This window comes from Lepidochelys kempii, chromosome 14 (assembly GCF_965140285.1).
Source record: "Lepidochelys kempii isolate rLepKem1 chromosome 14, rLepKem1.hap1, whole genome shotgun sequence".
Lineage (NCBI taxonomy): Eukaryota > Metazoa > Chordata > Testudines > Cheloniidae > Lepidochelys > Lepidochelys kempii.
Genome location: NC_136393.1, coordinates 49,073,566 through 49,183,315, shown reverse-complemented (window position 1 = coordinate 49,183,315; position 109,750 = coordinate 49,073,566). Strand labels below are relative to the sequence as shown.

Below are 109,750 nucleotides of genomic sequence, written 5' to 3'. Positions count from 1 at the left end.
GCGGGCAAGCCGGTGTCGGGCCCCATCCTGCCCCTCCTGGGGCCGCCGGGCGCCATGGGGCTGGGGGGGCTGCTCCTGGCCCTGCCCCCTCCCCCTCCTCCTGCCCCCGGCGCTGGGGCTGCTGGGCCTGGGGCTGCTGCTGGCCGGGGGGGCCCGGGCCTGGCCCGGCCCGGCTGCTCCTGCCCCGGCACCGCCCCCGGCTGGGGCTGGGCCTGGCGCTGGGGGGGCGCTGGGCAGCAAGGGCAGGGGCTGCAGGTTGGGAGTGAGGGGGCACCCTGCCAGCCCAGCCCTGGGCTCCCCCCAGCTCTGCCGGTGCCCCTCACTCCCGACCTGCAGCCCCCCACTAGCCCGGCCCTGGGCTCCCCCCAGCTCTGCCGGTGCCCCTCACTCCCGACCCGTAGCCCCCCACCAGCCCAGCCTGGGCTCCCCCAGCTCTGCCGGTGCCCCTCACTCCCGACCCAGAGCCCCCCACTAGCCCGGCCCTGGGCTCCCCCCAGCTCTGCCGGTGCCCCTCACTCCCGACCCGCAGCCCCCCACCAGCCCAGCCCTGGGCTCCCCCCAGCTCTGCCGGTGCCCCTCACTCCCGACCCGTAGCCCCCCACCAGCCCAGCCCTGGCTCCCCCCAGCTCTGCGGTGCCCCTCACTCCCGACCTGCAGCCCCCCACTAGCCCGGCCCTGGGCTCCCCCCAGCTCTGCCGGTGCCCCTCACTCCCGACCCGCAGCCCCCCACCAGCCCAGCCCTGGGCTCCCCCAGCTCTGCCGGTGCCCCTCACTCCCGAGCCGCAGCCCCTCTTAGCCCGGCCCTGTGATTCCATTGTTATGAACACAAGGAAAGGCCTGAGATTAACGGGGGAGGGCAGTGGCGGGGGGACACAAAGAGCCGGACAGATGGACGCACGGACTCTCTCTCAAATTTCTCTCCCCGGTCTGAGGCTCCTCCCGTCCGACAAAACCAAGTGCCTTTATCTTAGCTACCTGGAAATCTGCTATGGCCAGGGCTAGCCATTCTAGGCCAGTAGTAGCCAAATCCCCTAGGCCACCGATGGTTTCCTTAGACATAACGTTCACTGGCCAAAATAGTGTGTCCCTCCCACGGGCCCTTCTGTGCTGTCGCCCAGCCCCCGGGGGAGTTGAGAGCTCCTTGGGTCACGGTGCCGCGGCGTTACCACTGGAACCTACTGACAGCAAGGGCAGCTGGCAGTGTTCTTATTAGATAGGTCGGCACAAACATCTGGGGAGAAGCTTGGGCAGGGGGGTGTGTGTGCTGCCCCCTAGTGGCTGGTGTATGTGTGTGTGTGTGGGGGGGGTCCATGCTCCCCTGACGGCTGGCTCTGTCTGTCTCTGAGCTTGTTTGCCTCGAGGCCTGTTGGGTGTCTGTTGTGGTTTGGCTCGCCTGCCATCTGGGGCTCCTCTCCCGGGGGCGGTGGGTGTCTGTGCGTCCCTCCTGGCTGGGATTCGCCGTCTGTCTGTCTGAGACGTCTGTTGTCTCCTCCTCGCACGCGCCATCTGTGTTTGGCCCCCGCCGCGTCTGCCATGTTCCCCCTCAGGCGGGGAGCAGCCGGCAGCCGCTCCGGGCATACGGCTGTCTCTGGGGGGGTGTCGCTGGTGGGGCCGGGCATGCGGCTGTCTCTGGGGGGGGTGTCTGTTCACCTCCTGGCTATGCTGGGAGGGGGGCTCCGGGGCACAGCGCTGGGCCTCATGTGTCGAGGGGGAGTCTCCAGCCGGGGGGGAAGCGGGAGACTGTGGGATGGTCCCAGCGGCAAGGGGCCCGTGGGAGCCCCATCCCGTCTGTCGGTGTCACGCTGCGGGGGGCAGAGTGAGATACACGGACCTGGGGGGCCCTGGGTTGTGGGTGTGAGGCAGGTTGGGGGCCGAGGCCCCGCCCCCCACGCTGCAGGTCTCATCCCCGCCAGCAGGGGGCAGAAGGGACCCTTACACCCCGCCCCCGCCCCCAGGGTCATTTAGACCCAGCTCAGCGCCAGGGCTTAGCAGAGGTATTAACGCTCTGCCCCCGGGGGGCGTGGCTGGTCATCACACCAGCTTGGGGGGTGGGATCACACCCCCCATGTAACCCCACGCACCCACCCACCGGGCCCTGCTGCCCGAGCCGAAACACACAGGAGAAAATCACCAAACATGGCCCCTGGCTCTGCCGGTGCCCATCACTCCCGACCCACGGCCCCCTGCCAGCCCAGCTCTGCCCCCCCACTCCTGCCGGTGCCCCTCACTCCCGACCCACAGCTCCTGCCAGCCCAGCCCTGCCCCCCCCCCGGTCCGCCAGTGCCCCTTGCTCCCGACCCCCAGCCCCCTGCCAGCCCAGCTCTGCCCCCCCACCCCTGCCGGTGCCCCTCACTCCTGACCCACAGCCCCTGGTAGCCCAGCCCTGCCCCCCGAAACTCCGCCGGTGCCCCTCACTCCCGACCCGCAGCTCCTGCCAGCCCATCCCTGCCCCCCCCAGCTCCACCGGTGCCCCTCGCTCCCGACCCCCAGCCCCCTGCCAGCCCAGCCCTGCCCCCCGAGCCCTGCCGGTGCCCCTCGCTCCCGATCCCCAGCCCCCTGCCAGCCCAGCTGTTCTGAGACAACAGGCTCTGTGCCCCCAGGCTGTGCAAAGGGCAGCGCTAGGGGGCGCTGGCCTGCAGGGAGTGGGGGTGGGGGGCGCTCTCCTGGCCGTCAGTGCTGGTGCCCATGCCCCAGGGTGGCACTAGGGGGCTCTGTGCTGCAGCGAGGGCTCATTCAGAGAGACCCCCCCCCAAGGGCAGGGCCCCCCCCCGTCTGCCCCCTTGCCCGAGGCAGGGCCGCCCTGGCCTCTCGGGGTTACACAGGAAGCGCACCCGGGTCCAGACAGCCACACTCAGGGACAGCTGGGATGGAAAATCCCCCCCCCCCCCCCGGGCTATGTCTGAGCAAACCACGGCGGGATCCCCCCCACCTCCTCCCATGTCCTTGGGCACCTACATGTGGCAGGGGAGAGACAGATTGTATCTCTTCTGGGGAGGGGGGCCACTGGAACCAGGAGGGGACACCCACAGCCCTAAACGTCAGGGGGACCCCAGGGCTGGGCTAGCAGGGGGCTGCGGGTTGGGAATGAGGGGCACTGGGGGCGGGGAGGGGAACAGGAGTTTCAGTGGGGGAGGGGCAATATCTTTGGGGATGGGGGTTCCCCTGGCAAGAAATCCCCATGGGGCCCCTTTTCCTGTAGGGTGATAAATGGATGAACAGTCCCTCCCCCGCTTCATGCTTCCTTCAACCTGCCCCCCCCCCCCAAGGGGAAATAGCTCATCTCTGACTCGCCTTCCTCTGCTAATTTCCGGCTCAGCAGATGGGACCCCCCCGGCCCCCGCCCCCGTGACTGTCAGGAGGGAAAAGGAAAAAGAATTTTCAAGCTCTGGACATCTCAGGAAAACTCAGTGGGGGGGCTGTGAGTCGGGAGTGAGGGGCTCCAGCAGAGCTGGGGGGGCAGGGCTGGGCTAGCAGGGGGCTGCGGGTCGGGAGTGAGGGGCACCGGCAGGGCTGGGGTAGCAGGGGCTGCGGGGTCGGGAGTGAGGGGCACCGGCAGGGCTCGGGGGGGCAAGGGGCTGCGGGTCGGGAGTGAGGGGCACCGGCAGGGCTGGGGGGGCAAGGGGCTGCGGGTCGGGAGTGAGGGGCACCAGCAGGGCTGGCCTAGCAGGGGGCTGCGGGTCGGGAGTGAGGGGCACCGGCAGGGCTGGGGGGGCAAGGGGCTGCGGGTCGGGAGTGAGGGGCACCGGCAGGGCTGGGGGGGCAAGGGGCTGCGGGTCGGGAGTGAGGGGCACCAGCAGGGCTGGCCTAGCAGGGGGCTGCGGGTCGGGAGTGAGGGGCACCGGCAGGGCTGGGGGGGCAAGGGGCTGCGGGTCGGGAGTGAGGGGCACCGGCAGGGCTGGGGGGGCAAGGGGCTGCGGGTCGGGAGTGAGGAGCACCGGCAGGGCTGGGGGGGCAAGGGGCTGCGGGTCGGGAGTGAGGGGCACCAGCAGGGCTGGCCTAGCAGGGGGCTGCGGGTTGGGAGTGAGGGGCACCGGCAGGGCTGGGGGGGCAAGGGGCTGCGGGTCGGGAGTGAGGGGCACCGGCAGGGCTGGGGGGGCAAGGGGCTGCGGGTCGGGAGTGAGGGGCACCAGCAGGGCTGGCCTAGCAGGGGGCTGCGGGTCGGGAGTGAGGGGCACCGGCAGGGCTGTGGGGACAAGGGGCTGCGGGTCGGGAGTGAGGGGCACCAGCAGGGCTGGGGGGGCAAGGGGCTGTGGGTCGGGAGTGAGGGGCACCGGCAGGGCTGGGATAGCAGGGGGCTGCGGGTCGGGAGTGAGGGGCACCGGCAGGGCTGGGGGGGCAAGGGGCTGCGGGTCGGGAGTGAGGGGCACCGGCAGGGCTGGGGGGGCAAGGGGCTGCGGGTCGGGAGTGAGGGGCACCAGCAGGGCTGGCCTAGCAGGGGGCTGCGGGTCGGGAGTGAGGGGCACCTTCCAGTCCCATTAATGGTTTCTTTAGTCACATGCTCTCAGGGCCGCTCCCTTTCATGTGGGTTGCGCTGCCCCCTGGTGGTCACTCTGGCCAATTGCAGCCCCTCCTCAGGGACCAGACACCTGGTCCTGTTCCCCCGCCCACACGCCTGGGTTCTCTCCTTCGCCCCCTCCCCTCTAGGGGAGGCCTTGTGCTGCTACACCTGCCTGTTCCCCACCCCCTGCGCCCCGACGCAGCGCTGCCTCACCTCGGTCGCCGTGGGACCCAGAGGCCAGTCTTCGTGCCAGGGGGAGCGGGACACAGTGGTGCCTGTGGAACTCCCTGCTACTGGATTTCAGCAGTGCAGCAGGGAGCCAGGCGACCGGGGCAGACGGGCTCAGCGGGCTGAGCCGGGGTTACTGGGTCAGGTTGATGGTGTCAGCAGTGGGATCCCTGGCCGCAGGGGGTGGGAAGGGGCAGGGGCTGCACTCGGTCTCCATCTCACGCCCTCCCTCCCCTGCCCCCCAGCTGCCCTGGAGCTGGTCGTCTATGAGAAGAGCTGTGGGGAGGCCAAGCTCTGCGGGGCCCGGGGGACGCGCTGGCTGCTGGGGGCCAATTTTACTGACTCCACAGCCTGCTGCTCCAGAGACCTCTGCAACGGAGGGGCTCGCCCAGCCTGGGGGGTACTGGGGATCGCCCTGCCCCTCACCCTGCTGCTCTCAGACCCCCCCACAGAGCCCCTGCCCGGGGCCTAGGTCCCTGACCCAGCTCTCAGAGCCCCCCTAGAGCCCCCCAGCCCAGCCCTGGGACCCCTCCCGTCCTCCAGCAGCTCCGAGACCTTCTCTCTAACCCCCACACCCTGCCCCCACACCATCCCAGCTCCTTCTCAGCCCCACTGCCAGGGGTTCTGCCCCCTCCAAAATTCATTGAGAGACCCCTCCCTCCTCCCACCCCACACCACAGCACCTGGGGCAGCCGGGAACCCTCCTCTTCCCGCTCTGTCCCCCACACTGAAAGCTCCGAGATGCCCCCTCCAAGACTCTGACTCGGTCCTCTCAAGATCTGTGCCCCCCTACACCCACCCAATTATGCTTGGGAAATAAAGAGTTAAAAGCCGCCCCCTGGGGGGGACTGATTGGAGGAGGGTGTGAAACGGGGGGGGGTTACAGAGTATTGGAATTGGTGGGGTGAGTGGGATCAAGTTAGTGATGGTTTCAAGGCCCCCCCCTGGTGGCTCTGCCCCACCTCCTTGTGCTAGCCAGGTGGGGCATCGAAGTGTCCAGCGACCTCGAGCCATGTGACTGCTGCCAACCAATCAGAACCTCTGAAGCCGACCCCAAAACTGCCCCCCCAACCGCTCCAAGATTCCTACCCCCTGCGCTGGTCCTGGTCTCTCCCCCCAACACAGGCTCTGGGAGGGAAGCGGAGCCCTGCGCTGCCGTCCCGGATGCCGGGGTCCCATTCCTCATCCCCGTCTCCAGCCGCCTAGGGGTGAGGGCCCTGTGCTGCCCCCCCGGACACCGGGGTCCCATCGCCTCCCCCCGACTCTCAGGACTTCACCAAGGGGAGTTTTAAAAGGTTATTTAATGGGTTTCATATTTCAGCGTGAATCCCTCCCCCTGCCCCCACCCGAACTGAATACAGACACCCCCTCCCCCCGAAATCAGCCCCCCTCCCTCCTCCGGGCTTGGCAGCCCCCATGCTGGGGTGGGGCCCCGCCGGGTCCCCGGGGCTATTTCAGGGTTTTGGCCACCGTCTCGTAGGCCAGTTCGATCTCCTCAGCGTCGGGGCAGGTGCTGGCGAACTCCTCACGGGCGTAGGCATGTCGCAGGTACCGGTGGATGCCCTGCAGCGCCTCCGGGATGGTGAATCCCCGATACTTCTTACACACCACCTGGGGGGCACAGGGGGGGTCACAGCCGGGGTCACCCGACCCACGGCCCCGCAGCTCCACGGCCTCACAACTAGATCCATGGCCCCACGGCCTGACTCATGGCCTGACTGACCTGCAGCCTGACCTACGGCCCCACAGCCCGACCCACGGCCCCACAACTAGATCCATGGCCCCACGGCCTGACCCATGGCCAGCCCTACAGCTCCATGGCCTGACCCACAGCCCTACAGCGAGATCCACGGCCCCACAACTCCATGGCCTGACCTATGGCCCTATAGATAAACCCATGGCCCCGCAGCTAGATTCATGGCCCCATGGCCCAACCCACGGCCAGCCCCGTGACCCCACAGCTCCACAGCCTGACCCATGCTCCTACAGCTAGATCCATAGACCCACAGTCAGATCCATGCCCCGCGGCCCTATAGCTAAACCCATGGCCTGAGCGCCGGGGGGAGTAAAGATCCGTCCCAGCCGGAGCCGTCGACACCGCCGGACGCAGAGCGGGCGAGGCCGAAAACCAGCCCCAGATCTCGAGCGACTGTGCGTGGCCCTGGGGCCAGCCCAGGGGAGACCCGCCCACCCCACCCCGCAGCACAGCGCCCCCTAGTGCCGGCTGCGGCGGGCAGCGGCGCCCCCTGGTGGCCAGCCCCGGTCCTGCGCCCCCACCTGGACGACGTGCAGCTTGGGCAGCAGGTTGCAGTCGGCCAGCGTCAGCTCGTCCCCGTCCAGGAACTTGCGGCTGGAGCGGGTCTCGTCCTCGGCGCTCGTCTCGTCCACCTCGTCCGGCAGCGGCGCCATCAGGTAATTGTCCAGCACCTTGAGCGCCTTCAGCAGCCCCTTCTCCAGGGCTGGGCGGGGAGGGAGAGAGACTCGTCAGCAGATGGAGGACAGCCAATCAGAAGGGACGGTCATCGGCATGGGGCAGACAGAAAGGCAGCCAATGGGAATCCAGGGAGATGGAGGACAGCCAATCAGAAGAGAGGGTGAAGGAAGCGGGGCAGAAAGAGAAAGGGAGAGGCGGCCAATGAGAATAGAACCGAGACCGAGGACAGCCAATCAGAAGGGACGGTCATCGGCATGGGGCAGACAGAAAGGCAGCCAATGGGAATCCAGGGAGATGGAGGACAGCCAATCAGAAGAGAGGGTGAAGGAAGCGGGGCAGAAAGAGAAAGGGAGAGGCGGCCAATGAGAATAGAACCGAGACCGAGGACAGCCAATCAGAAGGGACGGTCATCGGCATGGGGCAGACAGAAAGGCAGCCAATGGGAATCCAGGGAGATGGAGGACAGCCAATCAGAAGAGAGGGTGAAGGAAGCGGGGCAGAAAGAGAAAGGGAGAGGCGGCCAATGAGAACAGAACCGAGACCGAGGACAGCCAATCAGAAGGGACGGTCATCGGAACGATGATACTAAACTGGGAGGAGAGGTAGACACGCTGGAGGGTAGGGATAGGATACAGAGGGACCTAGACAAATTGGAGGATTGGGCCAAAAGAAATCTGATGAGGTTCAACAAGGACAAGTGCAGAGTCCTGCACTTAGGACGGAAGAACCCAATGCACAGCTACAGACTAGGGACCAAATGGCTAGGCAGCAGTTCTGCAGAAAAGGACCTAGGGGTGACAGTGGACGAGAAGCTGGATATGAGTCAGCAGTGTGCCCTTGTTGCCAAGAAGGCCAATGGCATTTTGGGATGTATAAGTAGGGGCATAGCGAGCAGATCGAGGGACGTGATCGTTCCCCTCTATTCGACATTGGTGAGGCCTCATCTGGAGTACTGTGTCCAGTTTTGGGCCCCGCACTACAAGAAGGATGTGGATAAATTGGAGAGAGTCCAGCAAAGGGCAGCAAAAATGATTAGGGGACTGGAACACATGAGTTATGAGGAGAGGCTGAGGGAGCTGGGATTGTTTAATCTCGGAAGAGAAGAATGAGGGGGGATTTGATAGCTGCTTTCAACTACCTGAAAGGGGGTTCCAAAGAGGATGGCTCTAGACTGTTCTCAATGGTAGCAGATGACAGAACGAGGAGTAATGGTCTCAAGTTGCAGTGGGGGAGGTTTAGGTTGGATATTAGGAAAAACTTTTTCACTATGAGGGTGGTGAAACACTGGAATGCGTTACCTAGGGAGGTGGTAGAATCTCCTTCCTTAGAGGTTTTTAAGGTCAGGCTTGACAAAGCCCTGGCTGGGATGATTAAACTGGGAATTGGTTCTGCTTTGAGCAGGGGGTTGGACTAGATGACCTTCTGGGGTCCCTTCCAACCCTGATATTCTATGATTCTATGAATGGGGCAGTCAGAAGGGCAGCCAATGGGAACCCAGGGCGTGGCATCCAGCCAGTCACGAGAGGGTGAAGGGGGGGAAGCCAATGAGAATCAATAAGGCGATATGAGGCAGCCAATCAAAAGGGGGAGAAGCTCACGGGAGAAGAGAGGCAACCAATCAAAACCCAGGGAAGATGGGAGCCAGCCAGTGAGCATCAAGGTGAGATCGGAGGCAGCCAGTCAGAGGAGAAGGTAACCGGGAAGGCCAGGGACGTAGCCAATGAGAATCTAGTGCAGATGAGGGGGGCACCAAACAGAAGAGTGGGTAAAGGAGGCAGCCAATGAAAATCAAAGCAAGATCAGGGAGATCCAATGGCAGACAGCGGCAGGCAATGAGAACCAAAAGGGAGACAGGAGCAACCAATGAGAGACGACAGAAGGATTGTGGCAACAGTGAGAAGGAGCCAATCAGAACGAGGAAGGAGCCAATTAGAACAAGGGGCAGCCAATGAGAGGACAGAGTGACTAAGAGCTGGAACCAATCAGAACCAAGGGGAGAGAAGATGGCAAAGGGACACAATCAATCAGAACCGAGAGGAGACAGATGCCGCCAAGAGAGGGAGCCAATGAGAAGCAGGGGATGATGTGGGGTGGCCAATGAGATTGAGGGGAAGAGAGACAGAGGGACCGACCAATGACAAGGGGCAGCCAAGAGAAAGAGCCAATGAGAACAAGAGAGAGATAAGCAGTGGCAGAGAGCCAGCCAATGGGAATAGGGGGGGAAGGTTTGACTGAGAGGCAGCCAATGGGAACAAAGTGGAGACAGAAGGGCAGCCAATGAAAACAAGGAGGAGATGGGGGACAGTGAAGGTTTGCCCAGGAGGCAGCCAATGGAAAGACAGAGAGCGACCTGGGGCAGCCAATGAGAAGTGAGGGGTTTCCCCGCCCCCTCCCCCAGGCGGATTCCCCTTCCCCTGCCCCAGGGATCCCCCCTCCCCCGCTCACCGGGGTCCTGCGCCGGGTTCGAGTTCTTGATGTAGGCGGAGAACTTGGCGAAGATGTCGAGCCCGGCCGTGTTGGACTCGGGGTTACGGGCGGCCAACCTGGGGTACCTGGGGGGGCAGTGAGAGATGCAGGCACGTGGGGTCCCCCCTCCTTTATTATCCACCCCCCAGACGCCCCCTCCTCACACACACCAGCCCCCCCCACACACACACACCCCTCCCCTCCAGTCTCCGGAACCTGCCCCGATACCCCTCCCTAGTGACCCCCACACCTAGAGGAGCCAGCTCCCCCGCTCCCAAAAATACAGTAAACACACCCCTCCCCCACCCCAGAAAGCCCCTCCCCAGAGTTCTCAGATCCCCCCATTTCAGCGAACCGGTGAGCGGAGCTACCCACCAGGCGTGGGGATTGTTGCTTCCCCGGTGGCCAGTGGAACTCCCTGCCACATGACAGTGGTCCCATCCAGAGTGGTACCCTGACTTGCCCCGCACATGCTCCCTGCCATGCCGGACTGGCTCCTTGGCACATACTTGGGGGGGCAGAGCACCTCCTCCAGGAACTCCTCGATCTTGTTGGTGTCGGTACGGACCTCGGTCCCGTACATCAGGAAGGGGAGCTGCCCACCCGGGCAAAGCTTCTGAACGGTGTCAGTCCTCCTGCAATGAGAGACGGGGGCTGCAGGTCGGGAGTGAGGGGCACCGGCAGGGCTGGGGGGCAGGGCTGGGATAGCAGGGGCTGCGGGTCGAGAGTGAGGGGCACCGGCAGGGCTGGGGGGCAGGGCCGGGCTAGCAGGGGGCTGCGGGTCGGGAGTGAGGGGCACCGGCAGGGCTGGGGGGCAGGGCTGGGCTAGCAGGGGGCTGCGGGTCGGGAGTGAGGGGCCCCGGCAGAGCTGGGGGGCAGGGCTGGGCTAGCAGGGGGCTGCGGGTCGGGAGTGAGGGGCACCGGCAGGGCTGGGGAGCAGGGCTGGGCTAGCAGGGGGCTGCGGGTCGGGAGTGAGGGGCACTGGCAGGGCTGGGGAGCAGGGCTGGGCTAGCAGGGGGCTGCGGGTCGGGAGTGAGGGGCACTGGCAGGGCTGGGGGGCAGGGCTGGGCTAGCAGGGGGCTGCGGGTCGGGAGTGAGGGGCCCCGGCAGAGCTGGGGGGCAGGGCTGGGCTAGCAGGGGGCTGCGGGTCGGGAGTGAGGGGCACCGGCAGGGCTGGGGGGCAGGGCTGCGATAGCAGGGGCTGCGGGTCGGGAGTGAGGGGCACCGGCAGGGCTGGGGGGCAGGGCCGGGCTAGCAGGGGGCTGCGGGTCGGGAGTGAGGGGCACCGGCAGGGCTGGGGGGCAGGGCTGGGCTAGCAGGGGGCTGCGGGTCGGGAGTGAGGGGCACCGGCAGAGCTGGGGGGCTGGGCTGGGCTAGCAGGGGGCTGCGGGCCGGGAGTGAGGGGCCCCGGCAGGGCTGGGGGGCAGGGCTGGGCTAGCAGGGGGCTGCGGGTCGGGAGTGAGGGGCACTGGCAGGGCTGGGGGGCAGGGCTGGGCTAGCAGGGGGCTGCGGGTCGGGAGTGAGGGGCACTGGCAGGGCTGGGGGGCAGGGCTGGGCTAGCAGGGGGCTGCGGGTCGGGAGTGAGTGGCCCCGGCAGAGCTGGGGGGCAGGGCTGGGCTAGCAGGGGGCTGCGGGTCGGGAGTGAGGGGCACCGGCAGGGCTGGGGGGCAGGGCTGCGATAGCAGGGGCTGCGGGTCGGGAGTGAGGGGCACCGGCAGGGCTGGGGGGCAGGGCCGGGCTAGCAGGGGGCTGCGGGTCGGGAGTGAGGGGCCCCGGCAGGGCTGGGGGGCAGGGCCGGGCTAGCAGGGGGCTGCGGGTCGGGAGTGAGGGGCCCCGGCAGGGCTGGGGGGCAGGGCCGGGCTAGCAGGGGGCTGCGGGTCGGGAGTGAGGGGCACCGGCAGGGCTGCGGGGCAGGGCCGGGCTAGCAGGGGGCTGCGGGTCGGGAGTGAGGGGCCCCGGCAGGGCTGCGGGGCAGGGCCGGGCTAGCAGGGGCTGTGGGTCGGGAGTGAGGGGCCCCGGCAGAGCTGGGGGGCAGGGCCGGGCTAGCAGGGGGCTGCGGGTCGGGAATTAGGGGCACGGACCACGTCTCACCCACCTTTTTGTGTCCACCGTGGTGACGTTGAAGGTGACGCCTTTGAGCCAAAGCACCATGAAGAGCCGCTGGGAGAAGGGGCAGTTCCCGATCTTGGCCCCATCACTGCCGGCCTGGCCCACAGAACAGAGGGGGCTCAGCAACCACCCAGTGCCCGGCCCCACCACCCCCAGAGCTTCCCCCTTCCCGTCCCCGTCCTGCCTCGGACCCCCACCCCTCCATGGGGCAGGGCTGCCCCCCACCCCGTGTCGTCCAGGCTGCACTACCGGCAGCCACCACCAGCGGGCGCCCACAGCTATAATGCCTGGTCGGTGCCCCGCTGCAACACCAACCTTGGCCTGCGCCCCCTCGCGATGCAGACCCCACACGGGGGTGTGGCTGCAATACCGGCCGTGACCACCAGATGGCGCCCCCTCGCGATGCAGACCCCACACGGGGGTGTGGCTGCAATACCGGCCGCGACCACCAGATGGTGCTCTAATCCTGCCCTATAGGGACCCTGCAGAGGGCTCCCCTTTTGCAACTCCCCATAGCCCCCCACAGCTCCCGCAGGGGCTGTGCTCCTCCCCCCCACACACCCCCTCCTGCTCGGTGCCATGGGGGTGGGGTGGGGACTGGATCTCTAGGGATATGGCGGGGGGAGGTGCAGCCCATGGGGGTCCAGGGAGTCCCTGACTGACATGCCCTCTCCTGCCAGTGCCTTGGGGGCTGTTGGGGCGGGGGGAGCAGCCGGAAAGGGAAGGGCCTGTGGGGTGAGGGGGAACAGAGTGTGGGGGCGGGGAGGAGGGGGTGTCTGGGAGCAGGAGGAGGTGTATAGGGTCAGGGAAGGAGGGGGTGTCTGTGGGGGGCAAGAGGGGTGAGAAGTAGGGGGTGTTTGGGAGGACAGAGTGGGGGAAGATGGGGGGTGGGAGGGGATGGGGTGGGGGCAGAGAGGAAGGGGTGTCTATGGGGGGCAGGGAGGTGGCGGTGTCTGGGGGCAGGAGGGGGTGGGGAGGAGAGGAGGGGATGCCTATGGGGCAGCAGGGGTGGTCTAGGGGCGGGGTGGGGCAGAGAGGAGGGAGTTTTGGGGGCTGGTAGGAGTGTGAGGTTCGGGGCGGGAGGAGGGGCACACATCTCTGGCTGTTGGGGAGGGAGTTGGCTGGTGGGCAGCACCCAAGGGTTAAACCCCCCACCCCCTCCAGTTCAGGGGGTCACAGAATACCTTCAGCCCCCAATCCCCACACACACATACCCAATGCAGGGGTCACAGGGCCCAGCCAGATCCTGCTGCCCGTTGCCAACACCCACCAGGCCCCCAGCCAGTTGCCAGGGAGATGCCCGGCAACGAGCCCCCTCCGCCAGGTGACAGGCAGAGCCAGTTGCTAGGCAGCTGCTTCACACCCGCCTTTTCTACCAGAACCCACAACCAGTGCCCTCAGGTACACCCGACAACCAGATACAGCCCATTGCTATGGAGATGACCGCCCACCCCCACTCCTCCTGGCAACCTGACACACACAATTACCCCCACAAAAGGTGGCTACAGTGACACAAGGCCCCGCCCTGCTCAACTGGGCCACACCCACAGCCAGTTGCTGTAGAAACAGGTCACACCCACACACAAGGTGACAGGCATGACGGGTTGCCATGGAGAACCAACTCACAACGCCCAGTGATGATTATTACAGAGACGCACCCGCCCCTCCCTGCCACAACAGCTACAGCTGGCAAACACAGGCAGGGCTCAGGGGGAACCCGGACGCCTGGGTTCTCTCCCCAGCTCTGGTAGGGGTGTGGGGTCTAGTGGTTAGAGCACGGGAGGCTGGGAGCCAGGACTCCTGGGTTCTATTTTTTTGAGCGACTACCTGTCTCTGGATAAGGGATGGGATGTAGGGCCTTCCCCATCTTGGGGCCTCCAGCTCCGACCCAGCCCCAAGGTGGGGGCCCAGCTGGCTGGGCGGGTGGGGGAAGCAGTGGGGGATGGGATCCGACTCAGCCTGGGTTTACCTTGAGCCAGGCAGTGGGAGGCCACTGTGGCTTTGGGAACGATTCATCCCCAGCCAAGTCCCAGAAGAGGAATTGTAATGCTGGGCAGGGAGTAGCAGGGGCTGTGGGTCGGGAGTGAGGGGCACCGGCAGAGCTGGGGGGGGGGGGGGGGGGGGAAGGGCTGGGCTAGGCTAGCAGGGGCTGCGGGCTGGGAGTGAGGGGCACCAGTAGAGCTCAGTGTGTGTCATATGCCCTACACCGCAAAGAACTGCAGCGATTCCCCTTTGACTATCCCCTCCCTGCTCTCCCCCGTGGGTCCAAGGCCCCAGCATCCACCCTCGACCAGTCTTCAAACAACCAGAGCCCTGTGATAACGCCCAGCACCCCCATTTCCACCTCCTCTGGGCTGGCGGGCCCCATCCCTGCCTGACACAGTCCAAAAGAAGGACATGCAGGGCCTGTCCCTTTAAAACCAGCCCCACTGAGGGTTTTATAGGGAGACTCGCCCTTCCCAGGGGCAATCCAGCCAGACATAGCCAGGAAACATTGAGTCAACCCAAGGCAGGCTCTATACTGCTCTGTGGTTGGGGCCCGCTCGCCTCCTTCCCTGCAGTGATGTCACCCCAGGAGGTGCTTTTAGTCACGTTCCTCCACCCCCTTGGGTTAAATGGTTCCTTCCTCTAATTTCACTCCCCCCTCCCCGCCCCGGGCATGGATCTGCTGCGGGGAGCGGGGTGGGGGCAGCAGGGGGCGCTGGGCTGCGGGGGGCGGGGCGGGGGGTTCGGCAGGGGGCACTGGGCTGCGGGGGGTGGGGCGGGGGGCTCAGCAGGGGGCTCTCCAGAATCAGGGCCCTGGCCCCCCCCCACACCAGATGCTGCACAGACAGGTAATGAGAGAGGCAGGCCCTGTCCTGATGAGTTTATTGTCTACCTAGAGAAACCAGAGAGAAATAAGGATCCCCATTCAACAGATGGGAAACTGAGGCAGGGAGTGGTCAAGTGACTTGCCCAGGGTCCCCCCTCCTATGACTGGAGAGAGAACTCAGGAGTCCTGGCTCCAAGACCCCCCCACACTCTAACCACTAGACCCCACTCCCCTCCCAGTGCCAGGGACAGAACCCAGGAGTCCTGGCTCCCAGCCCCCCTGCTCTAACCCAGCAGACCTCACTCCCCTCCCACACCAGAGTCCTGTTCTACCCGAACTAAAGTTACACTAATTTGCAGCCACTTTGAAGTTCCAGGCGCCGCACCCCAGGGAGTGGGTGAGCCCAGCCCAGGGAAACCAGCCCTCAGCCCTGTTTGGATTTTAAACACACAAAGAAAATCTGGTCCGAGAACCTGCTCCAGGGGTAAACCACAGGAAACAAGGAGGGGGGAAGGAAAGCCAGACACAGGAGGGACTATGCACAGCTGAGGATAGAACCCAGGAGTCCTGGCTCCCAGAGACCCCTGCTGTAACCACCAGACCCCACTCCACTCCCCTCCCCTCCCCTTGCCGGGGAGAGAACCCAGGAGTCCTGTTTTGTGTCCCTGCCCCACCCTGATCCAGACACACACACACACACACAAGAGAGAGGAAGAAAAAGATAGAAAGAGGGGAACAGAGCAGACACTGAAAGAAAGAAAGAAAGAAAGAAAGAAAGAAAGAAAGAAAGAAAGAAAGAAAGAAAGAAAGAAAGAAAGAAAGAAAGAAAGAAAGAAAGAAAGAAAGAAGAGATGCAGATGAAGCGGAGCAGAAGGAAAGGCCGTGGCTGCGTTACTCAACTGCTGGAGTGCTCAAAGCTCGTACAAAGTTTGGATTAAGATCTCCCGAGGGTGAGATTTGAGGGGGGGCTTCCTCCTAGGGAGGGGGATCAGAAGGAGAGGGAGAGAAAAGAGGAGTGGGAAAGAGAGAGGCGGTTTAACTGAGCCCGTACCCAAGCACGGCCCAGTTAAACCGGCCAGAGAGAGACAGAACAAAAGACAGACAGAGAAAGAGGGAAGGGGAGAGAAGCAGACGAGGAAAGAGACAGAGCCCTGGGCTGTGTAAACAGAAGCAGCCCCAGTTTGATTGTCCCAGGGGATCTTCAAACCAATTGAAAAGTTTTCCTCCTTTGAACTTTTCCCCAAATCAAATGTTTCAAACTGGTGGCAAAAAATGGTTCCCGCCAAATCATTTTTTTTTTCCATCCTGGTTTTAAAATGTCCCCAATTTCGGGTGTTTCAAACCCTGCTCCGGGCACGCTGGTTTCAGAGCGGCTTTATTTCAGTTTAGCTTAGTCCAGTTTCTCAACACAGGCCTTGTTTACATGGGGAACTTGCTTCAGTGTTCGAACAGATGTAGGTGCTCCAGGGCCGCCCCCAACATGGATGCTTTAGAAGGCCTGGTCATGGTTCATGTCACCCTGCGTGAGAGAGTTTAGTCTTTTAGCCGGATGTACAATTAATTCAAGTTGGCTGCATTCGAGGTAGCATCTCCAGGCTTAGTCTAGCTTCAGAGAGATTGTCCACAGGACAAATTAACTCCCAAAATACCCAGAGCGGCCGGATTAGCCGCTGATCAGTTGTGCCGTTTCAACCCGAAGCCTCAGACTAGACCCAAAACAGCTTTCAAATCATGTGCGAATTTGCGACTTTGAACATTTTTCATTCCCGAATTGGGAGGAAAAGCCAAAATCTCAACATTTTACACGACCCGGAAATCTGACCAAAAAACCCCGCTTCCCGTCAATCAAAACATTTGGTTCATTTCAAAGTGTTTCATTTCAGTCTGGATCTTTTTAAAACTCCAAACTTCCAACCCAAAAGTCGTTTCCAAGCAAAAACTGAAGCTTTTCATTCCAAGAATGGCAAAACCCGGGATGTGTCAACATTTGCCAGACTTTTCTCCCCCGACTTTTTCACCTCGGAATAGAAACGTTCATTGAAATCGATACTTTCACAAAGGAAATTTTGGTGCTGAGAAACTGGGTGTTCCCCCTGCAATGAAAAACGTTTCATGGAGAAAATCTCTTGGCCCAAGCCAGTCACAAGTAGCATCTCACTCAAGGGAAGATTAATCCAGGATTTACAAGCTTTCATTATAGTCGTGATTTTTCAACAGCTCTTTTTGCGTCAGAAAGTGTCACTTTGTTGAAAACGTTGACAAAACAGGGTCAGTTTTGACAAATCGCCTGACTCAAAAAAACCAAAGCACCGACAAAAGTTGTCCAAAAGTTTTGTGGCTACGTGTTCGAAACAAAACAAAAAAAATTCCGGTTTTATGATTCAAATCGGCTTTTTATCGGGACACGTAAGCTAATCAGACTGAAAGAGCAAAGACAACACTTCGATTGACCCAAACCGACCAAACGTTTGGGTTTTTTCATTCACGTCTGGTGGAAATTGCCACTTTTCTCTCTCGATTCAGGACTGTACAACTTTTCAAAGCTCTAAGATATTTGTGGGCCGGGGAAGCCAGCATCCACCCACTTCAGCTGCATGTGGGGCAATTTCCAATCAGTTTCGAAGCGTCTCAAAGCAGTTTGTGTCAGAGCGAGGAGAAAGCGCGGTCAGACCAGGGCCTCACGTGCTATGCGGGGGGAATCCAGATCTAGCCAGTCAGATGGGAAATAAGGTGCAATTTTTTAACTGGGAGGGGAATGAAGCATTGGGACAACTTACTAAAGGACGTGGTAGATTCTCCGGTTTTAATTCAAGACGGGCTGTTTCTCTCAAAGATCTGCCCAGGAATCGAGTCAGGGAAGCACCAGGCCTGCATCAAGCCGCTGCTAGATCACAAAGATCCTCAAATCTAGGCCTTTCTCTGCCTCTCCGGGGGCTGGAAATTAAACTCCAGAAGTCCAGGTGCTGAATAAATGGGTGGAAGTCAACAGCGAGAAGCTAGATCAAGTGGCTGGATCAGGACTAGTGACACTGTATGGTTTTCGATCTGGGCGTAGGCCAGGCCGGAGAGAAACAAAACACACCGGCCGGCCGAGGGAATGAAAGCGATCCAGAAGAGGCCGTGTGTATTTGCATCCGGTGCTAACTTTAGCTTCTATCCGTCTGACTTTCCCCCCCAGGCCAGTCCTGTAAGAGCGTCTTCCTCCGAGCCCGCTACATCCAAGCCACGCTTTGCAAACGTCTGTCAGGGATCTACACGCAGATTTGAGAGCGGGGCTAGGTCTGAGCCGGGGCGGCTGCAGCAGGTTGTTCAGTCCCGGGGTCATTTTGAAACGGTGGAGTTGGGGGGGAATGAATGGAGGGGGTCAGACAAAGCTTCTTGCGGGTCGAACGCCTGGCTGACGAAGGGGTTTCGTTTTCAACCCTTTTGGCGTCACAGGAGAGGAAGGATGCAGGCCGCAAAGTCAGTTCCCCCCGCCAAAAAAAGAGCAAATCAACCGAAAAGCTTTGAATTTTTCTAGGCCACAAAGCTCGTCTGACCAGCCACGAATTCGGGGGACACGTCGGGGTCACCCATGCTGCAGTTTTCACACACGCCCCCCCCCAAAAAAATGTTGCCCCCCCCCAATAAGTTCACACAGCGGTGGTGTGATTTTGTGAGTGATCTATAGGGCTCCGGGCCAGGCCCTGTGGGTAGCTGTGGGATACTGGTGTCCCACCCGGCCGGGGCCAGCTAGGGGCCACGGCATTTCGGGGCCGGCTGCCTGAGTGGGCCCGTGTCCGTTGAAGGCACTTCCCCAAACGTGGCGGACCTGAGTGACCCCAGGAAAGAGCAAAAGAGTGGGGGGGGGCGGAAAGGCGGGACCCGCCCAGAGGCAGGGGAGAGAAAACGGGGAGCGAGGCAGAGCGGGAGGAGGACGGAAGAGGGAAGGAGGCAGAGGAAGGAAGGGAGGAGGGGGGAAGGGAAGGAAGGAGGGGCCGAAAAGGGGCCCTGGGAAGGGAGGGAAAGAGAACCTGAGCCAGGCGAGGGGAGAGAAAGGGGATGTGAAAAAGAAGAAAGGGGGCAAAACGGTGTGAAAAGAAGGGAAAGTGGGTGTGAAGAGGGAAGGACCAGGGAGAGAGACAGGAGGAGTGAAAAAGAGGGAAACGAAGAGAAAGGGGTGTGAAAGAGAGGAGGGGTGTGAAAACAAGGGAAGGGGGTGTGAAAGGGGCAGGAGAGGTGTGAACGGGGAAGGGATGGAGAAAGGAGGAGGGCAAAGAGAGGAAGGGGTGTGGGAAGGAGGCAGAGAAGGAGGGAGACGAAGCCCCCCACTCCAGGGGAAGGAGGAGGGAAGTAGAGCCCCCCTTTCCCCCCAAAAAACCAGCTCCCTGCCTTCTCCCCTCCCCAGCCCAGCCCCGCCTCCGACCCGGGCGGGGGGGCTCCCTCCTCTTCCCGGACTTTCACTCTCCTGTGGCTCCCGTTGGGGAACAAGGGAGGGGCAGGCTGGGCTCTCCCCGGAAGAGGAGTCAATGCGGAGCGGCTCCGGAGTTTGGGGAGCCCCCCGCTTACCTTGACAAACAGCTCCACTTGCGTCTGCTCCTCAGCCATGGCCCGGGGCTGGCTCCGGGGGTGGGGGGGTTAGAAACGGACAAATCCCCCCCGCTCCGCGGCTCGGGCGCGTTTCAAGGCTCCCCCAAGGGGCGGGAAAAGCCGGGTCCGGGCCGGGGGGCGCGAATCGCCCCACTTCGGAGTCTTGCGGGCAACTCTCACCGCAACCGCAACGCGGAGCTGATCCGGAGCGACGGGTCCTCCTCCGCCAGCCCCACCCAGGAAGAGAGTGAGTCACCGGGGAGGGAAGGGGGCAGGCTGGGGCGGAGGGGGGCTGCCTCTCTCTCCTGCCAGCCCCGCCCCTTCCCTCTCTCCCCCCTCCCTCTGCCCCCCACCTGCCCACTTCCCTCCCTCTGCCCCCCTCGCCACCTACCCCCTCCTTCCTGCCCCCTCTCATTCCCCCGTCCCCTCCCTGTCCCACCCCGTCCGTCTCACTTCCCTCCCCTTCTTCCTTTCCCCTTCCTTCTCTCCCTCTGTCCTGGCTTCCCCCCCTCCTTCCCCTGTCTCGTTCCCCCTCTTCTCCATCCTCCCCCCGGTCTCACCCCTTCCCTCCCCCTGCCCCGTCCCCTCTCTCCGCTCCCGACGCCTCTTTCCCTTCACACCCGCGGTCCCTCCCTCCTTTCTCCCTGCTCCGCTCCCCCTTTCCCGGCTGCTCCGACGTTTCCTTCCCTTCCCGGGACAGACGGATGGTGCCAGTGAAATGCTCACTGCCCCTCGGGAGCAGCCACAGACAGGGCTGCCCCCAGGGCTCAGGACTCCTGGGTTCTCTGCCTGGCCCTGCGAAGGGAGCGGGGGCTAGTGGTTAGAGCGGGGGGGGGGCTGGGAGCCAGGACGCCTGGGTTCTCTCCCCAGCTCTGGGAGGGGAGTGGGGGGGAGTGGTTAGAGCTGGGGGGCTGCGAGCCAGGACGCCTGGGTTCTCTCCCCAGCTCTGGGAGGGGAGTGGGGTTGAGTGGTTAGAGCTGGGGGGCTGCGAGCCAGGACGCCTGGGTTCTCTCCCCAGCTCTGGGAGGGGAGTGGGGGGGAGTGGTTAGAGCTGGGGGGACTGGGAGCCAGGACGCCTGGGTTCTCTCCCCAGCTCTGGGGGGGAGTGGTTAGAGCTGGGGGGACTGGGAGCCAGGACGCCTGGGTTCTATCCCAGCTGTGGGAGGGGCGTGGTGTTGAGTGGTTAGAGCTGGGGGGGCTGGGAGCCAGGACGCCTGGGTTCTCTCCCCAGCTCTGGGAGCGGAGCGGGGGGGAGTGGTTAGAGCTGGGGGGGCTGGGAGCCAGGACGCCTGGGTTCTCTCCCCAGCTCTGGGAGGGGAGTGGGATCGGGTGGGTTAGAGCGGGGCGGGGGGCTGAGTACAGGGAGGAAAGGCCCATGTGGCCGTGGCAGGCCGGCAGGGCGGAGACGTGAAGCGACACAATAAAGCTCTGTCCTCAGCCCTGAATGGGGCGCCTCTGGCGAGACGCCACGGAAATCCGGTGTCAGTCATTTCAGCGGCTCACTGACACGGGGGGGGGGAGGAAAACTGGAGGGGGAGGGCAGGGATTCAAAATCACCCCCACACTGATAACTGACAATCACTCCAGGGGGCGAGGCATCAGGAGGGGGCTGTGGGTTGGGAGTGAGGGGCACCGGCAGGGCTGGGGGGCAGGGCTGGGATGGCAGGGGCTGCGGGTTGGGAGTGAGGGGCACCGGCAGGGCTGGGGGGCAGGGCTGGGGTAGCAGGGGCTGGGGGTTGGGAGTGAGGGGCACCAGCAGGGCTGGGGGGGGGCAGGGCTGGGGTAGCAGGGGCTGGGGGTTGGGAGTGAGGGGCACCGGCAGGGCTGGGGGGCAGGGCTGGGATGGCAGGGGCTGCGGGTCGGGAGTGAGGGGCACCGGCAGGGCTGGGTCCCATGTCCCCCTCCCCCCCGGTCCTTGGGGCATCTCAGGCCTGGCCCAGTCCCATGGAGACCAGAGCCGGCCCCCTGCTGTCTGGGGTGGGGCCTGCTGCCCCTCCCCCCTCCCCCAACTGTATCTGTACACCCTCCCCTCCACCCACCCCCACTACCCATCCCCCTCCCCTCTACCCATCCCCTCTACACCCATCCATCATCTGTCCATCCCCCCATCTAGCTAATCCCCAGCCCCCCCCATGCATCCATCCATCCGTCCCCTGCCCCCCTCCGTTCCCCCGTCCCCCTGCAGTCCCCCCCAGAGCTGCTCTGGCCCCACCCCCCCTCCGCCCATGCCAGCTGCCTGCTCTCTCAATATTGACCTTGGCAGCTGCCCGGCGGCTGGGCCGCCTGTAACCCCTGCCGGAGGCCTGGGCCCGCAGCCTGGATCTGAGGGGCTGGGGGACACCACGGGACCCTGAGCTGCTCCCCAAGGGTCCAAGGCGGGCTCCTGCCCACAGGGGGGCTGATTTAACCCCTCGTAGGCCACATCCCCCCATGCACCCCACCCCCCCCACGACAGAGCCCCTGGGTGGCTGCTCGGCCTGGGTTACCCATTAACCAGCAACACCTTCCCCTGCCCTGGGCTGGCACCCAGCTACAGCCCCCGCTGACCAGCCCTGGGAGCTCAGCCTGCAGCTCCGGGCCAGCACTGGGGTCCCAGTGTAACCAGCCGCCGTGCCCCACCCCAGAGGGGCCGCATCTCTGCACTGGACAAGGGGTCCCCATGTCATCAGTCCCCCCACACACCCTGGAGGGGCTGCGTTTCTGTGCCGGGCCAGGAGTCCCTGTGTAACCAGCTGCTGTGTCCCACCGCAGAGGGGTCCCCGTATAACCAGCCCCCACCCCAGAGGTGGCTGCATCTCAGGGTCAGTGACGGGGCAGCCAAACGTAGGGACCCGGCGAGCCGCGAACAATAATCCTCAGACTTTCGAGAGCTGTGAGACGCCCACAACCTGCCCCGTGGGGTGGCGCCTGCCAGGGCCTGCGGGTTCTGCCCCCCCCAGCCCTGCCGGTGCCCCTCACTCCTGACCCACAGCCATGGGTCACTGGTTTTCTCTGCCACTTTCCTCCTTTGTCCTTAGGCTCCTCGGACTCCCAGTCCCAGATGCCGCGAGTGGCAGCTGCTATCTTGGCTGGGCCCATGTCCCCCCCGCCTCCGCCCCCCGGCGCCCAGGGGGAGATGAACAGACGGTCCCGGGGCCTGGAGCCGACAGCTGCTCTCTGCCAACCAGCCAGAGCCGGGAACTCAATCCGGAGGCGCCAGCCCTGGGGACCAGAGAGAGAAACAGCCAGACAGCGAACGGGGAAAGAGTCCCACTGGGCTGGCAGGGGCTGCGGGTCGGGAGTGTGGGGCACTGGCAGGGCTGTGGGGGGCAGGTCTGGGCTAGCAGGGGGCTGTGGGTCGGGAGTGAGGGACACCGGCAGAGCTGGGGGGCAGGGCCGGGCTGGCAGGGGGCTCTGGGTCGGGAGTGAGGGACACCGGCAGAGCTGGGGGGCAGGGCCGGGCTGGCAGGGGGCTGTGGGTCGGGAGTGAGGGACACCGGCAGAGCTGGGGGGCAGGGCCGGGCTGGCAGGGGGCTGTGGGTCGGGAGTGAGGGCACCGGCAGAGCTGGGGGGCAGGTCTGGGCTGGCAGGGGGCTGTGGGTCGGGAGTGAGGGCACCGGCAGAGCTGGGGGGCAGGTCTGGGCTGGCAGGGGGCTGTGGGTCGGGAGTGAGGGGACCGGCAGAGCTGGAGGGGGCAGGTCTGGGCTGGCAGGGGGCTGTGGGTCGGGAGTGAGGGCACCGGCAGAGCTGGGGGGCAGGGCTGGGCTGGCAGGGGGCTGTGGGTCGGGAGTGAGGGCCACCGGCAGAGCTGGGGGGCAGGTCTGGGCTGGCAGGGGGCTGTGGGTCGGGAGTGAGGGCACCGGCAGAGCTGGGGGGCAGGGCCGGGCTGGCAGGGGGCTGTGGGTCGGGAGTGAGGGGCCCGGCAGAGCTGGGGGGCAGGTCTGGGCTGGCAGGGGGCTGTGGGTCGGGAGTGAGGGCACCGGCAGAGCTGGGGGGCAGGGCCGGGCTGGCAGGGGGCTGTGGGTCGGGAGTGAGGGGCCCGGCAGAGCTGGGGGGAGCCTTGCCATCCATATGCTGCAGCGCTGCTACTGGCCACAAGGTGCCAGGCTTGTGCCACTCAACCTCCCTCCCCCTCCCCCAGCCCCCCCTCCCCTCCCCAGCCCCGTTCTCTGGGGGTCTCCCCGCAGGAGCCGGGGGCGGATTCTCCGGTCGGACAGAGGGTCCCGCTGCCCCCCGGGGGGAGGAGGAGGGCAGAGAGGGTGGGGTGTGATGGGGGGCGGGTGTGAGGGCGAGGGGTGGAAGGCCAGGGGGCACCACGGGGTGAGGGCCCCTCACTGCATGGCGGGTTACAGGGGCCACCACTCCCTGGCTTGGGCTGAGCTGGCTTCACAGTAGGTCCTACAATAACCAGCACGTCCGCGAAACCGGACCTCAACAAACCAGCCCCGCCCCAGCGCCTGGGGAGACCCTACCAGAACCAAACCATCCCACCCCACTTTTGATCTGGGAGACCCTACAACAACAAAGGGCACCCAGACCCAGGGAGCAGACAAAGGAGCGAAAGGGAAGGCAGCTGATGGGGGTAGGGGCTGGTTTCTTTGGGTCTCCCCGTCCCCCTCCAAGGGGTTGACCCCCTGGCCCCGATCCCGGGGTGGGGAAGGTTCATTAGCCGGAGCCGCTAATCAGCTGGCCTGGAGGATTAAGTGGACAGGCTGGTGAGTCACGTGGCTGGCTCCCAGCTGGGATCCCACCCCCCCTCGGCTCAGCCGCTCTGGCTCCGAGATGGGCTGGCGAGGGACGGACAGACGGACGAAGCCACCGCCACAGAGAGAACCCAGGCGTCCTGGCTCCCAGCCTCCCCTGCTCTAACCCACCAGACCCCACTCCCCTCCCAGAGAACCCAGGCGTCCTGGCTCCCAGTCCCCCAGCCCGCCCTGACCCATGACCTCCCTGGTTGCCTCCCCTCCCCCTGCTGCCCCCGAGGATCCTGCCCTGGGCCTGGCCCCACGGCTGCCCCGGCCCTTCCTCCGTAGCCTCCGGACCCTCTTCGAGATCCTGGACGAGCAGCGGAGTGGGGCCGTGCACCTGTCGGAGATCGAGAGCCGCTGGGGCCGGGGGGGCCCGGGCCTGAGCCCCCCGGGGGGGCCACAGCATGAGCTCCTGCCCCCCGGGGTGCTGCCTGCCCTGCAGCAGGTGGCAGGGCCCAGCGGGGGGTTCCTGAGCTTCCCCTGCCTAGTGGCGGGGCTGAGAATCGCGCTGCTCCGGGACCAGGAGGAGGAGCAGGGGCCCAGGGCGGAGGCGGCTGAGACCGGACACAACTCGGCGCAGGAGAGGACGAGCGGGGGCCAGACACGTGAGTGAGGGGGGCAGAGCGGGGGGCCTGGACTCCTGGGTTCTCTCCCTGACTCCAGAAAGGGAGTGGGGGCTAGTGGTTAGAGCAGAGGGGAGCTGGGAGCCCGGACACCTGGGTTCTCTCCCCAGCTTTGGGAGGGGAGTGGGGTCTAGTGGTTAGAGCAGGGGGGCTGGGAGCCAGGACGCCTGGGTTCTCGGAGGGGCAGGGGTTTGTGGGGAGGAAGACCCCGAGAGGCACAGTTGTCGGGGGTGAGGGGGGGGTTCAGACACACCCGGGGCCCTGCTCAGGCTCAGCAGGAAGCTGCCCCACTGGGGGCAGCCAAGAACTCAGGTTCTTGACCCCCCCCGGCTCCTTCTCAGCTCAGTGAGTGACCCCAAGGCCCCGGTGGCATCTCTCGCGGCTGGGGGTGATGGGGGGCGGGGGAAGATACTGGATCTGTATGGGAATGGATGGGGGGGATGGGCAGCCAGGAGGCTGTAGGGCCAGACACCCCCCCTTGGTCTCTCAGGCAGGAGGGGAGGGGGGCCTCAGCCTGGCAGCATACGGCCGGGGGCTTAGCAGGGCTGATCCTGTCTCCCCGGCCATGGAGAGCCCCAATCCTCTTAGAGCCGGGCCCGCGCCAGCCCCACGGCCAGCCAGAGCCCTGGGGAGCCGGCCCCACGGCGGGGGAGGGGCGAGCCGTGGATTTCCGGTACGAGAGGGGCCCAATTCTGCCCTAGTCCCCCCCACACACACCCTCGCCACCTACCCCAGCTCCCACGGGCGCTGCTCCGAGCATCTCTCCCCCCAGCCTGGCACCTGGGAGATTTCACTCGCTTTAAGCCGCAGATTAAGGCGTCTAATCCGACCCACCGGCCGGCCCAGCGCCAGCCCCAGCTGCCGCGGACGCCTCCCTTCCCGGATCGCCAGCCTTCGGCCCACGGAACACCCGCCGGAGAATACAAGCAGCCGCCCCGCCCCAGAGGTGGCTGCATCTCAGTGCTGGGTGAGGGGTCCCTGTATAACCAGCCGCCCCGCCCCAGAGGTGGCTGCATCTCAGTGCTGGGGGATGGGGCTCCCTCGGTGGCTGTATCTGCTCCAACCTGGGGCACGTGGCACTTTACCAGAGCCCGGCCCGCCAGGAGAAAAGGTTTGGGCTAAAGGTGACAGGGAAAGACCCGAATCCATGAGATCGATGGAGCTAAATGCACCTCGAACAGCCCGGGGCTGCGGGTCGGGAGGGAGGGGCACCGACAGGGCTGCGGGGGCAGGGCTGGGCTGGCAGGGGGCTGCGGGTCGGGAGGGAGGGGCACCGGCAGGGCTGGGCTGGCAGGGGGCTGCGGGTCGGGAGCGAGGGGCACCGGCAGGGCTGGGGGGCAGGACTGGGCTGGCAGGGGCCTGTGGGTCGGGAGCGAGGGGCACCGGCAGGGCTGCGGGGGCAGGGCCAGGCTGGCAGGGGGCTGTGGGTCGGGAGTGAGGGGCACCAGCAGGGCTGGGGGGCAGGGCTGGGCTGGGAGTGAGGGGCACCGGCAGGCTGGGGGGCAGGGCTGGGCTGGCAGGGGGCTGCGGGTCAGGAGTGAGGGGCACCGGCAGGGCTGCGGGGGCAGGGCCGGGCTGGCAGGGGGCTGCGGGTCGGGAGTGAGGGGCACCGGCAGGCTGGGGGGCAGGGCTGGGCTGGCAGGGGGCTGCGGGTCGGGAGTGAGGGGCACCGGCAGGGCTGCGGGGGCAGGGCCGGGCTGGCAGAGGGCTGCGGGTCGGGAGTGAGGGGCACCAGCAGGGCTGGGGGGCAGGGCTGGGCTGGCAGGGGGCTGCGGGTCGGGAGTGAGGGGCACCGGCAGGGCTGCGGGGGCAGGGCCGGGCTGGCAGGGGGCTGCGGGTCGGGAGTGAGGGGCACCGGCAGAGCTGCCTACGTGCGGCCCGGCATCGGGCAGACAGCTGTGTCCGTGGGGGGTGGGGGGGGGGCAGCGCCAGTCACTCCTGGCGCCGGGCCCCGGGCTACCCTGTTTCTGCTGAGTTGGCCGGGCTGGGCCAGAAGCCCCGGCTTTGTCCCTCGGTCTGTCTCCATGGGAACCCTGCCCCACGGGCCCCACGGCCCCTCAGCCAGCCCTCGAGGCTCCCATTCCCCTCAGTGCCCCCCCAGCCTCTCCCCCGCCCCTTGAATCCCTGCACCCCCCACCCCCACTTCTCTAGCACGCAGGGCTCTCCCAAGCCGAGGGGCTGAGACACATGGGGGGAGCCCAGGGCTGGGGCAGCAGGGGCTGCGGGTTGGGAGTGAGGGGCACCAGCGTGGGACACCCGCCCGTTAATTCCATTGACGAGGGGCGTATCCCTGTCTCCAATACGAGGATTTGTGCCCTCAGTTCAGGCCCAGCTGGGGAATCAATGAGGCCCTGTAATTAATTAGAGGTTTAATTACAGCAGCAAGGACAGGGCAAGGGGACAAAATCTCCCAGAGGGGACAGGCCCCATGCCCCGTTCCCTGCCCCCTGAGCCAGCCAGTCCCCGCCCTGGGGCCAGATGGGAGCTGACGCCCCCTAGAGGGCACAGGCCCCGCGCCCCAGGCTGGGGCTCACCCCCACCCTTCTCCCCGCAGGCGAGGGGGAGCCGAGGGGCGTGACCCGATCTCGCAGCATCAACAGCGCCCTGAGCCAGGCGGGGCAGCCCCGGAGCCTCCGAGTCCCGAAGGAGCCGCGACGCCACACGATCACCCACGGCATCGACTACGGGGCAGTGAGTCCCCCCTGCCCGGCCCGGCTCCCCACATCCCTGCCGGAGCCCCTCACTCCCGACCCGCAGCCCCTGGGCTCCCCACATCCCTGCCGGAGCCCCTCACTCCCGACCCGCGGCCCCCTGGGCTCCCCACATCCCTGCCGGAGCCCCTCACTCCCGACCCGCGGCCCCCTGGGCTCCCCACATCCCTGCCGGAGCCCCTCACTCCCGACCCGCGGCCCCCTGGGCTCCCCACATCCCTGCCGGAGCCCCTCACTCCCGACCCGCGGCCCCCTGGGCTCCCCACATCCCTGCCGGAGCCCCTCACTCCCGACCCGCGGCCCCCTGGGCTCCCCACATCCCTGCCGGAGCCCCTCACTCCCGACCCGCGGCCCCCTGGGCTCCCCACATCCCTGCCGGAGCCCCTCACTCCCGACCCGCGGCCCCCTGGGCTCCCCACATCCCTGCCGGTGCCCCTCACTCCCGAGCCGCGGCCCCCTGGGCTCCCCACATCCCTGCCGGAGCCCCTCACTCCCGACCCACAGCCCCTGCTAGCCCTGTCCCCCTTAGCTCTGCCAGAGCCCCTCACTCCCGACCCGCAGCCCCCTGGGCTCCCCACATCCCTGCCAGAGCCCCTCACTCCCGACCTGCAGCCCCCTGGGCTCCCCACATCCCTGCCTGTGCCCCTCACTCCCGACCCGCAGCCCCCTGCGCTCCCCACATCCCTGCCGGAGCCCCTCACTCCCGACCCGCAGCCCCCTGGGCTACCCACATCCCTGCTGGAGCCCCTCACTCCCGACCCGCGGCCCCCGGGCTCCCCACATCCCTGCCTGTGCCCCTCACTCCCGACCCGCGGCCCCCTGGGCTCCCCACATCCCAGCCGGAGCCCCTCACTCCCGACCCGTGGCCCCCTGGGCTCCCCACATCCATGCCGGAGCCCCTCACTCCCGACCCGCGGCCCCCTGGGCTCCCCACATCCCTGCCTGTGCCCCTCACTCCCGACCAGCGGCCCCCTGCGCTCCCCACATCCCTGCCGGAGCCCCTCACTCCCGACCCGCGGCCCCCTAGGCTCCCCACATCCCTGCCGGAGCCCCTCACTCCTGACCCACAGCCCCTGCTAGCCCTGTCCCCCTTAGCTCTGCCGGAGCCCCTCACTCCCGACCCGCAGCCCCCTGGGCTCCCCACATCCCTGCCGGAGCCCCTCACTCCCGACCCGCAGCCCCCTGGGCTCCCCACATCCCTGCCTGTGCCCCTCACTCCCGACCCGCAGCCCCCTGCGCTCCCCACATCCCTGCCGGAGCCCCTCACTCCCGACCCGCAGCCCCCTGGGCTACCCACATCCCTGCTGGAGCCCCTCACTCCTGACCCGCGGCCCCCTGGGCTCCCCTCAGCCCTGCTGGAGCCCCTCACTCCCGACCCGCAGCCCCCTGCGCTCCCCACATCCCTGCCGGAGCCCCTCACTCCCGACCCGCGGCCCCCTGGGCTCCCCACATCCCTGCCGGAGCCCCTCACTCCCGACCCGCGGCCCCCTGGGCTCCCCACATCCCTGCCGGAGCCCCTCACTCCCGACCCGCAGCCCCCTGGGCTCCCCACATCCCTGCCGGTGCCCCTCACTCCCGACCCACAGCACCCTGGACTCCCCCATGCCCTGCCAGTGCCCCTCACTCCCAACCCGCAGCCCCCCTGGGATATTTGTGGGACGTGCTGGTGTTCTCTTCTGGGGAAGAACAGACATAATTAGTGAAGTCTTAGAGGATGGGGGGGAATGGGGCCAGGGCCTGTCCCTCTGGGGGGCGCCGGCTCCCATCAGCCCCAGGGCGGGGACTGGCTGGCTCATGGGGGTGGGGAATGGGGCCTGTCCGCTCTAGGGCTGGCAGGGGGACGGTTTCTTTCCGTCCCCATCTCCCTGGCTAGCCGGGCGGAAGCCGGGGCTTAGGGCCATTGTCTCTGGGCGGGAAGCGATGCTGGGCGGCTTAGCAGGGCACAGGCCCCCCCCCAGACTGGGCTCCCCCGGGGGGGCCGGGCCCCTCAGTCAGTGCCGGGCTGGGCTGCCGAGCGGAGCAGGGCAGAGAGGAGTGGGGTGAAGGGGCCAGCGCAGACGGGGAAGGACACGGGGCCCCCCCACCGGCCCCCGCACCCCGCCATGCAGCGCAGCCCCCTGCTGTCGCTGCTGCTGGCCCCTGCGGCCGTGCAACGGGGCTACACCATCCTCATCCTGCCCCTGGGCACCGGGCTGGGCAGCTGGGAGGCGGAGCACTTCTTCCTGTGGGTGAGTGACAACCCCGCCCCCGGGAACCCAGGCGTCCGGGGCGCCCCGCTCTAGCCACCAGCCCCCACTCCCCTCCCAGAGCCAGGGAGAGAACCCAGGAGTCCGGGCTCCCAGCCCCCCTGCTATAACCACTAGACCCCACTCCCCTCCCAGAGCCGGGGAGAGAACCCAGGAGTCCTGGCTCCCGGAGCCCCCCTGCTGTACCCACTAGACCCCACTCCCCTCCCAGAGCCGGGGAGAGAACCCAGGCGTCCTGGCTCCCAGAGCCCCCCTGCTGTACCCACTAGACCCCACTCCCCTCCCCCAGCCGGGGAGAGAACCCAGGAGTCCTGGCTCCCAGAGCCCCCCTGCTGTACCCACTAGACCCCACTCCCCTCCCCCAGCCGGGGAGAGAACCCAGGAGTCCGGGCTCCCAGAGCCCCCCTGCTGTACCCACCAGACCCCACTCCCCTCCCCCAGCCGGGGAGAGAACCCAGGCGTCCGGGCGCCCCGCCCCCCGCTGACCCCCATCTGCCCCCAGCTGCAGCGCCGGCAGGCCCAGGAGCGGGAGCGGGACGCGCTGCTGCAGGGGCTGGATCTCGCCGAGCGCCTGCGGGGCTGGTACCGGCGCCACCTGCTGGAGGCCCAGCGCAAGCAGGAGCAGGTGGGGGCGGAGCCGGTACGTACCAACGCCCCCTAACGGGAGGGGGGGAGAATGGGTCAGTTCATTGTCTTTGGGGGGGTTGGGAGGGGTCAGACCAGTCCACTGTCACAATGGGGGGTGGTTGCGTCCGGTGGTTTTAATTGAGGGGTGGGCAATAGGAGCAGTCAATTGTTTTTCATGGGGGTGGATAAATCTATTGTTAGCCTGGGGAACATGGATCAAACCATTTTTATTGGAAGGGGGGATGGATTAATCCATTGTTATCGTGGGGGGGACTGGATTGATCTGTTAGTATTAATTAGGGGATGGGGATGGATCGATTTTTGGGGTGGATCAAACCATTGTGATTAGAACGGGGATGGATCAGTCCATTGTGAACAAGGGGGGGGTGGAAGGATCAGTCCATTAGGATGATGGGGGCAATAGATTGGTCCATTGTCATGAATAGGGTGGTAATGGAGCAGTCTGTTGTTACTGTGGGGGAAGCAGAGCACAGTCCACTGTGTAAAGTGTGATGGGAGTGGTTTGGTCCATTATTAATAATGGGGGGGATGGAGCGGTCCATTGTGTTTAGTAGGGGAGTGGAGAGAAGAGATTATTTCATTATTACTGTATAGAAGGGGCAGGTGTCCGGTTTTCAACTGGAACGCCCGGTCGAAAAGGGACCCGGGCGACTCCGGTCAGCACCACAGACTGGGCCATTAAAAGTCTGGTCGTGGCTGCTGTGGGGCCAAGGCAGGCTCCCTACCTGTTCTGGGGCACCGCACTGCACCCTGGAAGCTGCCAGCAAGTCCAGCTCCTTGGGGGGGAGGGGGGAGTGGGATGGACTCCGGGGGTCTGCACGCTGCCCCCACCCTGAGCACCGGCTCTGTACTCGCATTGGCCAGGAACCGTGGGGGGAGAGCGGCGCATGGAGCCTCCTGGCCCCCCGCTCCAAGACCCGGACCTGCTGGCTGCTCCCGGGGTGCAGCGTGGTGCCCCAGGACAGGCAGGGAGCCTGCCTGAGCCCCCCCGCCCATCGTGGCACTGACTGGGAGCCCGAGCCCAGAGCCTCCTCCCACACCCTGAACCCCTCACTCACGGCCCCACCCCACAGCCCTTACCCCTTCTGTCATCCCAACCCCCTGCCTCAACCCACAGCCCCCCCCCCGCACTCCAAATCCCTCGGCCCCACCCCACAACCTGGAGCCCCCTCCTGCACCCCCCAACCCCACCCCAGAGCCCACACCCCCAGGTGAAGCCCTCAGCCCCTCCCACACCCCAACCCCCTGGCCCAGGCCAGTGAAAGTGAGTGAGGGTGGGGGAGAGCGAGCCACGGAGGGAAGGGGAAACGAGGTGAGTGGGGGAGCGGGCCAGGGGCTGGGCTAGAGGGTTTGGTTTTGTGCGACCAGAAAGTTGGCAGCCCTAAGAGGGGTGGGTTGTTCTGTTGTTATAAAGAGTAGGTGGGGGTCAGCGGGGTGGATCAGTCCATTGTTATATGGAGGGGGAATGGATTGGTCCATTGTTACCATTAGGGGTGAACGGACTGGACCATTGCCACAGTCTCATGGAGGGGAAATGGACCGATCCATTGTAATGGCTGTGGGACAGATGGGTCCACAGTATTATTGGGAGGAGGCAATGGGTCATTTCATTCTTATTATTAGGGGGATGAGGGGGTGGAACAATCCATTGTTACTGGTGGAGAATATTGGATCATTTCATAATGATTTAGTGTGGATGGATCATTCCACTGTTTAGCGTTGGGGGGAGTGAAACGGATCATTCCATTGTTCCCATGACAGAGGGGCAAACTGTGATATGGGATTCAGTGGGTCAGCCCAAGCTGCCCATGGTGGATACAGGGGACCCAGACGTCCGGCAGGTGACCTGCACGCTCGTTGCAGGAATTTTCCCCTATTGACTATTTCTCCTCACTGCCTCCCAGGATTATTTCCCAGATTCCTGCCCCAATCAGAGCTGCCTCCTGCTGGCCAAGATCCAGGAGGTGAATCTCGGGCTGCGAAACCTACTAGCCAGCCCTGGAAAGGTCAGCGCAGCCGTGGCGGGAGTGAGGGGCACCAGCAGAGCTGGGGGCGGGGAGGGCAGGGAGCCCAGGGCCGGGCAGCAGGGGGCTGCGGGTTGGGAGTGAGGGGCACAGAGCTATTCACTCTCTTAGCTGGTATGAAAAGGGACTCAACTGATCTGTTCCCCCCCATCCCGGCTTCCAGGCTGACCCTCGCCCCTGCTTCCCCTCCAGCCGGTTTGGGGCCCCCCTTGTCCAGGCGGGGAAGCAGCAGGCATTGCAGCAGCAAGCCGTGAGCGTGCTGAAGGAGCAGAACCGGCTCCTCATCAAGGTACGGAGGCGGCCATGGGCCTGGGAGGGGAAATTCGGGCCTCAGAAAATGGCAGCAGAGAAGGGTTCAAGGTGGCCAACTCCGCAAAGTCCGCCCTGCCCCCCTCCGTGCGGGGCAATGGGTCAAGCTGGCCGACGCGCCAGGGGCCTCTGCGCTGCCCCCTGGTGGCTCTGCTGGCTGAGAAGTCGCATCCCCCGGTGGCCCCCAGATCATCCTGCTCCTAGAGTGGGGCAGGGGGAGAGAGTCAAGGTGGCCGACCCCCCCGAGCTCTGCTTGGGGCAAGGTTGGGTTTGAGGCCCGGCTTCGAGAAGGGGGGCGGAGGTGCCGACCTATGAGCTTGGGGGGGGGAGGGCAACGAGGGGAGAGCTCTTGGCTGCCACGGTTGGGAAGTGGGTTCAAGATGGCCACCTCCCGCGTCTTCATCGCCAGGCAGCCAGGAGGTGAGGCAAGGAGGCAGCACCACCCACTGGCCGCCCGAGGAGCCCGCGCTTCCCATCCTGGGGGGCGGCTGCGGGGCCAGGCCAATATGGCCGCCCGAGCGTGACCGCTGTCCTCTCGGCGGCAGGAGGTGTCGGAGAAGAGCGACCGCATCGCCCAGCTGGAGCAGGAGAAGGCGGCTCTGTGCAGGCAACTCCAGGAGAGCCGGGGCTACCGGCTGCCCAGCCACAAGGAGTCCACCTTCATCTGACGGATGAGGTCACTTCCTCCCGCAGACCTACGTGACGGTCACTTCCTGTCTCACACCAGCCGGACCCAAGTCACTTCCTTCTGAGAGAAAAGACGTAATTTTCTCCCGGTGCAATGACATCACTTCCTATCGTTCTCCCAGGGCCACTGAGGTCACTTCCTTCTGCTCCACCCCCCCAATGCACAATGAAGTCATTTCCTGCTGGACCTGGAAGCAACTAGCTCACTTCCTCCTCTGGTCCTATTCTGTCATTTCTTCCTTCCTGTCAGTGGTCCATGATGTCACACTCCTGATGGTATGACATCATCTTCAGACGCTGCTGACATCACTTCCTCTTCAGAGCCTTTAGTGTCACTTCCTCTCCCTCTTCCTCGCCGTTTCTGATGATGTCACTGACTTCTTCACTTCCTGTCCCTTCTTCCGCCAACCCTTGTGTGGTTGCTTCCTGGTCAATTCCAACCCCATCCCACCCTCTGAGGTCACGGCCTTTCTCGTGGACACACACACACACCCCATGATGTCACACTCCTGGCATCTGGGAGCCTCCAGGTGACATCACTTCCCATTTTGACAGGCTGGTCTCCCAGACTGGGGAGTGGGGGGAACAACAGTGAAGGATTATGGGTAACAAGAGGTCTAATAACCGACTGTCCAAAGAGGTTTTTAATGGGGAATACCCACACTGCTTTGCACCAGCATGACCTTTGGCTATAGATCTATGGGGTCCCCACCCCACCGCCCCACACACACGCGTACACACACCCGTCAACCCGTACTTTTACTCTTGTGCATTCTCAGGGTTCCCTGGGGGGGGTGATATATTGTCTCTGTCTAAGTGCCCTCTAGTGGCTGGATTCAGCCCTGCACGTGTGTCATTAGCCCTCTAGAGCTAAAAGCTGATGGGGATTCTCCTTCCACCACCTTCCTTTACCCACAGCATCCCTTTGACAACACATAGTGTGAGCTTTAACCTCTGTGTTAGCCCCCGTCCTCCCCCACTTCAGACAATGGATGTGGGGGGGAGACTCCTCCGCGGTATTTATTCTAACGGCTGTAAATAAATTGATTGCAATTAATATAATAAACTTGGTCAAAAGGAAAAGGACAGAATTCAAGCTTCACCTCTGCATTCAATGTCCCATTCCCCGCCTCGCTGAGCCAGCCAGGCCCCTGGACTGGGGCCAGATGGGAGCCAGCGCCCCCTAGAGGGGACAGGCCCCATGTCCCAGCGTCACAACTAAGAATTGAAACTCACCTCTTCTGCGGCTTTATCAATTTTCTTTATTAACAGCAGGTTAATTAAAAAAACAGTGGTATTTTTAACCAATAAAACATTTGCACAAACACCCAAACAATAAACCCAATTTAAAATCATAACCCCGAAACACCAGAATCACCGGAAACAAATATGATCCAAAAATAATTCACTGAATGGAAATAATTAGCCAAAATATACAGATCAGCCACAACTCTTCCAACCATTAGGAGACGAAATTTAAAAGGCTTCTCGGGATGATCACTGGGCAGCATCGGAAGGCAAAATAGAGATCACAACCCCCTCATGCTGGGCACTGCAGACCTCACCCTCCCCAACTAAGATCAGGGCCCCATGCACTGCACACACCCCTCCTGACGGAGATCAGGGCACCAGTTGCACTAGGTCTGCATACAGACACTGGATAGTTTCAGCCTTGAAGTGCTTACACACTAGACAGAGCAAGGAGTGGCATGGGAAACTGAGGCACAGACTGGGAAAGGGACTTGCCCAGCAGAGGCAGGAATGGACTCCAGGAGTCCTGATACTCAGCCCTGTGCGTTAACACAAGGCAGCCCGGCTGTTCTGGGCTCTGTGGCCTAGGAGAACGTCCAAGCGGGTGGGCACCCAGGAGGTTCTGAGTTCGAATCCTGCCGCTGCGACTGAGAGGCTCCGACCTCCAGGAGCTCTCGCCATGCCTCACGGGGAGCGCTGGTGCTGGGGAGTCAGGGACGTAAGGTTAGTCCCCCAAAGTTGGGGGGAAATATATTTTTTGCTGGAAATTATTTGTATTTTTAGTGTCGGCTCAGAAAAGCATCTCAAACAGCCCGGTCCTGGGTTCCCCACCCAAGGGTGTCATGGTATGAACCCTGAGTCCCACCCCCCCACACCCAACACGCACTCACTGCACAGTGTTAGAGCCACACGGTCACCAGTCCCTTTTCCCCCAGCAGCCCCCAGTGCAGCTGCAGAAGAGAGCTGACCTGGATGCTCTACCGCAGTTCCCCCCTAGAGGGCATCCAATAGCAAGAGCAGCCCAGCCCAGCGCAGTACCACTTGTCTCCACTAGCGGGTGCCATAGCCGGACTGGATGATGTACCCTAGCTCCCCCTCCCACCACCAGGGGGCGCCCTGCAGCATCAGTGTCCCAGCCCAACATGGAAGGCCACATGAACGGCCAATGCTGCCATCCACCACCAGGGGGCGACAGCCAGGTCCCCCGCGGTGCCAGCAGGAGGTGCCGCCACCAGGCACCGATACTCCTCCCCGAGCCGGTTGGTCACCAGAAGCTCCGCCTCCCGGGTGCAGCAGTCAGAGGAGTAGGTGGCCGTCGCCGCCGCCCCGTCGGCCCAGTGGGGCACGGCCACGCCCCCTGCCCGCACCGACCGGATGCCGGCCCCGTCCCAGAGCCGCAGCCTGGCCGTCCAGCGGCGCTCGCGGCAGGGGGAGCCTGGCGGGCCGCAGGTGCCAGCCACCGGGGTGGCGTTGCAGGGAGGAGAGGCGCGATTCGGCACCTGCAGGAAGAACGGGACAGGGTGGCGGTGAGGACGGGCAGGGTGGGCAAACAGGCCAGAGCCAGGCCAGGCACCCACCGGCTAGGGCCACACAGAGATTTTTAACACAGAACTAGGGCAATTACCTGTTAACAACTCACCAAGTTTGGGGGCATTTCCTTTCCTTTGTTTTTTTCCGAATGATTCACAAAGCTTTCTGGGTATTCAATTTCCCCCATTGCTTCATGTCGCTTCCCAAAGTTTTATAGAAACGCTTCCCAAAGTTGCTTGGTTGTTAACTGCCCTCGTTTTATAGTAACGAATCACCACGTTTCTTTGCCATTTCATTTCTGTTAACCCTCGACGACGTTTCATGGCCTTCAACGGACCTAGTCTTACACTGGCGGCGTCTTTGCATATTTCATTTCCCTAGTTTTAGATTAATGACGCTTTGGCATTTTCCTTCCCTAGGTTTACAGTGAAAACTCAAAAAGTTTTTTTTTTTTTTTTTAACATTTCCTTTCCTTAGTTTGAAAGGACGAGGATTTGCCTTGTAGGCAAATCGCTAAGTTTACGGCATTTACTTTCCCGAATTTTATCCTAATGATTCACAGTTTGGGGACGCATTTAAATTTCTCATCTTAACGATTCCCAAGGGTTTGGGGTATTTCATCTCTCTAGTTTTAAGCCAATGTTTCACAGTTTGTCTAGGGAATCAATTGCCCTGGTTTTCTACGGCCGACTGACAAAGCTCTGGCCGCCTTCTCGGTCCCTGCGTTTTGCAGGGACTCACCAAGCTTTTGGGCGTTTGATTTCTCTGGGCGTTTTCTAAAAGACTCACGAAGTTTGGGCCGTTTCAGTTTCAGCGAGTCGGGAAGTTTGCTGGAGGACATTTCCCTGGTTTTCTCGTGGCCATCACAGATCTAGTGCCGCGGTGCCATGTGCTGGCCGCAGCTGACCTTGCACCCCCCGGACTCACCGGCGGCCGGGGCATCACCAGCAGCTGGATGAAGGCGAAGTTGGCGTCCCCGGCCGGGGAAAGGGGGTCGGCGCGGAGGGTGACGGTGACGGCCGAACCGGGGGTGGCGCTGCCGGGCACCCGCAGCGAGATGACGCCCGTCGCCGTCTGGTTCCTGCCCAGCTGCAGCCTGCAGGAGAGGAGGGCTCGGCATCGGTGGTGGCGGGTCGGACAGGGACGGGCAAGGGACAGAGGGATGGAAGCTGGGAGCCGAAGAGAGACAGACGGATGCTCTGGGGCAAGGAGGGACGGGCAGACAGACTGACCCAAGGAGCCAAGGGATGGATGGACCGACGGACAGACCGACCAACCCCGGGAGCCAATGGACAGACTAACGGCCAGACTGACCAACACCGGGAGCCAAGGGATGGATGGACAGACCGACCCAAGGAGCCAAAGGAGGGATGGATGGACAGACTGACCAACCCAGGGAGCCAGGGGATGGATAGACGACTGGGAGCTGAGGGATGGATGGATGGAAGGAAGGAAGGAAGGACGGACGGGCAGACCGACCAGCCCAGGGAGCCAGGGGATGGATAGACGACTGGGAGCCGAGGGATGGATGGATGGAAGGAAGGAAGGACGGACGGACCGACCAACCCAGGGAGCCAAGGGATGGATGGTCAGACAGACCGACCCAGGGAGCTGATGGACTGAGAGACGGGTGGCCAGTCTGGGAAGCGGAGGGCTGGACGGAGCCGAGCACAGACAGACAGACAGACAGCCCCGGGGGCGTTACCGTTGGCTGGAGGTGCTGACGGGGTAGCTGGGGTCGCTGCTCACGGCCAGGCCCAGCTCCTGGGGCTCCTCGGGGCTCCAGACCCACCAGGCCACGGTGCCCGTCTGCCCCGGGAACAGGGGCCCGGCGCTGCTCAGCTGGGGGGAGAACCGTGGAGAGCTGGCTCTGGGGTAGGGGAGCACTGCACGCTGACCCCCACTGGGCCCCCTCCCTTTCACATGGCGACCCCCATTGCCTCCCCACCTCCTCCCTGCGGCATGATGCCCCCCTGACCCCCCCACCCTCCTACCTGCCCCCTCCCTGCAGCACAGAGCCCCGACCCCCTCCTTACAGTTCAGTGCCACCCCCCCAGAGTTCCCCAGACTCCCTCACTGCAGCACGGTGCCCCCCACCGAGCTCCCCGCCCCCTCCCTGCACCACTGCACCCCCCACCGAGCCCCCTGCCCCCTCCCTGCAGCCCAGCCCCCCTAGCGCCGCCCTGGGGCCCAGCAGCACCAACCTGCAGCAGGAACCCCACGGCCGAGGTGACCTGGACGCGCTATCTCAGAGTGCCCCCCCGGGGCAGGGCTGGGGGCAGGGCCGCAGCGTAAAGCCCTGTCCCGTTAGCCACTTCCCGGAGCGGCAGCTTCCCCCCAAGCCGCCGGCCCGTGATGGGGTTCGCCAGCTCCACCGCCTCCATCCGGACCGAGCCCCCACCCGGCCGGGTCAGCCCCGTCACGGCCAGGACCAATGACAGCGGGAGCCCTGTCGGGTCAGAACCAGAACCGAGTCCAAGCCCCCGTCAAGACAGTCCCTGACCTTGGCAGAGCCCAAAGCCCTTGGCCTCGGATGCAGCCAGCTCTGGAGCAGGGCAGATGGGGGAACAGCTACACACAACGCCACATGGGGACAGCTCACCAGGCACTGAGATGCAGCCAGCTCTGGGGCGGGGCAGCGGGGAACAGCCGCACATAACGCCACATGGGGATGGCTCACCCGGCGCTGAGATGCAGCCAGCTCTGGAGCAGGGCAGATGGGGGAACAGCTACACACAACGCCACATGGGGGACAGCTCACCAGGCACTGAGATGCAGCCAGCTCTGGGGCGGGGCAGCGGGGAACAGCCGCACATAACGCCACATGGGGATGGCTCACCCGGCGCTGAGATGCGGCCAGCTCTGGGGTGGGGCAGCGGGGAACAGCCGCACATAACGCCACATGGGGATGGCTCACCCGGCGCTGAGATGCAGCCAGCTCTGGGGTGGGGCAGCTGGGGGAACAGCCGCACATAACGCCACATGGGGATGGCTCACCCGGCGCTGAGATGCAGCCAGCTCTGGGGCAGGGCAGCGGGGAACAGCCCCACAACAACTTGGGAGAGGAAGTGACGAGAGGTTCACAGCTGAGTGAAATCAGAGTGACCCGAGGCTGGAATCTGCCCCAGCACACGGGGGTTCCCCACAGCCCAGCCCCCTCGCGCTGCCCTGGGGCAATGGGGCCAGCCCAGGAAAGTGAGAGCCCCCTGCTGAGCCCCCCACCCCGCTCTTACCTCTCACGGGGCGACTGTCCAGCTTGAAGAGTCCGGGGTGGGGCCCCTCGGACGGGACAGCGAAGTAATACAGGAAATCCAGCGAGCTGTTGCCTGGTAACAGAGCGGGGGGACCCCATTAGGGGAGAGGTCCCGGACCCCATTCCCTGCCCCCCCTGAGCCAGCCAGTCCCCGCCCTGGGGCTGGATGGGAACCGGCGCCCCCTAGAGGGGGACAGGCCCATGCCCCATTCCCGCCCCCCTGAGCCAGCCAGTCCCTGCCCTGGGGCTGGATGGGAGCCGGCGCCCCCTGGAGGGGGCAGACCCCGGCCCCATTCCCTCACCTCGCACGTGCACCGAATAGTTGCCCTGCACCTGCACCTCCAGGGTCCAGCGGCCGACGGGCGGCCGGGGGCGATAGCTCGAGCCGGTGGAAAGTCCCGAGTCGCCGGCCGGTGCCCAGGGGGCCGTTGGCGGTGTCCGAGGTCTGGGAGGTTCCTGGGGGACGAAGGGGCAGATGGGCAGAGGCCGGGACACACAGATCCCTTCCCCCACCCCGATCGGGTGGGGCGTCTCCCCCTCCACTCACCAGTGGGGTCCCAGAGCCGGAAGGCACCCACGTCCCCCTGGATGGTCACGACGGCCCCGTCCACCCGGCTGTCGATCCAGAAGTGGTGGCTCTCCCAGGCGGCCCGCTTCCTTCCGCCCCCTCCGGCCCAGCCCCCCAGGGCCCAAGCTGCCCCCCTTCTGGAACTGGAACAGGGTCACCTGGAAACACAGGGCCCCCACCCCGAAAACACAGCAGGGTCAGCACCGTCCCAGACGCCGGGGTCCTCCTCTCCATCCCCCTCCAAGAGGTGAGGGACATGAGCTGCCGTCCCAGACGCCTGGGTCCCATTCCCCATCCCTGTCTCCAGCCCCACCCAAGGGGCTGCGCTGCCGTCCCGGATGCCTGGGTCCCCTCTCCATACCGAGGAAGCAGTGGTCTCGCCGATGATGCCCGCCACCTGCTGGATGTTGGCGTTGTCGGTGAAGATGACCTGGCCCCCGGAGCTACGGGCCAGGTCTACATACAGGTCAAAGCGGTCAGTGGCCAGCACCTCCCGCCTCACCCGCGTCCTGGAGGGGTCCTCCGTGATCAGGAAAGTCACCTGGTAAGGAAACAAGAGGAGGTTAGACCCCCCCAGGGAGTTGCGAGACGGTGGCTTTGTTATTGTAGGGCCTCCTCGAAGTGCTGACGTGGTTTTGGTTTGTTATTTAATCGTTAGGCCCAGATATAACACAAACCACCCTACTAACAAAATGCTCTTTTTGTTTTGGTTTCCTGTCGTTAGGGAGGTTTGTTATTGTAGGGCCTATCAAAAGTGCTCTCCTTGTTTTGATTTCTCGCTTCTCTCGGTTCAGGCGGTTCATTATTGCAGGGCCTCCCGGAAGTCCTGACGTCGTTTTGCTTTATCGCTTACCTTTGCTCTGCCAGTTTGTTACCGTAGGGCCTCTGGGGCATCCGTTTGTTTTGGTAGGGTCTCCCACCCCGCCAGGGGCTGCCCACCTTGCACCTGCGCTCCTGGATCAGGGCCTCCACGCTGTTCCGGAGGTGGGCGTCCTTCGCCGAGGCGTCCGTGAAGACGAAGATCTCGGACATGGGGGGGCGAATGCAGCAGGGCCAGCTGGGGGGGGATACAGAGAGCTGTCGGGGAGGGGTCAGATGGTGAGGGGTCTGGGGGACCAGAGAGCTGCGGGCGGGGGGAGAGTAGGAGATCAGAAATGGGGGGGTTGTGGGGTGGAACAGGAGGGGGAGGTGCCTGGGCAGGGAAATCGGGGGGCTGTAGTGTGGGGCTTTGGATTGGATAAGGGGGGTGCTGCTTCAGGGAGTGGGGGGATGGGAACAGGGGAGGTAAAAACTGGGGGGCTGGGGGGAATCAAGGGAGCAGGATTGGGGGGCTCAGAAATCGGGAGCAATCGGGAGCTCAGATGTGGGGGGCTGCAGGGGGTCAGGGGAGCAGGATTGGGGGGCTGCGGGGACAAGGGGGATGGGACTGAGGGGCTGCAGAGCTGGGATCAGATGTGGGGGGACAGCAAGGGTCAGGACGGGGGGGTTGCAGGGCAGGGATTGTGGGGGATGAGAAGTGGGGGGGGTTGGGGGGGGCAGGAGAAGCAGGATTGGGAGGCTGAGAAATGAGGGAGTCATGGGGGGCAGGGGAAGCAGGATTGGGGGGAGGATGAGAAGTGGGGGGCCCGCAGGGGGGCAGGACCCGTCTCTGGTACCTGTAGCGCCGACAGACACATCTCGGGCTCATCGCCCCCGGCCAGGGGGCTGATCGAATTGAGGATCCTCAGGAACTCGTCAGCGTCACTTGTCTTGTGCACAGGGCCGAAGCCTGAAGGGGGAAACCGAGGCAGGGGGGACAGGATCGGGGAAGGGGGGAGTCAAAGAGCAATCGCCTAAATCCCACTTGGCCTCACCCCTGAATCCTCTGACTGGCCCCACTCAGCCCCCCAGTTCTCATTCTGAACCCCACAGCCCGTCCGCCCTGTGACACGACACCCCCATAGTCCGCACAGACCTGTGGTCATGGCGTAACTAAGATATTTTCCATGCAAGATGGGTCACGTGAGGGGTCATCGGAAAGGTTAGAATTCCCCGAATGTGATTATCCTACTTGGGCGCCTGGGTCATTTCTGTATCTGCAGTTAGGAATATTGTCGAGGCATCGATTACAGATGTGGTGACACCTGGGGAACACCCACGAGCCAGGCTGCAATCGGCCCGGATGGCCCCATTCCACCCCTTCCCCCAAGCCCCCGTCCCGCCTTTTCCAGCTTCTGCCCCCGAGCGACGCCGGGAGACGGCGGGGCGGCTTGGGGCCGGTCGCTCGCTTGCTGCTGGCCCCCCTCCCGCTAACCTCCAGGCCTCCCTGGACCCTGCGTCCCCCTGAAATGCGGAGCCCCCCCAAAGTGTGTTAAGCCCAAACATTGGTGGAGCCGGGCCCATATAACTCGCCACCGATGCACCTGAGAGCAAAAGCCTGGAGTCGGGGAGACGGGCTGAGCCCAGGCCGGACGGTGTCTGGCCTGAGAAAGGAATAACTGGCGGGTTAAGCTGCAGGCCAGGGCAGCTGGCCTCAGAAACCTCTGCAAACTGCCTAGAACAGCGTTTAGGGTGGGAATTTGCTGCTTATAACCAGCAGCTTTAGCGCATTAAGCTTTGTTTGCGTATTGCTTTGATCCATTTGCTATGCCGTATAATCACGAAAATCTATTGCTTGTAGTCAGTAAACTTGTGTTTGGTCAAAAACCAGTGCGTGGAAATCCTACCCCGGGGCAGAAAGCTGTTGTATATTCCCCTTCCCAATGAGGGAGGGGGCGAATTTCATGAGCTTGTGCTGTGCAGATCGCTGCACAGCACAAGATGGTAAAATTTGAGGTTTACCCTCCCGGCCCCTCCCCTGAGCCCAGGGACCCCCGAACGCACCAGGGTCGTGGAAGGGGACAAGCAGGTAGAAGTCGGGCTCCTCGGGCCCCCCCAGCCGGCGGGTGAGGATGTTGCGGGCCTGGAGCCGGGCGGCGCCGATCTCCTCACCCATGCTGCCCGTGGTGTCCAGCACGAAGCTGAGCCCCACGGTGGGGCTGATGTCCAGCAGCCTGTGGGGCCAGGGGGCACAGATGGTTGCTCAGTCACCAGTGGGGCCCGCACCCCCCATCCTGCACCCCAGGGGGCCACCCGGGCTGGGGCAGGAGGGAACGTGGGTGGGGGGCAACATCACGAGGGACAGGGCCAAGCAGGGGGACATCACCCCAGGATCCGGGTGTGGGGGCCAGGTCCGAGTAGGGGGACGTTGCCCCACAATCCAGGGACAGGGGACGGGTCCGAGTGGCGGGACGTGACTCCGGATCCGGGAGTGGGGATGGGGCTGATACAGGGGTGGGGGGCCAGATCCGAGGAGGTGAACATCACCCCACGAGCCAGGTGCGGGGGACGGGGTCCGAGCGGGGATGTGGGGCGGATGGATCGCAGTGGGGGGCTCTCACCTCATGAATCGCTTGTCGTGCGCCAGGTCCCGCCGCAGGTCGTGCAGGAACCGGGCCGAGGCCTCGAGGGCCAGGCCGGCCGCCGGGCCATGCAGATAATGGTGAGGCGAGAAGAGGGGGGATGAACTGTCCTTGTTTATCCCCCCTTGGGGGTCCCGCAGGCGGCTGCTGTCGAACTGCCCCCCGTGGCTGCATTTCCCTGCGGCGGGGGGGGGGAGGACAGAGGAGACAGGGTCCATTAGCCCCTCTGCTCCCCTAAATCTCATCCCCAGAACGCCCCCAAACCACTCCCCATTAAAATCTCCCCCACATTGTCCTGCCTGATTCTTCGGGTTACCCCCTCTGATGCCCCCCATGAGCTCCATCACCCCAATATCAACCCCAACCCTCCCTCGCAAAGGTAACCCCCCAATTATTGGGGTCACCTCTGTCTCCCCAAACCTTAGCCAGCAGCCCCTTCACCCCCAAATCATCCATAGCAACCCTGAGCTCCCTGAAAGGTACCCCACAAATTATTGGAGTCACTGTCTGTGCGCCCCCAAACCTCTTCACCCTCGGTATTATTGGGTGCTCGTTGCCTGCAGCAGAAATCAGAGGCAGCCCCATAAATTTTTGGGGTCCTGCCCTCTGCCCCCCAACCTAACCAGGAACCCCAAATCAGCAAGCTTCGTACCCCCCAGACCTTGGTATTACCCCTTAAAATCTTGGGGGCCTCTCCCTGAAGCCTTGGTACGCACCAGGCATGCACCCCAAGACCGGTGTTTCCACATCACCCCCACATAAGCCCTCCCCCTGGGGGGTCACAGCCCCCCTTTGTTCCCTCCAAATCGTGGCTGCACCTGCAAAATTTTGGGGGTGCTGGTCAATGCCTGGGCCACAAAGCTGTGGGAAATCGGGGGGTGTCTCCCCTACCCGTGGAGAATGGTCACCCCCAAACCCAGCCCAGCCCAGCCGTACCGGGCGGTTTCTCCGGCTCGGTGCCGAAATACCCGCTGGTCAGCAACCCGCGCTCCTGGAGTGACCCCAGGAGGTTCCCCTCACACGTCCAGCCGGTGCAGCTGCAGCAGGTCCGGACATCGGCTGCGGGAGAGACAGGGAAAGGGGGGGTCTGAAGGCAGGTCCGGCCGGACACCTGGGTTCTATCCCCAGCGCCCTGCCAGGACTCCACGCTCCCCCTGGCATGCCGCTGTTCCGTGCCTCAGTTTCCCCAGGAGAACGGAGGAGAAACCATCTGAGTTATGACTGCAAGATGGGTTGGGACCAAGAATGTCTTAGGAGTGCAGCGCCCAGCGCGACGGGGCCCCAATTTCAGTCGGGGGGGGGGGGGCTGTGCAGCGCCTGGCACGAGGGGGTCCCCGATCTCAGTCAGGAGGCGTCTGGGCAGTGCCTGGCATGAGGGGGTCCCGATCTCACTCGGGGGGGGGTCTGGGCAGCGCCTGGCACGAGGGGGTCCCCGAACTCAGTCAGGAGGCGTCTGGGCAGTGCCTGGCATGAGGGGGGTCCCGATCTCACTCGGGGGGGCGGGTCTGGGCAGCGCCTGGCACGAGGGGGTCCCCGATCTCAGTCAGGAGGAGTCTGGGCAGTGCCTGGCATGAGGGGGTCCCGATCTCACTCGGGGGGGGGTCTGGGCAGCGCCTGGCACGAGGGGGTCCCCGATCTCAGTCAGGAGGCGTCTGGGCAGCGCCTGGCACGAGGGGGTCCCCGATCTCAGTCAGGAGGCGTCTGGGCAGCGCCTGGCACGAGGGGGTCCCAATCTCACTCGGGGGGGGGGGGGGTCTGGGCACCACCCGGCGCAAGGGGTCCCCAATGTTGGTCGGGGGGGGGGGCTGTGCAGCGCCTGGCACGAGGGGGTCCCCGATCTCAGTCAGGAGGCGTCTGGGCAGCGCCTGGCACGAGGGGGGTCCCAATCTCACTCGGGGGGGGGGGGTCTGGGCACCACCCGGCGCAAGGGGTCCCCAATGTCGGTCGGGGGGGGGATCTGGAAAAGGCCCAGCGCGACGGGGCCCCGACCTCGGGACGGGCAGACGGCCGGGGTGGGGCTGGTACCTCCGGCGATGGAGCCCAGCTCACGGCCGGGTTGGAGCAGGTCCGGGTGGATCCCGCGGTGGCCCAGTTCGACCCAGTTACTGTGGCTGTAGAAATCCTGCCGGGAGGGGAGGGGGAGATTGATCGGGGGGTGGGGGGAGTTGGGGGGAAGACGGGAGAGAGAGAAATAAATGGACGGACCACGAGCAATCGGCCCAAGGGGCCCCTCGAGACCGGCCACCCGCTCCTGGCCTTCTGGGTCACCCCATGGGCCGTGGAGCACGATAGCACCTACCCCACCCCACACTGGGGCCGTACAGAGCTAGGGCCGGCCGGAGGGAAGGGGGCAGCAGCCGGGAGAGAGACGGGAGGAGATGGATGGATGGACGGACAGAGCTGGGATGGGTGAATGGATGGACGGACGGATGGACGGACAGACGGGATAGAGATGGATGTGTAGCATGGGTGGATGGACAGACGGATGGACGCAGAGAAGGACAGACGGATGGATGGGGGCAGAGGTGGAAGCGTGGATGGACAGACGGGCAGAGATGGAGGGGTAGCATAGGCAGACGGACGGGGCAGAGGTGGATGGACGGACAGATGGGGGCATAGGTGGACGAACGGATGGACAGACGGACGGACAGATGGGGGCATAGGTGGACGAACGGATGGACAGACGGACGGACGAACGGGGGGCAGAGATGGACGGACGGACGGACAGACGAACAGGGGCAGAGGCGGGCGGACGGACAGATGGGGGCAGAGGTGGATGAACGGATGGACAGACGAACGGGGGCAGAGGCGGACGGACGGACGAACGGGGGCAGAGGCGGACGGACGGACGAACGGGGGCAGAGGCGGACGGACGGACGGACGAACGGGGGCAGAGGCGGACGGACGGACAGATGGGAGCAGAGACGGACGGGTGGGTGGGTGGATGGACGGACAGACGGACGGACGAACGGGGGCAGAGACGGATGGACGGACAGATGGGAGCAGAGATGGACGGGTGGGTGGGTGGGTGGACGGACGGACAGATGGGAGCAGAGACGGATGGACGGACAGATGGGAGCAGAGACGGACGGGTGGGTGGGTGGATGGACGGACAGACGGACGGACGAACGGGGGCAGAGACGGATGGACGGACAGATGGGAGCAGAGATGGACGGGTGGGTGGGTGGACAGACGGACAGATGGGGACAGAGGTGGGTGGATGGACGGACGGACAGACGGACGGAGGAACGGGGGCAGAGGCGGACGGGCGGACGGATGGGGGCAGAGATGGACGGGTGGGTGGATGGACGGACGGACGGACGAACGGGGGCAGAGGCGGATGGACGGACGCTGGGTAACCAGAGGGCTGGAGCTGAGCCGCGCCGGCCGGGGACGGCCAAGGGGCCAGGTCCCCGGGGGGCAGGGGGACCCCGGCGTCCGGGGCTGACCTGCAGGGAGTGGAGCAGCTGGCCGAGGCGCTGGCGGGCCAGGGGGTAGAGCTCGGCGCCCAGGGCCTGCAGCAGCTCGCGCCGGGCCCGCAGGAGGGAGGCGCCGGCCGGCCGCAGCCGCTCGGCGTCGAAGTGCAGCACGGGGTCGTCCCGCGCCCAGGGCAGGAAGTCCAGGCCCGCGTTGGCGTTGGCCACCTCCACCAGCGCGGCGCGGAACCGCCGGGCCGAGGCCCCGGGGCCGTAATAGGCCGCGAAGACCTCGTCCGCCAGCAGGGGGCGGCCCTGGGGGGAGAGAGAGGGAGAGAGCGGCCGTGAGACGCCGGGGCCTTCCCCTGGGGGGCGCTGCCTGCCGTCCGGGCCCAGGGCAGGGACTGGCTGGCTCAGGGGGGCAGGGAATGGGGCAGGGGCCTGTCCCCTCTAGGGGGCGCCGGTTCCCATCCGGCCACAGGGCAGGGACTGGCTGGCTCAGGGGGCGGGGAATGGGGCAGGGGCCTGTCCCCTCTAGGGGGCGCCGGTTCCCATCCGGCCACAGGGCAGGGACTGGCTGCCTCAGGGGGCGGGGAATGGGGCAGGGGCCTGTCCCCTCTAGGGGGCGCCGGTTTCCATCCTGCCCCGGGGCGGGGACTGGCTGGCTCGGGGGGGCGGGGAATGGGGCAGGGGCCTGTCCCCTCTAGGGGGCACCGGTTCCCATCCGGCCACAGGGCAGGGACTGGCTGGCTCAGGGGGGCGGGGAATGGGGCAGGGGCCTGTCCCCTCTAGGGGGCACCGGTTCCCATCCGGCCCCAGGGCGGGGACTGGCTGGCTCAGGGGGCGGGGAATGGGGCAGGGGCCTGTCCCCTCTAGGGGGCACCGGTTCCCATCCGGCCACAGGGCAGGGACTGGCTGACTCAGGGGGGCGGGGAATGGGGCAGGGGCCTGTCCCCTCTAGGGGGCGCCGGCTCCCATCCGGCCCCAGGGCGGGGACTGGGGCCCGGAGCCTGGTTGCCCCCCGGGCCAGGCTCACCTGGAACTGCTCCAGGGCGAGGCGCCGGCCCCGGGGGGGGCGGCAGGTCCCGGAAGAGCTCCAGGGTGGCGTTGAGCAGGGCGTCCTCCGTCAGGTCCTGGTGGGTGGCAGAGCCCCAGGCCAGGGCCATGGCCCGGGACCAGAAGTTGGGGAAGAAGCCGAGGGCCCCGTGGGGCGCCAGGAGCAGCAGCAGCAGGGGCAGGGCCCAGAGGGGGCCCCACAGCCGGACCGGGGAACGCGCCATAGCGGGAACATTGAGCTGCGGGGAGCAAAGGGTTAAACAGGGGCAGATGCTCTGGGCAGCCTGGCGCCCCCTAGTGGCGCCCTGGGGCATTGGGTCCTGCAGCGCCCCCTGCTGCCCCCCAACCCTGATTCTTGCAGCCCAGTGACCCCTAGAGACCCCCCACCCTGCTCCCCAGGCCCCCGAGACCCCCCACTTCACCCCCTGCTGCCCCCCACCCTGCTCCCAGCCCCCCCAGCGACCTCCCGCCCCGCTCCCAAGTGCCCCCTGCTGACCCCCACCCTGCTTCCCACAGCCCAGTGCCCCCTAGAGACCCCCCCACTCAGCCCCTGCTCCCCAGCACCCCCTTGTATGCCCCCCCCCACTGTCTCTCTGGGCACAGCTGCCCCCCCACCCCCATGTTATCTCTGCAGAGCAGCAGGGTGGAGAACGGGGGCGGGGCCCCGGGGGAGTAACTGCCCGGACTCCTGGGTCCTCGCTCCAGGGGAGCAGCGGCTGCCCAGGCAACGCCCCCCCCCATGGGACCCACAGGGCAGGTTTGGGGGCAGGGAGGGGGCGAGTTGGGGGTTCACAGGTAGGAGGGTGGCGGGGGGAGGGGATGTGGGATCCAGCCTCCTCGGGGGTCCCAGACAGCACAGAACCCCCAACTCCCCCAGTCAACCCCCCCCAAACACACACACAGTGTCACTCCCACACAACCAGCGCCCCCCCCCACACACACACACCCGAGACACAACCCTGGAGACCCTAACACAACCCCCAGCGCCGCCAGCCCCGAAACACCGCCCAGAGACCCACAACACCCCCGCCACAGCACACCTCCTCGAGACCCACAACACCCCGGCCACACACCCCACCTCCCACAAACACACCACAAGACCTGTGCACACCTGCTAGACACACCACACACCACCCCTCAACACCCCCCCACACACACACTGCCAGAGCCTCCCCCCACCACACAATCCCACCCAGCTGGGATACACACACACACCCCTGCCCCCCCCAACCCCTGAGACACCACACCCAGCTGCTAGCAGACCCCCCCCCCCACACACAACTCCCTAGAGACCAACACAAACACCCCCAAACGCCTGCCCCCCGGACGTCTGGGTTCCCTCCCTCAAGCTGCCCCCCCCCAAAAAAATCCCAGAGATCCCAACACCCCCCTCCCCCCCATAACTCCTCACCCACATGGGTCCCAGCCTGCCCCCCCCCAGCCATCAGCTCAGCCAGGGGAGAGAGACACCCCAGAACAGGCCCCCCGGCACCCCCTAAATCAGCCCCTGCCTCCCCCGGGGTATCACCCCCCACCTGCCCCAGCACCCCCTAACCCCCCACAACGTGGGTCTCTCTGTACCTGGCTGGCTCCGTCCTTCCCCGGGTCTGTCTCCTTCCCCCCCCTCCTGCCCCCCCCCGGGCGGATCCCCCCCCCGCCCTACGCAGCTCCCAGCGCGGCCGGAGTGACAGCCCGAGTGCAAGAGAGAGGGAGGAGGGGCCGGGCCACGCCCCTCTCTGCCAGAGGGCGGGTGGGGGGGAGGAAAATCCCCCCGGGGGAAACTGAGGCACAGAGCCAGGACTAGAACCGAGTCCTGGCTCCTAGCCCCCCTCCTCGCCGCTGTAACCCAGTAGACCCCACTCCCCCGTCCCAGAGCCAGAGAACCCAGGAGTCCTGGCTCCCAGCCACCCCTGCCAGGCCCCGTTGCCCTCCCCCGGATTCCTGGGTCCCACTCCCTGCCCTGCTAGGGGTGAAAGTCCTGCATTACCATCCCGGACGCCTGGGTCCCATGCCCTCCCCCCACCTGCACTGCGACTCAGCCGACAGCCAAGCGGGTGCTGGCCCCGGGCCCAGCGCTGAGTCACCCCCGGCCTGGCAGGGACGAGGGAAAGCAGCCTCCAGGGGGCACCAGCGACCCAGCCCCACAGCTGGGGGGGGCTGGCCGGGGTCTCACCTCGCTCCCCCTAAACCCCACATCCTTCCCCCCACACAGCCCCCTTGGACACCACCTCCCCCCCAAGATCCCAATATGGCCCCTGCCCCCTTTGGGGCCCAAATACCCCGCCGCTGGGGGGCGGGGAAGTCAGACACAGTGCCCCACATCAAGGGAGGATAAAGGCCCACCTACTGTTAGTGGCGGAGGGAGCGCCCCCCTGGGGAAAGGCCCGCACTCAGCTCTGGCTGCCAGCCCGCCCCACATCCCTGGGTGCCCAGCGTCCCGCCCCGGCGCCCCGCAAGGCGCAGCCCCCACCCCCCAAACACCCCAAGGAAGACCCGAGCTTTTCTAAATCAGCAAAATAGTTTAATATCTCAAAAAATAATAGATTCGGCGGGTGGTGGGATGGAAAAAATCGGAGAGTGGAGGGGAAGGGGGGGTTGAGCCAGCCATGGGGCAGCCCCCAGCAGGTGGGGAGGAGCTGCGGGGTCCATCCGTCTCAGATCATCCTCTGGAAAGTCTCCACCGCCTCCATCACCTTCTGCAGCTCGGTCCGGCTCTGCTGCAGCTGCGGGGGACACGCGGCCGGGCGTGAGGGGTGGGGCGGGGCCGGGCCCCCCCCGCAGCACAGCGCCCCTCCCAGCAACCCCTGCCTGGCCCCCCACATCGCAGCACCCCTGTGTCCCCCTTCCCAGCCTTGCCCCCTCCCCGCTCACAACGCCTCCTAGCGCCCCGAGATGGAACGTCCCTTCCTGACCCCAGCAGGGGGGCCTGGCCCTGAAGCATGGGGGTGGGAGTCCCCAGCAGGGGGGCAGCCGGATACCTTGGCAGCGTCGGCCTCCTGAACCTTGGGGGGCACCTTGGTGCCGTAATCGGGGGTTTCCATCCTCTCCTGCAGCCGCTCGATCTGCTTCTGCAGCTCGCCCTGCTTCCCGGCCAGCTTGGAGATCTCCTTCTCCGCGTCGATCAGACCCTGGGGGGGCACGGTGCCGTGCCCGTCAGCCGCCCGGACGCCGGGGTCCCACTCGCTGGCTCCGGCCCTTTGGGGAGAGCCCCCCGCAGGTCCACCCGGACGCCTGGGTCCCGCTCACTGCTCTGGTTGTCTAGGGGACAGCCCCCTGCAGGGCCACCCGGATGCCTGGGTCCCGCTCACTGCTCTGGTCGTCTAGGGGAGAGTCCCCCACAGGACCACCTGGATGCCAGGGTCCCGCTCGCTGGCTCCGGTCCTCTGGGGAGTCCCGCACAGGGCCACCCGGACGCCAGGGGTCCCATTCACTGCTCTGGTCGTCTAGGGGAGAGCCCCCTACAAGACCACCTGGATGCCTGGGTCCCGCTCACTGGCTCCAGCCGTCTAGGGGAGAGTCCCCCACAGGGCCACCCGGACACCAGGGTCCCATTCACTGCTCTGGTTGTCTAAGGGAGAGCCACCTGCAGGGTCTCCCCGGACACCTGGGTCCAATCCCCATCCCAGTCTCCAGCCCCTTAGGGGCGAGATCCCTGTGCTGCCAGCCCGGATGCCTGGGTCCCACGCCCCAGCCCCTCACCTTGAGCAGCAGGTGGACAGTGCACTTGTCGGAGGCGACGGCCACGGCGCAGCCAGCAGGGGGCGCCTCACCCGGGCCCAGCACCCGCACCCGGCCGGAGGAGGAGAGGCTGCGGATATAGGGGGAGCAGCGGCTGGCGGCATCGGCCGCGCCCGAGTCCGGGCACTGCAGGAAACCTGGAGGGGGGGGGGGCGGGAGAGAGGTCAGGAGGTGCTGGGGGGGGTCATGGGTTTGGGAGGGGGAATCTCCCCCCCCGGCGGATACCCACAGTCGGCTCTGGTCCGGGTGAGGTTGTAGTCGGCCCGCAGGGGAGCGCACGGCGCGGACGATGCCCAGCGAGAACTCCACCGTGCCCTCCAGGCCCCGGTCCCGCCAGCAGAACTGCAGCGGAGAGGAAAGGGTTAACGGTGCCCCTCACTCCCGACCTGCAACCCCTGGGCTCCTCCCCTCCCCCACAGCCCTGCGGGTGCCCCTCACTCCCAACCCGCAGCCCCTGGGTCCCCCCCCCAGCCCTGTGGGTGCCCCTCACTCCCGACCCGCAGCCCCTGGGCTCCTCCCCCCGCCCACAGCCCTGCGGGTGCCCCTCACTCCCAACCCGCAGCCCCTGGGTCCCCCCCCCAGCCCTGTGGGTGCCCCTCACTCCCGACCCGCAGCCCCTGGGCTCCTCCCCCCGCCCACAGCCCTGCGGGTGCCCCTCACTCCCGACCCGCAGCCCCTGGGCTCCTCCCCCCCCCCCACAGCCCTGCGGGTGCCCCTCACTCCCGACCCGCAGCCCCTGGGCTCCTCCCCCCCCCCCCCACAGCCCTGCGGGTGCCCCTCGCTCCCGACCCGCAGCCCCTGGGTCCCCCCCCAGCCCTGCGGGTGCCCCTCACTCCCGACCCGCAGCCCCTGGGCTCCTCCCCCCCCCCCCCCCAACCCTGCGGGTGCCCCTCACTCCTGACCCGCAGCCCCTGGGCTCCTCCTCCCCCCCCCCCCGCCCTGCGGGTGCCCCCTCACTCCCACCCCGCCGGTTACCTGCTCGGTGCTGGGGTAGGGGGTGACGCAGATGCTGGGGGGGGGCGTGGGGGGCCGCGGCGGGGCAGGCGCTGGAAAAGCTCCTCGCTGACGAAGGGCATGAAGGGGGCAAGGAGCCGCAGGCCGGCATCCAGGCAGGTGTAGAGGGTGCTGCGGGGCGGCCGTCACCCGCAGACGCCCCCCCCCCTCGGCGAACACGGGCTTCAGGCACTCCTGGGGGGAGGGGGCAGGTCAGCGCCGGTGCCCCCCCGGGCAGGGACAGGCCCCATCTCCCAGAGCCACCCTGTTCCCTGTCCTGGGGCGGGGAGCCGGCGCCCCTGGGGGGGGGAAGCCCCGTGCCCCATCTCCCCCGCCCCCCCCAGCCAGCCACAGGCCGGCGTCCCGGGGGGGGGGGGAACCCCGTGCCCCATCTCCCCCGCCCCCCCCCCCAGCCAGCCACGAGCCGGCATAGCTGGGGGGAAGCCCCGTGTCCCATCTCCCCCGCCCCACTCCCCCGCCAGCCCTGCGCCCGGGGACCAGCCCCCCCGAAGGCCCCCCCCTTACCAGGTAGACGTCGCAGAGCTCATAGAGCCAGAAGTTGTAGACGGCCGTGGTGACGGCCGGGAAGTCGTAGGCCCGGAACCCGGCGTCGCTCAGCTCCACGGCCAGGCTGAGCCGGCTCAGGATCCAGCGGTCGATCAGGCTCTCGGCGCCGCCGGGCTAGAGCCGGGGAGGAGAGACACCCGTGAGCAGGGAGGACGGCGCCAGGGGGGGCAGCGGGGGGCTCTCCCCAGCAGTCAGGGCTGGCCCCATTGCCCCAGGGCAGCAGGGAGCGGGGCAGGGGGGCTCGGCAGGGGGCACCGGGCCCCTCTCACCTCAGGTCCCGGCGGGGGCTGGAACCCGGGCCCCAGGGCGCGGACGGCGAATTTGGTGGCGTTCCAGAGCTTGTTACAGAAGTGCCGGTAGCCCAGGATGCGGTTCACGTCCAGGTTGATGTCGCGGCCTGGCGGGCGAGGCAAACGGGGTGCGGGGGAGACGGGGACAAAGTGGGAATTTGGGTCGTGTTTTCATGAGGCTGATCTGTGCCTCAGTTTCCCTAGGGCTCAGCATGGGAAGAGTTAAGAAGGCAGGGCAGGGCAGAGCGTACATCTCTGGGGTGGTGCAAATAGGGTGGTAAAAGGGTGAGCTGAAACCGACCTACGGCAATGGGAACCTCGCTGGCCAGCCCCCAGCCGTCAGCATGGGGCAGAGCCCGGCCCCGAGCCAGAGAACAAAGGGGGCAGGTGGCAGGGTGGTGCTGTGGAGATACCGGTGCCCACAGACAGGGAGACGGAGCCAGAGACCAAGAGGGAATTTTCTGTCATGTTTTTATGGGAACTGGGTGTGCCTCAGTTTCCCCGTGTACGTTGCACAGCTCCCCTAGGGGGTGCCAAAGGGTCCCGGAGCGGCGCAGAAGGGGCTGGCTGGGGACAAACCCAGCCCAGACCAGCTGAGGGGCCGGGGAGCTGTAGGGTCTGGGAGCAGTGGGGTCGGCCCAGCCAAGGGGTCCCTCCCCGTGGCAGGGCTCGCGGGGGAAGCCGGGAACTCACCCTGGGAGGTGTACGCGCAGAGGGCGAAGCGCAGGGCGTCCGTGCCGCACTCCGGGATCCCGGCGGGGTAATCACTTTTCTGGGGGAGGCGGGGAGGGAAGAGAGGGATCAACTCCCAGCCAACCCCGTTATCCCCCCCTCCCTGCCCCCCACCTTCGGCCCCACAGGTCGCCACTTCCCCCCCAAGCTCATCACCTGGCCCTGCCTGGCTCGCTCCACCTCGGCTGGCTCCAGGTTGCTCTCCAGGAGCTGCGCGTGCAAACCCTGCAGGGGGAGAATGGACACGGCTCAGGACAGCGCCGACCGGGGAGATGGGCCCAGCTGCCAAGAGCCTGAGCCCGTCGCCCAGAGAGCCACATGCCACCCCAGGAATTGCCACAAGTCGTTAACTCTGAAACCTACTGATGGACGCCTCCCGGCTAACCCCGCCTTAGGCACAAGCGGGGAGTCCCCTGCCGATCCAGTCGGCTGTTGGGCTACATGGCAGGGGCAGGGGTTCAGTAACATCTGGGAGGATGGGTTGGGGGCCAGATGTCCCCCGTCAGTGGTTACCTCCAGCGTGATCCCGCTGATCACATCCAGTGGGTCGATGACATTGCCTAATGACTTGCTCATTTTCCTTCCGTGGGCGTCGCGGACGACAGCGTGAAGGTAAACCTGAAACACAGCCGGGCGCGGTCAGGGTTGCCCCGAGGCCCCAGGGCGGGACTGGGGGGGCACAGTGCTGGCGGGGGGGAGGCGCCATGCCCCACTCTCACCTCGCGGAAGGGCAGCTTGCCCGTCAGCTTGAGCCCCAGCATGACCATGCGCGCCACCCAGAAGAAGAGGATGTCATGGCCCGTCTCCAGCAGGGTCCCCCGGGTAGAAAACCTGCAGGTCTTCGCTCTGACAGGACAGACAGATGGTGATGGGACAGAGCCGGACGCCTGGGTCCCATTCCCCAGCCCGGTCCCTGGCCCCCCCAGGGGTGAGTCCGCTGTGCTGCTGTTCCGGACTCCTGGGTCCCATTTCCCACCCCCCAGCCCCTCCGAGGGGTGAGAGCCCTGCGCTGCAATCCCGGACGCCTGGGTCCTGTCCCCGCGTCTCAGACTCACAGAGTTGGGCCAGCCGAAGATGGAGAACGGGAAGAGGCCGGAGGAGAACCAAGTGTCCAGGACGTCGTCATCTGGGAACGAGTGACAGGGAGAGATAGACGGACAGACGTCAGTACAGGAGCCGACGGTGCACGCGCGGCAACCAGCAGGGGGCGCTGTTCTACGCGCTATCTCAGAGTACTCCCGACCCGCAGCCCCAGGACCCCTCTGGCCATACCTTGCCGCAGTGAGATCTTGTCCGGAGTCACCCCAAAGGCCTTGGCCGCTTTGTCCTTGGCCTCTTCTTCGCTCCGCCCGCTCACCCAGTATCTGCCGTCCGTGTCCTGGGTGGGGGGTTACCAAACGTCAGACACACAGGCCCGTCGACCCCGGCGCTCGCCCTCCTCCCCGGCTCAGACCCCTGGTCCATCTACCCTGGCGTCCTGCCCCTCCCGGCTCAGACCCAGGGCTCTAACCAGCCCGGTTTCCCCTGTTACAAAATCCTGTTGCAGTGAGTTCCACAGGGTAACGTGAATGAAAGCCGGATTCCCTTGTCTCAGTTTGTTTCCTCCTGCTGCCCCGCAATACTACCCCACATCCATGGCTTTGGGGTGGGCACTGACACAGATTCGCACCCCCCGCCCCCCACAGCTATTTCCTGGGGTTTCTGCCCCCCTCACCTCTCCGGGGGGCACCGAGGGGTCGTCGACAGTGACGAAGTAGGCCGGGATGCGGTGACCCCACCACAGCTGCCGGGAGATGCACCAGTCCCTGGGGGAGAAAGCGCCTCAGACGTCACCTGGGATATTACTGCCTCTTCGGGGCAGGGCAGGGCGGATAACAGATCTAGTACTGCTGCCGTACCACAGCCAGGGAGCCAGGGCCTGCCGGGGGGGGGGGGTGGGGGCGCAGGTTCCAGCTGCACCAACACGGAGAGGTGTACTAAATAGGTGGATAAAAGCCCTACTACTGTGGCTGCAGAGGAGGGAGCGCTCCCTAGAGCTCAGCAGGCTGAAGGCAGCTAAAAGCCGGGGGGGGGGGGGGTGTCCTCGTCCTGGGCGTTCATCTGACGTCCACCCACTCGACCCGGCTCTCGAGGTGGATAAAGGCCCGGCTATCGCCGCTGCAGCGGAGGGAGCGCCCCCAGGGCCTCACCTGATGTTGTCCATCCACTGGAACCAGGTCTTGCAGTGGAAGGGGGGCAGGATGCGCAGGTCCCCGCGGCGCACGGCGTCGGCCGCCCCCCGGGCCAGCCCCTCACAGCGCACGTACCACTGCGGCTTCAGCAGCGGCTCCACCACGTCCTTCGAGCGGCTGGGGGGGGGGGGCGACAAATAGTCCCCGTGTCCTTCCGCCAGCCCCATCGCTCCCCTCGCGGGGCAGCCTTCCGGTGCCCCCCCTATCCCGCAGGAGCCCCCCACCCTCGGGGGCCTAACGGCGCACCGATACCCTTCACCTGTAAAAGTGACCCCCCCCGATACCCTCCGCACCCCCCCCCCGAGTCTCCCTCACCGATATCCCTCCGCCCCCTCACAAAGAGCTCCCCTGCCGGCCCACGGGCCGATATCCCTCCACCCCCCCATGCCAATATTCCTCCGCACCTCCCAGAATCCCCCCTTCTGCCCACATACTGATATCCCTCCACCCCCTCAGAGTCCCTGCCCGCCCACGGGCCGATATCCCCCCACCCCCTCACAAAAAGAGTTCCCCCTCCCAGATATCCCTCCTCGGCGTACCCCCCTTCTGCAAACGTATCCCTCCGCCACCGAGAGCAGCCCTCAGATACTCATCCCCCCACATCCTTCCTGATGCAGATATCCCTCCGCCCCAAGAGACCCTCCCCTTGCATCCCGCCTCCGTGTATCCCGCCACACCCCATCCCCCTCTGCAGTCAAACACGTCCCCCTATGCCATCAGCCCACCCCACGCGTATCCCTCCACCCCTCAAAATAGTCCCCCACTAATTCACACATCTTTCCCTCCCACTGGCAAATCACCCCCCCTTCACAGATACCCCTCCACCTCCCTCAGCAAGTGCCACTCTAACTCCCGCCCTCCTATGGGGATATCCCTCCACCCCATCAGAGAGTCCCCCCTCACCTGCACACCGGCACCACCATGGGGTTGTCCTTGACTTCCTTGAACAGCCCCTTCTGCTTCAGGGCCTCCAGCACAGCCCCCCGGGCCTCGAACCGCTTCATACCCTGCATTGGGGGGAGCAAGGAGGGTCAGACCCCTGGGGCCCATCCAGCCAGGTATCCCACTGCTGCCACCACGGATCAGACCCCTGGGGCCCGTCCAGCCGGGTACCCCACCCCTGCCACCACGGATCAGACCCCTGGGGCCCGTCCAGCCGGGTATCCCACCCCTGCCACCACGGATCAGACCCCTGGGGCCCATCCAGCCAGGTACCCCACCCCTGCCACCACGGATCAGACCCCTGGGGCCCATCCAGCCGGGTACCCCACCCCTGCCACCACGGATCAGACCCCTGGGGCCCGTCCAGCCAGGTATCCCACCCCTGCCACCACGGATCAGACCCCTGGGGCCCGTCCAGCCGGGTATCCCACCCCTGCCACCACGGATCAGACCCCTGGGGCCCGTCCAGCCGGGTATCCCACCCCTGCCACCACGGATCAGACCCCTGGGGCCCGTCCAGCCGGGTATCCCACCCCTGCCACCACGGATCAGACCCCTGGGGCCCGTCCAGCCGGGTATCCCACCCCTGCCACCACGGATCAGACCCCTGGGGCCCGTCCAGTCTGGTATTTCCTGCCCTAGATCAGACCTAGGAATCCCGGCCCCACCGGCCCAAGTTTGATGACCCGCTGCTGACACCACCAGTCTGACCCCTGGGCCCATCCCACTCAGTATCCACACCCCCACAAGCCCGCTGGTCCCCCCCATACCAGGAAGGGGGGGGGCACATTGATGAGGGAGCCGCTGTCGTCGATGATGGTGATGCAGTCCAGGCCATGTCGCTGCCCCACCTCGTAGTCGTTGTGGTCGTGGGCCGGGGTGATCTTCACCGCGCCTGGGGGGAGAAGGGGGGGCAGGCGTCAGACACGCCTGGCGATTAGCTGCTGCCCAGGGGCCTCTCCCTTTTCACCCCCAGCCTCACTCCAATCCCCAGGCACTGACCTCCCTGAGGCCCCTCCCACAACCCTGGGACCTGCCCCCAGCCCCATACTCACTCCACACCCCACAGCCCCTGTCAGAATCTAGGCCCCGCCCCCCCTTCACTTCCCTTGGCGGGGCCCCTTCTGTGTTTCACATCACACCTCCCTAGGCCCCGCCCCCATTCACTAGGCCCTGGGCCCACTGGCTCCTCTCTGTCAGGCCCCCCCATTAGGCCCCGCCCCTAGCCCCTCCCACATTCCCACCTCTCCTCCAGGCCCCGCCCCTACGTACCTGTCCCAAAGCCCATGTCCACGAAGTCGTCGCAGACGATGGGCATGCGCCGCCCGGTGAAGGGGTGCAGGACGCGCTTCCCGTGGAGATGCTGGAACAGGGAGGAGAAGAGGGGGGTCACAAGGGGGACCCCAAAACCAGACTGCCCCAGGGGTCACCCAGCAACCCCCTCCCTCCCCAAGCTCACATGTTGCCCACCCAGGGCAGGTACCTGGTAGCGGGGGTCCTGCCGATGCACGGCCACCGCCGTGTCCCCCAGCATGGTCTCCACCCGGGTCGTCGCCACGACAACCTCCTCCTCTGTGGGGAGAGAGTCACATGGTGAGAGCCCCCCCCGAGCCAGCCCCCCCCCCCCCGGATCAGAGCTGGTGTCCCTACAGGGGACAGGCCCCATGCCCTATTCCCTGCCCCCCTGAGCCAGCCAGTCCCCGCCCTGGGGCCTGATCGGAGGGCGCCCCACAGAGGGGAAAGGCCCCGTGTCCTGTTCCCTGCCCCCGTCCCCTTCCCTGGCCCTACCTGAGTCCTCGAGCTTGTAGGCGAATGACACCAGCACCCCAAATTCCACCTTGTCCTTGTACCCAGGGACGGGCAGGAGGGTCCGACCGGGCAGCTCCTTCTTATCCACCTGTGGGGGGCAAAGCCGAGACGTCACCGACCTTCCCGCAAGCCCCTCTAGTTGGGCCCCGCCCCAGCTCAGAGCCCCAGGCCCAGCTCCCCCCCCGCACACACCTCGATGTCGGAGATGGCAGAGTGCAGGGTGCAGGACCAGTTGACCAGGCGTTTGCTGCGGTAGATCACCCCCTCCTCGTGCAGCCGGACGAAGGCTTCCTGGACAGCACAGGACAATTTCTGCGGAGGAGCAAGAGGAGAGGTGAGATCCCTGCCCCCGGCCGGAGAGACATTGGACCACACATCCCTGTGTCCTGTGCCCCGCACTGCTACCCACGGAGGGAGATTCTCCTATGCGCAGAGCAAGTTCCCACGGGGCTGGCTCCGACCCACGCTGACCCAGTGTGACCTCTGACCCCCCCCCCCCCGGGGATGGGGATCATGGGATGTTCCCCACACTGGGGGTGGGGGGCACGCCACTGCATAGGGCAGAACTGGGGAAAGGCCGGGGGGAAGTGATAGGAGCTGCATGAACTCACTCCGGGGCCAGAGGGGAGCCAGCGCCCCCTATAGGACACATCTCCTGGGTCCCACTCCCCACCCCCCTGACCTAGTCAGTCCCTGCCCTGGGGCCAGATGGGAGCCAGCACCCCCTAGAAGGGAAGGGCTCCGTGTCCCATTCCCAGCCCCCCTGAGCCAACCAGTCCCTGCCCTGGGGCCGGAGGGGAGCCGGCGAACCCTAGAGGGGAAGGCCACGTGCCCCATTCCCCGCCCCCCTGAGCCAGCCAGTCCCTGCCCTGGGGCCGGAGGGGAGCCGGTTCCCCCTAGAGGGGCCAGGCCCCGTTCCCCATTCCCAGCCCCCCTGAGCCAGCCAGTCCCTGGGGCCGGAGGGGAGCCGGTTCCCCCGAGAGGGGCCAGGCCCGGCACCCCATTCCCGGCTCCCCTGAGCCAGCCAGTCCCTGGGCCCGGCAGGAAGCCAGTTTCCCCCTAGAGGGGCCAGGCCCGGCACCCCATTCCCGGCCCCCCTGAGCCAGCCAGTCCCTGGGGCCAGAGGGGAGCCGGCGCCCCCTGGTGTCGAAGGCCCCCGGCCCCAGGCTGACGTACCGGGTCCATCGTGAAGCAGGCTCTATCCCAGTCCATGGACGATCCGAGCTTCTTGAGCTGATGGTAGATCCTGTCGCCCTTCCTGTGGGGAGACGGAGGAGAGTCAGGGCGGCGCTAGGGGGCGCTGTGCTGCGGGGGGCTCTCCCCTGGCAGCCCGGGCTGGCCCCCAGGCAGCGACAGGGGGCTGTGCTGTTGGGGGGGGGGGGGGGGGGAAACGCCCCGATCCCGGCACTCACTCGTTCTTCCATTTCCAGACCTCGCGGACGAACGCCTCCCGGCCCAGGTCGTGCCGCGTCTGCCCCCGCTCCCGCCACAGCTTCTTCTCCACCACCACCTGCGTGGCGATGCCGGCGTGGTCGCAGCCCGGGTTCCACAGCGTCGTCTCGCCGCGCATCCGGTGCCTGCGGGACCCACAGCCGGGGTGAGGGGCACCGGCAGGGATGGGGGGCTGCAGGTCGGGAGTGAGGGGCACCGGCAGAGCCGGGGGGGGGGGTTGGGGGCTGCGGGACGGGAGTGAGGGCACCGGCAGAGATGTGGGGGGGTTTGGGGGCTGGGGGTGGGCGTGAGGGGCACGGGCAGAGCTGGGGGGCGTCTCACCAGCGGGTCAGGGCGTCCTGGATGGCGTTGGTGAGCGCGTGGCCCAGGTGCAGCGAGCCGGTGACGTTGGGGGGCGGGATGCACATCATGAAGAGCCCTTTGGGGTTCCGCTCCGAGACGCACTGCCGCTGGCGGGTGGGGGAAGCAGGGGGCGAGTCAGGAGAGCCCAGACCGTGTGTCAGGACCCCCACACTGCCCCCGAAGGGCGAGTCTCCGCGAGCACATGAGGCCGGTGGCCGGAGCCCCCGGGGCTGAGTCTCGGGAGGCCAAGGCTGGTCCCGGTTCGGCGGCACCCGAAATAACCCCACACATGGGTGTGGGTGCGTCAGCGCCCCCTGCTGGAGGGGACCAGCCCTGCCCTTGGTATGCGTGAAAGCGCTCCCCCTGCTGGCCCACCGAGAACCATCCCACCATGTGTCTTATTCCCCCTACTGCTCCCACCCACGGGGGTGATTCCTGTTATCTGGGGGCCACATGATTCCAGGCTCAGGCCCCCCGCCTGGGCCCACTCACCCCATACTCAGGTTTGAAGAAGCCCTGGCTTTCCCACCACGGGTACCAGGCCGCCTCCACATACTGCGGGCTGTAGGCGTCGGGCATGGGGCCGGTCACGTCTGCAGGGGAAGGAGAGAGCGCCCTGAGCAGGGACCCCCCCAGTGTCCTGACCCCCCCGACCCCACACTGGGAGGGAGGGGCCCATGGCAGAGCAGCGATTGGGGACAAACGGCACACGTCTGTCCCCGTTAACCAGCCAGGCATTGGCCCGCCTTCGTCGTCAGCCAAGCCGGCTGCAGGGCCCGAAAAGTTCGGCAGGAGTCTTCCCTAGATTTCTAAAGCAGATCTGTCAGTCGGTCGTTTGTGTTTGTCCACTCCCGAACTAACCAGCCCCCCAACCCATCCCCCCAACAACCATCCATCCAATAACCCACCCACCCACCCCCCAACCAACCAACCAAACCCCCAACAACCCAACCATCCCCCCCAATAACCAACCAACCCCAAACCCATCCCGCCCAATAACCCAATCATACATCCAACAACAACCCACCTCCCTAAACCAACTAACCCCCCGATCCATCCATCCACCCCCCGAACCAACCCATCCCCCCAACAACCATCCATCCAATAACCCACCCACCCCCCAACCAACCAAACCCCCAACAACGCAACCATCCCCCCCAGTAACCAACCAACCCCAAACCCATCCCCCCAACAACCCTGCCACCCCCGAACCAACCAACCCCTCACAATCCATCCCCAACAATCCTTCCAACAACCCACCCAGGCCCAAACCAACCAACCCCCCAACAACCAACCAACCCCAAACCCATCCCTCCCAACAACCCAATCATCCATCCAACAACCCATCCCCAAACCAACCAACCCCCCGATCCACCCCCCAACCATCCATCCACCCCCCGAACCAACCCACCCCCCCCAACAACCCACCCCCCGAACCAACCAACCCCTCACAATCCATCCCCCCAACAACCCAACCATCCATCCAACAACCCACTGCTGGCAGCATCCCCCAACCCCACTGGCTGAGACCAGCACCAACCTCCCCTTTGCCGTGGGGGGCCTGGGTTCGGGTGGGGGGCCCTGGTGCTGAGCAGCCCCCTTCTCCCCCCTGACTCACAGCCAGAATGCCTTCCCCCCGCCCCCCAGTACCTTTTTTCTCCCCCGGGTGTGTGGGGGCGTCGTAGGTCAGAACCCCGGGGTCTTTCTTCTCCTTCTTCTCGGCTTTTACCTTTTTCTGGTTCCCGCGGGAAGGATTGTGGGAAAAGGAGAAAAGAAAAGAGAAAGGATGCGTCACACTGCCCTTCGCCACCGGGGGCGCTGTGCTGCAGGGAGCGAGGTGGGGGGCAGCATGGGGCGCCAGCATGCTCATCACCCTTCGACTTCTCCCCCAAAGAGTTGGGGTGGGAACCCCGGCGTCCTGGCCAGGCCCCAGCTCGGCTGACTCGACTGTGTCCTCGCTAAAACCTAGCCTGTGATTTCAAAACGGCTACACGGTCCCCTGCCCTCTCCCAAACTCTCATGCGGTGTTCCACGCGGCTGCTCCCCAGCCGCCCCGCCCCAGAGCTGGCTGCATCTCAGTACCGGGCGGGCCAACCCCAGGCAGCGTTCCCCAGAGCTGGCCGCGTTTCTCTCACCTCCCCCTGCTGCTGTTGGCTTTTCTCCTTCTTCTGCTGGAATTTCTCCAGCTTCTCTTTCTTCTTTGCCTCTTTCTTCAGCTGAGAGGCGCTCTTGACCGGGGCCTCCCCAGGGCCAGGGGCTGACCCCACTGCTGGTCCCTTCTCTGCAGGCCCCACATGCTCTGGTGGGGGGAAAATCAGGCTGGATTGGACCCATGAGCCCATACAGCACAGTATTCTATGCCTGCCACCATGAATCTGAGCCCTGGGTCAATCCAGCCCAGTATCCCCTCTGTAATATACAGCAGCAGGGAGTTCCGCAGGCTACCGTGAAGCCAACGCAGCAGGGGCATTCCAGGAGGAGGAGGCTTGGAAGGGGGTGCTCTGGGCAGGTGTTGGGGGGTCACTTACCCTGGGTCTTCGGTCTGGGGGTGTCACCCCCACGCGCCTGCTCACACAGCTTCACCGGCCCCAGCACGGCCTGAAACTGGGGCTGGTTGACGCAAGTCAGGAACCAGCGCAGGACGTTGGGGTAAGGAGCCCGGCTGGGGGGGTCCAGCACCTGGGAAAAGACCATGAAAGATTGGGGGGGGGGTTCATTATCAGTATGGGGGGGCAAGGGAGATACCACTATTGAAACAGGGGTGGGAAGGGAAATTAGGAGATACCAATATTACTCCAGGGTGGAGGAATGAGAAGAAATCCTTAACAGAATGGGCGAGGGGGAAGATACCATTATTGGAGTGGGGAGGGTGACAATATCAGGAAATACCATTATTCGAATTGGAGGAGGCAGACCACATCAGGCGATACCATTACTAGAATGGGGGGGGGGAGAGATACCATTACCAGAATTTGAGGGGGAAAGGGAATATCAGGCAATACCATCACTGGAATTGAGGGGGGAAAAAGACACCATTATTGAAATTGAAGAAGGGAGACACTATTATTGGCCATAAAGGTCCGGGGGTGGCGGGGTGGAAACAATATGGGTTCCCAACCAAAACTGACCTTCCAGTCCCCCCCCACCCCCAAGATGTCCTAATGGCCGCCCCACCCAATCCCCGCTCCCCAGTGTGTGGGGGAGAGGGTGGGGGTATCTTGCCTTCTCAGTCCCCCCCACCCCATTTCCCACCCTTCCCCTGACGCACCCACCCCCCACCCAGCAGGTGGGAGAGTGGGTCGTGGGGAGCGGGGCCAGAGGGGAGCTGGGGCACCCACATATTTGTAAGGCAGCAGCAGGGCACAGGCCACAGTCACGTCTGCCAGCGTCACAGCCTCATCCACCAGGTACGTGCGCAGTTTCAGGTGCCCGTCCAGCACGGCCAGCGCCCGGCGCAGCTCGGCCACCGCCCGCTCCACCACCTGGGAAGGCAGAGAGAGACCCGCCAGGGTAATGCAACACACACGGGACCCAGGAGTCCAGGCTCCTACCCCACTCCACAACCTGCTGTTCTAACCACTAGACCCCACTCCCTGCCCTGGGAACCCAGGAGTCCTAGGGCCCACCCCCGCTCTAGGCCTCTCCCCTTCCCCTGACTCCTCTTCGAGGAGTGGGGAGAGAACCCAGGAGTCCTGGTTCCTACCCCTGCCCTAACCACTAGACCCCACTCCCCGCCCTGAGACCCCAGGAGTCCGGGCGATCTCACCTGCTTGCTCTGCTCCGCCAGACCCAGGGCGGAGAAGGCGGCTGTGCATGCGGCAGGGGCAATCTCCCCTTCAGCGTAGCTCACCCACTGCTGCACCAGAGCGCCCCCCGCTGGCCCCTGCCCCCTCAGCCGCTCCGGGGACAGGAGATGAGCCACCGCGGCCGGGCCCGAGACCCAGACCCCCAGCCGGCTCTCCAAAGCCGGCAGCTTGGGCAGGGGGCAGGGGGCAGGGGGCTGCGGGGGGAGCCCCTGCTCCGGCAGCTCCACCACCTCGGGCAGCGCCGGGGCATAGCGGGCTGCGATCAGCACCCGGTGGTTCTGGAAATTGTCCGGGTGCGGGGAGAGATACAGGGTGGGCATGGCGCGGGCTGGGCACCCCGACGACAGGCCTGGGGACGGAGAGACAGAGTTGATAAGACAAGGGGCCCTTGCCCTGCAGGGGGCGCCGGCTCCCATCGGGCCCCAGAGCAGGGACCGGCTGGCTCAGGGGGGCGCGGAATGGGGCACCGGGGCCTGTCCCCTCTAGGGGGCGCCGGCTCCCACCTGCCCCGGTTGCTGGGCTCTGACACCCGCGGGGCTGATGCAATCCCAGAGCCCAGACCCGCCTCCCTGGGGCGGGGCTGAGGGAGCTTTCATTGGGGGAGGGGCGATCCAAGCAACCCCCCCAGCCCCAGCCAATGGCCCTAGGTACCCAGCCCCATCACCGCCCACCACAGGATGGACCCCAGGCAGCTCAGAGGGGGGCAGATGGGGTGGGGGGGGGATGCAACTGAGAGGTGGGGATGGGGGGAAGCGGTACCGTCAGGTTCATTTTGGGGGGGGGGGCAGGAGGGGCTGGGGAGGGAGGGGGTGTTAGGCCAGCGAGGTGGGGGGCTGGGAGGGTCTATGGGGCAGGGGGGTGTCAGGGCTGGGTGCTGTGGGGCGGGGGTGATGACAGAATGGCTGTGGGGTACGGGAGGTGCGTGGTTGGGGCGGGGGGGCTAGGACGGGGAGGTGGGGGGCTGGGAGGCTCGATGGGGCAGGGGGTGTCAGGGCTGGGGGGCGGGGAGGGGTAGTGTGGGGGGCTGGCGGTGGTTGTGGGGATTAGGACGGGGAGGTGGGGGGCTGGGAGGCTCGATGGGGCAGGGGTGTCAGGGCTGGGGGGCAGGGGAGGGGTAGTGGGGGGGCTGGCGGTGGTTGGGGGGATTAGGACGGGGAGGTGGGGGGCTGGGAGGGTCTATGGGGCAGGGGGCGGGGTTCTATGGGGCAGGGATGACGGAGGGGCTGTGGGGCAGGGGAGGGGCTAGGAAGGGGAGGTGGGGGGCTGGGGGGCAGGAGGAGAGTGGGGGATGGTTGGGGAGGCGGGGGGGGCAGGAAGCACCAGCCCCCCCCCCCGGTACCTGCGCTCCCGGCAGCTGCTCCCGGCCCCACGTGTCTCCGCCTCTGGCTGCTCCCCGGCTGCAGGACCCGCCCCGGGCTGCCCGCAGCGCCGCCTGATCCCAGCGACCCCGCGCCAGCTGCTCCCCGCCTCCCGGCCCGCGCTGCCCGGGTCACCCCCAGACCCCGGGGACGCCCCGCGCCCCACTCCGCCCTAGCTCGGCCGCGGGGCGGGCTATTTCTGGTCAGGCCCCTCCCGAGGCAGCCCCAGCCGGGGTCCTCACCCACACGACCGGCACTTGGAGAGCCATAGAGCGCTAAGGGTTGGTGGAGAGAGCGGCTGAGTCACGAGCCCTAGAGCCGGAAAAGAGCATAGAGAGGGAAGGCTCTGGGGAGCATCCCCTGGCGGCGGGAGTGAGTCACTGCAGCTCTGTACGGTGACTACTGGGGGTAGGGGGCACTCTAGGGAAGGGAGAGGGGCTGTGGGGTGACCCGTGGGGTAGGGGAGGAGAAATGGGGGCTGGGGCAGGAGAGCCAGCCCATCTTGGACACCTGGGTTCATGACCCCACCCCATCCTTGGCTAGAAGCGTAGGGGAGGGGGGAGTACAAACCCCCGATAAGATATTTGTCCCCACCCCACACATGCTGCTTGGGGTGGGGGCTGGGTTTCAGGGCTCACCCCACCGTTTTCTTATTCTATTATCCCCCGCGCAGCTTGGATCCGCCTTGGTGGAGATGCTCAGTGTCCGTCCCGTCCCCCCACTTGTGAGCAGTTACCTCAGGGCTTTCAGATCATTCCCTGGGGGTCCCTTTTGGACAAGGAAATTTCATAGAGATAGGAATAGAACCCAGGAGTCCCAGCTCCCCGTGCTCTAACCACTAGGCCCCACTCTCCCCCCTGAGCCAGGGAGTGAGCCCAGGAGTCCTGAGTCCCTCCCACCGACAAAGGGCCAGGGACTCGGAGGTGTCAAAAAAGCTTCTGTATTGAGTTTCAGAGTAGCAGGAATGTTAGTCTGTAGTCGCAAAAAGAACAGGAGGACGTGTGGCACCTTAGAGACGAACCAATTTATTTGAGCATCAGCTTTCGTGAGCTACAGCTCAATGCATCCGACGGAGTGAGCTGTAGCTCACGAAAGCTGATGCTCAAATAAATTGGTTCGTCTCTAAGGTGCCACACGTCCTCCTGTTCTTTTGGTATGGAGTTTGGTGATTAGAAAATAAGATCAGATGGAACCGGAGCCCCAGGGGAACCACTCCCCAGTCACAGCTCTCCCAGGCGCCCCCTGCTGGGAGGATGCAGGGTGTCAGGCCGCGGGGCGCCCCCTGCTGGGAGGATGCAGGGTGTCAGGCCGCGGGGCGCCCCCTGCTGGCCCCCTGCTGGCGGGACGGGGCTCTCAGGCAGCCCAGCTTGTTGCGCAGCGAGTTCTTGATGACGGCGGCACTGCTGGGCTGGAACTGGGACTGACCCACAGCATAGGCTGAGGGGGGAGAGAAAAGTGGGGTGAATGGCAGCAGGATCCTCTGCCCCGGAATACCCTTATGATGGACCAGTCCATTATAACCCCCCCCCCCGGGCCAAATTATTGCCTTGCCCTCCCGGGCTACACCATGACCTCAGCCCCCATCCAGGCCGTACCACCATTAACGCCCTCAGGCCGTACCATAACCTTGCACCCCCTGGGCCGTACCACTGCCTGCCCAACCTGAGCCGTACCATCACCATGACCTCCCCCACCCAGGCCATACCATTGCCTGACACACACTGCTGGGCCATACCATCATCCTGCCCTACCCTGGGCCATACCATCATTGCCCCCGCTAGGCCATACCCCTGGGCCATACCATTGACTGACCCTGATCCCTGGGCTATATCATCATTACCCTGCCCAGTCCGCACTGCTGCCTGCCCCCCAGGCCATAGCATCATTGTCCCTCCCAGTCCATACTACTGCCTGACCACGCCCCCCTGGGCCATACCATCATGGCCTCTCCCAGTCCGTACTACTGCCTGACCCCCCCCCCCCGAGCCATACCATCATTGCCTCTCTCAGTCCATACTATTACCTGCCCCTGCCCACCCAGGGCCATACCACTGCCTGACCCCCCCGGACTCACCCACGATGGCGCTGACGACGGGGGGGCTGAGGCGGTGCAGCCCGTTCTCCCCGGACAGGTTGCTCCGTGCCTGCTCCTGGCGGGAGAAGAAGACGTCGAGCAGGAGCCGGGCCAGGGCCGTCTGGCTGCGGGCGCTGGAGTGGGCCAGGGCCAGCTGGGTGGGGTAGAGGAACACGCCCCCTCCCGACACCAGCTCCTGCATCTGGGGGGCAGGGAGGGGAGCACAGAGGAAAGTGGGGGAGGAGACTGTTATAATAGGGACCCCTGGTTCCCCACTCTCCCCCGCTGCACTCCCTGCCCCTCAGCTCACCCCATGTTTCCGAGGTAGCGCAGGGTCCTCATAGAGCCCGGGCTCCGGTCGCACGGAGCTGCCGTCCACCTCCCCGGACGGCTCCACAACACCCCCTGCAGCGGAGACAGGAGTGACCACTTGCTCCCATGCTCCTCCACGAGAACCCAGGCGTCCGGGCTTCCAGCCCTGTCCCCTTGCTCTGACCCACCAGACCCCACTGTCGTCCTAGAGAACCCAGGCGTCCGGGCTCACCAAGTCTCTGGGCCAGCACAGCATTCTGAGCCTCCATCTTGGCGTATCGGTCCCTCAGCACCTCCAGTTCCTGCCGCATCCTCTCGCACTCAGGCCTGGTGCAGAGCTCGGTCGGCCCTGCCCGGACACCTGGGTCCACAGGGCCAGGGGAGCAGGGAACCCCGCAGCCAGAGCTGTCCACGTGGGAGTAGTCGGGGGAGGAGGAACGCCAGGTTTCTGAGGATGAGGTGCTCTGGGGGGTCACCCGACCCTCGTCCTCGGACACCTGGGTCCCCTCAGGGTCGGGCACCGAGGTGGTGACGTCATTGGCATCACCTCCTGGAATGAGACAAGAAACATTCACTGAATGAGACTTCTTGGCCTCTAGAGGAATGGGACCCAGGCGTCCGGGATGGCAGTGCAGCGCTCACCCCAGGGGGCTGAAGACCGGGACAGGAAATGGGACCTAGGCGACCGGGACAGCAGTGCCGGGCTCTCACCCCTAGGGAGCTGGAGACAGGGATGGGATACGGGGACCCAGGTGTCCAGCACGGGGGGCAGCACCCACCTGTGTTGTGTTTCCTTCTCTCAGAGGGCACTCTGTCCCGTCTCCATGTCGCCACCTGGCGGTGGGGGGCCCCCCGCAGTGTCCTGGCCCCCCAGCTGCTCCTGGGACACCCCCCGGCCCGGACCTGGATCCACTTCAACTCCTGCCTGTCCCCTGCGGAGAAAGAGACAGGATGGAGGGACGGACAGGGGGTGTGGAGAGGATGGAGGGACGGACGGAGAGGTGCAAGGGGGGATGGAGGGAGGGACGATGGAGGGACGGACGAACGTGGTGGGGACGGACGTGGCTGCGTCCGGACTGAGCCGTGGGTGGGACGAGGGGGGAGGCCAGTGCAGCATGGTGCCCAGCCTGTGGGGGGCACTCGCTCACTCACCGCTGAGGGCCAGGATGCGGGCGCGGTTCAGCCCCTTGAAGAGGGGGCACCGGGCCTCCACCTCCTGGCCCGGCCGGTAGCGGGCGGGGTCCCGGCGCGGCTCGCTCACCGCCGCCAGCTCGATGATGCTGGAGAAGCCTTCGTCCAGCCAGTCCACCAGGGCCAGGCGCGCCGGCATGGAGAGCACCCCTGGGGAGAGACGGGGTGAGCCCCCTGTACCCCCACCCGGACCCCCGCCCCAAGACGGGGTGAGCCCACCGTGTCCCCTGCCCAGCCCGAAGATGGGGTGAGCCCACCGCGTTCCCTGCCGAGCCTCCCATCCCAGCACCCCCTGCTGAGCCCACCCGGGCACCCTCTGGGGAGAGACGGGAAGAGTCCACGGTGCCCCCTCATCTGCCACTGCCTGCCCAGCCCCCTGCCAAGCCCCCACCCCACTGCCCCTGCCCCACACCCCAGCACCCCTGCCCTGGCAACCCCACACAGCCCTGCTCCCCAGAGCACAGCGCCCCCACCCCACTCCCTGCAGTCCAGCACCCCCTGCTGAGCCCCCGCACCACTCCCCCTGCCCCAGCACCCCCTAGCACGGTGCTCCCCACTGAGCCCCCTGCCCCGCTCCCTGCAGCACGACACCCCCTGGCACCTCACTGGGGCATGGGGGCCAGCCCTGACTGCCAGGGGAGAGCGCCCCCTACCGACTCAGACTCCTTGCCCCCTGCAGTCCAGCTATGGGGCCTGTTGCATTAATGCTAAATATTGGGGTGGGGTCCCCCAAAGGCCAAGGGCCCCTCACGGTCCTGTCATGGCCCCCTCCCCACCACCCATTCTGCAGCAGGAAGGTACCTGGGTTTCTCCTTTTGCCTGCAAATTCTGCTCCTGTCTCCTCTGCTTGCGGCCAGCTGCAAAGGCTGCTGGGAATGGGGGGGCAGAAAGGGGTGGGGTCCCCCCTTTCCTCTCTCTTCTCCCCCCCCCCCAGCAGTGGCACCAGCTGCAATCGGCCCCCAGGGGTCTGCTAACAGTTTGCAAATGGGACTGGCGGGGGGTGGGGGGTGCCTCTGAGTTAGTGGAGAGGGGCTGCTGCTTGGGGGCTCTGGGGGCCTGGATGGGAGGGATCAGCCCTGCTGGTGCAAAGCATTTGCCAGATGTTTGCAGAGCATTTGCGGCTGGGGGGGGATGTTAACCCCTGGGTGCGCAGGCTGCAGGAAGGGATGGGGATTCGGGGAGTGTTTATGGGATTGGGGTGGGGCTAAAGGGTGATCATTTCGATAGGGAAGGAGGAGCCAGGGAGAGAACCCAGGAGTCCTGGCTCCCAGCCCCCCCCCCCCCCGCTCTCACCACTAGACCTCGCTGCCCTCCCAGAGCTGGGAGAGAACCCAGGAGTCCAGCTCCCAGCCCCCACCCACTATACCCCACTGCTCTCTCTGTAGAAGCATGACTGCAGACTCACCCAGCCTTCCCATTGGCTGGCACTGCATCCCCACCCATCTCACGCCATCCAATCAGCAGCTGCTTTTGGGGTGAAGTAGCCAATCCTGAACCTCAAGGCGGAACCCAAGACAGTTAAAGGGGCAGGACCCATGTCAGTGACCTCACCTCAGGAAGGGGGATTGCACAATACTCTTCAAGGGGGCGGGACTTCAGGAGCCACTATGACATCATCAAGCCACAGCTCTCAGCCTGGCCAGTGAGGTCATGGCTACTCTTAAAGAGGGCAGGGCCTGATGACATCACTAATGGGAGGAGCTTAGAGGAGCCCACTGAAGGCAGTCCAGTGAAAGGGGTGGATCCTTGTCTGATGACATCTTTTTAAAGGGGAGGAGCATGGAGTTCCCTGATGATGTAATATTTCTTAAACGGCAATATCCCTTAGGACAGGGTATGTGAAAAGGGGTGGAGCCTGTTAATGCAATAAGATCTGTGGGCGGAGCCTGCTATAAGAGTGTTTGCAGGGGCAGAAAGTTAGTGAAAGATGAGGTCACCCTGAGAAATGGGCGGAGCCTGATGAGTAACATTTAAAGTGCCAGGACCCCATTGGACAATGATGTAACACGAAAGGGGCCATGCCTTCCACAGGGTGAGGTCATAGTAAGTGTTTGATGATGCAATATTATTTAAAGGGACAGGCACCATTCTGTGCAAAAGAGAACATGGACCACGCTGAAGGGACCGACTGGGCAGCCGCTCCCCCCATCCGCTCTGGGGGCCCTGAACACACCACCAGCAACAAGGGAGCAGACAAGAGAAGACTGGGTCATAGCTGTGGGCCCGGACCCCTGGCCTCTCAGCCCTGCTGTGGCCTAGATTGCTCGGAAGAGTCTGAGGAAGTCGTATCGCTCCATGCCTCAGCTTCCCCACATGTGGAACATGGATCGATCCAGGCATCTGGGGCCCTACATGGGAGCCCAACTTCTGCTCCCGTGTGTGTGTGTGTTGGGGGGGGAGGTGCGAAGCAAAAATCAACCGAAGCATCCAGAAGCCAGGACAGCAGCTCAACATCTACAATGGGCAGGGCGGGGGGGTGCGCGGAGATGAACCCGGGCGTCTGGGCCAAGAGAGGACGCTGGACTGGAGCGGACCGTCGACCTCGCCACAAACAAGAACAAAAGTTTGTAACCAGGCTCCAAACTTTTATTCCACCTAAGTCTTTGAGCCACGAATCAAACATACAAAAAGCCCTTCAGCCCCCTCAGCCCAAACCCTAAAAAAAACTTCAGCCCCCCACCCCCCGTGAAATGGAGAGGAAATTCAAACACCCCACAACTCTTCCAGATTTCTGCCCGCTGGGGAGTGACTGGGGTTAATGGCACCCCAGGAGCTCAGTCCCTGCCCCCGCCCAAAGATATGGTGGGGGGACTAAACACCCCCCTTACAGAACAGGGAGAAATTAGAGTTTAAAAATAAAAATGAGGGTTAACTGGCCATGGCCCTGGAGGTGAAAGAGGAGGGCTGGAGAGATTCAAACCAGAACTAAAAGGGACCCCCTGCAAAATCTTTTCCCCAAAGGGGGAGAGACACAACAAACCTAGGAACTGCCCCGATATTCATCCCATGAGAGATAAGCAGCTCAGGGAGCACACAGAATTCAGGTGTCCTAGATCTGGGGATATCGGGGGGCAGGGGGATTGAACCCAGGCATCCAGGGCCCTAGAAAGGGCACAGCCCCACCCAATTCTCTAGAGTAGAAGCTGAGCCCCCATGCAGGGCCCCGGGTTCCCCTCTGCTCTTCCTGTTCCCTCCTGAGCACAAGCTCAGACAAACCCAGGAGTCCGGAGGCCTGGGCTTGCATAGGATGAAAAGGAAGAACCCAGGCCTCCGGGCTCCTGGATAGGGGCTCAGCTCCTGCTCCCAACCAGGACGGGGAGCAGCCACGGACCCAGGCGTCCGGGAGCACCAGTTGCCCCATGGTCCAGTGGCAGGAGTTGCCAAGCAGGGAGGATTTTACGGCTGGCAGGGAAGCAGCCGGGTAGGGCGGGTCTCTGTCCAGGGCCCCCTGCGACACGGGGGGGGGGGGGGGGGGCGTGTTTTGGTGAGCGGTGGGGGAGATCACTGCTTCTGCTGCAGAGCCTCCTTGCGTGCGGCGTCCTGGAGCAGCTGCGTGTCCACCTCGTCTGCCGGCAGCTGCACGTAGCGCACCACGGAGCCCCGGATAAAGCAGTTCTTCACCGACAGCTGGGGAGAGAGAGAGAGAGAGACCGGGGTGAGGGGGAGCGCCCCGGGCTGGCTGGGGGGCTGTGGGAGTGTGGGTGTGTCAGGGCCCGCCCCCCACGTGTGTCCCCGCCCCCTGCTGGCTGGGGTAGGGGGTCAGCATCTGCCCCCCTGCAGGTTGGGAGGATCAGACCCCACCCCCTGTGTCTGTGGCCCCGCCCCCTGCTGGGATGGAGACCAGGACCCCAGACCCACCCTGAGAGAGATGCCATCAGCACCTCTGATTCCCGCCCCCCCCCCCAGCCCCCCAAACAACCTCCCGCTGCCCACTCACTTCCCACGCACTCCACCAGCAGGGCCCCCTCCACCCCTCCCGGGGGGGCTGGCCCCTTACCATGTGGGGGTACTTCTCCGGATCCGTCACGCTGATGTCGGTCAGCTTGATGTTCAAGTACTGGCAGGACGGACAGACACATGGACGGTTAACACCCAGACGGAGGGGGGCAAGCGGCTGCCTTCTGCATCGCTCTGCTGAGAAAGCAGGGGGCAGGGGATGGGGCACGGGGCAGGGGATGGGGCACGGGGCCTGTCCCCTCTCGCGGGCACTGGCTCCCATCTGGCCCCAGAGCAGGGACTAGCTGGCTTGGGGGAAGAGGGGAGCCCGCAGGGGGCCTTTCCCCAGTAGGGGGCACCAGCTCCGATGCAGCCCCAGGGTGGGGCACAGACTGGCTTAAGGTGAGGCGGGGGGGAGATGAGGCCTTCCCCCTCTATGGGCACCAGCTCTGATCTGGCCTCAGGGCAGGGGGCAGGCTGGTTCGGGGGGCAGGATCGGGGGGCGCCGGCTCCGATCCAGACCCAAGAGGTGTAGGGGGGGATCTCCTGGGCCAGGCCCACCGAGGAGGGGACACGCCCTGAAAATAACCTGGACGTTTCTCACCTGATCCACAGAATGGAGGGTCCCACAGATACTGCAACAGAGAGGGAGGGGTGTTACCACAGGGAAACGGGGCACAGTGGTTACAGCGGTGAGGGGTGCGGGGAGCCCGGACTCCTGGGTTCTACCCCCGCTCTGGGAGGCGAGTGTGGCCTGGTGGGTTAGAGCAGGGGGTCTGGGAGCCAGGACGCCTGGGTTCACTCCCTGGCTCTGGGAGGGGAGTGGGGTCTGGTGGGTTAGAGCGGGGGGGTCTGGGAACCAGGACGCCTGGGTTCACTCCCCGGCTCTGGGAGGGAAGTGGGGTCTGGTGGGTTAGAGCGGGGGGGTCTGGGAGCCAGGACGCCTGGGTTCACTCCCCGGCTCTGGGGGGGCTAGTGGTTGGGGGGGGGGGGGGCTGGCACGAAGACTCACCTCAGATCGTTTTTCAACTCCACCACCACGTCCTTCCCCACCAGGGATTTGAAGAACGAATAGAAAAGCTGCGGAGACGAGAGGGGGCGGGGGGGGGCGAGGTGAGACCCCCCTTGGAGAGACAGAGACATCACTGCTCCCCGCCCCCCCACTGCCCCCCTTGGTCCGGGGCACCTGACCACCACCAGCCTGCGGCCACCCCGTGCTCCCTGACCCCATCCTCCTGCTGCTCAGCGCCCCCCCGCTGGTGCCCCCCCAAACCCTGGGGCCAGCCGTCGGGTCGGGGGGGGGGGGCTGATGCATGTCAGCCCCCCGGAGCCCCTCCACGCCGCACCCAGCGAGGGGGCCTCCAGCCAATGCCCCCCCCCGGCCGGGGGCCCCCCACTTGCCTCCAGCAGCTGGAGAAGTGTAGGACACTGTTCACCCAGCGCCCCCCCGTTATCCCCCGGCTCCCCCCCCCGTGCAGCCCCCGGCTCCCCCCCCCCGCGCAGCCCCCCCCCCGTTATCCCCCGGCTCCCCCCCCCGCGCAGCCCCCCCCGTTATCCCCCGGTTCCCCCCCCCCCGTTATCCCCCGGCTCCCCCCCCCCCGCGCAGCCCCCGGCTCCCCCCCCCGCGCAGCCCCCCCCCGTTATCCCCCGGCTCCCCCCCCCGTGCAGCCCCCGGCTCCCCCCCCGCGCAGCCCCCCCCCGTTATCCCCCGGCTCCCCCCCCCGCGCAGCCCCCCCCCGTTATCCCCCGGTTCCCCCCCCCCGCGCAGCTCCCGGCTCCCCCCCCCCCGCGCAGCCCCCCCCCGTTATCCCCCGGCTCCCCCCCCCCGCGCAGCCCCCGGCTCCCCCCCCCCATTATCCCCCGGCTCCCCCGCCGCTCCCCCAGCCCTGCGCGCCTCCGGGCTCCCCCCCCCGGGCACACTCCCCGCTCCGCCCCCCCCCGCATGCTCCCCTCCCCGCGGCGGGGGTTCCCCGGGGGGCAGTGACGTCACGCCCTCACCATCCCGGCGGCGCGAGCCGCGTGGAGCAGCCTGAGCCCGGCAGCAGCGATCGGGATCGGGCCCGGGCCGCGCAGGCGCACTCAGGGGGCTTCGTTCCGGCGCGCACTCCGGCGGATGGGGGCGGGGCCGCTCCCTCGCCACGTGACCCAGGACTTGGGAGGGGGAGCGGGGAGGGGACGCTCTTAAAGGGGCCGCTCCCTGTTTCTCCTCTTCTTAAAGGGGCCGCCGCGTGTTACTCAAGCTCTTAAAGGGGCCGCTACCCAATACCCAGGCTGGCTCTTAAAGGGGGCCCCGCCCATTTCACGCTCACCCCCCAGCTCCTGCCCCCCCCCGCTCTCCATGCAGCTCCCCCTACCCCAGCCAGCCTCCCAGGGGCCACCGCGAGCCCCAAAATAGCGCCGGGGCCTGTCCGACTGGGCATCAGTTCGACCTGCCCCCAACGTGGAGGCCCCAGGCTGGCCTCGGCGTGTGTCCCCCCAGTGACGCCTGGCTGGCTACAGCCCCACGTGGGGTCACCGTTTTGGCCAGAGGGATCCCACATCGCGGCAAGGGGCCCGATGCTGGGCCCAGCCCTGGCCAAGCGCCTGTCAATCTCTCCCACTGGTGGATCCCGCCCCACGTAGGGAACTGGGGCGGGGTGAGGGGGATGGACAACTGGCCCTTTAAGATTCGGGGGCCTGGAGGGGGACAAATGGGGTCTAATCCCCCGAGAAGGGGCTGGTGTCACCGTGTCCCCACACCCCTGAACGTGCAGCACCTCGCTCACTGGGGTCCACGATCAATAGGGGTCTAGGGCAGGGAGCCAGGACTGCTGGACTCTTCTCTCAGCTCTGGAAGGGGAATGGGGTCTGGTGGCTAGAGAAGGTGGGGAGGGAGCTCGGAGCCAGGTTTCTAATGACAGGAGAGAAGCCGATCAAGAGCCGGATGGGAAGGTGGGGAAAAATTCCAGCGTCACCTTAGATCCCTTGAGCAATCGCGCTCCTGGGGAAGCTGAAGCCAGACGCCCACACCTGTGCCAGCCAAGACTGGATCTACCAGCCCTGGTGGTAATTGTGAAACCTTCGCTTCATTCCGTCCCCTATTATACTCCAATACTTGCCTAACCGTTCGGAGCACAGGGCTCTTCTCTGAAACCTGTAACTAAAAGATAGGTAAGGGGAAGACTGCTGCTATTTCTAAGGTTCAAAAAATCCAATGGTAAGGAAAGCTTTCTCAAAATTAACACGTGTTATACTCCAATGTTTGGCTAATAGCTAGGAGAAAAACACTTATTGCTAAAACCTTGAACTAAAAAACAGCTGAAGAGACGACTGCATTTTGCTGCTCCTGCTCAGGTAAAAAATAAACCCACTGTTCAGAAAAGCTGCAACAAAATGACTATGTGTTGTGCTCAGATGCTTGGCTGACAGGTAGAAGAAAAATGCTTATTTCTAAAAACTTCTTCAACGAACCCAGTGGGTTTCAACCTTTTGTCATTTGCGGACCACTGCAAAATTTCGAGCCGTGGACCCGTTTTCTGTGGACCCCTGGGAGGCCGCGGATCAGAGATCGAAAACAATCGTTCGATGGTAACAACCACCTTTGGTGGACCCCTTGGGCAGAGTCTGTGGACCCCCAAGGGTCGGCGGAGCACAGGTTGAAAACCACTGAACTAAACCACAGGCGAAAAGAAGAATGGATGTGTCTGCTATTTCGGAGGTAAAAATACCTCATCGGAAGAAAAGCTGTAAAAAATACTTATTGCACTCAAATGCTTGGCTAACAGCTTGGAGGAAAATGTCCCTTCCAGTAAAAAAACCACAAGAACAGGTGACAGGGACGGTGATTTTTGTTTTACTATTTTTATGGTTAACTTAAAAAATGAAGAAGAAAACCCATTAAAAATTAATGCTTCTACTCAAACGCTTTGGTGAAACCTCAAGGTGACAATGGCTTGTAACCGGCTAATGGCTGAAGGGGAAGGGGATCTGGACACAGTGGGGTGGGGGGATATGTTGTAGGGAAGGGTGGAGAAAGAGACTTACCCACCCTCTCTCCTGAGCTTAAAGTTCCTGTAACCACCGGGTGGGGAAACCCGTCCGGGTTTGGGATCCTAGATCGCTTCCCCAGTTGGCAGCTTCAGGCTTCAAACACCTCACAGCACGACCACAACAAGCAAACATCGGGCAGATCCATGGAAGGGAAGGGCTGGGGGGCTGCCCCGTCACCCAACCCAGCGGCAATGGCTTCTGCTTTGAGGGCTGGTCCCAGCGTCCCTCAGCTGGGCAGCCGCCTCCTCTGGCTTTGGCCCCAGCCAACTGAACGCTACCGCCCGAGCTCAGCTCTCCTGTCCCCCCATACAGAGCCCAGGGGCACCCGAGGAAAGGAACGCAACCCCCAAGGACGTACGTGTTCACGCGGCGCATAGCCAACCTGTGGAACTCACCGCTGGGGGCATGACCTGATGGGCAAAAGGATCACAGGGTTCAGAAAAGATATGGATACGTTCCTGGAGGACTGGTCCTTCAATTAGCCAAGATAGCCAGGGACATAAGCCCACACGAAGGGTGACCCTAACCCTCTGACTGCTAGAAGACACTGGGCAAGATGGACCATGCTCTGACCCCACCTGGGGGATCTTATATTCACAGGGCTGTTGGGGGCACCCAGGCCAGGAAACTCCTTTTCTCCTCTCCTGATTGAGTCCGTCACAGGCTTCCTTAGTCAACCACGGTGGCCTGTCCTTTCGGTGAGGGCGAGCCTCCGTCCCGGCTGTATTTCCTGCCCTCCGGTTTCCTTTCCCCTCCCAACACGGGAAACAGCGTTTTACGGCCCCTCCCTCCCTTCCCCCCCCAGCTCCAAACTTCGCTTGATTTTCACCAAACTGTCCCAGGACCGGTATGCAAATGAGGCCTGGCCCAACGAGCACCGGGCTGGACATGGACCCCAGGCAGCAGCTTCCTGGAGGACCACGCGTGTCCTTGGTCACGTAGCCCAAGCCGGCCACTGAGCCGGGCCTCGCACCGGCCACCTCGGCCAGCTGGGAGGCCCCCTTTTCAGCCAGGCCCACCCAGTCCGCCCCCTCCCTGCCCCACACCCTGGCCAGGCCCCCATCCCACCCCAACGCATAACCGCTGGGATTTCTGAGATGTCATTCTGCATTCGCTTCATGTACCCTGCCCAGATACCCACGAACTTGGGGGGCAAAGGGTGAAGACACCCCCATAGGGGCAGGGCCCTCCAGATCCTAGCTCAAGCCAGGAGGGCAGAGAGAGAGGATCAGACGCCCTCCTAGAGCGACAAGGCTCCCCACAAATCCCAGCTCACGTGAGGGGGGCAGGGATGGGGAATCAGCCCCCCCCATCCTAGATCCCATAAATGGAGCCAGGAGGCGGGGTTTCAGATCTGCCGTGCCCCAATTCCACCTCCCCCAAATCTCATCCCCCGCCTTAGCCCCCCAGAAAGAATCACACCCCCCTCCAGGCCTGCCACCAGAGCTCTGCCCCGCCTCAGAGACCCCGGCGAGGGGTGGGGTGGAGGATGCTGGGTTCAGTGACAACCTGGCAGGCTACCAACCCTACTGGCTGCTCTGGGGCAGTTGTGAAAACACCCCAACTTCTCCCCACCCCGTGACTTCGCCCTGCTGTGATCCAGCTGGTCTGGGCATTCAGGGCGGGGAGGCGGATATATAAACCCGGGGCCGTTCCCAGAGGATAAGGGAGAGGCACCCGGAGCGGGACGACGCCGGAGACCGGTAAGGATCTTCTGGAGGGGAACGGAGGGGATACGCCACGCCAGCCCATGGCCCAGTAGCTCTTAGAGGTGTCTGGGCCTGGGGTGCTCCCTCCTGGGAAACAGGGGCTCTGGCAAAGATTTGGGGGCGAGGCGGAGAAAGTGCCGACGCCATCCTGGGCCGTGTAAACAGCACCCTGGAGCAGGAGCCGAGATGGGATTTGCCCTCTGGATTCGGCCCCGGTGCGGCTGTGGCTGGGGTCCAGTTCTGGGGGCCCCCAATTTGAGGAGGGCATCAATCCGTTGCTGAGGGCTCAAAGAAGAGCCACGAAAATTATGGAAGAGCTAGAAACCCCGACTCCAGGAGCTCAGTCCGTTTAGCTGCACAGACAGGTTACGGGGAGACAGGAGCCCCTCTAGGCGTGGCTGGAAGGGGGAGCAGAAATTCCAGGTTAGAGAGTTTTCCTCTCGGATGACTGGACCCGGCACCAGCCAAATGCAGATGGGAAACAAGGTGTGACTTTGTAACAGGGAGGGGAATTAACCCTGGGGACACTTTACGGAGGGTCGAGGCAGAGTCCCCGCCCCGGCTGTGTTTCGACTGAGCCCGGGAGTTTGCTTGGAAGGATCTGTTCTAGTTGAATCGGGAATTAATTCAGGGAAGTCCTGGCTCAGAGAGGTCGTCAAACGACCCGATCAGGGCAGTCCCTCGGATTCTGGGACTGGAGATCGGTCAGAGCTCTCCCGCTGACCCTTGAGCCCGGGGGTGGGGGGCGGCTGCAGCTGGGTCCTGGTTCCAGCGACCCCCGTTTAAATCCCAAATGACCCAGCTGAGGTCAGGGGAGTCCGGGCCAGCCCTGGTGTGAATCTGGAGCCAGCCCGCCGCGGCTGGTGCTGGTCTTCTCACGACACGGACTCAAACTGGTTTGGCCGATGATTCAGGGCGACCGGGGTCTAGCCAGGAGGCGCCCGGCAGGTTGGCACAGGAATCTGGTTCTTGCTGTGGAGGCGGGCGGGTGGGGCGGTTAATTATGCTAGGAGCCGCGACGACGGGCGAGTGGGAGGAGCTGCCCGTAGCGCCGACCCTGGAGAAATGGCACGGCCGGGGGTGGGAGCTGATCTCTGCGTGTGCGGGGCCCTCCCCGGACAGGGTGTGGCGGGATCACGCCGGGATCCTGGCACGGAGCCGGGACGCCCCACCCCAGGCGAGCTGTGCCTGTGCCCAGGAGGGGGGGGCAGGAGGTCGGCGCCCGGGGGCTGTGAGCAGACTCCAGCCCGGCAGCGGATTGGCGAGGCAGGCAGGAGAGAATCTGGCCCCAGCGCTGCCTGACCACTGGCCCCGACTTTCCCCCCCATTCCTCCCCAGGCGCAGGTGAGCCTGCGATGTGCGACCAGTGCAAATGCTTCTGCCTCCTCGTGCAATGGATGTGGCATGTCATCAAGCGGCTGTGCAGGCGGAAGAGAGGTACCTGGGGGGGGGGTGAGCGGGGCACCCGGGAGGGATGAATGGGTATCTGCGGTGGGGGGGAACAGTGGCGTATGGGGCAGACACACATATGGATCCAGGGGAGGATGGATGGACGATGGGGTATGGGGCAGACACACAGATATAGATCCAGTGGGGAGGAAAGAGGGATGGATTGGGGCATATGGGGCAGACACATGTATGGATCTGGGGGCAGGAGGGATGAACAAGGAGGTATGGGCCAGAAACACAGATATGGATCCAGGGGGCAGGACAGATGGATGCATGGGGGGTATGGGGCAGACACACATATGGATCCGGGGGGAGGATGGATGGATGGATGGATGGGGAAGGGGGAAGACACCCAGATATGGATCCGGGGGGAGGACAGAGGGACCTGGGTGGTGGGGGCGTGGCATGGGGCAGACACACAGATATGGATCCGGGGAGAGGTGGACTAGATCCAGAGCCCAAGCCCGTGTACGGGGATGGATAAAATATTATTGGCCTGAGGTTTAAGTTTCCATCTCTGCAGTGACGTTTGCATGTTGCACTGCACTGGGTGCAATAATAACTGCGCTGCTATTCTTCTGAGGCCCTAAACTATTCCTATCTGCAGAGGAGCAGGGATACTGGGAGCCGGGACTCCTGGGTTCCATCCCTGGATTTTCTCTCCGTGCCTCAGTTTCCCTTTGAATTGCACACTCATGATATTTAGCTCCCACTGAGGCCAGGTTAACAAGTTACTCTTAGATCAGAATCCAGCCCTGACTCCCTGGAGGTCAGTGGAGTCGCTCCAGATTGACACCGGCTCAGGATCTGGCTCCAGACCGGCTGGGGCAGCGTTAGGTGGTGTCCGGATGGAACAGCAGCTGTTCCCCTGCAACCAGCTGGACCAGCTGCAAACTGGCTGACTGAGCGGAGGCTGGTGACACTAATTAGCCGGCAATTGGCTAATCTGCTGATTGAGCCACGTCAGGGCTGGAATTAAGCTAGTCAGGGCCAGCAGCTCCGGGGAATCATCCACCCCAGTGCCGGTCATGAGGGAGGTAAACTGAGGCACGAGGGCATTTGGAGGAGATGGCCATGGAGTGCAGCTGCTGCTGTTAGAGGTAGAAGGGAATGTTCAGCCTGCTCTAACCACTAGGCACCCCTCCCCGAGCCAGGAGAGAACCCAGGAGTCCTGGCGCCCAGCACCCCCCTGCTCTAACTCCCAGACCTCACCCCCCTCCCAGAACCGGGAGAGAACCCAGGAGTCCTGGACACTACCCCCCTCCCAGAGCCGGGAGAGAACCCAGGAGTCCTGGCACCCAGCACCCCCCTGCTCTGACCCCCATACCCCACCCCCCTCCCAGAGCCGGGAGAGAACCCAGGAGTCCCGGCTCCCAGCCCCCACCTGCTCTAACCCCCATACCCCACTCCCCTCCCAGAGCCAGGAGAGAACCCAGGAGTCCTGGCGCCCAGAACCCCCCTGCTCTAACTCCCAGACCTCACCCCCCTCCCAGAACCAGGAGAGAACCCAGGAGTCCTGGACACTACCCCCATCCCCGAGCCAGGAGAGAACCCAGGAGTCCTGGCACCCAGCACCCCCCTGCTCTGACCCCCATACCCCACCCCCCTCCCAGAGCCGGGAGAGAACCCAGGAGTCCCGGCTCCCAGCCCCCACCTGCTCTAACCCCCATACCCCACTCCCCTCCCAGAGCCAGGAGAGAACCCAGGAGTCCTGGCGCCCAGAACCCCCCTGCTCTAACTCCCAGACCTCACCCCCCTCCCAGAACCAGGAGAGAACCCAGGAGTCCTGGACACTACCCCCATCCCCGAGCCAGGAGAGAACCCAGGAGTCCTGGCACCCAGCCCCCACTGCTCTAACTCCTAGTCCCCACCCCCTTACCAGCACATCGGCGAGTTCGCTGGTTGAAGGCTCCCCCGTCTGTGTTTTCGTTGCAGAATCTCGCAGGAGCGCCGACGAGACGACGTCCTTATTGGGCGACAGGCGTAATGCGGGGTCCTGAGGGGAGCCCGCCCCGCAGCTCTGCTGTCTGCCGGAGCCCCCCGTCCCCTCCCGCCTGGCCGCTCCTGCTTGACGGGGAGCTCGGATTCATGGTCAGACCCACCTGTGGAAGGAAAGAAAGAGCCGGTGGGGGCCACGCGCCCTTGTGACACCTTCTTTGCTCCCTGCATGTGTTTTTCTCTTGGTTTTATTAACAAATCGGGGGGGGGGGGTAGCTTTAGGCTAGAAATCAGGTCTGGCTGGCTGGCCCTATGGACGGCTGGGGCTCACAGAAGAAGAGACCACCCCAGCCTGCCACGGAGCCAGAGGCGTTACTTTACTGCAAAATTACTGGCATGCCAACTCAAATGTCTGGATACCAGTTGGGAGAAATCCAGTCTGTGTTAAAACCCAAAAGCCTCTCATGCCTCCCAGCACGGTCCTGATCGCTTTCCGCCGACGAAAGCTGCTCGATGTGCTGATTATCACTAGGAAGAAGAGGAGACCAAAAAGGATGACTTAGTTCAGATACTCGATAATGTGTATATTGAAAAAAATCAAATTGTTTACCATAGGCAGACACTCGGGGAGGATTCTGGAGGCGAATGCTCAGAGTGAAAAGGGAAATGGTCCCAATTTCGGCGGGGAGGATGAGATATTATTCCATGACCTTGTTCCCTTTTTAAAGGTAAAAAGACCATTTGAATCAAAACCTCTCTATTCTATTCTATTCTGTTAGGAGAAAAATGCCCCTTTCCGAAATTTCTGGCTCCTTCTGGGAAAAATAACAGGGTGAAGGAACAGTGCTGCTATTTTGGGGGTTCAATAAAAACCCAATAATAGGAAAATCTGTAAAAAACCCATTCGTACTTCTTGTACTCAGACAATCAAGTAACAGTTACAGAAAACACAGGGCGTTAAAAATCCCCAGACTCACTGTGTCTTCCACTGAAGACGGCGTTAACTTTGCGGCCATTTCTACAGTCCAACAAAACCCCCAGAATAAGACAATATTTTTTTAAAAAAATGATCCATATCCTACTCCAATGCCTGGATACCAGTTTGGAGAAAACCGCTCTGGGTTGAAAGCTCGAAGCTGGCTGGCCTTCCAGAGAAGTGGTGGGAACTAATTCTAGCTAATAGGGGCTGTGTTCAAAAGTTAATCACTGTTCGACCCACACGCGTGGCTAGCACTGAGGAGGAAAACGGGCCTGGTTAAAACCCCAAAGCTGGGTCTCCTTTCAGGGCAGCTCGTGCGACATTGCTGCTCTTTCTACGGTTAGAACAAACCCAGGAAAATGGTATGAATTCCTTGCCCAAAGCTTGGCCCAGCCAAAGGAAGGTAAAGAAGAAAACAACGCCGACCTAAGCCCAGCTGTCTCTGGGCACCGTCTCCCGCGGGCACCACCCAGGCCCAGCGGGCGCTGTGCAGACAAGGGGATTCCCAGCCCCTCAGCTGGGCTTTCCACCTGTCAGCGGAGGGGATTGTGGGGCCAGCCGGGGCTGCGTGCCGGGGAGACGCAGATGTTGCTGGATCCCTTTGCCTGGCAAGCCAAGGCAGACCAGTGGATAAATAAACCATGAAATGAGCTAACAAAGCCCCTGGGTCTGTGTTTGTATCGGCACTGGGGAGAGAACCCAGGAGTTCGGCCCCCACCCCCAGCTCTAACCCTTTGGACCCACTCCCCTCCCCAAGCTGTGGATAGAACCCGGGAGTCCTGACCCCCAGCCCCCTGCTTGGACCATTAGTCCCCACTCCCCTCCCCAAACTTGGGAGAGAACCCAGGAGTCCTGCCTCCCAGCCCCCTTCTCTAACCACTAGCCCCCACTCCCCTCCCAGTGCTGGGCCATTTGGCGCGGCTCCAGGGAAATCTTTCTCCAGCTGAGCTCTCCCTGTGGGTCACTGTCTTGGTGAAAATGGACCTTTGTGTCGGCCCGAGGGCCGTGCCAGCCTCCGGTAGCCAACAGGCCCAGAGATGCCGGCACCGTGCCTCATCAGTGGGGCACCCCCCCGCTCCAGCCCCCCACTATCACCCCCAGCCAGTTCATGTCGCAAAGGGTGCCCCATGGAGGGCAGGCTAGGCCCCTGTGTCCCTCCTGCAGGCTGCCCGTGGGGCAGAGAGGGGCTGGCGTGTGGTGGGGGGGTGCCCCCTCACACACCTGGGGTCCAGCCAGGCACCAGGGCTGGGGTCCCCCCAGTCCCACGTGGGGAGCTTGGGGGGGGTCTCAGTTTCCTGGAGGGGGAGGAGATGATGAAGCCCTTTCCCCTCCCCCCATAACTAAGGGGGGACTGGGGACCCACCCCCACAGCGCCGTCCTGTCACCATGACAACCCACGGCTGCATCAACTTCATCCCAGGTCCAACAGTGCAGGGAGCTGGTTGCCATGGTGACAGATGGTGGGTGTGTGGGTGTGAGAGGGGGCTGGGAGCCAGGATGCCTGGGTTCTCTCCGCAGCTGGGGGGGGGTTGGGTCTAGTGGTTAGAGCGGGGGGAGCTGGGAGCCAGGATGCCTGGGTTCTCTCCGCAGCTGGGGGGGGGTTGGGTCTAGTGGTTAGAGCGGGGGGGGGAGGGGAGCTGAGAGCCAGGATGCCTGGGTTCTCTCCACAGTTGGGGGGGGGGTTAGGTCTAGTGGTTAGAGCGGGGGGGGGAGCAGGGAGCCAGGATGCCTGGGTTCTCTCCACAGTTGGGGGGGGGTTAGGTCTAGTGGTTAGAGCGGGGGGGGGGGGAGCAGGGAGCCAGGACACCTGGGTTCCATCTCCCGGGTGGGCGGGGGGGATGAGAAGCTGTTTGCGGCACCTACCACCGCAGGCGGGGGCGTCTCCTTGGAGACAGGCACCGTGGACCCCAGCGGGGGTGGGCTGTCACTGATCTCCCAGCTGGGAGTCCCTGCATCCATCCCAGGGGCTCCCAGAGCCAGACCCAGGCCAGAGAGACCAGGAGCCCTCGCTCGGCACTGAGATGCGGCTGACTCTGGGGAGGGGCAGCCGGGTAACTGCCACATAGAACAGCTTCAAATGGGGCTGGCTTCTCCGCCCATGAGATGCAGCCACCCCTGGGGCGGGCAAGCGGGCACCAGCCGCACAGAACACCCAGCCGGGGGGTTGGGACAGGAAGTGAAGGCGACTTGTGGGTGGGTCTCCCCGCCCCCGCCCGCCTCTGTCTCCATCCCTGGTTCATTCATAAATACAGCCAGCCCCTCCCCCCGCGCTCCGCCGCCCCCGCAGCCGGGGAGGGAGGATCCAGAGGCGGGGACCCCCCCGCTCGGAGAGATGCGGACCCTGCGCTGGCTGGCGGCCCTGGCTGCTCTCCTGGGGCTGGGGCTGGCCCCGGGGGCCGGTGGGGAGGCAGGTGAGGGGGGGACATGGAGGGGGAGGGGCATCGGGGGGGTGTGGAGGAGAGTAGGAGGGGCCGGGAGCCAGGACTCCTGGGTTCTATTCCCAGCTTCGGGAGGCTGCGGGTGGGGAGTGAGGGGCACCCGCAGGGCTGGGGGGGGGGGCAGATCGGGAGAACAGGAGCAAATGCCAGGACAGATGTTGAAACATCTGGGAGGGGAGCCGGGTCTAGTGGTTGGAGCGGGGGTGGGGGAGGCTGGGAGCCAGGACTCCTGGGTTCTCTGCGGGCTCCGGGAGGGCAGTGGGGGCTGGAGGTTACGGCGGGGGTGGGGGAGGCTGGGAGCCAGGACTCCTGGGTTCTCTCCGGGCTCCGGGAGGGCAGTGGGGGCCGGCGGTTACAGCGGGGCCGCTCCGGTTCAGTTCCCGCAGGCCCGGCTGCGATGTGCCCGCCGCGGATCCGGCTGAATTGCCTCCTACAGCGGCGTAAGGGCTGCGGCCCCGGGGGGATCCGGAGCTGTGGCCCCTGCATCCGCCCCTACCGTGAGGACCCCGGTGGGGACTGCGTCCTCGAGACGCCGCATAGGAACGGTGAGGGGCACCGACAGAGCTGGGGGGGCAGGGCTGGGCTGGCAGGGGCTGCGGGTCGGGAGTGGGGGGCACCGGCAGGGCTGGGGGGGCAGGGCTGGCAGGGGCTGCGGGTCGGGAGTGAGGGGCACCGGCAGGGCTGGGGGGGCAGGGCTGGCAGGGGCTGCGGGTCGGGAGTGAGGGGCACCGGCAGGGTCGGGGGGGGGGCAGGGCTGGAAGGGGCTGCGGGTCGGGAGTGGGGGGCACCGGCAGGGCTGGGGGGGCAGGGCTGGCAGGGGCTGTGGGTCGGGAGTGGGGGGCACCGGCAGGGCTGGGGGGGGCAGGGCTGGAAGGGGCTGCGGGTTGGGAGTGGGGGGCACCGGCAGGGCTGGGGGGGCAGGGCTGGCAGGGGCTGCGGGTCGGGAGTGGGGGGCACCGGCAGGGCTGGGGGGGCAGGTCTGGCAGGGGCTGTGGGTCGGGAGTGGGGGGCACCGGCAGGGCTGGGGGGGGCAGGGCTGGAAGGGGCTGCGGGTTGGGAGTGGGGGGCACCGGCAGGGCTGGGGGGACAGGGCTGGCAGGGGCTGCGGGTCGGGAGTGAGGGGCACCGGCAGGGCTGGGGGGCAGGGCTGGCAGGGGCTGCGGGTCGGGAGTGGGGGGCACCGGCAGGGTCGGGGGGGGCAGGGCTGGAAGGGGCTGCGGGTCGGGAGTGAGGGGCACCGGCAGGGCTGGGGGGGCAGGGCTGGCAGGGGCTGCGGGTCGGGAGTGAGGGGCACCGGCAGGGCTGGGGGGGCAGGGCTGGCAGGGGCTGCGGGTCGGGAGTGGGGGGCACCGGCAGGGTCGGGGGGGGCAGGGCTGGAAGGGGCTGCGGGTCGGGAGTGAGGGGCACCGGCAGGGTCGGGGGGGCAGGGCTGGCAGGGACTGTGGGTCGGGAGTGGGGGGCACCGGCAGGGCTGGGGGGGGCAGGGCTGGAAGGGGCTGCGGGTCGGGAGTGGGGGGCACCGACCCATCTTCCTGTGTTTCTCCCAGAAGACGCAGCCAAGGGCGACGCGGGACCCATTGACCTGGCCACCCTCATCCGCTCCCTGGTGGCCAAAAAACAGAAGGGATCCAGGACCCCTGGGACCGAGACCCCCCAGCAAGGTAGGGACTGAAGGGAACAGGGGGCTCAGCTGGGGGCGCTGCTCTGGGTTGGGGACTCAGCAGAGGGGGCTGGGCTGTGGAAAGCAGGGTGGGGGCTCGGCAGGGGGAGCTGGGCTGTGGGGAGGGGGGTGGGGGTCAGCAGGGGGCGCTGGGCTGTGGGGAGCAGGGTGGGGGCTCGGCAGGGGGAGCTGGGCTGTGGAAAGCAGGGTGGGGGCTTGGCAGGGGGCGCTGGGCTGTGGGGAGGGGCCGGGGGTCAGCAGGGGGCGCTGGGCTGTAGGGTGCGGGCTCGACAGGGGGAGCTGGGCTGTGGGGAGGGGGGTGGGGGTCAGCAGGGGGCGCTGGGCTGTGGGGAGCAGGGTGGGGGCTCGGCAGGGGGCGCTGCTCTGGGTTGGGGACTCAGCAGAGGGGGCTGGGCTGTGGGAAGCAGGGTGGGGGCTCGGCAGGGGGCGCTGGGCTGTGGGGAGGGGCCGGGGGTCAGCAGGGGGCGCTGGGGTGTGGGGAGCAGGGTGGGGGCTCGGCAGGGGGCGCTGGGCTGTGGAGAGGGGGGTGGGGGTCAGCAGGGGGCGCTGGGCTGTGGGGAGCAGGGTGGGGGCTCGGCAGGGGGCGCTGGGCTGTGGGGAGCAGGGTGGGGGCTCGGCAGGGGGTGCTGGGCTGTGGGGAGGGGGGCGGGGGTCAGCAGGGGGCTCTCTGACATCTCTATCTTTGCAGCTGGCTCCATGGGGATTGAGCCCCAGGTTCCTTCGGTCACCGAGACCCCCCCTACGTCTCCCCCTCCCCCCACGACTCCCCCCTCCGCCAAGATGCCCGGCTCCAGCCCCCCCCGGCCGGAGGAAGACCTGAACTCGGCTCCCCCCGATTCCCGGCTCAATGAGGCCGTGTCTCTGCGTGAGTGACAGGGAGGGGGTGGGAATGGGGCAGGGGGCGGGACAGAGCGCCTGGGGGGCAGGGGGGCGTTGAAGGGGTTGGGGGGGCCAGTGCTCAAGGGGTTAATGTCTCTCCCCCCCCCACCCCCTGCAGTGCTGGTGTTGATGTGCTCTGTGACCGGGGTCTCAGGGGTGCTGGTGGCTGCCCTCTGCTGGTACAGGTAGGAACTGCACACCCCCCCCCGCAGCCCCCCACCAGCCCAGCCCTGCCCCCCCAGCTCTGCCGGTGCCCCTCACTCCCGACCCGCAGCCCCCCGCCAGCCCAGCCCTTCCCCCCCAGCTCTGCCGGTGCCCCTCACTCCCGACCCGCAGCCCCCCGCCAGCCCAGCCCTTCCCCCCCCAGCTCTGCCGGTGCTCCTCACTCCCGACCCGCAGCCCCCCGCCAGCCCAGCCCTTCCCCCCCAGCTCTGCCCGTGCCCCTCACTCCTGACCCATAGCCCCTGCTAGCCAAGCCCTGGACTGCCCTGCCCCTGGCTCTGACCCCCCCACCGCACTCCGTGCCCCCAGGTTGCAGCGGGAGGTGCGGCTGGCCCAGAAGATGGCATATACGGCGTATCGGGGGAATCATTATCGATACCACCAGCCCAGAATGGTGAGATCCCCCCCCCCCGCCATGCTCACCCCTCGGAGGCTGGAGACCGGGACGGGAATGGGACCCAGGCGTCCGGGACAGGGAATGGGACCCAGGCGTCCGGGACAGGGAATGGGACCCAGGCATCCGGGACAGGGGCACAGAGCGCTCACCCCTAGGGGGCTGGAGACCGGGACGGGGAATGGGACCCAGGCGTCCGGGACGGGGAATGGGACCCAGGCGTCCGGGACAGAGGCGCAGTGCGCTCACCCCTGGGGGGCTGGAGACTGGGACGGGGAATGGGACCCAGGCGTCCGGGACAGGGAATGGGACCCAGGCGTCCGGGACAGGAGCACAGAGCGCTCACCCCTAGGGGGCTGGAGACCGGGACGGGGAATGGGACCCAGGCGTCCGGGACAGGGAATGGGACCCAGGCGTCCGGGACAGGGGCACAGTGCGCTCACCCCTAGGGGGCTGGAGACCGGGATGGGGAATGGGACCCAGGCGTCCGGGACAGGAGCGCAGTGCACTCACCCCTAGGGGGCTGGAGACCGGGACGGGGAATGGGACCCAGGCGTCCGGGACGGGGAATGGGACCCAGGCGTCCGGGACAGGAGCACAGAGCGCTCACTCCTAGGGGGCTGGAGACCGGGACGGGGAATGGGACCCAGGCGTCCGGGACAGGGGCGCAGTGCGCTCACCCCTGGGGGGCTGGAGACTGGGATGGGGAATGGGACCCAGGCATCCGGGACAGGGAATGGGACCCAGGCATCCGGGACAGGGGCACAGAGCGCTCACCCCTAGGGGGCTGGAGACCAGGATGGGGAATGGGACCCAGGCGTCCGGGACGGGGAATGGGACTCAGGTGTCCGGGACAGGGGCACAGTGCGCTCACCCCTGGGGGGCTGGAGACCGGGACGGGGAATGGGACCCAGGCGTCCGGGACAGGGGCACAGTGCGCTCACCCCTGGGGGGCTGGAGACCGGGACGGGGAATGGGACCCAGGCGTCCGGGACAGGAGCGCAGTGCACTCACCCCTAGGGGGCTGGAGACCGGGACGGGGAATGGGACCCAGGCGTCCGGGACGGGAAATGGGACCCAGGCGTCCGGGACAGGAGCACAGAGCGCTCACTCCTAGGGGGCTGGAGACCGGGACGGGGAATGGGACCCAGGCGTCCGGGACAGGGGCGCAGTGCGCTCACCCCTGGGGGGCTGGAGACTGGGATGGGGAATGGGACCCAGGCATCCGGGACAGGGAATGGGACCCAGGCATCCGGGACAGGGGCACAGAGCGCTCACCCCTAGGGGGCTGGAGACCGGGACGGGGAATGGGACCCAGGCGTCCGGGACGGGGAATGGGACTCAGGCGTCCGGGACAGGGGCACAGTGCGCTCACCCCTGGGGGGCTGGAGACCGGGACGGGGAATGGGACCCAGGCGTCCGGGACGGGGAATGGGACCCAGGCGTCCGGGACAGGAGCGCAGTGCGCTCACCCCTAGGGGGCTGGAGACCGGGACGGGGAATGGGACCCAGGCGTCCGGGGCAGGGGCACAGTGCGCTCACCCCTGGGGGGCTGGAGACCGGGACGGGGAATGGGACCCAGGCGTCCGGGACGGGGAATGGGACCCAGGCGTCCGGGGCAGCAGTTTCACCTGACCAATGACCATCTCCCCGTCTGTCTGTCTGTCCCCCCAGTACATGGACGCCCGGCTGGCCCAGTCCTGCCAGGTGCACCAGTACGAGCGCCAGAAAAAGATCCTGACCAATGAGGAGTGAGTTCCCTTCCATCCCCACCCCCCGCATTCGCCCCATTGGTTATGAGTGGGGGGGAGGGGCTTAGGGAGGGGCCCCCCCGAATCCACACCCCAAAATCCACTCCTTCCCTTCCCCCACTCCATTCCCCCTCTCCCAAACCTCCTATTCCCCTGAATCTACCCCCACTCCAAATACACTCCCCAAATCATCCCCTTAAACCGACCCCCCCAAACTCCAGGCTCACCCTTGAATCTTCCCCTTCCCATCCCCCCTGAATTTCCCCCCAATCCACCCCCCCCAAAACCCAAACCCATCCAAGTCACCCCTGACCTCTGCCCCTCCCCGCCCCTCTCTGTCCCCTCCGACCTTCCCCCCACAATCCAGCCTGGAAAGTTTGCACCCCAAAATCTCACCCTTCAGTCCTTCAGCCCCCTGCCCTGTGAGCAGCCCACTCGACCCTCCCCCCCAGTTTGGGGGTCTTTTGGGGACAGTTACTCCCTTCCCCCCACCCCCCTCTGGCTGGGCCCACGGGACGTTGGGCCTCAGGTCTAGGTCTCCCCCCTCCCCCCCCGTTTCTCACCCGGATACCTGGGTCCCTTGGATCTCTTCCCCTGGCTGCAGAGCTGCCTCAGCTCCCGGATCCCCCGCCCTAGACCCTGGCCGCGGCCCCGGTCCTGGCTTGTGAGTTTCCTCACCCCGTGTCTGGGTCTGTCCCCCCCCAGGAACCCCCCAAAGCCCGTCCAGCAGCTCTCGACGGAGTCGGAGACTGAGAACGGGGACTTCACTGTGTACGAATGTCCCGGACTGGCACCGGTAGGGGGTGCTGGGCTGTGGGGAGCGGGACAGGGACAGCAGGGGGCAGGGCGAGGGCAGCAGGGGGTGCTGGGCTTCAGGGAGCGTGGTGGGGGGCATCAGGGGGCACCGGGCTGTGGGGAGCGGGGTGGGGTCTCAGTGGGGGGCGCCGGGCTGTGGGGAGCAGGGTGGGGTCTCAGTGGGGGGCGCCGGGCTGTGGGGAGCAGGGTGGGGGCTCAGTGGGGGGCACTGGGCTGTGGGGGCAAGGGCTCAGTGGGGGGCACCGGGCTGGGGTGAGTGGGCTGGGAGCTCAGCGGGGGGCGCCAGGTTGTGGGGGGGGCTCAGCAGGGGGTGCTGGGCTGTGGGGGCGGGGGCTCAGTGGGGTCGCCAGCCTGGGGGGAGTCGGGCAGTGTCGCTGCGCTCTGCCCCTCGCACGGTGCCCTCACTGACGTCTTCCTTTCTCTTTCTTCCCCCTCTTCCCTCGTTCCCAGAGTGGGGAGATGGAAATCCACAACCCGCTCTTCAACATGGCGTCCGCCCGGCAGCGCTGCCCCCCCTAACCCTGCCCCCCTCATTCAGCCCCCCTCCCCCGGAGCAGCACAGTGCCTCCTGGTGGAGACATGGGGGGGGAGGTGGATCTGCTCAGATTTTGGCAACATCTTCCCCAAGAACCCGCCCCCCCCAGAAAACTCGGGGGGGGAGGCTAAAGGTGAAGGGTCATCACTCTGATGCAGGGACCCCCTATTTCTCCCCTGCTCTCTACCCTCCCTGCAGACCCATCTGTCCAGAGCATGGTTCCTTTCAGGGGGCAGGGGCTGTGCTATGGGGCCGGTCCATATGGGGGGGATATTGACTGGGGAAAACTGTACAAGGTAGGAACCATAGGAGGGTCTTAGTGAGTTCAGGAGTTGGGGGGGATTGCATTTGGGGTGACACCAAGAGAAAATTGACCAGGGGGCCCATATAGAAGGATACTGACTGAGACTAAAGAGTGTGCATGTCGGGGGGGTGGGGGGGGAGACCTCTGTGCGGCAGACACCATGGGTTCCCCTCACCCCCCCCCACAGCCCACTCCCAGCAGGCCAAGGAGGGGGCTGGTGGGTACCATGAGATCAGGAGTGACACTGAAGTGACACCAGGAGACAGCCAGGGTGGCCTATATAAGGGGTATATTGACTGGGGGAACCTAAACAGGGTGGGAACCAAAGTTGGCATCCTGCTGGGATGAGGGCAGCTGGGAGGAGGGGGGACAAGTATTGAAGTGACACCCCGGGACCATATTGACCAGCAGGCTAGTGGCTAGGGTGGGAATCATGAGAGGAGTCACAGACTCAGAGGGGACAGGGACTGAGGGGGACCCATATTGAGGTGACACCAAGTCCCCCCACCCACCGACGGTACAGGGGTCGATATAGGGGGATATGGACCAGGAACCGCCCCTCCCCCATACACTCCTCTTCCCCCTAAGGCCGAGCGAGCGGAGAATTGGAAGATCCTGGCCGGGTGCACCACGGCCCCGCGGCGTCATGCGTGTGCTGGCGTGTGGGCTGCGGCGTGGCCCTGAGGCTGGCGTGTGACCAAATGGCCGGGTTTCCCTCATCCGTGACGCCCCGGGCATCGGGCTCAGTCGCGTGGCTGTCAGGGCTCCGGGTGTCCTGGCAGCTCCCACGCCCCGGGCTGCTGGCGGGGAAACATGGGGCAGGTCTGAGCCCCCCAGCAGGGGGCGATGACACAAACACGCTCTGGTCCATACCAGGTTCCCAGGGGAGATCAGAGGGAGATGCTAGAGGCCCCCTGCTCCCCGCCTGCCCAGCTGCCCCCCCACATACTGCTCCCCGCCATGCTGCTCCCCTCCCACTCCGCCCCCCAGTTTCCCACTTATTTATTCAACCCTCCAACTTGGAATAAAAGAGAAAAGCAAAAGAGATGAAGGCATCTGTGAGTCTCGGACACCGGGCCTGGCCCCTCTAGGGGGTGCTGGCTCTGATCTGGGGGGGACACTGCCGTGGGGCTGCCAATGGGTTGCGGTCCCATCTCCTGGGCTGCAGGACAAAGGGTTGGGCCAGGGGGCAGCTGACTGGGGCAGGATGCGAGACATGGAGCCTATGCCCCATAACCCCCCATTCCCGGTCATGTGACCCTGAGATTTGGGGAACCCCCCACGTCCTTCGCCAGGGCCCCCCGCAACCACCGAAGTCTCTTAGGCATCTCTTCTATCAACATCCCCCTGAAATATCTGCCACCCTGAATCCTAGCCAGGGCTCCCCTGCTAGAAAGGACTCACCAGCCCCCCTCAATCCAACTGGACCCCAGGACCCTTCAGTGAACCCTGCCCCCAATCCCAGACACAGTTACACCCAGTTCCCCCAAAGAATCACCCCCAAATATCAGGCACATGCTCCCCAAATTCTCTTTGAATGCTGTAAACTACCCCCCAGTTGGACATGCCCCCCCCAGAAACGGGACCCCAAATTCTCCCTGAGCTTTCACCCTCAATTCTCTACCTGATCCCACTAACTTTCCAGTGCCCCTCACTCCCGACCTGCAGCCCCCTGCCCCCCCAGCCCTGCTGGTGCCCCTCATTCAATCCTGACCCCCAGCTCCCCCCCCAAGGTTGAGGCCTCAGGTTTAACAGCCCATCCAGAGACACACAATGAGCCGCCCCCAGGTCAGCTGGGCCCAGGGCTGGGCCATTGATACCTGAATAGCTGAGTGTGTCACTGACCATCCCGGCCACAATAGCACCCGGCCGGGGCATTCACCCCCCAACAGCCTGCTAAGTGCTGGGGGGCCAACCCCTGCCCCTCCCAGCCGGGAGAGATCCCAGGAGGCCCGGCTTCCAGCCCGCCCTGCCCTGACCACTGCCCCCCACCACCACAGCCAGGGAGAGAACCCAGGAGTCCTGGCTCCCAGCCCCCCCCGTGCCCTAACCACTGCCCCCTGCCCTACGCCCAGAGCCAGAAGAGAACCCAGGAGTCCTGGCTCCCATCCCACCCGGCATTAACCACTGACCCCTGCTCCCCTCCCACAGCTAGGGAGAGAACCCAGGAGTCCTGGCTCCCATCCCACCCGGCATTAACCACTGACCCCTGCTCCCCTCCCACAGCTAGGGAGAGAACCCAGGAGTCTGGGCTCCCAGCCCCCCCCCCGCTCTAACCACCAGACCCCACTCTCTTCCCACAGCTAGGGAGAGAACCCAGGAGTCCTGGCTCCCATCCCACCCGGCATTAACCACTGCCCCCCCCCCCCTTCCCAGAGACGGGAATGAACCCAGGAGTCCTGGCTCCCAACCCCCGCTGCCCTAACCACTGCCCCCCTCCCCTCCCAGAGCCAGGGAGAGAACCCAGGAGTCCTGGCTCCCAGCCCCCCCAGCCCAGACAGCCCCGCCCCGCTCACGCCCATCACAGGCTGCAGAGTGATCAAAACCCGACCGAAACCAAGGGGAGATAAACCCAGGAGTCCTGGCTCCCCCGCCCCCTGGTGCCCCCCGCCCTCGCCCCGCACAATGTATCAAAGCCATTCTCTTGCTAAGCGCCCGGCTCTCACATCAATGGGGCAGCCCGGACCTTGATGGCTCCCCCGGGGGGCTGGCTTCCTGGCCGCCTCCGCTGCCTGTCCCCACGGGCCTCCCCCCAGCCCTTGGCCGTGAACCACCCGCCCCGGTCTCCCCAAACTCGGGGAGTGAGGCCGATGGGCCAGACTGAGGGGGGCTGGGAGCCAGGACGCCTGGGTTCTCTCCCGGCTCGGGAGGGCTAGGAGCCAGCCAGGACGCCTGGGTTCTGCCATTGACTTTCTGAGCTGTCTTTAAAGGTCAAGTCAGTCATTTCACCCTTCTGCACCCCACTTCACTCATCCTGCCTGTAACCCTCCTCCCACACCGACCAGAGCCAGGGAGGGAACCCAGGAGTCCTGGTTCCCAGCTCCCTCCACTGCTCTTACCACTAGACCCCACTCCCCTCGCAGAGCCAGGGAGAGAACCCAGAAGTCCTGGCTCCCGGCCCCCACCCCACCCGACCACCAGTCCCCTCCCGGAGACCCCAGGAGTCCTGCCCCCCACTCTCAGCGTCCCCCTCGGCAGGCCTCGGGGCCATTGTCTGGAGCTAAGTGGGACCCATTGAGCGGCGATGGGGCACTTAGCGGGGGGGGGGGGGCGACCTTGGCAGAGCCCCTGGCTTTGATCCGGGTGGGAGGGGCCGGCTCCTTGGAGCTGAATCGGGGGAGGGAGTGGGGCAGCCAATGCTTGGGGTGGGGCCCGGCCAGGGAGGGGTTAACGAGGCGGGTTGGGGGGGGGGCAACACTGGCGCAGAGGCAGGAGCTGCTGCTTGCTTCTCCCGGACACCTGGGTTCCCTCCAGCCCTGCTTGGGTGCACCAGGCAACTAGGAGGTCAGAGGAGTGGGGGCTACGTTCTCCCGGACGCCTGGGTTTCCTGCACCCCTCTTGGGCTTCACCGGTCAACTAAGAGGTCAGAGGAGTGGGGGCTACGTTCTCCCGGACGCCTGGGTTCCCTCCACCCCCCCCTTGGGTTTCACTGCTTGCCCAGGGGGTCCGAGGAGTGGCAGCCCCGTTGTCCCGGACGCCTGGGTCCCCAGCAGCTGCGCTCCTTCTGAACGCCTGGCTTCCACCCCCTGAACTTTCCCCGGATGCCTGGGTTCCTCTTGGACTTCGCCTTGGCAGGGAGTTAGGGGCCAGAATCTCTCGGTCGCCTGGGTTCTTACCAGCTCCTCCTGCTTAACCTTGGCCAGGACAGCACAGGAGGTAGGAGCCAAATTCTCCCGGACGCCTGGGTCTCTCACCAGCTGAGATTCACCAGGGACGCCTGGGTCCCACCGCTGGCTGAGCTGCATCCCCCGGACGCCTGGGTCCCTCACCAGCTGAGATTCACCAGGGACGCCTGGGTCCCCCCGCCGGCTGAGCTGCATCCCCCGGACGCTTGGGTCCCTTACCAGCTGAGATTCACTTCAGACCCCTGGGTCCCCCCGCCGGCTGAGGTGCACCCCGGACGCCTGGGTCCCCCCGCCAGCTAAGCTGCACCCCAGACGCCTGGGTTCCCACCACTGGCTTATCTGCATCCCCTGGACGCCTGGGTCCCTCACCAGCTGAGATTCACTCCAGACGCCTGGGTCCCACCACCGCAGAGCTTCACCCCGGACGCCTGGGTCCCGCCGCCCCCTCGGCCCGGTGGCCGTGGACTGAGCCGTGCCCTCGAGGTGGCCATCTCCCTGCGTCCCCTGGCCCGTCACCATGGCCGGCCACGTGGGGCAGGAACTGGGGCGCCCGTACCCCTTGGCGGGGCAGGGCCTGCACCTGGACGCCGTCCCGCCGGGCCCAGCCAACGCGCCCCACGAGGGGCCCGGCAGCTTCCTGCCTGAGGCCTACAATGGGGTGGCCCCCGGGCAGGGCTACGGCTACCGGCTGGACTACGGGCCGCAGGGGGGGCTCCTGGAGACGCAGCCGGGGGACCCCGCCGGGCACCAGGCCCTGCTCCGCGCCTGGTGCCCCTTCCCCATGGGCGGGGAGGGCTGGGCTCCCCCCTACGGCCCTGGCCAGCCGGCTGCGGCCTACGAAGGCCTGAAGCCTGATGTCAAGCCGGAGCGGGAGTGTGGCCAACAGGGCCCCATCTACGGGCACCCGGCCCAGGCCTGGGGGGGCTGCTTCCTGCCCCAGGCCGCCGCCCGCCCCCTGGCCACCCTGCCCGCTCCGCCCCCAGGCCCCGCGGGCGAGGGGGGCGAGGGCAGCGGGGCCAGCAGCCCCCGGAGCGATGGCAGCGGGGGCAGCCCCGGGGCGCCGGCGGCCCCCGGCGAGGTCAAGGCGGACGAGGCCGAGAGCGGGGATGAGGTACGGACAGGTTCTGGGGCTGGGCGAGATCCTGGGGGTGGATCTCCTGAGATCCCAGCAGATCCCCTGAGCTACGGACCGGGTCCCTCGGTAGCTCTGTGGATCCACCCTGGGGTGCGAGAGAGATCCCAGCCGATCCCGCCACACCTCAGCTGGGCAGAGTTTGGGACAGGAAGTGGAGTAGAGTCCCGGATCCCAGCTCCCCCTGCTCTAACCACTAGGGCCCCACGCCCCTCCCAGAGCTGGGGAGAGAACCCAGGAGTCCTGGCTCCCAGCCCCCACTGCTCTAACCACTAGGCCCCCACGCCCCTCCCAGAGCTGGGGAGAGAACCCAGGAGTCCTAGCTCCCAGCCTCCCTCCCCCACTCGGGCTAGGCCCTGTGTCCAGCTGCCCCAAAGGAAGATATGTTCCTGCTCTCTAATTGGGACTCCTCCCTGATTTACAATCACCCGTGAATTCCCCCTTGAGGGCACTGGCCCAGGCCCACTCCCCAGCCCAAAGGGGCTGGGAGCCAGGACTCCTGGGTTCTCTCCTGGTTCAGGGAGTGGAATGGGGCCGGTGGTTAGAGTAGGGGGGGCTGGGAGCCAGGATTCCTGGGTTCTCTCTCAGCTCGGGGGGGGGGGGGGAGTGGGGCCTAGTGGTTTGAGCAGGGGGGCTGGGAGCCAGGACTCCTGGGTTCTCTCCCTGGCTCGGGGAGGGGAGTAGGGGCTAGCGGTTAGAGTGCGGGGGCTGGGAACCGGGACACAACTTCCCTCCTTGTCCTGAAGGCGGGCGGGTGTCACCCATCCGCTGTTCCCCAGAGCTGGCCGCAGTGCGGGGCAGGGCTGGTCAGACAGGTGCGGGGTCGTTGTCATTCCTGAGCGATGGGGCCATTGCCTGGGTGATGGGAACAGATCCTCCACCCAGCGCCCCAGGTCTCCCAACACAGGGGCAGGAGTCAGGACTCCTGGGTTCACTCCTGGCTCTGGGAGGGGAGTGGGGTCTAGTGGTTAGAGCGGGGGGGGGGCTGGGAGCCAGGACTCCGGGGTTCTGTCCCCGGCTAGGTGGGGAGGGGCTCTGGGTGTGTCAGGAATGGACGATCTCAAGCCGCTCAGCCGGGGCAGTTGTTACCCGGGCTCCATCTGTGTCCTGAGCCCTGGGACTTGAGCGGCCAGATTCCTGCCAGATGATCGCGGGGCCAGAGCCCTGGCTCCAGGCTGGAAACTCCCCCTGCACCAAGCTCTGCCGGTGCCCCCCCACTCCAGACCGCAGCCCCCTGCTAGCCCAGCCCTGCGGTCTGTCCCCGGCTCTGGGAGGGGAGGGGTCTCGTGGTTAGAGTGGGGGCAGGGCGGAGAGCCAGGACGCCTGGGTTCTCTCCCTGCCCCTCCCCACTGACAGGCCCCCGTCCCCTTCCCCAGGAGACCCCCAGCACGGAGGAGATGGAGCAGTTTGCCAAGGAGCTGAAGCACAAGAGGATCACGCTGGGGTTCACGCAGGCCGACGTGGGGCTGGCCCTGGGTGTGCTGTATGGTGGGTGTCACTGGGGGGGCTCCCGGACGCTGGGGTCCATTCCTGGATGGGCTGGGGGGACACCAGGGCCCATTCACAGGGTGCGGAGTGTCCCTGGACACCTGGGCCCATTTCCAAGGGGGTGTGGGGGCAGGGCCCGGATGCCAGGGTCCGTTCACAGGGCAGGGGGGTGTCCCTAGACTCCTGGGCCCATTTCCAAGGGGGTGTGCGGGCGGGGCCCGGATGCCAGGGTCCGTTCACAGGGCAGGGGGGTGTCCCTAGACACCTGGGCCCATTTCCAAGGGGGTGTGGGGGCGGGGCCCAGATGCCAGGGTCCGTTCACCGAGCAGGGGGGTGTCCCTAGACACCTGGGCCCATTTCCAAGGGGGTGTGGGGGCGGGGCCCGGATGCCAGGGTCCGTTCACCGGGCAGGGGGGTGTCCCTAGACACCTGGGCCCATTTCCAAGGGGGTGTGCGGGCGGGGCCCGGATGCCAGGGTCCGTTCACCGGGCAGGGGGGTGTCCCTAGACACCTGGGCCCATTTCCAAGGGGGTGTGGGGGCGGGGCCCGGATGCCAGGGTCCGTTCACCGGGCAGGGGGGTGTCCCTAGACACCTGGGCCCATTTCCAAGGGGGTGTGCGGGCGGGGCCCGGATGCCAGGGTCCGTTCACCGGGCAGGGGGGTGTCCCTAGACACCTGGGCCCATTTCCAAGGGGGTGTGGGGGATGTCCCAGGACGCCGGGGTCCGTTCAGAGAGCAGGGGCTCCCCCGCACCCAGGTAAGACGGCTGGGGCGGGGGTTGCCCGTTGGGTCCGGGCAAGGCTGCCCCCGCCCTCGGCCCTGACCCCCCCCCCCCCCCCCGCTCCCCAGGGAAGATGTTCAGCCAGACGACCATCTGCCGCTTCGAGGCCCTGCAGCTGAGCTTCAAGAACATGTGCAAGCTGAAACCGCTCCTACAGCGCTGGCTGGACGAGGCCGACGGCAACGCCAACCTGCAGGAGGTGGGTGGGGGGCCCGGGGGGGGGCTGGGTGGGATTTGGGGGGGCACCTGTGGATTGACATCATGGGGGGGCTGGGCCCAAAGGGTGGTTGGCATGTTGGGGAGGGGGGGAGGCAACGGCCTGCTGTGTTTCGGGGGGAGGTTGTGGGGGACCTGGGGGTTGGGGGGACTGGGGGGAGGATGGGCTGCTCTGAGGGGGGGGCTGGGATGAGTGGATGGGTTGGTGTGCTGGGGGGCAATGGCCTGCTGGGGGGCTGCTGGTGTGACTCGGGGGGACAGGGACAGGGGATGCTGGGTTGACTCTGGGAGGGACTAGGGCTGGGTGGGATACTGGGGTGACTTGGGGGGGAATGGGGGAGACGGGGCAGGCCGGGGGGCTGGGGGGTGACTCTGTGGGGGTTCACATGTCAAGGGGGCAATGGCCTTCTGGGGTGACTATGGGGGGGGAATCTGGGGGTGGGGAGGGCTGGAGGGGCCCTGGGATGACTGGGGGAGGTTGGTGGTTTTGGAGGGGCAGCCGTGTTAGTCTGCATCAGCAAAAACAAGGAGGCGCCCTAGAGACTCTAACAGATTTATTTGGGCATAAGATGAGTCGGGGGAGCTGTAGTGACTCTCCGGGGGGGGCGCTGGGGTGACCGGGAATAGGGAGATGGGGGGAGTCGGGGGTGCCGCGGTGACTCTGCGGGGGGAGTCGGGGGGGAGTCAGGGGTGTGACGGTGACTCTGTGTGGGGATGGGGGGGAGTCGGGGATGGGGGGAGTCGGGGGCGCCGCGGTGACTGCGGGGGGAGTCGGGGGCGCCGCGGTGACTCTGCGGGGGGACGGGGGGAGCCGGGGATGCCGCCGTGACTCTGCGGGGGGACGGGGGAGTCGGGGCGCTGCGGTGACTCTGTGGGGGGACGGGGAGTTGGGGCGCCGCGGTGACTCTGCGGGGGGACGGGGGAGTCGGGAGCGTGACGGTGACTCTGCGGGGGGACGGGGGAGTCGGGGGCGCTGCGGTGACTGCGGGGGGAGTCAGGGGCATGGCGGTGACTCTGCAGGGAGACGGGGGAGTCAGGGGCATGGCGGTGACTCTGCGGGGGGACGGGGGAGTCGGGGGCATGGCGGTGACTCTGCGGGGGGACGGGGGAGTCGGGGCGCCGCGGTGACTCTGCGGGGGGACGGGGGAGTCGGGGGTGCTGCGGTGACTGCGGGGGAGTCAGGGGCGTGACGGTGACTCTGCGGGGGGAGTCGGGGGCAGGGCGGTGACTCTGCGGGGGGACGGGGGAGTCGGGGGTGCTGCGGTGACTGCGGGGGAGTCAGGGGCGTGACGGTGACTCTGCGGGGGGAGTCGGGGGCAGGGCGGTGACTCTGCGGGGGGACGGGGGAGTCGGGGGCGCTGCGGTGACTGCGGGGGGAGTCAGGGGCGTGACGGTGACTCTGCGGGGGGAGTCGGGGGCAGGGCGGTGACTCTGCGGGGGGACGGGGGAGTCGGGGGCGCTGCGGTGACTGCGGGGGAGTCAGGGGCGTGACGGTGACTCTGCGGGGGGAGTCGGGGGCAGGGCGGTGACTCTGCGGGGGGACGGGGGAGTCGGGGGCGCTGCGGTGACTGCGGGGGGAGTCAGGGGCGTGACGGTGACTCTGCGGGGGGAGTCGGGGGCATGGCGGTGACTCTGCGGGGAGACGGGGGGAGTCGGGGGCGCTGCGGTGACTGCGGGGGGAGTCAGGGGCGTGGCGGTGACTCTGCGGGGAGACGGGGGGAGTCGGGGCGCTGCGGTGACTCTGCGGGGGGAGTCAGGGGCATGACGGTGACTCTGCGGGGGGAGTCAGGGCGTGGCGGTGACTCTGCGGGGGGACGGGGGAGTCGGGGCATGGCGGTGACTCTGCGGGGGGAGTCGGGGGGCGTGACGGTGACTCTGCGGGGGGACGGGGGAGTCGGGGCGCTGCGGTGACTCTGTGGGGGGACGGGGGAGTCGGGGCGCCGCGGTGACTCTGCGGGGGAAGTTAGGGGCGTGACGGTGACTCTGCGGGGAGACGGGGGAGTCGGGGCGCTGCGGTGACTCTGCGGGGGAAGTCAGGGGCATGGCGGTGACTCTGCGGGGGGACGGGGGAGTCGGGGCATGGCGGTGACTCTGCGGGGGGAGTCGGGGGCGTGACGGTGACTCTGCGGGGGGTGCCCCGCCTGTCCCCCAGATGTGCAGCATGGAGAGCGCCCTGCTCCAGGCCCGCAAGCGGAAGCGAACCAGCATCGAGACGGCGGCGCGGGGCTCCCTGGAGAGTTACTTTCTTCGCTGCCCCAAGCCCAGCCTGCAGGAGATCACCCACATCGCCCACGACCTGCACCTCGACAAGGACGTGAGTCCCGGGGGGCCGGTGCGCAGGGAGGGGCTCCGCGGGGGGGAGGGTGCTGGGGGCCATGTGTGCATAGAGGACTGCGGGTTCGGGGGCTGGGGGAGGGTGCGGCCCGGGGGAGCTGTGGGGGGGAGGGGTGCAGGAGGCTGTGGGGGGGCGCGGGGGCAGCCCATCCCATGGGGCTGACGTCTGTCCGTCTGTCCCCCCCCAGGTGGTCCGCGTCTGGTTCTGCAACCGCCGGCAGAAGGGGAAGCGCAGCGGGGGCTGCTCCGGGCGCGACGACTGCGAGGGGGGGCCCCTGCCCTTCGCTCCCCCCGGCCAGCTGCCGGGGCCCCCCATGGGGCACCACCCTCAGCCCCCCCAGGGCTACAACACCGCTGCCTTCGCCACCCTCTACGTGCCCCAGTTCCACCACGGGGGGGAGCCCTTCGACCCCACTCCCCCTGGGCCCCCCCTCATGGGCCACCCCATGCACTCCACCTGAGCGCCAGGGGGCTGGGGGTGGGGCGGGCGGACCTGGCAGGAGGGTCAGGGTGGGGGATTTTAACTGGAACCCCCCCCCACCCTTGCTTAACTTTAAGGCAAGGGATTGTGTGTCAATTTCTCGGGAGGGGGATGATTTGCGCACCCCTCCCCCCATTTTTTATTTTAAGGCAAGGGATTGTGGGTACGTTTTTATTTACAGGCAAATCTTCCCCCTCCCCCACAGTCTGAAAGGCCTCAAGGCAGGAGGAAGGACTGGTTCTAGATCAGCCTTGTCTAGACCGAGCAAGCGTTCTCGAGCCAGCACCCCATCTTGGCTCTAGAGGCTCTGGGCTGCAAACACCCCCAACCAGGCGGACTCTAGAAGTGGGATGTTCTCAGTGTGCTCTAGAACCCACCCTGTCCCAGCCATCTGAGGTCTAGAACAGCTCCAGCCTCTCAGTGGACAATCTTGAGCCAATGGTGTTCTAGGTACCTCAACGGGAGACTCCAGAAAGTTCTGTAATATCTTTATAGGGCTAGAATAGCTAAGAAAGCTCTGGTGGCTCGATTCCTGTCAGCTCCTTTCAGGTATCTTGGGGAGCAAGTCATGGATCTAGAACCATGAGGAATCCAGAACATCGGCACTTTCAAGGTGGGAGGGTTCTAGTGTAACCATGAATACTTTGGAATCAGGCCATCCACGTTGAGAGCCTCTGGGTGTGATCTAGAACCTCCTGTGTAGCCCAACAGTGGGTAGGGGCTCTAGAACACCCGGGTGAAACTAGAACTCCATCCCGGTGAGCTTCTATCAACCTATGTGTATGACATCTACACCAGGGCTTCTCAAACTTCATTGCACCGTGACTCCCTTCTGAAAACAAAAATTACTACGTGACCCCAAGGGGGGGGGGGGACTGAAGCCTGAGTCCACCTGATTCCCACTGTCCCATGTGGGGGAGCCAAAGCCTGAGCCCCCCGCCCTGGGCAGGGTAGGGGTCAAAGCCAAAGGCTTCAGCCCCAGCCAGGGGGCCTGTAACCTGATCCCCACCACCCAAGGGTGAATCCCTTGGGCTTCAGCCCCGTGCACCAGCAAGTCTAAGCAGTCCTGGTGACCCCCTTAAAATGGGGTCCCAACCCACAGTTTGAGAACCACTGATCTAGACTAACCCCTCTGGCTCTAGAACCCAGTCACCCACTTCTGAGGCCTCCTTCCATGGAGGGTCTGGGGCAGGGGTGTCCAAACCCTATCTCCCCTTCAGGAACCTTAGGTTGCAGGGGGGACAGTCCACAGCTGCAGCAGCTCGTTGTCGACTCTAGAACGGGTACAGTGAGTCTAGAACCTTGCTCCATTTGCCAAAGATGTCACTATACTGAACCACAGTGATTCCAGAACCAACATGCATCAAGTCTAGACCTGCAGTGACTCCAGAAGCAGGACAGGAGGAATTTAGAACCACTGTGACTCCAGAACCACGCAACCCCCTCCAGCCTCCTGAGTGTCCGGCTGCCCCGCAACAACCCCCAGGGACCCCACAGCCCCCCCTCTCCCATCCCAGGAACCCTCAGGGTTTTTTTTTTCTAGATCAGCCACATTCCTCTAGACTTTGTAGCTCTTTTTTAGGGAATGGTGTAAATAGTGTAAGACTCTTTTTCTCCAGCAGGAGGTGATAAAGTCCTGACCCCTCTGGCTGCATCCCTACCATCTGCTCCGCCCCCCCCCCCATCTTTTCTCCCTCTTTTTTTTTGCTGCTGAATCTGATGTGGGGAAAGTGATCTGGGTTTTACTGGGCGGGGGCGAGAATCCCGGGCGGTGTCTTGACGGGAAGCTGCTGCACGCTCGCACCCACCCCCCTCTCGGTGCCTTATTAAATGACTCGTTACCCAAACGCCGGGTGGTGTCCGTGTCTGGCTTTGTAACGTGAGGAAAAACACCCTCTCCTGCCCCGCTCCCCGCAGCCCAGCACCCCGCTCCCCGCAGCCCAGCGCCCCCTGCCTAGCCCCCCGCCCTGCTCCCTGCAGCACAGAGCCAGGGCCGGCGCCCCGTCTTGTTTCCCAGGCAGGGCTCGTGCAGGTCCAAGATCCAGCAGGCCACTGACTCAGGGTAGGGCCTTGCCTGGCAGGATTTAACCCCCCCAAGGCCACCTGGCCTCGGCTACCTTCCCAGCCAGGAAACCCCCCGCCCTGGGCTAGCACCGCAGCCCTGACCCTGCCTCTTCTCACTGGGGTGGGTGTAACAGGAAAAGACTGAAGCTCAGGTCACTGGGGCAGCAAGAGAGAGTCCTGGCTCCCAGCCCCCCCTGCTTTAACCACTAGGCCCCACTCCTATCCCAGAGCTGGGGACAGAACCCAGGAGTCCTGGCTCCCAGCTGCCCCCTGCTCTAACCACTAGACCCCACTCTCCTCCCCGGGGGACACAGCCCAGGAGTCCTGGTTCCCAGCTCCCCTCCCCCCCGCTCTAACCACTAGACCCTACTACCCTCCCCACCTGAACCCGGGCCACACAGAGATCTGCCTGCAGGTTCGGTTTGGCTGTGATCGACCGGATCCGAGGAAGCGACAGCTGTGGCCAGCAGGGAATGGGACCTCACTGTAGATGATGGATTTGCGAGGGGGTCTTGATCTCCCAACTCCCTGCCCCCTGAGCCACAGTTCCCCTCTGGGGGTGCGCTCCTCGGCTTCTCCTGCCCCCGGAGGGTCAATTCCCAGGCTTGCAATACCAGCCTCCCACCAGCAGGCGCGCAGTAGCTGAGGAGGGACCTAGGCACATATAGGGCGCTCTGTGCTGCAGCAAATTTGGAGTGGGCGGCAGCTACACACAAACCATTCGCCAGGGGTTGGTTTTTGTGGCGCATGTTAGACTGCAATGGGCACAAGTGGAGCGGGACAGTGGAGAAAAACAAACAGGTGATCAGTTAGAAACACCCCCCCCCCTTTTTTTTTTTTGGTGCCAGAGCAAAAGAAGGAAAAAATAACAGAGGGGAGAGGTGGATCCGCGTCTCCGCCCGCGGCACGGCGGGGGGAGCCATTCACCAGCGTCGTGGGCGGGAAAGGTCCGGTTTAGGAGTAGGAAGAACCCCGTTTTAGGAACAGGCTGAAAAATCCAGTTTTTCTGGCCTTTCCGGCGCATTTTCACTCCCTTCTTTTCCGTCTCCCCTCCCCTGGAAGGAAGAAGGGAGCGGGGAAGCGGCTCCGTGGGAGGCCATGACGACTGGGTGTATTTGCACGGGGAAATCCAGGCGCAGGGAGAAGCGGCTGCTACGGAAAGAAGGAAGGGAATGGGGTGTAAAGGCTGGCAGATGAATCAATCGCACGGGGGTGTGCGCGTCTTGGATGCCCTCCTGGAGTCCTCGTGGGCGTGGAAACGGCCAGGTCACCTCCTCGTGCGAGGCTGCACAGCTGCCTTGTTTGTCACGAGGGCCGCGTGTAGTCTCTGCGAGCCGCTGCTTCGACGTCCATGCTGTGCATGAGTGCCAAATGCTCTGAGGAGGCACCGGGCCAACGCCCGGCCTGATTGGGAGCGAAAGCCCGGCCCGGTTCGTGTGAGGCACTGCTCAGGCATCGGCCCTCCATTGGCTCTCACCCCACCGGGCACATTTTCACAAGCCACAGCTCACGTGCGCTGGGGCTGGATTGTGGAGCCGGTGCCCCGTAGAGAGGAAAGGCCCCCGTGTCCCATTCCCTGTAGGGGAACACAAATCCCAGCCCAGAGGGATGTCCTCGGCTCCCAGGTTTGCACAATCGTCTTGGCACTTTTGCACAAGTCACGAGTCGGGCATCTCTTGTTTCCATCGCCAGCCACGTGCCCGGCTTACGTTTCTTGCTTCAGGCTCCTCGGCTGTTTTCACCCAGTCCCCACTTGGCTGGCATGGTGGCACTAGCCGCTGGGCATGCACAATCGCCTGGCACATTTCACCAGTCATTGCTTGTCTCCCACGATTTCACCAGTCCCTTCTAAGGTGTCATGTTTCACCAGTCCCTGTCTGTGCACACACAATCGCCAGGCCCGGTGTCACCACTCCCTGTCTGTGCGCGCACACAATCGCCAGGCCCGGTGTCACCAGTCACTGTCTGTGCGCGCACAATCGCCAGGCCCGGTGTCACCACTCCCTGCCCATCTTGCACCGTCTCCAGTCTCCTGGCCGCCCCGTGCTCCCCTGCCCCGCGGCTACGTGCGGCAGCCCCCGCAGCGGAAGTCGGCCTCCTGGACGGCGCTGTAGCTGCAGCCCACGCAGGCCACGTGGAACCAGGCGTCGCAGCCGTCGCACTGCACCCACTGCACCGTCTCGTCCTGGGGCAGGCGGCAGCGTGGGGCCGCGCAGGGCTCCGCCGCCAGCAGCGTCTGCGAGAACACCTGGCAGGTGTCACGGAGCGGGTGCTTCCGCGGCCGCCCCCGCCGCTTCCTGCAACGGGACAGGAGAGGTGAGTGACGCTGGGCCTCCCCATCTAGGGGGCACTGGCTCCGATCCAGCCCCAGGGCGGGGACTGGCTGACTCAGGGGGGCAGAGAATGGGGCCCGGGGCCTGTCCCCTCTCGGGGATGCTGGCTCTGATATGGACCCAGGGCAAGGGACAGGGTGGGTCAGGTGGGGCCTTTCCCCTCTAGGAGACACTGGCTGGCTCACTAGCCCCTCATGTATCACAGGACCCTACAAACCAATTGCTGCCTCAGTGCTAAACCCGACGGCTCCCCCTTCACCCACGCTGGCCTCTGGGAGGTCCCAATGCCAGGCTGGGGCCCCCCACACCTTATTGTGAGTTTAGAGCCTTTTGTGCGCCCAGCTCTGGGGCAGAGCACCGTGGGCAGTGCCAAGTATAACACAGGGCAGACGATGACAGCTGAGGGTAGCAGGGCAATCTCCAGCCCTTTCGGGGGAGATGTAGGTGCTATGATCCTGCCCCCTCCACAGAGCATGCTGGGACACCGACTCGACTCACCCGCTTGGCGTGACCTGGACCTTCAGTCGCGCATCCGGCTGCGCCCTGCCGCTCCCCGCCCCCTCCGGCGCCTTCCGCAGCGGGCTTTGGCAGCTGTATCCGTCCGGCTCACAAGCCCACGGCTCCTCGTCCAGCCGGGTCACCTCGTCCTCCAGCTCGGGGAGCAGCGTGTGGGCCGACTTCCGACGGCTCCTGGAGGCCCCGGGCCGGGAGGGAGGCTCCGACCTTGGACCCCGGTTCAGGGTGAAAGTCAGTGGCTGTGGCTTGAGCTTGCTGAGGCTGCCGATGGAGCTGAGGATCAGGGTGGCCTTGGGGCGGGAAGGGCGAGAGGGCCCCGCGGGCCGGGCTAGTGGGCGGATGCGATGGTTGCCGCCAGGCAGCACGGGTTTGAAGCCGCAGGGGAGCGGCCAGGGAGCCTTGGGGGTCGTGATGGCGGCGAAATCCTGGGGCTGCACCCGCACCTTCTGGAAGAGGAAGCAGAACTCCGAGTCGTCAGGCGGGGGTGCCAGGGCGCAGCCCTCGGGCACAGGGTCCGGGTGGCCGAAGGTGACCAGGTCTCCGTCGCTCAGCTCCAGGCGCCGGCCCCGGGGCACCCGCACCGCGTTGACGTAGGTGCCTGGCGGAGATGGGAAGGAGAGAGCGGGGTGAAGGGGGAGGCCAGGGGTCCCTGGCACACTTGGTGGTGGGCTAGTGGCCACAGGGGAGCGAGTCCTTCTCATGGGAACTGCTGGGCTCACGGGGGCGACATGCGCAGAGCTTTGGGTCAGGGAATTTCCAGTGTTTTTTAATTTTAATTAAACGAATAGAGGTAAAACTAGATGGAGAGATGATAGATATTGGGGGAGAGAGATTAGAGAGATGGGGTATATGGGGATGGATAGATAGACAGGCGTGTATGGGGACAGACACATAGGTGTGTATGGGGATGAACAGACAGATAGGCAGACGTGGATAGGGATGGAGAGAGACAGGTGTGTATGGAGATGGATAGATAGATAGATAGATAGATAGATAGATAGATAGATAGATAGATAGATAGATAGACGTGTATGGGAACAGACAGACAGATAGGTAGGTGTGTAGGGGGATAGACAGAGAGACAGGTAGATGTGTATGGGGATGGATAGCTTGATAGACAGGCAGAAAGAGGAGTATGGGGGTGAGGGACAGACAGGCGGATACCTTAGACCAGTGGTCTCAACTATTTATCATCGTGGGCCGCATATGCAGCCCACAACGTGTTACCTGGTCCACAGGTTGAGAACCACAACGCCCCCCTCTCCCCGACCCCCCCCATCACACACACAGACCCTATGCCCAGTGCCTCCCGCCCAGAGACTGCTCCACAGAGTGGGCCCAGGAGTGGAGTCCTGGGCAGGGTGGCAGGGACCCCAGACCCTGTTGTGCGGGGCCGGGTGACAGCCCCATCACTGACCCCAGACTCTGTAGGGCTGGGCGGCAGCCCCGGGCCCCATGGAGCCAGCTGGCGACCCCAACACATCGTGCCGGGCAGCCAGGACCCTGGTGCACTGGGCAGCCGCACGGCCCGGCAGCCATTAGCACACAGCTGTGTGCTAACTGAGCTGCATGCAGCCTGCAAGCCGAGAACCGCTGCCTTAGACAGAGGGGTGTCTACGGGAGAACACAGAGGGAGGGAGGATTGGTTGTCTGTGTGATAACTTACCCTCTGGGATCTTTTCAGTCGCCACTGACATGCAGCCACCTCTGGGGTGGGACATGATTAGTGGCCACCCAGGGACCCTGCACTGAGATGACTGGCCTGGGGCTGAAATGCAGCTGCCTCTGGGGTGAGGCTCGGCGGCTAGTGACCCTGGGCGAGTCTTTAAACAGGAAGTGAAAAGGGAATCGTCTCCGATGCGAAGTGCAGAGGAAGGAATTAACTGGGCGGGGATCCAGAGCAATGGTGTTAAGGCATGAGCCAGCGCTGAGTGCCAGGGCAGAGCGCCCCTGCTGAGCTCCCGCCCCGCTCCCCCCAGCACAGCGCCCCCCAGCCCTCACCATGGGTGCTGCAGTCCACCAGGCAGACCCGCCACTCCCCGGCGGTGCTGTGCGGGT

The 109,750-nt window shown here is 65.3% G+C and overlaps 9 protein-coding genes across 20 annotated transcripts in view; 2 read left to right on the top strand and 7 right to left on the bottom strand.

The window, feature by feature from the left end:
- Positions 1–6,100: 6,100 nt before the first annotated feature.
- Positions 6,101–25,352, bottom strand: CLIC1 (chloride intracellular channel 1). Of its 2 annotated transcripts, none has more exons than XM_073311854.2 (6): positions 25,197–25,352; positions 11,722–11,831; positions 10,136–10,261; positions 9,606–9,712; positions 7,004–7,185; positions 6,101–6,337 (listed from the first exon to the last, which is right to left on the bottom strand). In XM_073311854.2, the coding sequence occupies exons 1-6, from the start codon at positions 25,224–25,226 to the stop codon at positions 6,176–6,178; spliced, it is 717 nt and encodes a 238-aa protein (XP_073167955.2). In that variant the 5' UTR covers positions 25,227–25,352; the 3' UTR covers positions 6,101–6,175. The 2 variants fall into 2 exon arrangements, with proteins under 2 accessions (XP_073167955.2, XP_073167954.1); XM_073311853.2 differs by lacking the exon at positions 25,197–25,352 and adding an exon at positions 19,096–19,299 and having other exon boundaries at positions 6,102–6,337.
- Positions 23,099–34,174, top strand: SAPCD1 (suppressor APC domain containing 1). Of its 7 annotated transcripts, none has more exons than XM_073311847.2 (6): positions 23,099–24,448; positions 27,021–27,157; positions 29,926–30,048; positions 31,976–32,077; positions 32,288–32,384; positions 32,814–34,174. In XM_073311847.2, exons 1-6 carry the CDS (start codon positions 24,037–24,039, stop codon positions 33,077–33,079), a joined length of 1,137 nt encoding a protein of 378 aa, XP_073167948.1. In that variant the 5' UTR covers positions 23,099–24,036; the 3' UTR covers positions 33,080–34,174. The 7 variants fall into 7 exon arrangements, with proteins under 7 accessions (XP_073167948.1, XP_073167953.1, XP_073167947.1 ...); XM_073311852.2 differs by having other exon boundaries at positions 29,926–30,063; positions 32,818–32,906; XM_073311846.2 differs by having other exon boundaries at positions 23,101–24,448; positions 29,926–30,063.
- A 156-nt stretch (positions 34,175–34,330) lies between these two features.
- LOC144929341 (uncharacterized) lies at positions 34,331–38,104 on the bottom strand. The gene is made up of 4 exons (XM_078848652.1): positions 38,077–38,104; positions 37,578–37,714; positions 36,800–36,968; positions 34,331–35,841 (listed from the first exon to the last, which is right to left on the bottom strand). Exons 3-4 carry the CDS (start codon positions 36,812–36,814, stop codon positions 35,467–35,469), a joined length of 390 nt encoding a protein of 129 aa, XP_078704778.1. The 5' UTR covers positions 36,815–36,968; positions 37,578–37,714; positions 38,077–38,104; the 3' UTR covers positions 34,331–35,466.
- An 11-nt stretch (positions 38,105–38,115) lies between these two features.
- VWA7 (von Willebrand factor A domain containing 7) lies at positions 38,116–49,274 on the bottom strand. The gene is given in 15 exon segments (XM_078848382.1): positions 38,116–38,321; positions 39,106–39,198; positions 39,428–39,581; positions 40,055–40,234; positions 40,633–40,731; positions 40,733–40,750; positions 41,349–41,461; positions 42,556–42,725; positions 43,113–43,311; positions 44,070–44,192; positions 45,159–45,255; positions 46,583–46,864; positions 47,586–47,609; positions 47,611–47,844; positions 49,187–49,274. Coding segments are annotated over 14 exon segments (1,977 nt in total). The 5' UTR covers positions 47,830–47,844; positions 49,187–49,274.
- An 830-nt stretch (positions 49,275–50,104) lies between these two features.
- Positions 50,105–65,901, bottom strand: VARS1 (valyl-tRNA synthetase 1). The gene is given in 35 exon segments (XM_073310481.2): positions 50,105–50,328; positions 50,584–50,733; positions 51,305–51,480; positions 51,573–51,612; positions 51,614–51,685; positions 52,319–52,375; positions 52,378–52,473; positions 52,475–52,531; positions 52,862–53,017; positions 53,173–53,300; positions 53,887–53,965; positions 54,082–54,150; positions 54,439–54,543; positions 54,645–54,743; positions 54,745–54,771; positions 54,981–55,051; positions 55,198–55,303; positions 55,640–55,730; positions 56,115–56,273; positions 57,060–57,163; positions 57,869–57,993; positions 58,371–58,461; positions 58,582–58,670; positions 58,887–58,995; positions 59,100–59,219; positions 60,084–60,165; positions 60,320–60,484; positions 60,681–60,808; positions 61,194–61,294; positions 62,352–62,436; positions 62,837–63,000; positions 63,230–63,380; positions 64,040–64,183; positions 64,468–64,856; positions 65,847–65,901. Coding segments are annotated over 34 exon segments (3,825 nt in total). The 5' UTR covers positions 64,828–64,856; positions 65,847–65,901; the 3' UTR covers positions 50,105–50,259.
- Positions 65,902–66,983: 1,082 nt separating this feature from the next.
- LOC140897690 (uncharacterized) lies at positions 66,984–70,752 on the bottom strand. Of its 3 annotated transcripts, none has more exons than XM_073310608.2 (7): positions 70,244–70,752; positions 69,404–69,592; positions 69,031–69,183; positions 68,484–68,801; positions 68,250–68,344; positions 67,940–68,141; positions 67,077–67,302 (listed from the first exon to the last, which is right to left on the bottom strand). In XM_073310608.2, exons 2-7 carry the CDS (start codon positions 69,579–69,581, stop codon positions 67,169–67,171), a joined length of 1,080 nt encoding a protein of 359 aa, XP_073166709.1. In that variant the 5' UTR covers positions 69,582–69,592; positions 70,244–70,752; the 3' UTR covers positions 67,077–67,168. The 3 variants fall into 3 exon arrangements, with proteins under 3 accessions (XP_073166710.2, XP_073166709.1, XP_073166711.1); XM_073310610.2 differs by having other exon boundaries at positions 67,940–68,015; XM_073310609.2 differs by lacking the exon at positions 68,250–68,344 and having other exon boundaries at positions 66,984–67,302.
- A 1,254-nt stretch (positions 70,753–72,006) lies between these two features.
- Positions 72,007–75,492, bottom strand: LSM2 (LSM2 homolog, U6 small nuclear RNA and mRNA degradation associated). The gene is made up of 5 exons (XM_073310765.2): positions 75,377–75,492; positions 74,391–74,458; positions 73,983–74,013; positions 73,440–73,499; positions 72,007–73,069 (listed from the first exon to the last, which is right to left on the bottom strand). The coding sequence occupies exons 1-5, from the start codon at positions 75,377–75,379 to the stop codon at positions 72,944–72,946; spliced, it is 288 nt and encodes a 95-aa protein (XP_073166866.1). The 5' UTR covers positions 75,380–75,492; the 3' UTR covers positions 72,007–72,943.
- A 10,275-nt stretch (positions 75,493–85,767) lies between these two features.
- On the top strand, positions 85,768–93,547 carry LOC140897600 (neural proliferation differentiation and control protein 1). 3 transcript variants are annotated; one of them, XM_073310401.2, is made up of 9 exons: positions 85,772–85,893; positions 86,298–86,465; positions 87,471–87,581; positions 88,290–88,466; positions 88,599–88,665; positions 89,012–89,096; positions 90,771–90,847; positions 91,553–91,643; positions 92,114–93,547. In XM_073310401.2, the coding sequence occupies exons 1-9, from the start codon at positions 85,815–85,817 to the stop codon at positions 92,180–92,182; spliced, it is 924 nt and encodes a 307-aa protein (XP_073166502.2). In that variant the 5' UTR covers positions 85,772–85,814; the 3' UTR covers positions 92,183–93,547. The 3 variants fall into 3 exon arrangements, with proteins under 3 accessions (XP_073166504.2, XP_073166502.2, XP_073166501.2); XM_073310400.2 differs by having other exon boundaries at positions 85,773–85,893; positions 87,468–87,581; XM_073310403.2 differs by lacking the exons at positions 89,012–89,096; positions 90,771–90,847 and having other exon boundaries at positions 85,768–85,893; positions 87,468–87,581.
- Positions 93,548–106,824: 13,277 nt separating this feature from the next.
- Positions 106,825–109,750, bottom strand: part of TCF19 (transcription factor 19) — a 3,994-nt gene continuing 1,068 nt past the window's right edge. Inside the window, exons 1-3 of the mRNA XM_073310660.2 lie at positions 109,694–109,750; positions 107,675–108,290; positions 106,825–107,140 (exon numbers count right to left, since the gene is read on the bottom strand). The exon at positions 109,694–109,750 is cut by the window's right edge and continues 1,068 nt beyond it. Coding sequence (XP_073166761.2) covers positions 106,906–107,140; positions 107,675–108,290; positions 109,694–109,750 — 908 coding nt within the window. The 3' untranslated portion in view covers positions 106,825–106,905. The remainder of the gene's footprint in view (positions 107,141–107,674; positions 108,291–109,693) is intronic.

Bases quoted from the DNA above. Each gene is read 5' to 3' on its own strand.
- SAPCD1 (XM_073311846.2), top strand. From the start codon at position 24,037: ATGACCTCCCTGGTTGCCTCCCCTCCCCCTGCTGCCCCCGAGGATCCT. The intron at 27,158-29,925 runs GTGAGTCCCCCC...ATCTGCCCCCAG, and splicing joins ACGGCATCGACTACGGGGCA to CTGCAGCGCCGGCAGGCCCA. The intron at 32,078-32,287 runs GTCAGCGCAGCC...CTTCCCCTCCAG, and splicing joins TACTAGCCAGCCCTGGAAAG to CCGGTTTGGGGCCCCCCTTG.
- LOC140897690 (XM_073310608.2), bottom strand. From the start codon at position 69,581: ATGCCGGCGCGCCTGGCCCTGGTGGACTGGCTGGACGAAGGCTTCTCC. The intron at 69,184-69,403 runs GTGAGTGAGCGA...CTTTCTCCGCAG, and splicing joins CCGCATCCTGGCCCTCAGCG to GGGACAGGCAGGAGTTGAAG. The intron at 68,142-68,249 runs GTGAGCTGAGGG...CCTGCCCCCCAG, and splicing joins CGCTACCTCGGAAACATGGG to ATGCAGGAGCTGGTGTCGGG.
- CLIC1 (XM_073311853.2), bottom strand. From the start codon at position 19,134: ATGGCTGAGGAGCAGACGCAAGTGGAGCTGTTTGTCAAG. The intron at 11,832-19,095 runs GTAAGCGGGGGG...TCTGTGGGCCAG, and splicing joins AAGTGGAGCTGTTTGTCAAG to GCCGGCAGTGATGGGGCCAA. The intron at 10,262-11,721 runs GTGGGTGAGACG...CTCTCATTGCAG, and splicing joins ACCACGGTGGACACAAAAAG to GAGGACTGACACCGTTCAGA.
- LOC140897600 (XM_073310400.2), top strand. From the start codon at position 85,815: ATGCGGACCCTGCGCTGGCTGGCGGCCCTGGCTGCTCTCCTGGGGCTG. The intron at 85,894-86,297 runs GTGAGGGGGGGA...GCTCCGGTTCAG, and splicing joins GGGGGCCGGTGGGGAGGCAG to TTCCCGCAGGCCCGGCTGCG. The intron at 90,848-91,552 runs GTGAGTTCCCTT...GTCCCCCCCCAG, and splicing joins AAGATCCTGACCAATGAGGA to GAACCCCCCAAAGCCCGTCC.
- LSM2 (XM_073310765.2), bottom strand. The intron at 74,014-74,390 runs GTGAGTCTTCGT...TCTCTGTTGCAG, and splicing joins GAGTTGAAAAACGATCTGAG to TATCTGTGGGACCCTCCATT. The intron at 73,500-73,982 runs GTGAGAAACGTC...CCGTCCTGCCAG, and splicing joins CCCTCCATTCTGTGGATCAG to TACTTGAACATCAAGCTGAC.